Source organism: Cygnus olor, chromosome 1, assembly GCF_009769625.2.
Source record: "Cygnus olor isolate bCygOlo1 chromosome 1, bCygOlo1.pri.v2, whole genome shotgun sequence".
NCBI lineage: Eukaryota > Metazoa > Chordata > Aves > Anseriformes > Anatidae > Cygnus > Cygnus olor.
The window spans coordinates 142,174,782-142,306,988 of NC_049169.1; the positions used below are offsets into that span (position 1 = coordinate 142,174,782).

At 36.7% G+C, this 132,207-nt stretch overlaps 1 long non-coding RNA gene across 1 annotated transcript; it reads left to right on the forward strand.

Moving 5' to 3' along the window:
• Nucleotides 1-33,414: 33,414 nt before the first annotated feature.
• Nucleotides 33,415-101,707, forward strand: LOC121062832. Its single transcript, XR_005815710.1, has 3 exons — nucleotides 33,415-34,253; nucleotides 78,955-79,079; nucleotides 101,613-101,707. It is a non-coding gene; the product is annotated as an uncharacterized LOC121062832 (long non-coding RNA).
• The last annotated feature ends 30,500 nt before the right edge of the window (nucleotides 101,708-132,207 follow it).

Here is a 132,207-nt window from a genome sequence, read left to right on the forward strand (position 1 = left end):
AAAGAATTTTATTTTGTTTAGAATTGAAATCTTGCAGCAGTTTTATCCTGAGTCTTAAAGAAACGTATAGTACGCATTCAAATCAGTATTCTCATGAATTGCTGAAATCAAAAGTTAGCAGTGGTGTTATTTGTGAAATATGAATGACCTTTGTAAATCTGTTCCTAGGCTCAGGTAGTCTAGAACTGATTGATCTTTCTCCAGGCATTTAGAGACTGAGCTGCATAACAGCATACATGCCTCAAAATAGGATTTATCATTGCCTGGCTTGAAAATTGTTTTTTCAACACTGGCTCAGCTGGTAACTAACCATTGAGTTTCATAGATAGATTTCACCTTCAGTTTCAGGCATCTAGCTTAATTTACCTGAAAGCAAATGTCTATGAGTAAGCTTATGTCTAAGTCCCTTTAGAGAAGCTCAGGGCTCAACTCTGATGTCTAACCATAGACATCTAATGATGTTTAGATAACTTAGAGTATCTAAGATAACTGTACAGGCTTGGTAGATATGGCACAGGACTTGTGGTCTCCTGAACCAATAACAATTGTCCAGGTAGGTTTTCAAGAAATCTCAGTTGCATATGTTTGGGCAATTAAATCAATATGTTAGTCAGCAGAGCTGAGTTCACTGAGTTCAGCTGAGTAAAAGAAACATCAGCATTTGGTAAACCAAAGCACTCTGTAGACTAAGCTGACCATGTTGATAAGATCTTCATAGAATCATAGAATCATAGAATCATAGAATGGCTTGGGTTGGAAGCGACCTTAAAGATCATATAATTCCAACTCCCTGTACACAGGCAGGGACACCTCCCATTAGACCAGATTGCTCAAAGCAACCTGGCTTTGAACACCTTCAGGGATGGGGCATCCACAACTTCTCGGGGCATCCTCTTCCAGTGCCTCACCACCCTCATAGTAAAGAAGTCCTTCTTATATCTAATCTAAATCTACCCTCTTTTAGTTTAAACACATTACTCCCTGACAAAGAGTCCCTCCCCAGCTCTTACTTAGGCCCACGTTATGCACTGGAAGGCCGCTATAAGGTCTCCCTAGTGCCTTCTCTTCTCCACGCTGAACAACCCCAACTCCCTCAGCCTGTCATTGTAGGAGAGGTGCTCCAGCCCCTTGATCATCTTTGTGACCCTCTTCTGGACTTATTCTAGTACTTCCATGTCCTTCACTTACCAACTTGAATGACTATGGTGAGAGTTCAGGCTCTTATCTCACCTGCATACAAATACTTGTAGAGACCTAAATGCTGGTATCTGAATGTGGAACTGAAACAGACCTCTAATTTTTATATGATCAGACTTCCTAGCCTTAATGTTTATAAACGCTTTTTTTTTTTTTTTTTAAATTATTTATTAAATTAGCACGCAGAAAATCCTGCCAAAATCACCTGGTCAAGATGAGATATTCCTTCAATATCCTATGAAGTGGTAACTCCTGCTTTGGCAGGGAGGTTGGACCCGATGATCTCTAGGTCCCTTCCAACCCCTACAATTCTGTGATTCTGTGAATTCTTACAGGCCCTCTCAGAACGCCTCTGGAGTGGGACCTAATATGCAGTAACAACTGGCTTTGTTCAAAGGGCAGTTGAAGGTTTTGTTTGTTCGTTTGTTTGTTACTGTTGCTATTACTGTTGCTATTGCTGTTGCTATTGCTATTACTATTACTGTTACTATTAGTATTACCATTACCAGTATCAGTACCAGTACCAGTACCATTACCATTACCATTACCATTACCATTACCATTACCATTACTATTCCCTTTGTACAATATTCAAAAGTGGTCACGACATTTATCTAGGATTTGGAAAGACTGAGAACAAGTTTCATGAGTGAGTCTGGGGACTTAAGACCCAATACCTTTACAAGGTAAAGTGGATTTTCATATACATCTGCGCCCCTGCAGACAAAGTATCTTTAACAAATAGCTTTATTTGATCTTGTCCCAAATATCACCAGCAGATGCTGATCTGAGGCTTAACATCTGATGCGTAGCAAGGCATGCTCTGTCATTCTGGTACACAAATGCTTCAGGTTGGCACCTCTGTAAGAGTGCACACTCAAGTCTTCATACAGAAACCAGGATTCACAACAGATAGCACAGGAATGTGTCCTGCCTTAATAAAGTGATTCGATCTAGGAAAAGTTTTGACCTGGTCTAAGGAACTGACAAGTTCCTTATTCATGTCCTGGGCACGAATGTGTCCAATACAGGTACCAAACTCTGAAAGTTATGCTCATGAAGCTGTCAAATTTTAACAAACTGATATTTTGTCAAGGACATCTTCAGGCTTGCTTTCTTTAGATTATATGATTCACTCACCTGCCAAAAGCAATCAGGATAATCTCATGGTTCTAATGATTAGTGCTAAATGTGATATTAACAATACTGCTCATAAATATTATAAGAATTTTATATTCCTACTATAAACTAATGAGTATATCTGGTGAACTCTTTGCAACATTTTTGTTATGTTACTATACCTGCCCTTTTAATAACACAATTAAAAAATTGAAAACAATGCCAGATTTCCATAAAAAATAGACATATACACATTGAAAATCCACAAAACTCTAATTAATTCAGTTTCTCTGGGGTATGCCATAATTTACAGCTCTAACATTATGAGGAATTGCCTTGTTAAAGTCCTTTGAATCTGACTACAGGTGTTCTAGCAGTGCTCCAGTAAGAGAGTTATTAAAATCCCATTCCCATTTCTGGTGGAATTTTTATCATTTGTGTGGCTATGTTTTGCCAACAAAAATGAGAAAAGAGAAGACTCTGTTCACATTCATCTGTGGGGATTCAGCAATTAAATCAATTTGATTAACCAAAGACCCATTCTGCTGCGTATTTACATACTGTAATTACGAATTGGCAAATAGTGGGAAAAGTGGGAGCGTGGGATAGCGTGTTTTTTTATCAGTTGTTCCAATACAACTGCAATACTTCTAAATAAGCAGTCATATCTATTCACTTTTTTAGCACTCCAAATGGGAAGGATGAAGCCATGCTTTCTGTGGGATTTAGACTGTCTCAGATTTCACTCTAACATTCAGAAAATTAAAACACTTGTTATATTTAGCAAATCTTTAAAAGCAAGTAGCACATCTCCTAAGGATTGTTTTGTCCCATCTTTTGGAGGCTATATTTTCTGCTTACTACTGCACCACCGATATAACTGCCAGGTTACTTTAGATTTGCCAAACATTCAGGTTTGATCAAGTCAGTTCTATTTCCAGATTGTTTCGGACCAGTTTGCAGTTTGGGCTACTGAAAACTGAGTAATGCCCACGTTGAATAAAGCTGTGAAGAGACAAGATGACAGGATAAATCAGCAAGGGTGTCTCAGCTCTGACCAGGTGGCTTCCCAAGTGCTTCCAGTCCAAGTTGAGGAATGAACATTTAAAGTCACTCAGGAAACCTGCACTATAGCCTTAACTGTCCTGGGACATCCTGGGGACCTGCAAGGGTCAGACACAGAGATCTTCACATTTGCATACACATGCATTGAGCAAAATGATTTGATTTTTTTTTTTTTCCCAGCTACTTACTTATTGATTAGTGTAACTGCTGAGAGAGGAATGAAATCTGGAACTGTTGAAGTGTTCACATACACATTCATGTAAATGATCAATAGCTCTAAATGATATCAGAGCACAAGAGTCTTGATTCACACATAGTCCCTTATGTTTGAAATAATTCTGTCTCTACAATAGAAGGAAGCCTATGTTTTCAGGTCTGAACTGAAATCAAAATGAAACACCAGTCTGAATTGATAGTACTGGCCTGATATTAATCTATACCTTGTTTATCACCTGTATAAAAAAGTTTCACTTCCCCATATTTTTTCATAAAACACATAGATTATATTTCAATGTTAATATTGTTTTTAAAATATCCAATGTTTTTACCTAATAGGTATATATATTTAAATTACTCTATATTTATAAATGTATATATATTTAATTAAACTAATCTATCTATTTCTTTACACTATGAATAATGATGTTTTGATTTAAGATAAAAATCACAATATATATTGTGATGGAAGGGAGCCAGGAGGCCTATTCCTAAAGGTCTTAGCCTTAATTAGTATCTCACTGTAAAGACCTGACAATTAGTTCTGCTGAAACTGTATCTCCATCCCTTCTTTTTAGGTGCACATATCATAAAGGTCAGACTAACCATAGGAGCATACCAAACTTCCAATCTTATGCTACTTCACACACTTCCACAGCAGAAGTGATTGATTGTGTATGCAAGATATTTCAGGGCTTTAGTAATGTCTTCAGAGATATTCCCAGTGTGTTGTTCATGGATCTCTCAACTGAAAGGCAGTTAATTGGTCACCAATGCTTTTTCCTTGAAGATGCATAGAGAGGCTATCTCTAGGCTCACTTCTCAGCGTCTCTGCTGGAGGGCTGAGGACAGCCTCTTTTTTTTTGAAGACCTTGAATCTATAGAAACAGACTATTTTTCCTCATTAGTTTTCTCTCAGTCCTATTCCATTGGACCTCTGTTACAAACCATTTTCTAAAAAAGCAGTAGATACAGGATGATAGAATCTTGAATAATTTGTCCGCTCACTATTCCAGTGAAAGACTAGTCCGATTTTCATTTGGTCATATTCTTGGCTGGATGACTGCTCATCCTTAAGCCTAGGACACCGGTAAAAAGTCCACAGTAAGTATTTCTCATATTTCCACCTGGTTTTATGAAGTATTCATGACATTTTATTGAAATACAGTCACAAATAAAGAGGTTATATGGACTCTAGTCCAGTAGTGCAGGGTTATAACTTGAAACGATGTAGGTATCAAACTCAGAACAGAGGTAATGGGAAGGAGTAAGAAGAATTAATTTCTTCTACTTATCATTGTTTATTGAGAAAAAGAGGCAGACAGGAACTGGTAAATTCAGACATTAACAGATATGGTTAATGCTCTCATTAATTAATTAATTTATATATTTATTAAATTTTCCCTAAAAATATTTTGTTGGAAAAATTATGTAGGGGAAAATTCAATTTATGAAGCTAGAAATAATATATATATATATATACTTTTCTTTTTTTTCCCCTGAAGATTGTAGTATCAAATTAGCTTCTAGAATGACCTCGCTACAAGACTGAAATGAAGGAAAAGATGCAAAAATGCAGTGTCGTAGGAATAGAATATATAGCAATTATTAAAAAAAAAAAGCCTCTTCTTTATGCCTCTTCTTCAGTTTTCCTATTATATGCAGTAATTGAAACAAAGCATACTGAACACTTGATTTTGAATAAATAAGGTATGTTACTAAAATATCTTCTTTAATGTTACTTTAATGCCTAGATTATCTAGGTCACTACAGTAAAAAAGTGCATCAGCAGGAAAGAGTATTTGCTGTGTTGATAGTCCTCCGAGCGTCTTCAATGAGTGCCTACTTGGAGAATGCAAAACTGTTCAGTTGCCAGTTTTCTACAACCATATGTTGTGTGTCTCCTGAATGCTGACTGCAGAGAGGTGTTTTGGATCTTCTAGACACCAGTGAAAGAAAATATTTCTAGTTTCAGAATGAAAAAAAAAAAAAAAAAAAAAAGACTAGACCTTTATGATCATGTTTAATTGCTCTGTTACTAGCAAAACACAGCGGATTATGAATTTAACATTGTCTTATGTCCTTGGCCAAAACCATTTTTTTTCATCAGTAACTCTTTCTTCTAGAATCATCAGATAAGAATTTGATTATTTCTGTGACACTTCTGTTTGTCTTGAATATCTTGAATAGGTGTTTTATTATTGTTGTTGATTTTTGTTGTTTGTTTTTATTCTATATTACAAGCATATTCATATTTTTGATGTGATTTGGTGTGGTTGCCTCAGGGTATCTGTTCCAGTTGGTCTTGATATTTAGTGCATAGTCAATAAAGACAATCCCACCAGTTTTTTCAATTCCTCTAGTTAGAGAGGTTACAAACATAAATGTATATAAACATCACATTTTATTGTTTTACGCAGAACAAAGGAAAAAACTCAAGTCCCCTTTTGTCCTGGGAAATAAAGGACTAAAGGTTGCAACAGATACTCTTATTGCAATTATTGACTCCTGAGGAACAGTCTGATAGAATTTGATTAGGTCTTAGAATAAATTTCATATACAAATGTAGTAGCTAGAATTTTCTATGTAGAAAGCTCATTTTGTCAGATTGGTTGTATCCTCAAATGGCAGTCATCAAGTGATATGCCATAGATAAAACCTTGGCTCAAGCATGTAGATCAGGAGATACAAAACTAACCTTTAAATGGTTCAAAGACTTCTGAAAAAAACAGGGCAAGCAAGCATCTATTGATATCCACTCTTGAAAGATGTTACCTCTCACTGGAGAAAAAAGACAGTTTTACAGTCAGGTCCCACTAACTTTTACTTTTAAGAAAGTGATTCTGTTGTTTTGGTGGAATGTTTTTCCAATACATTTGAGCTTATGAGTGCCCTCTGGGAAAGATGTGTGAAAAGACAGATACATATACACACACAACAAAGTAGGTATAAAATACATGTATTTATATGGTCTTCTATCTAATTACCCTGTTGTTAATTACTTTTTTTTTTTTTTTTTTTTTTCCTGTCTTTCTATGAGAATTAGCAAAACTTTAAGGAGTCTATAACGTAGCCGAGGAGCAAAACAGTAGAAAGGTGTCTTGTGTTTCTCCTAAGTAGTTCAGATGCTCACTCTGAGGACTCAAATATATATTTTGGATTTTGAACATTAAAGTTTTTACATACTCATACTAATTACATGTTTCTAGAATATAGAGTTCTTCTGTCCTGTTTTAATCTTTATCTATACTTCAGCTTTCTCAGAGGTTTATTGTTTTCAAACATTTCTGAATTTATTACTAATCATTTCTTCCTTTAAGGTTACCCACATTGATGATCATATTTTCAAATGTCTTAGATTGGCTCAAATCTACAGAGGTAATATACACAGTCATTACTTGTGTTTTGGCAATGTCAGAGATCTTTCAACAGATTCCATCTAAGAAAGTTTAGCACAGTGAAATCTGTCTCAAAGGCTACTAGAAACTATGGCAGTAAAACAAAATGTGAAAAATGTCTTACTATTTCAGCAAAAAAATATAGGGTAGAAACTAACTTGAGCATATAAACTTTTTTTTTTTTTTGGCTTCAATGTTATCAGAATAGCCTATTTTGTGTTCCCTGAAATATTTTCAGTGTTGATGAGCAAGGAATGCACAATAGATTAGGCACCCCGTGATGAGACAACGTAGTTGTAATCATTCAAAGCAAATATTTGGCTCTGTTTCTTTGTGTCGTGAATCTCTTAGGCCCACTGCAAAATAGTAGCATATGAAAACATACTCAAAAGGCAGAACAAAAGACTTCTGGAGAAGAAACTCTTGCTTTGGGCTCTAGCAGTCCAACATCATTGTAGTTAAAGTCAGGAATCAAGTGTTGATACTAGCAATGATACTTTATCCATGTGGTATGTGAAGCAACTTGACACGTTAAAAGATACATTACTTTAGATAGATATTTCACACCGTTGATTAGAAGCCACGTTTTTGATTCAGTTAAACTTTTTTACATCACTTTCATAAAGCAGATGGAATGGATGATGATACAACTGGCCAGAACAAAATTCCTCTAGTCTGAGTCTTCTAGCACAAAGTGAAGCTTTTCCTGCTGCTTCACTCTGGGTCCTCAGCACAGAGAAATGCTTTGATTTCAGTAAGCTATAAGCAGCAATAGTTAGCTTTCTCTTGTCCTTTTGTGCTCTTTTGGGTGTTGCCGTGAGCATAGGATGATAGCCATCTGGTGGAGTCTTAAACAGTCTTGAAATAACAGACTTGAGAGAACCAAAATTTCCTATAACACAGGATGAAAAATCTGTGCTCTGCTGCTGAGTTGGATAAAAAAAAAAAAAAAAAAAAAAAGTAAATCCAAGTCAAAATGGAGCACATAGGACTGGATAGTCACAAGAGCTAACTTGAGCCTAGCGAAGCTGAGCTGCATAAATTCCCTCTACAGCCAGAAATGACAGAGTCCTCTAAGGTGTGGTTCAGAACAGGTATTCAACTAGCTATGAATCTGTATGTACAGGGGATTGGGTTCTCAAAGAGGAGCTTAGGAGGGGCAAAGATTGGGTTACCCTTCTAAAAGTAAAGGCTTCATGAATACTTCTGTTGGATGTGTCTCTTCAATGTGTCTCTATTCTCTGCTCTGCATGTCATCCAGTTTTAACTTGGACTCTAATAAAGAGCAGACAAAATAATTTTCAGCTAGGGACACATGGGACTGGACTACAAGCTAGTGCACATCAGCATTTTGCCTTTATACAGAAGCCAGGTTTGAGCTGTGACTAATCTGGCCTACCCCTCCTCAGCCACACTGGGCATGCTTTTCCGGTGTATGCCAAAAGGCCTGGTAGCCTCAGACACCTTGCATAGCTTCCTGGACTGCACTGTATACACCACTCTTGGCACCACAGTACAAAAAGCACTGTCAAAAGGCATGAAACAATCCATTCTTTAGCATGCATGCAATTTATGTGAGCAATGGCTCAGACACAGAAAACTGTGTCCTTGGGCTTGGAAGAAAGTAGTGCTTCAGGCAATATCTCTATACCTGTGGCTTTGTCCTTGGGAAAAACTCTCAGCCTCATGCCAAAATGACCAAAAATATGCATTAAAGGAAAACTAGTTATCTGAATCCATGTTTATATATAAGGCAGCCAGCATCCCCAGCACGTATAAACTTTATTTGGAGCTGTGTGGGAACACCACCTGCTCATGCTGCTCCAAGAAATTCCACTTAGAACATTCAGAAGCAGCTGGGATGTGAATATTTGATTCATCTCATCAGAAGCTGAAATTAGGATTGAAAACATAGATCATGTATTCCACTAACATTCCAAGAAAATATTTATTTCTTAATATTTGTTGTTCAGTAAGATACCACAAACTGCTTATCATTTCCAGCTTGTTTATGCTACGGGTGGATGTAGTTTATATTAAACTTTGCAATTGACTTTAAGGTGACAAATTTACCATGAATCAAGCCTGCTGACCTGCAACTAAAGTAGAAGGTGCAGCTGGAAGTAATTGTTTCTGCTTTGACTGACAGTCATGCAGCACATAGTGCAAAACAGCATTGTGGATTTGGGAAGAAATTGCCTAAGTTTTATAATTGTATGTCTCCTACTCCTGCAATTTTAGGAAGTATCACATTTGAGGGAAAATTCTATCTGCCCAGGAGGGAGAGGAGTAAGGACACAGCAACTGATAGCATAAGTCCACTGAATAGACTGTTCAGTGGGCTCTGTAGCAGCACGTTTTTCTTTATACAGACAAAAGGAAGGGGATATGAGTTTCAACACTCAGCAACTGTTCCTCAACTACAAAGAGCTGGTATGCCTGTGGCTTCTTTTAATGTCTCTTGGTTCTTGAAAAATTAGGTTCTTGTGCAGTCCTAAATCCTTTTACCTCTTTCTAGCTCTACTATATACCGTGCACTATTACTTTCTATTCATAAATTAAAGGATTGACTATAATAATGATCTTTGGAAAGATTTAACTGAAATACCTGAACAGGCAATGGTGGTTCTCATTTCTCCAATAACATAATGAATAGCTACTTAATAAATTTACTTTGGTATTCTACTTGGATGTTGTCCTTAAAAATATATTACAGCTCTTACAAATACTATCTTGACTGCATAACTAATTTTGGATGAAAAGGGCTTCCTGGTTTTCTTGAGATGGCAACAGCAAGAAACAACAACAAAATCTACCAATCAAAGAAACAAAAGAACCCACAAGTAAACAGCAACAACCAGATCACAAAGTACAAAAGCCCCTTATTTAATAGTCCATCTGAACAGGTCAGGCTACTGGTGTGAAATCAGAATCTCTCCAGAAAAATTCATATATTATCCTTGGCTTGATGGGTATCATTGACTTGTGTACCTCATTAGAGTATCTCAAAACATTCTTTTTTTCTTCTCCTCATTGCTTGAAAAGTAGAGGACAACAACAAAAGATGTCAAATTAATTTAAGATTTTATTTTTTTCCCCCAATGTGTGTGTTTGTATAAAAGTTTCAATTCAAAGTCCCCAAGGCCAAAATGAGTATGTTAGTGTTTGGAGAGGAAGACAAACATCACTGACGAAGAAGACAACTTTTAGCCAAAATAAAATCTTCAGAGACAACTAATCTATGAAACAGCCAATGTTGGGAGCACCAGGTTGTTTGTTTACCTTAAAAGCTGAGACATTCAGCTTCTTAAACAAAAATATTTGTTTTTTTATTTTGCATATTTAGAACAGTTTTATACTGCACAATCAACCTTTCAAGGGAACCTAGTCCCCTTGATGAAGTACTTGACTACCATTTACTCTATAGAGTACCACAGAACAACCTGTTTCCTTTTAGGCAAAGAAATGCCATTATCCACATTTTATTCATGGGGCACTGAGGTACGGTCAAATCCAAATTCATGAAAAAGGTCAGTGGTGGGGCCAGGATTGACTCGTTACATGTGCTATGATCTTGTTAGTTCTTATTGGTGGGGGGGACCCAAAGATTGTTCACACTGTTGCATAGATCATAAAAATATCTTTTGTAATTACAGCCCTGGTTATTTTCCCAAAACATTCCTGGAGGGAAGGTGTTGGGACAGACCATGTAATCTAAACCATAGTCTAATGGCCTAAACCTCAAAACATTTGGAGAAATTCATGTCTACTTTCTGAATTTTCCCTTATATTAGTGTGGCTCCAGTTCCATCTGCTCCTGGAAGTAACTAGTGCCATAGGTTGGCCTGCAGTGGGTAAAATTAAAAGAATTTGCACAAGTACAGAGGGCTTACAATGTTTAAGAACTCTGTGACATTGGATACTTCTGAAAGCACTTCAATGTCTTAGAAACCCAACAACAACAGCAACAAAACCCCAACACTGTAACTTCCCTCCTTGATAATTATCCATAAATTGTGACTATTATTAGAACAGCATAAATCTATCAAAAGCTGGAAGTTGCCAGATCTCCTCCAGTTTGAATTTGAATGTGGATTCCAGGCCTCCAGTATGGAAAGCCTGCATGTGTAATATGTGAGTGTGCACTTCTTGATCTCTTTTAATCAAGAGAAAAATGGATAATGGAGTAGCAGAATTTTGAGAAAGAATGCAAATTGCTGTACATTGCAATGAAATGTTTCCCCTTAGGATTACAGTGCCTAGTAAGACTCCTCTGCGTGAGCTGGAGCTGATAAATGAAGCTTTTGCTTGCATAAAGGCAGAAAGGTTAGAACTCATCTGGGCCAACCTTAGGACCTGGCTCTCCAGTACTCAATCAGGCAAAGCACCAGCAGAAGTCAGAGAGGTTTGCCCCTTAATGAGAATTACCGGACTAAATCTTCCTTTGCAGAGCTGGCAGTGTAATCCTGCTGTGGTAAAACGATACATAAGGGTCCTTTAATAAGTCTTAATTTGCTTTGACCACTGCTAGCATTTTAGGTCCACAATGGCTTTCACAGCTATAGGTTGTTCTTTGTTGGCCAGCAACGTATTATGTTCAGAGGTAATTCCTTGTCAGTGCTCTCAGCTGAAAGCCATTCTTGTCCTTTCTGCTGCATCCAACCTTTCTTCCACCTATGTCATTATTGTGGGTAGGAGAAGTTCTGTGACTGCCTGACTCTTCCTTTTTTCTTACTGTGGAAATGGAGATGAACAAAAATGTGCCATATTTATTTACAGAGAAAGATTAAATCATAATATAAATTCAAGAGAAACGTATGCTACAAAATACAATTAAGGCATCAGACATTTAATAAAGCTACTACATGGCAAAAAGAGCTACTGTGTGTTTTCCTAAACACAGTAATTTTGTGAGCTTTCTCAACCTTCAACAAAGGAGAGAAAATGTGTCTTGTCTTAGAGGATCACAAAGTAAAGCAGGGTTACTTTAAGTTTCTTTACTTCACATTCTCCTTATGTTTCAAGGATGATGTTATCATGGTTCAGCTGGTAGCTGGTTAAAAAAAAAACAGTAACTTGACCATGAGTCTGAAACACATCTGGGTAACATGACATGCAGATATGGACAGTATGACGAAAGCTGCTGCAAACACCTTGTATGACTTGCAAGTAAGAACACACTAGAACAGACCTTCCATATTTCTTCTGCCTTAATTTCTGTTTTGCTAAGTCAATTTCTGATCAGTGAGATATCCTACTGGTTCAGAAAGAAAGCAGTGAGCAAGATAGATGGTCTGTTAAAGCAAACACTGCATTTTTATTAGCTGTAACAACAGAACTAGGGGAAGCAATAACTAAGTAGTTCATCCCTTCACAAATCTGTCAGGACATGCTCTCTACAGCTGCCAAAACAATGGCCATAAAGCAGATCAGCACTTAATATTAAGTTAAGGCTGAAATACAGATGCAACAAAAAATTATAAATATTACTACATAATCCTACCTAGCCAAGCCTCCTAGAAAATCTGCTTAAAGCAGATTTCCACCACTAACACGGGCTCATAGTGTGGATAAAATTTTGCAGCCCACAGAGAGAATAAGCCAAAAAACAATGCAAACCGAGGACTCCAGCAGGAAGAAACCAGTGAACAAACGGGTGAAAAGTGAGTGGAACAAAGAAAAAGGCACTTAGTGATCTGTGAAAACTAGTAAGAAGAATTGGCTGAGCTCCAGCCAGTTGTGAGGTTGCTCATGATTAGGAAGGAACTTTTCCCCATTCAGTCATGTGCCAGGTAATCTAGCCCACATGCTATCTAGCACTGGATGTCACCTCATCTCAAATAGATGAAAATAGTAACATTAGCAGTTCTTTGGTCAACTATTTTAATACAACAATGCTTTAAATGAGTCAAATAAACTAACTGCAAATATCAAATAAGTAACCTATGCACTCAGTGTACTTTGATATGTTTGCTATAAAGTGGGTAATACTGCAATCTTTCTATTGTTTTACCCCTAGTTTTCAAACTGTACATAAAGTTCGAATTGTCATTCACAACTGTAATGATTCAGAAAGACCTGTGTTTAGTTTAAAAGAAGTATTCAGAAAAGTAAGACATCTCTTGTTTGTGGGCAAGATCTGTTTTCCAAACTACAAATTTAGGGATTACTCCTTACATCTATTACACTACTGTAAAAACCTGGAACATGTTTTGAGGACACAGACTGTATCAGCAAATAAAGATGCTAAGCTCAGATCTGATGAATTTCAGTCCCTGTTTCCCTGTTCCTCTTCCATCAAAATTTCTATACCAACTCACCAAAGTTCACCTGCAAGTTCCCAAACTGCCACAGTGAAAAAAAAAAAAGAGAGAGAGAGAGAGAGAGAGAGAGAGAGAGAGAGTGAAAGAAATATGTATAATGGTATAATGTTAAATTATAATTTAATATGTTAAAATGTTAATTTCCCAAGTTCTTCCTGCAGGTTACTATATTGCCTGCAGGGGTCACTATGACATCCTCTGGCCTCTTAAATATTTTTGAATTCTACACAGTCAAGACTTAAAATTATCTAAATTTAAGAAACTTTTTTTTTTTTTTTTGGATTAAATTATTCTCCCACCTTCAATGCTTGTTTGTAGGACTTTGAAAAAAATGAAACCATGATTTTCTGTGGTGTTTTGGGAAATAAGGCAACTACATGATTTGCCAGCAGAACTAAAAATTATTGCTATTCCCTTGCCCTACTTTGTCTGTGGTTTTCAACAGAGAGATCTTGGAGGCTATTTCAGGGTAATCATCGAGAAGATAAGCTGAATAATCTAGATGACCCAAAACAGTGCTTCCCTATCACTCTGGCTTTTCTGCTAACATTGCCTGTCAGTCCCTTGCAGAACAATACACCACACGTCACTGTCCCGTATGCTGGCCCTTCTTCCACTACTTTTGTGCAGTAGTAGTACAATAACTTTCCTGTACAGTGACTCTCTGTGTCATTAAAAGAAGGGGCTGGGTTTTCCTCTAAGATCACTTCCCAAAGTCTTTGCTCAGTCTTTACCCTTACAAAATCTTGTTCAAATCAATGGATATTTGCATGAGAAAGCACTCACTTAAAATTAGACCTGAGTGAAAAAGGGTTTGGTGGGGGAAAGGAGGAGGTAGGGGTGGGGGGTAATAGTTACTTTCATAAACTAATAGTGCAACATTTGTTGTGGTTAGCTATGATGTATCGAACATATAGCTTAGGGTTTTAGTTTGAGTGTTGAAGTAGATTGAACTCTTCTAAATGTTAATATGCATGTTTTCTAGCGTCTTAAGGCTCTGTTTGAAAGTTGATTGTTTTTGTTAATAAAATATAAATAAAAACAATATAAATAAAATGAAGCATGATAGATTATTCAGCCAGGAAACAAATAAATGCAACTCCTTTGCCCCCACTCCCCGCCCCCCCCCCCAGGCCAGTACTGTTTGTGGCTGTCAAACATACTGGACATATGGCTTGCCAAAAATCCAGCTGATGACACTGTACTCAGTGAGGACAAAGTCAAAAGGGGGGGGGTGGGGGGTGGGGGGAATGATGGGAAGGGAAGGGTGAGAGTGAGAGAGAAAGGAAAAAAAAAATAACAAGCAAGCCTAAAAGTTTAGGTCGCCCCCCTCCCCCCCCCCCCCCCCCCGCCCTCCAAGCTACCACGTAAACACCTGTTTAATGTTCAAAGTGCAAGTACCCATTATTTTCCAATGATCCTTGATCCTTAACATGAGGTAAAAACTTGATGCTACTCTCCCCTCTGTACCCACCCTCAAAGCAAGTGACAAGAGGTGACAATGGAGACAGTGTATGTAGGGACCAAAGAAGTCTGTGCTATAGCCCCTTTTCTAGTAGAAGATCATGGATTTTACTCCTTATCCACATAAAGCTCTCCTGTTTATGCTTTATGCTGATGGAGTGAATTTCACCCTCCATAATTTTGCCTACCCTAGCTCAAGTCACTTAGGAAGCCTTTATGTAGATTTTACACTTAATTAACATAACCTCATCAGACTTGGTATTTTCTGGAATTTACACGAACTGGATGTCTTAAGAAACCCTGACTAGAGACAAAGACATCAGGATTGCTTTATTGAGAGAGGGGAAGAAAAATATTGTATACACCAATAAGGCAAAGAAAAACTTGGATTAGAAGATGGATTTAGTGGGTTAAGAAGTCACAGAACTTTGACAAAGCACAAGTTTGCTAATACAAATAAGAACCCTGAGCTACATTTGAATTCACATCACACTACACCTGGTAAGAATTAGTCTAGCACAGCATCATCAATCATAGTGTGGTTGTCAGTTTTGACATCCTTTAAGTCTACGTTGTGTGCTTAATGACTACATTACAGAAAATGTAAACAGACACCAAACATACAGGTATGTCCTATATATTTTTTTAAGATGTTGTATATTTAAAAATAATAATAAAGAAGCACCAATGTTGTTTTATATGGAGAATGAATAAGTGACCTGTAATCTGTTAGAAAATATTCAGGAAAAAAAAAAAAAAAAAGTTTTTAATAACAAAGACTACAAGAAAAAAGAAAGGGAATATTCAGGAACTTTGGTTTATCCAAATTAGTAAAATATAAATTAACATTTAGAGGGAATAGAGATTCCCTTAGTTTTGCTATTATATATTTTCTCTCTCACAAACATTCTGCAGAGATTAAATATTATTTTTACTATACATCCTGTGAATTTTTCAGTTTGATATGGTGACTGTGATTTACTAATAAGGACTCCGGAGTCACTTGTGAGCCCATTACAGGCCCTGTATTAATAATTCATAAGGGGAAAACATGCTGAAGAAGTGCTTGGGATCATGACCTAAGTGAAATGCCTGAGTTCAAACTAAAAATCTCCCAAATTCCATTTTTATTATTAGCAGATTTCTAGAATTACAACACTTACAAGAAAGGTTTCAGTTTTGCAGCTCTGGAGGTTGCCCAGGTATTATGAATATAAGGCCCCTTGTCTCGTTTGCTTGTGTGATCTGTGATTAAAACTTCTACAGACTTGTTTGAGTGCAGGATCAGGTCCCTCCGCAATTCATTCGGGGAAAGCTTAATTTGAGATTTTGGTGAGTGTTTATTTTCTGGCTCAACAGCAGCATATTTCAGAGGCGGGAAAAATGTATGCAAAAGAAGGGTCAAAATCCAGATGTAAGAATGAATAGCAAGAATATGTTCATAGGGTGCAGGAGTAGTGAGAACTGTAAATGCATGTCTGATTTGGTTTGTGAAAGATATTTCTATCTCTTTACTGGAACTGTATTGTACTTTCTCCTGGTTTGTATGTAACTGTCTCTGTAGAAATATGACAAAGGCTGTAAAATAAAAAGATCTCACTTTTTCTTTGCAAATTAGTTTGGTTAAGTTTCCAAAGTAAAAGAAAGAACCAGAAAAACATGTTTTATTTTAATTCATTTGAATAATCTTCCTCATTTCCATGATCTATCACTCACAGATAAGAAGCACCTTGCAAATTTTATTATTTCTACAAAATATATCTTATTCAATTAGCAACTGTCAGTGAAAAAAAAAACAACAGACAATAAACCTCCAGCTCTGATTAAAAAGGAAAGAAATGTTGAGTGAAATGCATGATATTGAAAGCTATTATATTTCTTTGAAAATGAACATTCATACAGAAATCACTTTCAAAGTTTTTTACTGAACATGAGTCAAAGGCCCAAACTTGGTTTGATTTTAGTCATCTGGAGCAAAATTTGAGACAGGAACTGCCTCACCTATCTGTCGTTTTAATTCAACTATTTGTTTTTGGGAATAACAATGCTTCAAAGCTTTGAGGGAGTTCATGTCTTTTTGGAATTTTGTTTTACTCCTTTATAATCCCCCATTTCACTTTTTCAGAACAAGGAAAAATAAGAAAACAACAACAACAACAACAAAACAGCACTCTATTATCCTTACTTTATTAAAACATAATAACCCAAAGAAGGAAATTTCATGTCTCCATTTATCCCAATTTCTAAACAAGAATTTTATTGTGACAACACGTCTCAGATAAAAGAATACAATTAAGACACCTTACACATGTGCTTATTACAGGTCTGAATTATTATTTAAAAGCTGAGATGCTTTCACTGAAATACGTGGGTGGTGCACCAACAAAGTATTGAATATTAATTACTATTTTTATAAACTAATTCTCATAAGTCTTTGGTCTAAGCCTATAGTCCTTACTCAAGCAAAACACCTAGAATGCTTTGGGAGTTTTACCTAGCTCAGTACTTTAATCTCCTTAGAGATCAATAAATAATTAAAAATTTTATCATAGAAGCTACTGTGTTTTAAAAATGACTTCTTTTAAATTAATCTTTGCTCTACTTATTGGAGACAGAGTGAAGAATTTCTCCCCTGCATTTGCGCATGCACCCCCTCAAAACAAAACAAACAAACAGAAAAACTGTTCAGGAAGCATTTTTGATGTTAGATCCACTGCCTTAGCTTGGTTCTTAAACAGTCCCATTTTTGAATTGCTTTTCCTTTAACAACCTGATTACATTGCACAATTTACTTCCACAGTTCCAGTGCTCCTCATTACTAATTCCAATAGCAAAAACTTGCCAGAACCCCTGAGAAGCAAACCTTCAAATCTGGAATTAAATAACAGAATATATTACACATTGGACATTTACAGGGAAACTTTACTTGAGGGAAAATAAATACAAACATCTTGTTCTGTGATCTGTAAGTAAACTACTTTACGCACTGTGCTGCTCCTAGAAAGGCTTCTGACAATAACTTCTTTCAAACCAAAGTTTTAACAGTGTGATTCTGAGGCTGGCATATATACTTCATACAGTATTAATAAAGGGTTTCCCAAATTAATGAAAATGTACTCTGTTCACATATAATGAATAAGCACCTAATTAAAAGCACAGTAAAACCAGGAGCAGAGATACTGGTGTTTCTTTTTTTTTTTTTTTTTAAATATTTATTTATTTTATTAATATCCATTGTATTACTTTAGCCTTTAATGTGAGCCTCTTCAGCTGACTGATGCCCAAAGGGGAGCTAACAAATCGCTCAGCTGGTGGCTGACACTGGTCCTGAAGAAAGCTAGTAAGGAACACTTTGCAGTCTTTCAGAGCCCCTACACCAGCTGTCACCCAGCTATGGGTGCTGAAAAGCTCCTGTCACTTCATCCAAAGGGATTTACTTGGTCAGAAGGAAAATTTAAATACAAAGCATGCAGCTAAGAAGCTAGTGAAAAGGATTATGAGTGCACAAGAGCACATGTGTATAAGACACTAATACATCTTTAGGAAATTTCAGATCCCCAAAGCCAGGATTACTGCCAGAGGCAGTGTGGTATACGTATGCTGGGACCTTTACCGTTAAGAGTTATTATCTCCAAACTATTCAACTTTATAGGTCTTTCATCATGTGAGGGTTTTTTTTTTTTGGTGGTGATGGTGGGGAGGAGGAGGTTGTTTTAAAAAACGCTACCCTTATCTTCAATAGGGAAATAAGAAAAGCCATTCCCGAGCTATTATTTGGCAGAATTCACCTGCATGCAAAATACTCCATAGCTTTTTGCTACTGTCAGATGTTTAATTTCTGTGTGTGTGTGTGTGTGCATGCACCGTTGTCCAACTGGCCCAAAACGTCCAGCTTAACTGTTTAATCATGGCTAAAGCAAACAAAGCGCCGAGTCCCACGCTCGCTCCCCGAACTGCTGAGCACAGGGGATGAGCACGCTGCAGAGGTGCACGACAGGAGCGACCTGCCTCACGAGGAGAAGGTGTCTGGCTCCGATCTGGCCATCTTCGCGGACTGGCACTCGAGAAAATAACACGCTAGTCCTGCTGGCTGAGCTTGAAGGGGAAGGCTCGACTGGGAAAGCCGCAGCGCTACAGAGAGTTGAAAATGCTCTGCCAGAGAGAGTTGAGGGAGGGTTTTGAGAGTCTAGCCTTCTTTTTCTTTTCCTCTTTTCATTTTTTAAACGTCGGTTTAAAATCACCGGAGGGAGAAAGAAAGGGGAAAAAAAAAAAAAAAAAAGCAAAACGTGAAACCGAAGAGCAACGTCTATAAAAACTTACATTTTTTAGCCAGCTTAACACTGCAGCCACATCCGACTCGGAGCAGCACCCGTGCTGGCTGGCCTGTGGCGAGGTACCGCTACTCTAGGTTAATAAAACCCCCCCGGCCTGGCCTGCCGGCCAAGGGGGAGCCGACGGCAGGGGCAGGTCGCTGGGTGCAGGAGCGGAAGGAGCGGAGCGGGGCCCGCCGCCGGAGAGCTCCGGGGGAAGGGGGCGGCCGCCGGCTGCTGCTGGCCCCGAGGGGCTCGGGGAGGAGGAGGGGGCGCAGGGGGGGTGCGCGGGCTCACCTGAGGCCGGCCCGGGGCGGGGAGGGTGGGGAGAGAGAGGAGGAGGAGGAGGGAGAGGGGAAAGGGGACGTGAGAGGTTTGACGGGGAGCTGGGGGGGGGGGGGGACACGCAAATAAATCGTGTTTGGGGGAAAATTCCCCGCGTCGAGCCTTTGAGGACATCAGCATTATGTGTCTTACAAAGCGTGGGGTTTAACAAAAAGTGCTACACGGCTCAAACCGGCTGCCTTTAGAGGTCACTAGAACATCGCTGCAGTATTTACAAATTTTCCATGAAGGATTAGAAGTTAGTCTAAAGCCCTATATACACTATATACAGTTCCAGTGGATGCTGTATACTATTATCTAAATTTCTTCACATAGACTATCATGTATCTGCCCCAGCAAAGCTGATTAGTGAAGCAGCTTGACTCTGACATATCCTTTATGCCAGCCACAAGCTGCCTTGCACAGCCACCTTATTCACTGGGGAGACAGGCCTGAAGCAAGATTGTAACACAACAAATGCAAATGAGATGAGCCTTACACCACTTAAACCGAGATGGCTATAATATGTAACAGCTTAATGTGCCCGCAGAAGTGATTGATGCCCCTTCCATATCTCTAAAGAGCTGCCGTTTTGATGCACTCTTTTTTTAACTAATATTTCTTTCTACTTCTCTTCCTGGCAATGTCTTTCTCTTCATCCTCACCGTGGAGAAAGGAGACAGGGAACAAAATACCAAACAACTTATCAAAGCCAGTTGTCTCCCTCAAGATCCTCATTTGATGAATACAAAATTTGGGAGGACTTCTTAACCATCTCTTGGTAGTTTATTTAGAATACTCCAGCAAAAGTTTGCCCCACTGTAAAGCAGTTATTGTTAATAATAGGCAACGTTGCTTCCTATGGGAAAGAACCACTGAGTGGGATCTGACTGCTTGCATTAGGGCTATGCAGTTTAGAAGTCTGAAGGAACCCTTGCTATTAACCCCAACAGACCACAGCCCCACTATGACTCTGCTTGCATAGCAGAGAGCCACAAATTTGGGGAAAATTTTAGACAAATCTAGCATCCTGCACCAGCCTAACCACATGCTGCATTAACCTAACTGGCTATACATTTCTAATCAGTATTCGTTCCCTGTCCTTAAAATAAACAGAAAACAGATTTCTCCATTTCCCCTAAAATCAATCTTTCACTGTATCTGTCAGTTGCTTTCTCCCAATTAGTATTCTAAATTCATTTATTTTTGTCATAAATTAATTTTTTTTACGTACCTTGGCACGAGTTTTTCATTCAATACTTGTGAGTAATGTGACAGACTTAACGTTGTGTTGCTTAGCAGTATTAAAAAGACAAAAAAAAAAAAAAAAAACAAAAAAAAAACAAAAAAAAAACAACAAAAAAAACAACTTTGTTAATGAATTGAGATGAATCAAAAATGCCTTATTAATTATCGCTTGCCTAGTAGGCTAAGGCTTGGCTCTTCACCTCACTGGCCCAGAGAACATTTCTTGCCTTTGGCCATGTCGGAGGGGCTCATTAAAACATCTCTTGGGAGCAGACAGAAATTGTTAGTGAAAAGCAATGGTCAGTGCCTCAGCTAGAACACAGCAGGGAAGGGAATCCCTCATCACTGAGAGCTAACAAGGCTGTATGTATTACACCTGTAATCAAACTGCTCCAAAAATGCCAGGAGACCACTGGGCTCTCTTTGTGATTGGCAAAGTTATCTGAAAACGCTGAATCCAATCCATAATTGATGTGCACACATACAATTACAAGCCTCCAGATATCAGTTAAAATGTTGCAGTTGCAAGCCTTAAGGAGTGGTAAACTTTAACATGCATGGCATAAAATAAGGTGTTTGACATAATAGAAGTGAACCTGTTTTGCTTCCATGCACTGCCAGTTAAATTTTAATTGAATTTGCTACATTTGTTAACAGATGTAATTATAGAAAACCTCACTGAAAAACAATGATATATGGATAGGCTTGGTATCTTTTAGACATTTTGTGAATTAATTTGTACGTTCAAATAAAGATCTACATCGCCGTTTTCCCTTAGGTAAGTAAAATTTACAGTGACAAGTAATATGACCTTGGGATATTGAAGTCTGAGATTTTTATGTATCCTAAGCATTGGGTTAGTACAAGGTAAAAAACTAGGGCCTTTGCAAGACTTGTATTTGGGTATGGCCTCCCTATAGTCTCCTAGAACAGTCAGAACTCTAAACGGTTTCAATAGTTGGCTTCCAAATAATTCAGCTGTAGTAGATCTTAAGTCAAAATACGAGCTAAATGTGCTGAGCAGACAAATTTAGAAGTCAGTGACAATATCCCCCAAAACAACATATGCATTTATTGTAACTCACGCAAGTCAGCTTCAGGATTAGTCTGTTTTCTTTTAAATTTTTAATTTTTTATTTTTATATTTGCTTGTTTCTTGATTAACTTATGAGAAAGAAACCCTGGTGCTATACATACTGTATGATGTATAAGTAGATAAACATCTAGAGATGTTGAAGATCACTGTGGGTCCTTTTTTGCTCATAGGACAGCAGGGACAACGCGTAGTGTAGGACAGGAAGAGGACATGCAGAACCAGCAAACTACCCACCACAAGTATTTTCAGGATGCACCCAAAAATTTAAGATGGAACAATTATTATTTCTGTTCAAGAAGGCCTCCCTATTTTGTGAAGTACTATGATCTTTAAAAAATGCTATGTAGATCTGTTGTCAGATGTGAACCCCATGTCCATAGTATTGAAAACTGATTCATGAGACTACAACATGAAGACCTTGCTTTCCTCCACTTTATCTACTGATATGTTTATGTAATATACAACTCTAGGGTGTTCTTCTAAACAATTAAAAGAATAAGCTAATTTTTTTATTAGCCATCCATGATCAGGAATAGGTGTCAAATTACAGAATCCCTCTTTCCGGTGCCTCTGGCAGTGTTTGGACTCCCATTCCTTAAACTTATCGGGCGAGGTGCTCCTCTCCTCAGCCTTTACTGTTTCATAATGTTTTGCCCTAGGTTAGTTGCTCAGTCTACCTCTGTAGAGAATGAGAAGGGACAGCTATGTCCAAAACGTGAGTTATCCCACCCGTCTTAGAGAGGAAGATGTTAGAGGGAGCCCAGATGAACCTGTAGAAGGTCAAGGCTTAGGTAAGATGAATCCTGCCTAAAGTAGCTTCACATTCCTTTCTTCATTTTTTTTTTTTTTTTTTTTTTTCTGTCTAGATTAACTTGATTTTGTATCATGTTTTTAATTGTAACATGTTAAGAAACACAACAAATGGGGAGGGGGGAGGAGAAAAAGTCTGATAAAATTCAGTCTTGAAGGGTTGGGTTGAGAGGTGTAAAAGAGTTCAAATACCTATTGACATTTATTTGAAGGCAGAGATTTTTTTCTACTTAATTTTTATACATGAAATTGTAAAGGAGGAAATATATAAAACCACAGACCCTAGCAGTTTCTGCACTAGAACCCCCCCCCCAAAAAAAAAGCAAACAAACAAACAAAAACACCAAAACCCCAAAACCAACAGACAAACACACACACGTGAAAAAAAATGAAAAAAAAAAAAAAAAAAAAAAACAGAAAAAAAACCACACCCTTTTTCTAATTATTCTTGAACTCTAAGGCAGGGAGCTGAGATCTAAGTGTTTTTCAAACTGTTGTCACTCTGAAATATCATTCTGTTATTGCGCCACCCAAATTAGAGGCATAAAGACGTATTTGTTGTTAGCACTGCATGTTTGACTAGAAGCATCATTTATAGTGGTAGAAGTCCTTTCTATTGGGTGCTGTAGAAACAGAAAACAAAAAAGGCAGTCACCACCCTCTAAGAGCAAATAGTTTAAGTGCATCATCAAGTTTGTGACAAGACATCTGTGGTTTAATTTGTAGCACTCTCCTGGTACTAAGAGGATACAAGTATGCAGCCAAGTTCATCCCAGAATCACTGGCTACATTCAGATCACATGAGATGTGAATTTGACCCGTTGACTTCAGTGGTGTAAATGACAGATGCTGAGGATATGGACAAAAGTGACTTTCCCCCACCTTTGCCCTCTCCAAGTTTCAGGGCTGACAGAGGCTCGTCTGTATAATTTAGAACACCTCAAGGCTGCTCCAAGCTCCACTGGCTTGTAACAGCCTCTGAGGTGCTTTTGTGCCACTGAGGGTTTTCTAGTGCATATGCTCTGGCCATGGGCCCTGCAGTGAGGTGTGGAGCAGAACGAAATTGCTGGCTCTGCAGCCCTCAGAGATTGCCCTGGCTCTGAGGCAATCCCCCTGCCTCCATTAGGGCAGTTTTCCAGGTTGTTTGCACCGCCGGAGTCAGAGCCATGCTCTGCTTGTGAAGTTACTTCTTTGCTAGTCAATGTTGAAAATATGAAGGGATGCTAATTTGTCAAACAGGTTGTATTGCCAGCTCGTGCAAAGGTTTCTGCCAGTTATGATTATGGCCTAGGAATTTGCAAGGGACTTGTCCACTTTTTATAGGTCAAATTTTCCCTGAAGATGGTCCTAGCTTTTGAGTTACAATAATTGTATTAATATGATACATATGTTATAAGACATATACATAATGCATAACAATATTGTACATACATATAAAGAATATAAATATATATATAACAGAGCCTTTTAGAAAATCTGACTTCTAATAAAATTTTTAATCAAACATGGGATTAGTAATATCAGTTATCAGTGACTACTAGAATGGTAGTGCACAAATAATTAACAGAGTAGCAATAAATGATATTTGGTAGAAAGAAAAAGGATAAATGTCAGCTACTATATTGAATTAAATGGCCATGTATACTTGTACATGTAATGCACATGCATGCACATATGCCTGGATACATGTATCTTTCATATGTTCAGGTGTATCAACCCTTATATGCATACTTGGTACAATTTCTGATCAAAACAAATAGAGCCCTAAACAGATCATTTAAACTGCAGGCAACTGATGCTTCCAGCCTGTGGTCCCTGCCCTGAATACAAGCAGGTGAGGAATGGTGCTAAATGCTTTTGATGTTGCCAGCTCCCATTTGCCACCCAACTTTTTTCTCCTCCAAAACCTCTTAACAAACTTCAAAGGCCTCCTTGCTTCTTGCCTTAATCCAGTGCACTGAGACCTCTAGTTCAAAGAACTTTCCTTAAACCCTCTTCTTAAACTGCAACCAAAACTTTTTCTTTCCTTTCCACAAAGTAGCAATTACAGCTCTGTTGCGTGGCAATTGGGCTTGGGCCGATCAGCTCCTGCTATTAATTAATCTCACAAAGGGGGCTCATTTCCTGGCATTCAAATTGACAAGAGAGCAGAGAACAGAAAGCTCTTTCAAAGCAGTTCCAGTTAACTGAGGGAAGAGGTATCAGAAGAAAGAGCCCCACAGTATTTGAGGTAGAGGGCACATTTGATACTGCCTATGCTTGCTACTGATTGAATGATTCTGTCGAGGAGAGCTCTTTACTAATCTTTTACCTGCAAAAAGCTCAAGAGCAAGTAAATGCAGCACAAATATTGCTAAATTGTGGCAGAGAGGCTTCACAGGCCAGGCTTTCGATTTCACTCTCCCAGTGCATCTTCTCGAGCATTATACTTACTTTAAACAGAAAGTGTTCACTTTACTAACACAGAAAAGCTCTTGGAAGAAGGGGGGGGGGGGGGGGGGGGGGGGAATGAAGAGGCAAGAAAGAAGAATAGCAGACAAGAGATTAAAGCTTTTTATTCAGTATCTCTTTCGTATTCAAATTGTGCTAAGGGCTCTGTGAAAGTTAGAAGCAAGCTTGTTCAGGAGGGCTTCTAAAGTGTGTACATGGATTTCATGGGAATAGAAAAGAAGCCACGGACTGGGTAATGAAAGAAAGATAAGATGTCCTATATAAAACAACTCAAGAGTGGTTCAATTACTTCAGCAAACCATCAAGCAAGCTTTGAAGATTTGAGGAAACACTGTTAAAATGTAACAAAAAACTCATGTTGCAGGTTTTGTACCACTATATGTTTGTATACTGTGTGAATTATTGAAGCTATATTCCCTCTGTGAACATTATTTACTTCTTTGGGGTTTTTATTATTATATTTCTGGAAGAGCTATGTTTGTCTGGGAGAGTTATGGAAAATGCAACGTTCACGTTTGATCTTTGTATCTGTATGAAAGGAAGTGTGCCTTAAAAAAAAAGAAAAAAAGGCATAATTGTTTACAAAAATAAGCCTGGGAATTAAAGGTCTGTGGCTGTCAGTTTCACATATTTCGTTTTACGGTTAAAATAGCCCTCCTGACAAAGGATAAATGGTATAAGAAACAATCAACTTCTTTCACCCAGGGAAAGGTCTGAACTGAGGAATATACCAGTTATAAAAATAAAAGTCTGCAGTTTAGAAAATACCTATCTTTAATTGCAGCTATCTCTGTCTCCTTCCCCTCCCCAGTTCTCTGTATCGGAACTTGACAAGTAACATCAAACATGGCCCAAGAACAAAGCTAACCAACCATGGCCTGCAGCATCCTTCAACGAAAAGTCACCTTTACTCAAGCTTTGCCATCTAATTTGCAGTGTTTCTGTTTGTACTCTTCAAGCAGAAGTCCTAAAACTCTTACAGTATAAAGCTTTCCTGGTTTCTGTTCAGTAGGATTACAATGAGGATGCTGGAATGATTTAACACTTCTAGCAATCATCAGCCGCAGCCGCCCTGGTGCTCTGACTTCAGAAATGCAGAGCCAAGCCCATTACTTTATTCCATCTTAGTTTGTTTATTTATTTATTTATTTTTAATGCATGCTGAATAACACAGCTGTAAGACTCCAATTTTAAAGTGCAACTTAATCCTCTTCTGTGCCAGTGTCCTGAAACAGAACCAAATTACCTTCATAGATTATTGTTTTTTTAATTTAGTTGGGTCAAATAGATGGCAATGTTATATCCCATTGTGTGAAAGACAGCAATGACTTGTTTGCTTGAATCAAAGTAAACAAAGACAGTTTACAGGTCCTTCCCTCAAGAGAAAAAACCTTACAAAAAGGAATGTCACCAGCAAAATTCATCAACTCATGGAGACAATAAAATGAGAAAAAAAAATTAAACTTAAAATACGAAGTAATTTTCCACTTTCCTGCCCTGTGAACAAGGAAAGTCATATAAACTCATTAAGTATAGCATTAACATTCAAGGGTTTAGCAATCAAAATTTTTCAGGGGACTGTCAAAGATCTCATGGTTTTCTAAAAATTCAGATCATTAACTTGAGACCTCAGATGATCATTAAAGTATGGCACCATTCACTTTACTCAGTATTTAACAGTCCTTCTGGCTTTGCAGGTACCCAGGGAAAGGTTGTTTAAATTGTATCTTGCCTTATGCTGATTTCAACTCTTGATTCCACATGAACCAAACACATTTTGCAAGCAATTCTATTCCGTGTCTGACTATGAATGTCTTCTATTTCTAGGCTGCAGTGGTGTCAGAGATCTTTTGGTTAGATTCTAAGTTTTCCCTCTAAAGACTGGCTGCTGAGAGGGACTGTAATAAGAACTGGTGTCTTGGGGAATCCAAGAAGCCAATGCTGAAAACATTTTAACACCCAAAGACAAGCACCAGTCAAAAAAGTCTTAACACAAAAATCAAAATACTGTTCAAGTATTCCTTTTCTAAATTATTCAAATTATGGTTCATTAATTAGTACTCATGCATTTACTCATGAACCTACTCTTCCTCATTCCTAAAGGAAGAGCTGTCAGGAAGGAGGACAGTAAAGAAATTAAAGGAAAGGACAATTTATATGTTGTAGATGAAACGTTTTTGTTCCTTAGTTTTTATGATGGTCTTTAAAATATGTTGGTAAAATACAGTTGTAATTAGGACTATTCTTCTTCCTGTACTTTCTTCACTTGCCCAATCTCCAATTCATTTTGTTTCTTCCTTCCTTTTGTATATCACTATTTTTGCCCCTGCACTTTACTCTCCAGTAATTTAGGTCCTAGTGGAATTATATCAGCTCATCCTCAATCGATGATCTCCAAGTATCTTTCAAATTGTTATAACGAAGACCATCACATTCTTGGATTTCATATACATATATGAGTATGCAAATTTCTTCCTTGCGTGTTTGGAGTTCTGTCCCACCTTTTTCGACAAAACAACTTCTCCGGTGTAATTCCAACCTTGCTGTAAATAAGATAATTACAACAAACTTAGGTTAACTAAGACTTCACATATGGTTACATGCCATATGTTTTGAATATCTTAGTAATATCTGTTAGTACCTCTATCACTTTCATTGAAACAGTGAGAGATAATCTTTAATTACATTTACAAAATAATTGATTGTTCCTCTTGCTTCTATTGTCTTTCCTCTGTTCTCTGTTCTTCACATCCTACTCCTCTCTCTGTTCTGTTCCTTTCCCTGACTAATTTAGATCGCATGCTTGTTGAAGCATCACTCTTGTCATTTTATGGGTTCTGCTTAACACACATGAATAAACTCCCATCAGCTTGGTTGTCTATTTATATACATACAGGAGGTGTGCAATTCTAGAATTTACCAGTCTGCCTCTGAACAGTGTGAGCGTGCAAGCCTCCAGAAATCAAAGCTCTTTGGTGACCCTCAGCAGGAATGTGGTTTTACCTGGGTTTCATTAAAACTTAATAGCTAGTTTTCCATTGCCTTTGACAAGAATTAGAATGGCTCTCAAACATAAGAGAAAATATACATCTTTAAGTAAAATACAAATGCCTATATGAAAGAAACTCCTTAGATTCTCTCTCTTTAGATGTATGAGAAAACAAAACAGCTTTGTGACTGTCTAAAATTCTTTCTGATTTCTGAAGAGACAGTTTCAAGGGAAATAAATAACAGGCATCTGATTAACTGACCAAAAAAGCAAAGGTCCTTCTCTCTTCCTAAAATGAGCAGTTCCCTTCTCCATCAGCTTAATAAAATTGTCCAGGGCAATTTTGCTGTTTCTGAACTTGATATAAAGACAAATACCATTCTTGAGAGACTATAAAGCATACCTTTAGATCAATAGAGCATAGGAAATCCTCCAGAGATACAGTCTTGTTTATGGTCAGGGAAGCCTTTTTGAGGGTGGAAAAAGAGGGTTTCACAGTATTCAGGTTCATTAGAGTAAGTATCAGCCTAGAGGAGCCCTAATTTCTTTGAGACCACAAAAGAGATTCATTTGAAACCTAAGCTCTTTTTCAATTGTGGTACTGGAATAATAGATTCTATGGCAAGTATCTTGGAGACGGTGGAAACGGCTGCTCGCTTTTTAATGCATAGTTCACTGATTAACATCTGCCTGATTGAACCCTTATAAACTTGGAATGGACTGAAATTTTATTGAGTAGGCTCCTGAAAGGTCTCTGAAACATGTATACAATGCCAATAGACATATAGATGGGCAAATAGGTGGGGTTTCATCAGGCACTACTCTTGCTACCTGAGGACTACACACGGGATTGACAATAAAAGCTACTCAGAGTAATGGTGTCAAGTTGTAGGTGTCACTCATTTCTCTTGCATTCTGCTAAACGTATGTCACTGGATTTGGACAGGAAAACAGACTTCACTGATCACAGGGGCAATAAACGTGATAGTTATCACTGAAGCTTTTCTGAGCTTTCACATAGGGCAAGAAGGGTTTTTAACTTGGAAGGTTTGTATAAGTCCTATCTGTGACAGGAAAGAGGGGAGGAACAGATATAAATGAAAGTTTTTAGAACAATGCATTAAAAATATTTTAGTAGTTTCATCACAGTTAAAGTTGAGTTTCTCTATTAAATGACAAAACCCTTTGGCATCTTCAGTGTCATAACACACCAAACACAGGCTCTCTAGTATCACAATATGGGATTCCAATGTCCTTATTCAAAATGAGTGCTGATTTCCAGAGGATGGCCACAAATGAAGTGAGCAACCTCTTAGCTCCCTTGGATAAAGAGTCTGACCCTGTCCCCAACCCATGCTGAGACCCCTATTTCACCATGTGAATCACTCAGGAAAGCCAGGAGCAGCCAACATCAGGACTTCACTCAGCAGGATGCTGAGTGCTCCAGTATGATGCATAACAGGATAAGTGTATACATTTTAATACTTAATGCTGATATATTTAATGAAGATAAAATATGCCCACAGAGGTCATCTTGCTCAGAAGGGATATCCAGAGTATGGGACAGAGATCACAGGTGATGCATTTGGGAACAAGACAATATTTATAGTTGAATGGGAGAGAAAATGTCAGATAAATAAGAGTATCTGAGAAATTAGCTTCTGGCCTGGCCTGGTTTCCTGTTGTCACTCATTGTATAAAAAATAGTCATCACAACTGAAGAGAAATATGGACTATGATCACTGAGTACTGAGAATTTTATCAGTGCATGGTACGTAGAAAAACACCTGTGCAGGGTATAAATGTGCTGACTTACTGAGAGAATTTTTGATGTCCGATAACCCCTAAAATATCTCATCTTCATGGCGATGGAAAGATCTAGGTTATTGTTGTATAGTGAAATATACTGCACAAACAGGTACAAACTTTGTGCTTTTGTTTACTCATGTAGCAAGATTTAACACTTTAACAGCAAACAATTTGTGATTTTGTTTGGCTATAAGGAGTAAGCTACAGGCTGTGGTGCTGGGTCTTTCTTTGTACACCTTACATTGGTGCCCCTGACCTGAAACAAGGCACTAAGCTGAGCAGAAGTGATGACGCCACTTTTCTACTTAAGTCCATTAAGGAAGGGGCACAAAGAATATGGGAGAAGGTTGGTGAGAAGTCTGTGACAGTTCAACAGCAATGCTATTTAAAGATACACAGTATTAAGGTTTTACTCTAGAAAAGAAAATTGCATACAAAACTGTTTAGCCTTCTCTAATCAAGAGATATTTTCTAAGTTCAGTGATACGGTAGATTGACTTATTTTAGACCAGTGAAGTTGACAAAGCTGCAGCACACAGCAAATAATCAGGTTGTAGGTACCTGTGGTTCTGTTAAGCTGTGAAAAAAATATGCTCTGGAAAAATCTATGTAAGATTCAAAATTTGATTTTCCAGTCATGCAGTTTGTACCCGAGTGTGTTTCTACTGCCACCAAGGAGCCCTTGGCATTGCTGAAAAACCAAGTCTTAAGGGTTTTCATCAGGTTGTCATTTACAAAAAGGTAGTTATTTCCTCCGAAAAGAACAGCTGCTGACTCAGGTATGTCCCAAGAATGTGGCAAACTTTTATTCTAGGAGATGGGACCATTTGTGAAACAGCATCAAAGTATGTAATCTTTGGGACTTGTGAAGAGACATAGGCTTTACCAAAAGAGCATGCATGTAAGGATACTGCTCTGAACTCTTTGCTGGGAAAGGCAGTCTCTTATGGATAAATATATGGAAATTAAGAACATTAGCATCAATGGAAGCCTGTTTCCCCCAATGAGAAAGGTAAAATTGCGAGTGGATTAACAGTAGAGAAAATAAACTCACTCATGGGTAACTTTATTAGCTCCAGCCATTTTTTTCTTCTGATAATAAGTACATAGTAAATTGATAACAAATTTCTGAGATAATTTTCCCATTTCAGCTACATTTTCTTAAAGAAGAAACTAAAAGTGTTATAATATCTAGAGATTAATTAATTATTATTATTATTATTATTATTATTATTATTATTATTATTATTATTATTATTATAATTCCAATAGGAAAAATCACAGAATTCTAGTTATTTTTTGTTGTTGTTACAAGTCATTAGGGAACATTATTGTGAGAGATTGTGAGATGTTTAGTTTTAATACTTTTGAATTACATGAAGCATCTTACCATTTCCAACATTGCAGTCCTGCATTTTGATTTGTTGAGTTGGTCCAAATGTTACAGGGCATGCTCTCCTGACCAGTACCGTCAGTCTTCTGAAAATTACTTGCATCCTTAGAGTTAATCATCTGAGTTATGTCTTTATATGAACACAAAGGGAGAGAGACTGGTGTTCTATGAATGCAATTTATCTTGCCTGTCCCAGGTATCTTGGTATGCGATAAATTCCTCTGTGATTTTCTCCCTCTGGCAGAAATCATGCCACCTAGTTAACACTATACCTGTAGATACCAGATGTGCAATTTCAATGAGATGAATTCTCTTCCTCTTTTTTTTTTCTTTCTTTTTTTTCCAACATTAGTTAAAGTGTATTTTCAAGGTGGGTGGGAGACGTATGCTAGCTCCCAGCAGATGTAGCTTGACAAGTTCTTATATCCTTTTCCTTACGAATGAAACCACTCTATACATATCCTATCTTCTACAAGGACCTCAAGTTATGAGACTTCCAGCTCAAGTTATGAAGTTCCAGCCTAGCTTCTCTCATATTATCTGAAGGGTGGTGTAGTCTTCTAGAGACCCTTGTCCATAGGAAAGGATGGGAGCTATATTTTAAAGTGCTTTCAGGCAGTGGATTTTATTTTGAAGTTATTTATGAAAAAAAAACCTGTGATACAGAACAGTTTAGATTCAGATTTAGAATAGTTTAGACTTCTTATTATTTATTTATTTATTTATTTATTTTGAGAACTCGTCTCAAAAAACTGCATGTTCTATCAGGAAAGTCTTCCAAGGGAGATTTTCATAAATCCCTTATTCTAACATTTTTATTTTAGGTTTTTATTAAAATAATGGAGTCAGCAAATAAGTTATTACCAGAGGTAATGATATGCAATTGTGCAAACCCAAAACAACACAATACAGTCTAGAAGACAGCCAGACTTCCCATTCTACAGCCATTGGTTTGCTGTAAAAAGCTATATAACAGACACCAGCAAAAATTAATGAAAGAAGTACACATCATTTAAAATTAACTGGATATAATGCTTAAAATCACCCAAAGACTATTTCTTAATCAGCCATCTATATGTGGTCTCTGTGGTCTCATGCTGTGTACAGAGCAGTCACAAATAATTAGTCTGCATCATAGTAAACAGACAGTGAGATGAAATGGTCTTAGAGAGAAATCATTTCAGATGTATTTTTCTTTGTATCTGTATTATGCACTAGACAATTTTGATAGTCTGTTGATAATCTGGAAATATTTGAAATGTAGTGGATTGAGAAATTAAAAGTGAACAACTATTCTGTTAAAACTGTGTAACACAGGACTCTCAAATGTAAATGCATTTAATATTTGGTATGCCTTTCTATTTCAATAGCAATTTTTCTAAAAATTCTACATACACATTAAACTGTTTATTATGTTTAGAATAGTGAAAAGAAATATAGTAGTGTGCAGTATACACATTTCTAAGGTATAACAAGACATCCCACTCAGCAAAGGGAAACTTAACATAAATCAACTTGAAACTCATAAAAGTAATAACTTACATATATTTTATTACTATAGGCACATTTATTAGGATTAAAATTTTACAATATCATAATACCCCTACTGGCTCACCTAAAAGTATTAATGTAATAGGAACACTTAATAAATGTATATCATACAGTAGGTATTTTCTAGGAAAGGGTGGCTTTCAACCCCAAGTGTTTTACGTCATAAAGAATTTTTAGCTGCCATTCAATATTCATTCCTAATTCATAAGCAAAAATAAAGAAAATAGGAAATACACACATAACATTGGAGTGCTTCAAACTGACTAAATGTTTGTACCAGTTTTCTCCCAAAAACATAAACATATCCTTCAATAAAACAATGTGCCTTCAATGCTATCCCTGCAAATGGTTATTCCAGAACATGTTCTTGTATGTACTGAAAATGTTTTTTTTTTTTTTTTTTTTAAGTATTCTTTTCAGTATGTTATTTTAAGTGTATATTTCATTCAAAATTTTTATCAGCATCATTTCAGGCATTAGGTCTTTAGCATTGCTAATATCATAAATTCAATTGTCACTGAAATATCAGATGTCATTGCAACTTTAACAAAAGATAACTAACTTTTCAATTTTTTTCAGCCACCGAATAAAGAAGCTAAAATTTGGCAGATTCTTTTGATTTTTTTTTTTTTTTTTAATCCTGTTAGCAATTCTAGCTGGTTGAATGACATTCAACTCTATCAAATCTCTATTGAATCCTCCATAGAACACTCCAGATGTTCTTCACCTTTATGTAACACACACTTTTCCAGCTGTTCATTATTGGTCTTCATGACTTCATTTTGACAACTACACATAAAGTAAAGAGCACTTCGGGGGGATGCTTAATGTAAAACTACAGCAGTCATATACTTGATGCGTTATGGGATATTTAGATAGCATTTGTTTATCTGGTACATCACTGTGGGTGGGATTCATCTCACCTAACTTCAGACACCTATACTGTCAGCTAGTCATCCCATGGTCTTCTGGAGACTGATAAGCATATTTAGGACATCAATCAATTGACAAAATTCTACTTTAGGAGGAGATGAACCATGCCCCAAAAATTCCTATCCTATGCACTCACTGATTATAAAGCCTAAGGTGATTAACACAGATGCAGATGTCGGATTTGTAAACATCTACATTTCATATTTGTGTCTTGTGGAGTTATAAGAAATTCTTAAGCTCCTGTGCAGATATTTTGGGATTAGTGTGTCTGGAGTGCGAAATGATGCTGACATAAGGAAGAAAAAGAGCGGCACAATCTGAGCAGTGGTGGTACTCAAAAAATTTGGGGGGCATGTATTTTGCTAAAGTAATTTCAGATATGTTCTAAAGCTGGCATTTGTCCTTAGGGAAGTGAAGAACATCTGTTACATTTACATGTGGCAGTGCAACTACACCACTGTTTGACTGGGACAAGACATTTCTGAGTGAGGAGAGGAGTAAGGAGGAGGAGTTACAGGAACCTACCTCTTCCTGCTGTGCAGGCCAAAACCCTCAAGGTAAGAGCTGCCATTACAACAGAGAGGCAAAGTTCATTCTTCACCTGTCTCTTGAAAGTCATTGACATTGAAGGTCATTGACAGATTAGCATTCAGTCTTCTTGCAAAATTATCTGTTCTGAAAATGTGTGTTCCCAGAAGACATGCTGGAATGGTATCATTTTACAGCATCAGTCACATCTTAACACCATTTAAGACCTCTTGCTACCATCTCCCTATATAGAAGAGACCTGTGTATTGGAAGAAAAATGACCATGAGGCAAGTTCTGACTGAAAATAAAATGCAAATATATGATACTGTGAGCATTATTCAGTGAATATACAAATAAGCGATGCCATCTGTGATAGTTAGTTATTTCAAATGTGATTTCAGGATCTGTTTTATTTTTTGTTTTCAGTGAAGCACAAAAACTGAGGAGTTGTAGGGAAATCTGTCCTGAAGTATTTTCCATCAGTATATACACTTCTTCTTACATTCACTTACATTTCATTCCAGTACTTTCCTTTCCCATTCCCTTTGTCAAAGAAAATCAGTTGGTTCGAGGAAAAGGATGCTCACTGTGAGAACAAATTGGCATGGTATTTTGCAGATCAATATTGATTTTTCCTATACAATGCATATTTTATTGCTAATTGTATGCTAGGCTATTCCTGTTTGGATATATGCAAATATTTCTGAACTTTTTGCTTGGTAAAATAATAAAACATAATTTTAAAAAATGCATTTCAATATATGTAGAAAAACAAACCTAGTTTAGACTTTGGACAGATGGTCCGATTTGGTGCAGCTGAAAAATAGCACAATTAAAACCTAAATATTGTATGTTTCCACACTGTATGAGTCAGAGGTCAAATGTAGGCACTTATTTTTAATTTTGCCAGAAGATCTTGTATAGTGCACCATACAGAGCAAAACTAAGCAAGATTAATGCATATTCCTGGCTAAGTATGATTGGAACTTTCTGCTGGCATTTATACATAGGTTTAAATTCATTAAAATATAACTATCTAATATTTGTTTTATATGACTGAATTAATTACATTTGTAAATGTTAACACTCAATGACAGGTCTACACAAATCACCTCATTAAAATACAAGTAGACTGTGCCTGAACTCTTAATTTTAACCCACTTTTAACTCACCAACATAACTGTTGACTTTAAGGACATCGTCCTATGGAGAAATTTGTTTATCATTTCCATTATATTCCTTGTTACTAATAAAAGAATTAGTGAAGGACTGAAGAAACCAAAACAACAAACTGACAGGACTTTTAATGGTAGCTGTTACCAAAGAAGAATTTGACAATATAAGCTGGTAGATGATTTCCCTTGTCCTGATTGAGAAAAGACTGAATGCAACATGCAGAAACATAGCTGCTTTAAAGCTTATAAATGTTAGAATGGAAAACTGAACATTCTTTTTCTTTATATTCACTCTTTTATGGTCTCTTTTAAACCAAAGGAAGATAAATTCAAGTGGGTTTTAGTTTCTAAACATTCTGGTTCTAGCACGTGGTATAAAAAATAGGTGCACTCTTTTTGTCCTTCCAAGTGATTAATGTGTCTCCACTTTACTGTCTTCCTAAGCTGTGCTTCTGTTGCACAGTCTGGTACTGATAAACCACTCCCAATTGTTTTTTTTTCGTTTATTTGTTTGTTTTTTTTTTTTTTTTCCCCTCCTTTCTTGATCAAAGTCATTCAAAAGTCCCACCTCTCCTTAAAACTATACTTGAGCTGCTATCTTTATCTGTTTCTGATTATCCTAGAAGATTTTAAGATGAGAGACTGCATTTTATTTTCCTCTAACTCTGCAAGTCTTTTGTCTATGAAAAATATCCAGTCAATTTTAACAGTACCTTCTGTGCTTCCTGAGGCAGGTTTGGTAAAAGAGTGAATAAACCCTCTTCTACATGTGAGTAGTATTTGCTAGTTAGGCAGATGATCACAAGCCAGTGTATATCACGTGCTCTAACTAAATATATATGTCACAGAGAAAAATCTGGGCATACAGTCTAGAAAAAGGAGAATGGTAAGACTGAGCTTCAAAATGTTTAGCCAAGCCCTTCTTGTTTAAGAAGATGCCTCAGGAATTGTAATGCCCATGAGGTACATACAAACAGATTTGCAATTGCTAATGCTTATTCCAGAGAGTCCCTTTTTGATTGCTCGACATTCAAAATATCTAGCTTGAAACTGTGAAAATGCTGAGCTTCTTCAGGGTTTCAGACTTTATCATTTTATTATTTTTAACTTTATACATTTTACAAGTCAAATATTTTGCATTGTGTCCTTTGCCAACACCAAACAAATACATTTTAAACTATTTGTGTGGAATTTGATGCAGAGAAAGTAGTTGTAGTTCATTATTACTCTCTTACAGCTCTGCTTTAATGTTAAATAGGTCAATGTAGACTACCCTAGACAATGTACTAATTTAGATTCTACCTGCATATCTACCAAACTACTTAAAGTTTGAAATACGCTTGTTTGTTTTATTTATAAAATTTTCCTGTCTATGGAAATCTCTTTGATCAGATGAGAAATTGCATAAAGATTCAAAAAAAATGTTTTGTGGACACAAAATTTTCAAAGAATCATCGTGTCACTAATTTACATAAAAATTCAGTTTCATTTAGAAAAAAAAAAAAAGACAAATCATTGCTGAAAGCATTTTCAGTTGGACTATACAGAAACCTGCTGAGGTGGATGCAAAGATCAAAACTAGTGTGCTGCAATTTAAAAAATCCCAGACAAATTCTTAATAAAGATGCAAAGTTGTGTTCATATAAAATTTCTTTGAAACTGTAACACTTGGCATACATAAATGTCATGCTATAAAAGAAATGCTTGTTCAGATACACTTCTCTTTTGATTCTGAATCAAACAGGTAAAATTATATTTTGTAATGGCCCATAAAAAGCAGACATCTTTAATGCATATCATTCTGAAAAACTTCAAACTGTATACATGCTTTTTTTTTTTTTTTTTTTTCTCTGTAAAAGAGTATGGCTGATCAGTTTTGAAAGTCTATTGCTCCACACCAATCCTGGAAACTCCATGAAACATTCCATAGGTTGCTATGTAGGTTCTCCTCTGAATGTTTTCAGGTGTTTTATGAAAGCCTGAATGCTAAGTCCATTCAGAATGGTGAGGAAAACAACAAAAACAACCAAACCAAACTAACAAACTAACCAACCAACCAAACAAACAAAAAAAACAAGAAACCAACCAACCAAACAACAACCCTAAAACATAAACCTGACAAAGTGCCTCAAAGACGAAACTTGTCATATGTATACTTCAGAAAAAAAAATAAAAATACACCCAGTGTCTATTATATTGTAAGCAGCATATACTTGCTTTCTGATGATCCGATAACTTCAAAAGAAAAAGAATTTTTAGTTTTCCTGCACTGGCATGTGTCAAGCAATGTACACTATGGCTTTCAGAGCATAACCTCTATATTAGAATATAGGTTTTCTCAGATTACAGACAAGGCGACATATATGAGAAGAATAGGTTTTCATGAAGTATTGTGGCGTTTTCATATACTACTAAGTTAAGAAGCTAAAAAGACATACATAAATTTAAAGATTTTTTTTCTATGTATGCAGAACTAGCAGAACTATTTTGATCCATTTTGAAGCAGAAATACTTTGTTTTCTCTCAGCCAGTTAATTGATGCATATTATGCTAATTTTACATTTGGATCATTAGAGGACATAAACCAGATTTGTGATTGTTTTCCTTTAAGAGATTTTTCCCTACAACTGTATTGCATATGGTTTCATACTGAATTGACTGCAAGAAATCTGAGGAGTTTTGCTTGTTCATAACAAGTGAAATATTACTGACTGATACGAAGAAAATTTTCTTCATTTTGAAGTGTCTTTTTTTTTTTTTCTTTTCTTTATAATCAACTTTGGAGTAAAGCAATGACTTTACATGATGACGTGTGAAGTATCAAGTATCTTACAATACTTCCCTACGTTCATGAGATTACCTAATATCAAGTATAGCTCAATTCAATTTCTGAAGCACTGTAGAAATATTAGAGAATTAACAATTTCCTCAGCAGAGTACTCTGTATTTAATTCCCCATTTTCCTGAAACAAAAGTTGATGCATCAGTGTTGAAAGGAATGATTTTCAAAGCACCAGTATTATCACAGAAAAGATGTTCACCCATTCTCAGCCATTTATATCAAAATCATGAAAACCCCACAGCATTGCCTGTTCATAGCAAAACAAAGTGATCAGTGTACAAACTGGGCATGTAAATAGCTGATTCCTGAGAGCCAGAAATAAAACACAACATCATATGCAACTCAAAAAATTTATTACTTTCCATCTCTACTATTTAAATGCACTACATGCATGCTGGTCATAATGTAGATGGTCTTCTGTGCATACTTTCTGCCTGACAACAGACCTACCTTTTCTCAGGAATGTCAATATGGCCGTAGGGGGTGAAATATAAAAGCAGAGAAAGCACATATTGCTTCTTCCCTAGAATATTCTCCCAGACTCCAAAATTTCCCAGCTTGGGGACTCACTGAGTCACAGGTGGATCTTTGCAATTAGTCATAATGCCTTAAAAATATGTTTTCTCTTCCTCCTCAAAGGATCACAGCATATCATTCTAAATTAAAAATCAGATTTAGATGCTCTACTTTGGGTTTAAAAAAGTTTTTAGGTATAGTATGGATCCTAACCCCAAGAAAGTTTTTCACAAAACATTTTCAGAGTTGTACATTATTTCAGGAATTTATATTAACTGTATATTTCGGACTACAACATTCCCTGCATGACAGGGAATATCGCTATTCATGTTCAGGGGTGTTCCTATTTGAAAGCAAGGTATATCTGATTGTTTGTTTTCCACTGTGTCTTAAAGCTGAGCTGAAATATTTCCTTCATTCCCTGACTAAAACGTGGAGAATAGAGAACCTCCCCCCAAAAGGATGACAGTCTCTTTGGATATTTACCAGTGAAAAGAAGACCTCACTTCCAATTCTTCCTCATCTGGAAGGATTTTGAGCTTCCAGTTGTGTTTACATGCTTATGACTTTTGAGCTCAAAACATAGGATAAAGAACTCTAGAGCTGTCCCCAGATCTCTTACCTTACACAGATCTTGCAAAACTCTGTCTAGATGTTCTGTCATCTCTAATGGGAATGAATCTCTTCCTTTTCTTCTTTGTCTCCATGGTACATTGCAGACATTTCCTTGACGGTGCTACAGAACAAGGAAAACAACAAAAACAAAGAAAAAAACCACAAACAAAAACAAAAACAGAGATCTCAAAATGAATAAATAGAATCAGAATCATCTCCCTGTTTCAGCTGAAGGACAAGAAAGAAAAGCTCCTATTTAGTTGTGCTCAGTTAGGCCAAGTGTGAGTTCAAGTATCTTCATTTTGAAAATGAGTCCAGGCTTTCCACTTTCTGAGTAAATGCTTAACTGTTAGACTGCCCTATAAAAGGGTTCAGGGTACTAACCTTTGTTCTCTGGATCTTCACTGCAACGATAGAGAAGCTAAAAGAGGCAGAACTTGAGCTATACTTTGCATTCCCCAGTTATTACTAGATAGCTACCTGCCTCTCAGGCAGGAACATTGCCTGGCCCTTTTGGAAGTCATTGCTCTGTGTAGCCAGCATATGGCCAGGTATCAACTCATACAATGAAAGAATTTCTGATTCTATAATAGAATGTTTCTAGATTCTAGAACCTATGATTCTAGAACTCATAGAATCATAGAATATCCCAATTTGTAAGGGACCCACAAAGATCATTGAGTCCAATTCCTGACTTCACAGAAGACCACCCAAAAATCAAACCAGATGTCTGAGAGAATTGTTGAAATGCTTCTTGAACTCTGACAGGCTTGGTGCCATGACCACTTCTCTGGGGAGCCTGATCCAGTGAGACCACACTCTCAGTGAAGAACACGTGCTGGTTTCACATTGATGGCTAGCTGAACTCTACTACACTGATCTCTCACTCCCTCTCACCAAAGGAAGTGGGGGGAGGAAATATGATTAAAAAGGGCTCAAGGGTTGAACCTGTCCTTGTGGACAGGGAGATCGCAGGGAGATTAATGTAATTTATTGTCTACTGCTAACAACAGACCAGAACAGAGAAAACTAAAAGCAAACTAAGAACACCTTCCCCTTTCATCCACCCTCTTCTACCTTCTAACCCTCAGTAATGCAGGCAAATGGGGAATGGGAGTTGTGATCAGTCCATAATGCTTCATCACTGCTGCTCCTTCATCTTTACTCTCTTCCTTTTCTCCAGCATGGGGTCCCTCCCATGGGATGCCGTCCTTCCCAAACTGAGCCTGCGGGTACTGCCCACAGGCAGCAGCTCTTCAAGAACTGCTCCCACATGGCTCCGTACCACGGAGTCCATCCCCCAGGAGCAAACTGCTCCAGCACGGGTCCCCCACGGGCGGCAGCTCCCCCCAGACCCCCTGCTCCTGCATGGGCTCCTCTCCACGGGCTGCAGCTCTGGCCCGAGGCCTGTTCCTGCGGGGGCTCTCCATGGGCCGCAGCCTCCTCCAGGCCACATGCACCTGGTCCACCGGGGGCTCCTCCACGGGCTGCAGCGTGGAGATCTGCTCCATGTGGAACCCATGGGCTGCAGGGGGACAGCCTGCTCCACTAGGGGCCTCTCCACAGGCCGCAGGGGAACTGCTGCTGCGTGCCTGGAGCACCTCCTGCCCTCCTGCTGCACTGACCTTGGTGCCTGCAGGGCTGCTTCTCTCACATGTTCTCACTCCTCTCTCCCAGCTGCTGTTGTGCAGTTTTTCATTTTCTTAAATCTGCTGTCTCAGAGGTTCAACCAGCATTGCTGTGGCTTAGTCTTGGCCTATGGTGGGTCACTTTTAGGCTCTCATCCAACATGGGACAGCTTCTGGACTCTTCTCACAGAGGCCACACCTGCAGTCCCCCTCTTCATCCACTCAAAACCACCTTGCCATGTAAGCCCAGTTCAGAACCTTTTCCTACTATAAACCTCCCCTGACTCCAGCTGAGTCCAAAAGCCTCTGCTTCAGGATTTGCAACATGTACCTTGGGTACCCCCAAAATATTTCCTGTATCCAACTTCTTTGAAGACTGTCATAACTGGAAACTCACTAATAGAGTGAATCCAGCTAAGTCCTACAAGTATCCATAATATCACTGGAAATATGAAGGCTCCGTGCAAAAGCTGCAGGTGAGGATGAGATTAACCCTATGAAAACTATTTGAAGATGTTGTATGGAATGTTATCATACGGCAGAAGTGATCCAGCACTTCTGGACAGTGGAAATTCACATGCCCTAATTGCTCGACTCCTTTGTTGCCAGTTCTCTGGGGGAGATTTTAAAAAGACATTCTCACCTAGGATGGATACAGCCTGAAATCTTATTACAACCATAAATGAATTTCCTACATGCCTGCAATCTTTACTGAGCATCAGTACCTCTTCCTGTAAGTCATGATCAAGCCATAACCCACTCTGTGAAGAGGCAATCTGTCACAAAAAAAAAAAAAAGTGAATAACATATATGAACTTTATTTCCCAACATTCACCATATTTTTAAATGTTCCTACCTAAAATAAACACTGTGGCACCACTTTTCAGTTTGCTACTTCTAGAAACAGCCCTAATTGCAATGACAAAACGCCAGTTCAGAAAGCATAAGATTTGTTAAGGAAAAAACATAAATTCCCATTTTATTGCTTCTTCTGATGGCAAATCTAACAGAAGTCCTGGAGAAATTCTTAAAGCACCTAAATTTTATGTGTGCTCCAATAGCTTTTCTCTTCCCCCAGGGAGAAAAAAAATACCTCAGTATGAGATAGTTTTGGGTCTGGAGACTCATTGTCTCCTCAGAAATAAATCTTTTTTTTTTTTTTTTTTTTTTTTTTTTTTAAATATATATGTATACTAGACCAGAAATCAAGTTCTAGTCATTTTTATATGTGAAGTTTTGTATTTAATAAATGCACAAAACAAGGAGACCAATAGTATTTTATAAATTCTTACTTTAATAAGCTGAATAAATTGCTCCATACTTTTAAACCACTGTAGAATGGCTATGTATCAAAATATGTACCTTTTTTTTTTTTTTTTTAACTTTATCATGGCTTTTTCTTCTGAGTAATATGATCGGTGTTGTCTTCAGAACCACATGGTGTATTGATAGGCAATATATTTATATTATATATATATTTATATATATTTATATGTTTATATATTTATATTTATATTTATCAATAAGCAAGCTTAATCACTTCACATGTTTATTTTTTTTTATTTGTAGCTCACAAAATATCTGTGTCAAATTTAGTTGTACATAATAGTTTTGCTGCAAACTGAGACTCAGGTAAAGGTTAGGGGATATGTCCTTACTTACTACATACTATGCTGAAACCAAATCCATACCACCTGTTTTTTATATTTCCTTCTCATTTCAGGAACTGAGGAAAGGATTTTGCACTTCCGCTATTATGGATCTTGAATATATTTGATTTCAATCATGATCATGCCCCACTCAATATATGTGGTATTATTATGTTGATGGTCCATTGCCAGATGATAGGAGAATCAGTCTGGCTACTGCTGTGGAGACAAGCTGGGTTTGACCAAAGGCAGTAGAAGCAGCAGACTCAAATTTCTAGGGCTTACTAATTCTTCCCTTTCCTCTTCTCTGTACCTTACTCTCTCTTCTTCCTTGCTCTATCTCATGGCAGGAGACTTTTGACCCTGACCCCAGACAAACTCCTCATCCATGGGTTGTCATCCTTTACCACTGCTGCCAAGAAACTCATAAACAACTCTGGCAAACACACAGCAATAGATAACATTTATCCCAAAATGGACTAGGAAGACAATGAACACAGATTAAGAGATATCTACTCAATGCTGTAGACAAAATGCAGAGATCTCCAATATAATGTTAGAGGTGCACTACAACTCTGTGTTCCCTTTGGTGAGTGTCCTACAAGGTCTGACTGCAGTACGGCGGTACTTACATTTCCCTAGGTAATGAGCCTTTCCTCTCAGAAAGGACTGAGCACTATTGTGACTCAGCCATATGGCTCTGCGTATTAAATATTTGTTGCTGATGACTCTCTTGACTGTCATTACATGGTGCAGGTATGGATGGTCAAAGTACTTGTAGATGGCCCAAGTCAGGACATGGATTAGCCACAGAGGCCCTCAGCCCCCTGCAAAGTTACCTGGCCCACAAAGATGATTGTCTCCCTGGCTTTTTGCTGATGTTTTCTGACTCAAGAGCGTCCAGAAGGAGGCAGATGAAGGCAACCACCAGATAGTAAAGTATCCAGAGATAAAAAGTTCTGGGAAGTTTGCCTTCTCAGGGTTATCTTTATTTCTGAAAGAGCCTTGACTGGCTTGACTACCATCCCTCTGTGTTTGGGTGTGTTTCCAAGGTATAACCTGACATTTCTGCGTGGAGATGTACATGTAAAGTGGGACAAAGGCATCCATAAATGTTCTGCTCTAGTTCTTTCTTACACCTTTATTCCTTTCTCTATATTTCTTGAAGGGTGAAAAAAACAAGTAAAAAGAGAGAAAAATATATTTTTTATTTCCCCAGATGACTAATTTTTCTCACATTCCTAAATCAAGATAAGGTGACTACCAAAGTGTGAATAACTTCTCCCATGCAGCCAAGGACCTCAACCCTGACCTGCAAAGACCACCCTCCCCAACACCAAAGACATAATTATACTTCCGTGCCATATTGATCATGAACTCTTCCTGATGTTGTCGCTTGTGTAGACTTGTGTTTATTATAACATGATACTTTTGTGATCTTGGGTGCTGTGTAATTGAAAAGAAGAAATACAAAAAATTTAAAAAAGTTTCAGTTTAGCTTACTCAACTGCCACAACAAAGTGGCTCAAAACAGTGTATCATGCCTCTAATGTTTCCCATTAATCATGTGATGTGAGTAATATTGTTTTTGAGGTATGCAATAACATAGATGAATTGTGAACTTGGGTCATGGTAAGTAAGCAATAAACACTTTATATGGGGAGTAAATAAAGGGAGTAAAGTTTGTATACACAGCTCTTACTCTTTTCAGATGCGGAAAATATTGCTGCCCAAGCTAAAACTGCCGGTAACTGGCTCCCAGTCACTTGCAGCCTAAATATTAACAACAAATTTGCCTGCAGCTGGGCCACCTTTTCTGTGACCCTGTCAGATCTTATTATTTATTCATTTGAATGTCTAAAATGTAGCTACAGGTGCATGTCTTGTGCTTTGGATCTCTGTTCTGTAATTAAGAGCACAAAATAAGTAAAGGACTTACAAAAGTTCTTTATATATTAATAAATGAAGCCACTGTATTTCTATGTATTTTTCATTTTTAAATCATTGCAAGATATAAGGAAGACCGACTAATGTCAGCAGTGCTGGAGCAGAGAGGAAGAAAGGCAATATCGGTTGTAGTAATTTGTAAGTGAAGAGAGATTGTACCTCAGATAAAACCAACTAATAGCAAGACTAGTTTTAGATTTTATTTACTTACTTATTTTCATTAGAAAGGGGACTGATACAAGAAAGTCTTTACAGACTTTTTCTCAACCTTTGCTACAAAAGATACCACACAGTTCTTTATTCAAAGCTAGGTGTTCATCTAGTCACGAACTAAATAGCACTAAATAGATTCGCTGATAGGCTGAGCTTGCTTTTTTATCACTCTGATAGAAAATCTCTTCGGTGGGAGCAAATCTCTTCCAATAGGATATTTATTAAGACCTTGTAGAACTGGAGAGCACAGTTCACTCTGAAAAAGATGAGGTATAATTTGTAAACACATTGACTCTAAACTGAAATAGAGATGTGTGCTGGATAGGAGTCTGTAGTGGGTAAGAATTGTTTCCTGGGTAAGGAAACGGCTGCCAGACATGCAAGTACAGCCCAACTGACAGAACATTTCAGAAGGTGACTGAATTTAAAGACTTTAATCTGCATACAAACAGCTCAAATCCAACACAGGTGAGTTGATTGGCCGAAAGCCATTATTAGTTGGTCATATTACAGCTGTTAGGGTATGTAAAACAATTCTGTCTGTTCCAGGTTAGTTCCTAATGGAAAATATTACATTACAGGAACTATTAGTAATGTTGCTCTGTTGACACCATGCTACTTGTTGGCAGTCACTTCAGAGAGGTGAAAGATGGAACGGGGAAGGTGAATTATTTTTTATTTTCATTTTATGTGTGTGTTTGCTTTTACTTTCAATTATTTTTTAATTTAAATTTAAAGGTGTTTTATCCCCTTGGTCAGTGTTTTAGAAAGCTTAAAAGGACATCTGGGAAATTGTGATGGCATAACAGCATTCATAAACTCAGTTCTGATTTGACCATTGACTGCAGTTTTTATGCTGTCCTCATAGCCATCCTAGATATATATTCCATGCCTGTCAAATTAATGACTATTCTTATTTTTATTCTCATCTAATCACTGCTGCAGCACTCTCTGGTTAATGTGCAAAATGATTAGTTTTTCAGTGATACCTCAGTATACAAAGATTATAATGACATATATTTTAACTCATAACTTTATGCTGTGATTTCAAAATCATTGCTTTGCTTGCTATTCTTTTATTGCTCCTGCATTATTTGTCCTATTATTGTGAAAGACTGACAAGTTTCTGTTGAACATAATTATTAGTTAATGTTCATACACTGTGTAAGTGCAAACATTTAGTCTTAGAGCTTATACAAATAATACATTTTCATTGCTGCAGAAAGTAACAAATTTTAAGCTCTAAAATGAGACCTTTATTATATATGTGACATTCCATTAGAGCTTCTTTCTTATCAGAAAGAAGCTGATGATGTCAAAGGGTAAATAGATAAAGTAGAACCAGAAATTAAAGAAAAAAAAAATCCCCCAATTTTCCACTTTGAAGGAGATTGGAAAACATGACACACGGTACCTCATGATGCTCAAGTAGATTGGATACACCTGAAAGTGATGTTAAGAAAAATGTGTTTCCCTATTGACTAATGTTCTGTGCCATCCCTATATGGAGCTAAAACTTGAAGACTACACTATTCCCCTTAATCCTTAGTCATCAAGCTCATTTGATAGAGGGATATGAATACCATTTTTATATCAGCAATATTGGCTTTGGAATAAATGCTGAGTTACTAACATCTATGCTAGGATGCCTACTGATACGAGTGAGAGATCTTCTTTGATGTTAAAGGTATGGTTCAGGATTTTATTTTTGACAACATTTAAGCTATTGTCTTTATTTATTTGCTTAGCATGTTATTGTCATATTTATTAAAAGACAAAGAGGAAAAATGTTCCTCCTAAAGACAACCACATTTCTGGCCTTTTCCTTTTCCTTTTTTTTTTTTTTTTCCCCCCAACTTCTCTAATTCTTCTTTAGCTCTCTGAGTCTTCCTTTCATTCCTTTGGCATTTCCTGAAGAGTTATCATCTTTGCGTACTTCCTAATCACTTATGTCAGCATGAAATCCTTGCTTTTGTTGCCAATGTAAGCCAATAGGTAGGATTTATCTTGTCTAACTTCACATATGCTCCCCTGCCCACTCTCACTTCTCATTCCATGGAGAGAATGAGGCACTTTTGGGAAATGACAGGTTCAGTTCACTTACCTGAACATAGGTGCCTGATGATATTTGAAAGAGTCTAGCTAAAGCAATCCCACAAGACTTACTAAAATGCACAGTCTTGCACCCTCCCAGAGGCCAGGAACATAACATAGGGCACAGCAATCTATGTTTAGGATTAACCCATTTCATTTCAACCTCCAATAAACATCCAAACTAAGGCCAATAAATTGTGCCCTAGGTATCCCACAGTGGACTTTTGTGTTTTAAATAGTTGTTTAAGCTACTTTTACAGGCCACTGAAATCTAAGTCAATCCATTCACAAGAATGTGGGGAGCTATTTAGCTCACTTTCAGGTAGGCACATTTGCTTGGTCTGCCAAACCACTCCAGAAAGTCTTCTGGCTGAATTAACTACACTGCATCTAACTATAATAGGACTGTAGGCAGCTATATATAGGCATCTGAAATCATTCATTTGCAACACAGAGCTATTGTCTAGCATTATGTTTACTTGAATCCCACCCCTGACTTATAGGTGATTTCAGCAAGGTGAGATAAATCACACCCTACTCCATCATCAACTACAACGGAGTCCCAAGAGACGCATAAAATGTAGGGAATTTCACATCCCTCAGAATAATTGATTAAGGTTGTCCAGACAGGAAGATAACACTGTATCAATAACATTTGATTCAATAAAAGAATTTGTCTTTGCAACCCTCAATGTTCCAAATATACTTCTTCTTTTGAAATGACAGAAGGTATGAGAGTGTTGTAAAGCAGCCTGTACATTTTACATGTGGATCCAAGATGTCTTGGGGTGAATAAAAGCAGGGAGCCTTGTCTACAGCTAGCACAGTCCTCCAATTTTATGTTTGCTCAGGTAAAATTGACAAAGACCTTGAATCACTGAACTTTGAGACTGATATAAATTCAAGAAATTATCTGTTCCACCTTAAAGCAGGACCAAGTTCTCCTTGGATGTTCCTAACTTCTATTTGTCTATCTTATTTTTAAAAAAATCTAAAGGAAGGGATTCCAGAACCCTCATGGGCAGCCTTCTCCAAGATTTTGTCACAATAACAAGAAGCTGTTTATTTATTTATTTATTTTTCTTTACAAATTTTCCTCTTTTTCTTTACTTTCCTCTACTTTTTCCTCTACTTTCCTCTACCATTTCCCTCTACTCTTTCCACTGCTGGCAATGAAGAAATGATCACCATCTCACCATCTGTATAACATTTTTTCACTGTAGAGGATGACAGTCATGTTCTGTCTTAGTCTCCATTTATGTATGCGTGTATGTATTTGTTTATTTATTATTTCCTAGACTCACTTAATTCTCTTAACCTTTATTCACAGATCATGTCTTCAAAACCTTATCTCATTTTTAATTCTTTCCTCTGGGTGTCTCACATTTATCTTTCTTAAAGTATGATGTTCAAAAGTGGACACAGAACTCGAGACTCAACAGGGCAGGCTGGACAGAGTAGTGTGCTGCATCTCATGTGTGACAACCCTGCAACCAGCAGCACAAGAATATTTGGAATAAGAAAATCCCATTATCAATTTACATTTAGCTTATGACTGATATCAAGCCCCACATTTCTTCTCTATTTCCATCTCAACATCTATTCCCCATTTTATAAGTGCACATAAATATTTTGGATTTAAAAAAAAAAAAAAGTTCCTTAAAATCTTAACATTTCAACCAATTTTGGAAATAATTGGGCAGATAAGTCCAGGGGGGTGCAAGATTTGCAAGTTTTCTTAGAATTTTTTTCACTTTTCAGTAAGAAGAGGAAGGGACCAAAGATCAAAAGACAAAATTGAATTACTGCAACTTATTTTTCATCACATAGATTTTTCCAGTGTGATAAACTACTTTCAGTCTTATAATTATCTCAGAAAGGGAGGAATGGGACAGAAGGACTTCATATGACCACCTCAGGGACAACACATTCGAAGAGTTGTCATAGAGCATTTACTAACATACTAAAAACAATGTTTTTCACTTCATAGTTTTTTGCATTTTTTGGACATGGATCAAAATAGAAACATATTATTCCAGAGCCTTCTGGACAGGCAACTGCAGCATAGGATGACTGGATAATGATAGAGACAATGAGCCTAACAAAAAAATACTAGGGAAAAAGCACAGCAAGAGGAGATAGCAATGAGTAAGGCAATAATCTAGATGATTCAATTCCATGTAAAAAAATAAGTGAGGGATGAATATGGAGTAAAACTTCAAAACTTGTCCTTATTTTTAGAACTTGCACAACTCTAACTATTAAAGAGACTTCCTAAGTCTTAGTAGACATCCTGTCTTCACCAAAGTCAATGTAATTTTTTTCTGTTGAATGGAGTGGAAGCAAAATTACACTTTCCGATCCATAATCTTGAGCCAGCAAAAGTATATTCTGTTTATTTGTTTGTTTGGTTGGTTGGTTGTTTTTTCCTGTTACAGGATACTTAAAAAATGTTAAACCCTGTGATACCGTCCCCTCTCCTGCTCCTTCTCTCTTGCTTCTTCCTTCCAGCATCCTCCCTCCTCCCACAGTTGGTTTCACAGAATTAAGGACCAAGGCCAGACACTTTTTGAAAACACAAGAAAAACTATGGAAAGAGGGTATGGGCTGAGGTATGCCACTGCCACCATTAACACTGCACCCTTAAAGAGCATTGTATAAGTAAGTGGATGCCTGGTGCCTTCACGCTGAAGCCCTTGTTATCTGATACACCTAGATTGACATAAATCAACAAAAGATTACTTTGAAACAGAAGAACGTTTCTGTTCCAAGATAAGGGAATGGAAATTCAGGCAGGAACTTCCAAGAAATAGTTTTTTTTTTCCTGGCATTTTACAATCATATTATGACTCCTTTTCCAATAGTTGAGCTCTGTGGACTTTTCCTAACTTGTGGTTTTAGCTTGCTTACAGTAAATGTAGAGAACAAGACTGCAGTGTAGGAGCAGGGACCTTCCTAGGCTCAGCTGGGGCAGAAGTGGTACTGTGGCAAGGGCAACACAGGTCTCGTCTTAGAGTTATTCCTCTGTGTTTTTAACCAGGGATACCTTTCTCATACCAGTAATCTAAACCTACTGCCACTGACAGAATTAGCAGGTAGGCTGTCTCTTTTCCTAAATAGTCTGCGAAACAAGCATTTGCTGAAAGAAAAATGAAAATTACCACTTAAAGTCAATATAGTTGATAGCTCCTACTTAACATACTTAACAAGTTGGTGCCTCAGTGATCAGCTATAATAAGGAAATGCTATACTCAACTCCTTATCAACAGCCTCAGTCTTGGCAGCGTTGAATTTTGAGATTAAACCAAAAAAGATGAGAAAAATGACACACAGTACAGTATGACTTTAGTTTTACTTTAGCCTGAGTAGGGCTGAATTGAAGTTGATGATTCAGTCATCAACTGTTGAAGGTCCTGTTGATTCTTTGCCAAAGCTACTTTTTCAGTATAAAACATTTGCAGGCTAAAGCCTAATACCAAACTGCATTAAAGCATTTTTTCCTTGTATGTGTGTTTCTGTGTGTGGGCTCACATGAATTTATTGTCATTCCATCATTCACAGTGACAGGCATTGTAGCTTCCTGTCATGCCATGGCACCTTGCAATGATGTGAACTTTAAAAATTTATTAAGATAGTAAGTTACAATCAGTTAAAGATAAGTGACTTTGCTTAGACTGAAATGGAAAAAAAAAAAAAAGACTTGGTTGCCTTCAGTACTAACAGGTTAGCACAGTTCAAGCAGCCTTTTGTGGGTAATTCTATAATGTTACCAATATAGTTCAACTGGTAAAAGTGCTCCTGTACCTCTTGTCACTTACTCTAAACCTAAGTGATATTAAGGCAATACATATATTTATACTTTTAAATTTCCTCATAAATAGGATTTTATCCCAGATAAATATAGATATTTTAAATTTAGATATCTAAGTCTGCTCTAGTCATACTTTTTTTTTTTTTTTTTTTTTTTTTGTAAAGGTCATTATTCATTTTAGAAATGTTAAATGCATCGTTGCACTGGAAGTGCTTGTTTTTCTCTGTTCAGTACAGAAGGGAACTTACGGTGAACCACTTCAGTCTTAAATGTCTAACTCTTGGACATCTAACCTAGTGTAGATAAGTGCATTTTCACATGTCTTAATAGGTAATCGCTCAATTTAAAAAGAAAAAAAAAAATCTCTCCATGCATCATGCCTTGGACCAGATTTGAAGTTATTTGCATAAAACAGCAACTAAATAGACGATTGAGGGTAGAGAATAGATCCATGAGACACTGTGGAAACCATTTTGTAAACGAGAATAATCTTTCTTTCTTTCTTTCTTTCTTTCTTTCTTTCTTTCTTTCTTTCTTTCTTTCTTCTGTTTAAATTCTTTTTTGTCTCTCTAAAAGCATTTGGGTTTCTCCATGTTCATTATTAGATTGGAAATCTTAGAATCTTTGACCATATTTCTCTACAAATGCTACTTATACAAAATGCTAAAAAAAATATAGTTTCTACCAGAAATACAAGTATTACTTAGGGCAACAGTACCAGTAGTAAATGAAAGCATGTAGAGCAGGAGAAAGAAGAAAAAAAAAAATCAAACAAACTCCCTTTGCTGATAAATCAACCTTAGACTCAGTATGAATCATCAAATTTAATATTGTCATGATCAGTATTCATGGAAAATAAATGATGCCAAATATGCTTTAAGAAAAAAGAAATCTGTTTAAATGGTATTAATGGTAAGGCATACTACAGCAAGGTGAACAACACTGATAATATTAAATTAACCCAAGAGGCTCCCTAATCAGGATCCCTATGCAGAAATCTGCTTGCCAACTGTCGTTCTTTTTCCCATTGGTTTAGTTAAGGGTTGAAGTTCTTCTTGAAGTTTCTTTTTTAATCATTAGATCCCGACCTTACAGTTTTCTCTGACTACTTTCCTTCAGGCTGTCTTTGCTCCTGTCAATTTAGGATTTCCAGGGAATTATTCTTCTTTGAAATGCATATTCCAGGCTTGAAATACTGGCATATGTACACTGTAGAGTAATTGTGGAGGCCAAATGTTTAATTACACATGACAGCTGGAGCTGTAGGAGTCCGAGGCATGCTTGAAAACAACTTATGCCCTGTGCAGTCTTAACGAAAAGGAACAAAATAATATATATTTAGGTTCTGTGCCACATGGTAGCCGCTGTTCTCTCTTTTCACAACTGAGGGTGGTTTGCGAGAAGTTCAGCTGCTTTCACTTCTGCGTACTGTCTCTCTGAATATATACTATTTTTTTCCTTCATGCAGTCTAGGCACAAACTTTTAAATCATGCAATAATGTAAGAAATGCTCAGTGTTTTTTTTTTGTTTGTTTGTTTGTTTTTTCCAAAAAACAGAAAAAAAAGGTTTTGGTAGCTTCCTTAATACAACGTTACTGAAACAATTTTATAAAACCACATTACTGGAAATGCCAGAATCAAGTGATTTAATTACTGAAGATGCAAATAACATTTATATTTACCCCATTACATGTGATTTAGTCAGAAATGAAGCAAATAGCATAACCTGACTTCTAAGACTTCAGGAAATAAATATATATATATTATATCAACACAAATATTTGTCTACATTTATAGACAGAAAAATTTGCAGGTACATGAAAATGCAAATTTAATTCTGTTTATAAAAACATTTCTTCTCAGGAAGACAAAAGTAAGAAGTTATTATCTATTATCAGTATATTTATTGACAATGTTTGGCTCTTCATCTGACATAAATTCATATAGCTCCTCTAACAAAATCCCTGTGTTGCTTTAAAAAGGTTGGTGGTTTGACTAAATATTTGACACAGCTTTTCTCTATATAGACATATATATGTAAACACACACACATTTTACATTATTATTATATTGAATTATTATTATACTTACTGTGCAAAAGAGACTAAAATTTGATATTGAAATTTTGGCAAATCTGATTTTCTTTGTGTTTTGTGTTACCTAAGCACATCTTCATTAAATTATACCACACTATGAAAGGGATTTTTTTTTTTTCTTACTATATCCACACTTTATACAAGATTGAGGTAAGATTTAATTTAGCAGTGGTGACATTAGTGTTTGACAGGAAAATAACAGGCATTGTTTTAGCCCCAGAATGTTCAGATCCACAGTGAGAAAAATATATCACCAGTGCTCAAGTGAAAAAGAAATTTCACTTCTTGCAAGGAGGTCTTAATGAATATCTATAGTTCTTAGATGAATAAACAAGAAAACAAAGAACAATATTATATTTTCTTAATGTCTTTTATGTAAAGAGAGAAAATGTGAGGTTAATTTGGCAAATGACCTTTAAAGAATACTGTTTTGTGTTGTTGGAAATAAACTGCTTTGTACCGTAAGTTAAGAATGAAAAATGTTATTAGTGAGGAAGCTAAAATGAATTCCCTCTAGCAAACAAATGTGAACACTTGGCATCATTGCCATGAATCAGCAAGGTAGCCAAACCTCTTAAAGTGTGAAGCAAAATTTCAGTTTTAAACTATTATGTATTTCTTGAACAAAGAAGGTTTTCTCTGAGATGAACCTGCTTACTGTGAACCATTAAGAATCACGTATTAGTTTTTCCCTGCAGTTCTTGTGCCCTTATTCTGAGAATTTGAATGAAAACAATTCTGTCAAAATGTGTAAGAATGATTTCAGGATTTTCTGGGCTCTGTTTACCTGTATGTTTAGAAAATAAGATGGAAAGGATGACTGTGAAGTCCCCAACAAAATAAGTAAAAAATTAGAAATACATCTAACAAACACTGTCATCTACCACCTCAAAGCTCCAAAATAAGATATGTAAAAGATGGACTCTAAAGCTGGAAGTCAATTGTGAAAGTGGGGCAATGAAGTGTGCCCGAGTGTATCTGTATGAAACCTATGGAATATATTGTACAAGTGGCTGCTTCTAAGGCACAAGAACTTGTATCCCATCAGTAAGGAGATTTCATCTGCAGGTAGAACCTTGATCGGTCTCCACATAATGGAGAAGGACCTGAACATGCTTTAGTGAGCATACTTACACATACACTTGCACACACTTGTCATGGCTTACAGATTTTTCTGAATCAACCAGGGAGTTGAGATACACTTTGTTGTACCTCAGAAAGTAACTATGATGATGGATTGCTTAAAGCTCCGTACCAGAAACCCTGAAGGAAAGTCACAGAATAATGGAATCATAGAATGGTTTGGTTTGGAAGAGACCTTTAAGATCATCTAATTCCACCCCCCGTGCCACAGGCAGGAACAGGGACACCTTCCACTAGACCAGGTTGCTAAAAGCCCCGTCCAACCTTGATGTCACCTTATTCCTCGCTCCCTTCTGAAACATTTCTACATGTCAACCCTCTGCCTCTTGTGGAGCAGAAGCACCCATTCCGCTAAAGCTGCCCTTGTCCCACTTGCTACAGTACGGCTGTTTTCTTTCCTCTTATAGGTTAAGCTGCTTGTTGGAGATGTCATATATAGCTGAAGGTGTTTAGTTTCAACTAAAATGAAGTAAATGTCTTTGGCAGTTTCAGCCTGACACATTCCTAAAGTAAGTTCACAAAATACAGAATGTATGGTCTTTTTTTTTTTTTTTTTTTCCCTAAGGTAACAGGTTTGAAGCTATATCAATATAATAAATAGTAATGGTATTTAGCAAGCTTTTTATTCTCTTTATGTTTTCTGTTAATGTAGAATAACATCAGCACAGAAGATTGTATAGTACAAAGAAAAAAAATCTAAGTCTGAAGAGAAGGGAAAGATTACTTTAAAAATTTTGACACAAGGAAAAATGCTTACACTGTTGGTATTGTGGGAGGGTGACATGATAGATTAACACATTTGTATCAATCAGGTTGGTTTTCAGGGGCTATTTTATTTCACTGCAGTCTTCCCTTTTTCTGGCCTTTTTGAATAGCACTTATTCCCTTGTGATATTATTTTCCACCTCTTTAAATTATTTGAAAGTTATTTTAAGTCTCCTGTTTTCAGAATCAACAGGTGCTTACTGATGTAAACAAAGCTCCTTGGGAAACAGATGACAACATAAAGACCTTGTGAAATGTTTTACTTTTAATAAGTAACATTATCTGAAGTTTGGGAGTGAGCTGCTCTAGACCAGCTTTTAATTTAAACCAGGCATAAGAATCCACATGTTGACCTACGGGTTTCACCAGAGCCAAATAAGAACAGGAAGTGATGCCCTGAAAGCAAGCCAGAACACCTGTACAGGTCACTTTTTGTCCATCATGCTTAACTAATTTTTCTCTGCCCTCTGACCTAGTTTTCCACAGTGCTGTTGAGATTTATATCTTTCATCCTGCAAACACTCCAGATGCCTTCAATTAATGAAACCAGCCTTAACTTTATAATCTGATAAACTGCAGTGTTACGGAAACAATTATTTTATTATTGTATTGACAAATTATCCTATTAACAAGTGGCTACTATGAAAATCAATTAAAATCTTGGTTGATATCACTGGAGAAGGTAAAAGGTGCAATTAACTAGTGAGTCAATTAACTGTTATTCTATATAATTCATAAATTAGTTGTGACCAACCCAAAATACATGATTTGTATTGATAATAAGAACACAAAATTATTGGGTGACATAAAAGGTGACATGATATAGGATTTTTTTTTCTTTGTTTGTTTTATACCTACCTTTGTTTTATATCTACCTGAGTGTGTACTAAACAGACCCTTATTTTCCTGCATGAACTGGGCATGTTGCTTAAAATAAAACCAAAACCAACGAAACAAACAAAACCCCTGTCTTTATGCAGAGATTCTAACCTATTTTAATTTATTTTATTTTCAGAAAGAAATGTGATGTGATCACAGACATATATCGTGTTGCAGTACTATAAAATCTATCCTAGAAAAATCAAACCTGCAGACTTGCTGGGTTAATAGTAGATGCTATTATTTCAGTAGAAAGTGTTAGTCAATATATTTTGCAGAAGGCAACACATTCTTTGATGCAAGCAAGGACTTTGGTAGGTTTGCTCTGATACCCAGGGAAAAAGATACATTTTTTCTTACAAAAAGCAATAACCGATTGAAGTACTTTCTGTCAATAGTCACTTGTACAGTGTCTTAGTACTTCCCCCTCAACACCCCTCATAAAATATGCTGTAAGCAAAAGTAAGTAAAGATATATGTAATGTATAAAATATACATTACACTTCAAATGATCTTAAACTATACATTGAAGAGTACTATGGGGAAACATCAGCACCATAGTATGAGAGACAATGAAACTTCTAAGGTAAAACTATACTTTTGCTCAACTATATTATACTTAATGGAGATTAAAACTTCTAAAACCTTTAAGTGGAGTCTTTGGAAAAAAAAAAAGTTTTACGTTGTCATTGATCTACTACACTTGGAGGTGGTGTAAAAAAGGAATACTTACATATGCAGACACACACACACACATATATATATATATACACACATATATCTTTAAGAGAATGGAAAAAATATGGAGGGAAGAAAACCTCCTCAGGCAAATTTGGATAGATTATTGTTTTTTGGAACTTTTTTTTTTTCTTTTGAGGGTGGTGGGGATGGTAGAAGATGTGAATTGCCACTCCAATGCTATACATATACATATATAGAGTGAAAGAGACAGATACACACGTACATATTTCTATGCATATATATATGTACACATACACATATATATTTATAACTATAAGGAAAAAGATACTGCCTAGATTTTGTCCTGTTCTCATATCTTAATTAAAAAACAATGGCTGTTTCCTCAGGAAAAAGGAACAAAGCATTCCTGGCACTGGAATCTCAGAAAATGAAAACGTTGAGAGACTGAAAACAGAAAGAGGAAATTAGACCTATCATGCACCAGTGAATCATTATAAGTCTCTCAGCTGCTCTTTGGCAATGATTGCTGCAGGGAACTCCACATGAGCATGTCTTGTTCACCACCAAGCCATGTAGTATTAACTTATGTGGACTAATACTACAAAGCTACTGCACAAAAACAATGGGAGGTGGAAGGGTGGAAGAATCTGCTTACTGACAATATGCACTATATGAACAGCAAACTTCTCCACCTAGAAATGACAGTAGTTCATAAAGCTGCAGAGCCGTGGAGTCTGGATAACTACAAAGTAGTTTATATTCAGATGTCTACTGAAATGTTATTTACAGGATGTTATACTATGAACTGTTTTCAAACTTTAATTTTTCCTACAGCTATTATTACATAATTTCATAAATGTGGTAACATCCAGAAGCTCCAATTAGAATGAAGTGCCACTGTGGTAAGTGGTTTAAAAAGAACAGATTCTTCCACCCTTCCACCTCCCATTGTTTTTGTGCAGTAACTTTGTAGTATTAGTTCACATAGGTTAATGTCCTTTCATTTGAAGGTCTTGAAATATCTAGTAGAATTGATAGCATTTCTTTAAAGTTTCAGAATATATGTATAATTCAAACAAAAGCTAGAGTCTTTATTTTTTTCTCAAATGCTTTTCATAAGAAAACTCTTTTATGACAACTGATATATAAAACCCTTACTAGGTTTTAATGCTCTATCCTGGCAAATATAATCTGTAATGGCATGGAAAATTGGCAGAGTAATGTGTTCTGAAAATAAGGGAATGAAAGAAACTTCCTAAGCTAATACAGGGTAAGAAACATTTGAGCTTAGAGAACAACATAGACTGAAAGTCAGCTGCCACAAATCATGGTAGCTCTGGTCAAATCTTTACAGTTGTAATAATCTTCTGCATAAGGTCCTTAAGTTTGATCTCAGAAGCTTAGTAAAATCTCCTAACCAAACTAGTTCAGCACAGAAGCTATTAAATATACCTTATTTCAATGTGGTGATGATCCATACAGATTTATAAAGAGATGGTGTTCTTTGTGTTCAAAACATCAATGAGGAAGCAATATTGCCTTGCAGAAGATTTTGTGTGTTTGCAGAAAGCTGGTAAAATCTGTCGGACATTGTTTCTGGAGTTGATTAATTTCTTGTCTGCTTTTGTGTGTGTGTGTGTATTTTTTTCAGAATTTGTGAGAAGAAAGTGATTATTTCCCACAGGGTGGAATAGAAAGCTGTATACAATTTCTTCTGCAAGGTTTTTGTTAGCTATTGACTGTTAATAGTCACAATCAACTGTTCAAACTGTAGAGAGTAGTGTTGTTTGGTATCAACTCATGTGAACTCACTTGAAATGCATACAAGCCTCCCATGTTTAGCTCTTTGACTGGAATTGACTGGCTAAGAATCTTCTGATAACATATTTGAAGGAAACCAAACAGTTTATTGTAAGTGTCCCTATGCTTATGTATTCCTCCACAGTTCTCCTTGTACATTCAGGGTATACTTTATCACTTGGAGGTAAAAGGATGTTTTATTCTTCATTACAATGCATTCAGGTTTTCACTGTTGGTGCCTGATCTAACCTCTAGCTTATGAGCCTTAATGAAAAAATCTACTTTCATGTCTTTAATCTAACAATAGTGCATAGTTGTCATTGTTTAATACACAGGAAATAGCAATGGATCTGCAACAGAGCAGAACAGACAATAATAATTAAAAATAACTTATAAATACACTTGCAAATGCATGAAATGATTCTGCTTTACTCACCATTTCATACTAGACATTTTACATTAGTATCCAGGCAACAGAAAGTTAATTCATGAAAAAGTTTACAAACCTCAAGATTTCTCTGCCATTCTCATAAGCAAATTGACCAGAAGTGCATCATTCATTGCTTGCCAGAGGCTATTCAATAGTCATCATTCATCTTTCTCTCTTTTCAAAAGGTCTCTCATCCAATCAGAGATCAGAAACAAAAGCTACCGTGCTTTCTACTCAGACACAGGCTTGAGTGAAGTAGAGGACTTCTGAAACACCTCCTAGGTGTTGGTGGAGGATGCAGTCCTCCCTGTGACAGTAGCCACAGCAAGATTCGTGTGCTCCCTTTAAACTGTAAAAGACAGGTCGAGTGGTTCTAGGGATGTAGCTAGGGAATACCTTGGAAGGAAAATAAATAAAAAAATAAATAAATAAATAGAGCAACAAAAAAGCTAAATATTCTGGAAAATGAATTTACAGCTTTAATTAAAAGTTCTATTTATTCCCCAATTTAGGTGCATTATTTATTAGTTTTTCTCTGTGCTCAATATATGTATGCAAGAATCACTCTGTGCTTATGACTATAAGCTCTTGAGTTGTACTAAATGTCAGGTGAGTTTGTTTGTCAAATGCACAGATCCAATTCTGATTTGCTGCTGAGTTCGCTGGAGAGAAACCTCACAGTCTTGTGGTGGCATAAGAAGATATAATTTTATTTTACCATGAGACAATAACAGGAAGCAGTATAAATGCTTGTCTGCTATCATTGTGTCCCTCTGCCATGTAGAAATGATCAGACTTTTGGCTAACACTATTGGAGTATTTGTGTCTCCAGAGATATACATACATGCTACAAAACACTTAGGCTTTGTCTTTTAATTCTGTCTTCATTTATAGTCTAGTTTTCCTGGATATTTCTCTCTCTCTCTCTCTCTTTTTTTTTTTTTAACCGTGGAATCTCTTTTTAATTTTTTTGATTTTTTTTTTTTTTTGTATTATGAAGTTTCTGTATTCACTGGCCTTTTACTACCTCAATCACTTTGTATACACTACTGTGAATTATATATGGCATTACACAACAAATATTTAATTATCCTATAGGCACCACCAGCACCAAAAGTGGAATTTACATTTCACAGCTAAAATTGCCATTCTCTTCATACACCCAATATGATAAAACATCAAAGGAACAATGATATACTCTGTCCATGGAATAAGAAATATTGTACATTTTCTGAAACTCTGCATAATGATGAGTTAAGGGATGCACAAGCAGTAAAACTCACCAATTTTTCATAATGTTTCCCTCTGTAACTCCAGCAAATTATGTGTGATAATAAAAATGGGCAAACTTTTGAATTCCTCTGAGTTCAGATGATGGTATAACTAAACCTGCTCTCTCTTTGATGGGAGAGCCTTATGTGGCTCAACTCAGCCCAGACCTCATTGACTTCTGTATTCTGAATTTTTCAGATAATATCATCTGGCATCCATACTACTTTAGCATGCCAAACAATATCTGTCTTATCTAACTCAATCAATCAGTCTGTCTGTCATACTTTGCATTTATATAACGCCTTTATCCAACAAATGCAACATGCTTTATAAACTTTAATTAACTTAGGCATCTAGCATCCCAGAGAAGCAGGGAAATAGGATCTCTTTTTGTACAGAGGAGGAAACTGAGACAGAGAAATTAGGAGTGGGAGTCATCTTGCCTAACTTTAGTTGACTAGAAGTTAGACATTTAAGCTTCGGAAAATCACCCTAGGATCTCTTAAATGTTAGAAGAAATAATTCATCTGGCATCTTTTAGGCACTTATTTTAGGATGAGAAGTTTTTATTTGTGACCATGAAAGGAGCCCAGATGATTGATTACCTTCGTCTTAACAATCTAAGCTAGGGAAAATGTTCCAACATGACTTGTCCCAAGTGAGGGAAGTCAAGATGTTCGTGGTTCACATCAAACCAAGCTCAGGGAATATAATGTCCCATCTTTGCTTTTGGCAAACTGAGAACACAGATAGATTAAAAGGAATGTTTCTGTGGTTAAGGCCACGGCCTTTCTAATATAACAGGGAAAATCTGAAAGACTTTGTTTCACCTGTTAATAAAAATACAAATGCTCTTTCATTCTACTGGGAAAAAAAATCTTTACAGTTGTTGAAAATCTTCTGAGATAAAAAAAAAAAAATGTACAAGATGGTTAGTACATTTTTACTTGAAAATATCATAGTACATTTTATTTTGGATTTTTTTCTTCTGCTTTTCTTAATAACAAAATGATGTTCCAGTTCCCTTTTCTCTTCTCTTCATTCTTACAAATTTTTACTTATTTCTATTTTCTACCTCTACTTTCCACCTGTGGCCACAGAGTAGAAAAATTAAAATGAATAAGGAAAAGAGTAGGAAGATCCCAAGATATACAAAAAAAGTCATAAAAGCAAGATAAGTCTTTTTAAGAGTGCTTTTGAAATTAAAATGCATATAATGCTCTTCATTGTTTTGTTTTCTGACCTTGCTTTAACTCTCTTTTTCCTGCTTTGCTTTCTTGGGAGATATTTACCCTAAACAGATCTCGCCTTCAGAATTGCCTCCAGATTTTTCATTCAGTGGTGCTTTGTTAGGATGCCTCTGGAAGGAAGCCCATAGCATTTTTGCATCTCTTTTCTGTAAACTAAACACAGAACTGCAAGAAAAGTTCATTCAACCTTCTCCCATTTCTGGCAGGGTGATCATCCTGAGTCCAGCTTCTTCTAGGGTCATCCAAGGAGGTAAATGCCTCCCTCTTCTCTGAAAGGCTGTGAAAGTTTACAGCTAATCATTAAATTTCATGATGCTCTGGGGCTTTTCCATTAGTTTTACCTAAGCATTCACCAGAGCTAGCAAGGCAGGACTGGGTTCAGAACTCCCAAGAAATCATAAGTATAAATCAAGAGATTATACTTTAGACAGATGCCAAACATGAGATGGGAGAGGTTGTTACACCTGCTGAACCACGTGGGGATAGAAGAGGAAGCTAAAGGAGTTTGATGAAAGGCAAGAAGAATTTTTATTGCCCATCAGCTCTTACCTGAAGATAATAGTAGAGTTCAGTTTAGGGAATAGGTGCGTTGTAGCTTTTAATCATAGCAGAATCAATTGAATTACATATTAGAAATAATTATAATATAGATTTTATGTTTCAAAAAAAAAAAAAAGTAGAAAAATTAGGCAGATGAGATACACCAATGAGCATTTTAAAATCCTCTCATGTAGTTCAGTGGGAAGGGAAAGCATAGACAAGCCAAAACCTGTCCCCTGGTCCCTGGTTTACATTAATTTATATCGTTGTCAGAGTCCAACACCAAGAAGGGACTGGACCTGGCAGAAGTCTGCTTTACTTCTGATCTGCTTTCCTTTCAGTTTAACCAAGTTTCTCCCAGCCATTTCCTTACAGATTCCAGGACACAAATGGCATGGATACTGTACATCCAATTCTGGAAGCCTTTAATAACAGAGGCTCATCTTGGCAGCAAGGATCCTCTAAATCACGATGTTACTTGTATAATAGGATATCTTCTGAAATCATTTTTCCTAAGAGTGCATGGAGCACTTTTCCAAAGTATTTTCAATACTAAAAAAAAGTCAAATGAGCCCAACAAAGAATAGATTTTTTTTTTTTCCAAACATTAACTCAGGTAAGTTTACTTCATTTTCTTTGTCAATTTGAGACAATTCAGTGAAATTATTTAGCTTTCTAAAATAGAAAGCCTCTATCTGTGATTCTCAAGAAAAGAAAAATGCACAGAGAATAATGGCAGAATGTGCAGTTGCAATATACAATGTAATATGTCCATACACTGCAGTCATTACAATTAAAAGAAAATGCATTTTTTTTCTATTTTAAATAGTTGTTATTCATGAATTGCTTATAATATATGATACAAATAATTATGGCTAACACATTGTATGATAAAGATGAAAATCCTTATGAATGTTTAATCTGAAAATAAAGAACATTAACAATCCTTAATTATATCATCAAATATTTAAAATTATCTTCCATGTTAAATTCTATTTGTATTTAATATACTTATTTTTTAGATATCTCTAACATTTTTATGACTGGGTACATAAAATATCATCAGCTGTTACAAGAGACATCTTGACTTAATATATTCAACATCTTGATCAAAATTTCCATTTTGTTTATTTTTAAGATAAATCAGCAACCTTTGTACACTATATTAAAATTTATATTTTCTCAATGTAGTTGAATACATAATTAACACTATTAGTACTACAAAAATTACATTGTGTTTTTCAGGCAAAAAACTCATGTAGGTCCAGATTTTCAGATCTCTTTTATGCAAAATACTTTTAGAGTATACATGTTCCTAATTCATGCAATATGATTCTGGTTTTGGTGTTCATCCTGCTGTCATGTACCACTGCTGAGTCTTCTGTTAATACAGGCAGAAAACAGAGCTTACCTTTTGACCTTGTAACATATTTTATCATCTAATTCCAAGATTGCTACAAATTTAGTTTCAAGCCTGCTGAAACCAGGTCTATACCAGGTGTCTATTTTGGAATCAATGACATTCAAGTGATTGGTAAGGGTCAAAGTATTTCAGGAATTGAAAAGAAGCTCTGTGGTAGGAAAAACCTCAAAAACAAATAGGAAAAAATGCAGCATCTTGTAGAGAGTTACAGCATGAGGTTCCAAAAGAGCATCTATCAGACACTGCAGATCATGTCCCAAAATTTTATAATCAATCTTTAAGGAAAACAAAAGTCACTTTGAATCCTGTGCAAGATGTACAAAATATGAGTCGTATTAAAATTGCAAGAAGTTTCAATACAATTAAAACTATTCACAGAAGTAACATACGGCATATTCTTATTGACAAAGCATTGAGAAACTAACTAGAGTTTAGATACTTTGGTTTAAGGTCATCTTAAATAAATTAGAGATTTCAAAAGGGATTTTTCAGTCTTTTCTGTAAATTAGGTTCCTTTAAGGGCATCCAAAAATGTAGGTACACAAATCATGATTTTCTGGGAAAGTGAAAAATTACACCTTACTTATTGTCAAGTTGGAATAATGAATCCTCTTCATGATCTTTTGTGTCAAAGACAAATCTAGCATTGGACAGATGACAGTGACTTGCCTGGGTACTGCATCTGAAGACATCTCACAATCTTCTACAATGGCTTCTCTTATTTGTTGAAGATGTCAGAATAGACACCACCAGAATAGATAGCCATTGAAGCAATCTCCTTTTACTACCACTGAATTATACAATGTTGTGGTTATATTGTTCTCATCTCCATGAGCAAATGCTGCCATCTATTTAATGTTATTTTTTCATTAAAATGAAAATGTAACTTTGCAAGTATGGTAAAGCTATTCTGGGCACAGCGCCTTCTTTGCTCTATTTATATGTTTCAAATGTATTTAATTTAAAATAACTTCATCTTTCTAACTATATTTAAGCTAAAAATAGAAAAGATGTAAATTTTCTGAAATTGGGCTGGCACCACGGTTTAGTGTGATAACAGCTTATCTCAGAGAACTGGGTCAGAACATAGCTTGAATTATACAAGTTTGATTGCTTTTTAGGTGGCTGCTTTGTTGATCTTGTTCTTGTGTCACGTAGGAGTCCCAGTCACAAATCATGATGCTAAGGATGGGTGACTGAACCAGCAAAGAAAAGACAGTTTCCGCCCCATAGTAGCTGTTTAAAATATGCTGAAGGACTGCATTATCTGTTGCAGCTCAGCTCAGCAGTGTATCTGCCCCAGCACAACTTCCAAGTGGGTTAACAGGGCCAGCCTCCATTCAAAAGCAGGTATATTTTCTGACAGACTTGCATAAGAAATAGGAGCTATGTCTAATCAACACTGTGTCTAGTTTTAGGCAATGCTATTACTCTCTGACTTTCATGAGCATCCCTGATAATTTATTAATTAAAAAATGGAAAACATACGATTTGTGAAATTCAGAAAAAAGGAGTATATTAAAACATTGCTCTAGGCATGTTTTGCTGCATGTAAATCTGATTTGTTGACATCCTATATAACATAACCAAACCAATGTACTTCAGCCCAATATTTTGCTATCTTCTAGCATAATTAATTTCCAGGAATGTGTGTGCATCCAAACAAGAAACAGAAAAGGATCAGAAGGAATGAACTTGTATGAGCATATTCAGATAATATATACGAAAAAAAGTAACCTTATGTTTCCCTACAACCAAAAGTTCATCAAGATTAGTAACTTTGGCAGAGCTTAATTAACAGCCAGGGAAAATGTAACCTGGGGTGGGTTGGGGGACAAACAGATTAACAGAAACTTATTTTTTCTTAATTATACTTTGAATTATTCTCTCTTAGATCCTTCTTACCTATTGATGGGCAAACTGTAAGTAGTTTAATATTTACATTGTATTCACTTAAGTCTCAGGCATTCAACAGTGTATTCAAACACCACCCTAATATTCTTACTTAGGCAAGGCTGCAAACATTGTATAAGCAAGTTCCATTTCCTGACATTTTTTCCTTGGTTGGACACCTTTTTTTTTTTTTTTTTTTTTTTTTTTTCCCAATGCCTTTTCATGAGTCTTATTCTATCTGGGTTAGATTCCAAGGAAAAAAAAAAAAAAAAAGAGATCAAAATCAAAAACAAAAAAGACAACTGACAAGTTCAAACAAGGTTGTTTGGATTGAACTTGGGGTAAACACTCACTAACGAGTTGAGGTGGCTTAGGTTATCTAAGCTATTTGACTTTGTTATTTGGAGCTGACCTTGTGGCCTCTCTCACCCCTGGGTGGCTGACTACGCATGGGCACAAGCAGCTGCATGCATGGGGTAAGAAGAAATCCAGCATTTCATGGTTTAAACCTAGGTGGGGTGACTTGCCTGCCACCAATAAATGGACAAGGTTACAATGCTTTTCCACAATGGACCCAGAATCTGAACCAGCACCAGATGGCTTCAACTGTGCTTCAGGAGCAATTAATTTGCTGGACAGTCAATGAGTCACAGCGGAGTGTTATCTGCTGGTTTCTACTTGTATCGAGTTATATACCAAGTAGATACTTGGAGAAGGGTCTACAAGGAAGGAGCTCTCTTCTCCTTCCATTCAGCTTAGTTCTGCATCTCATAGTCATGCATCGGTGTAACTTTGCAATGCATCCTGGTTATACTTATGTCCACTTCAGCAGAGCAGTATCTCCAATTTCACAAGAAAAAGGGCGATATGTTTCAGACTCACTCCCTCGGTTATATTACTATGTATATTTCACAAAACATTCATATCTATCAAACTACTTAAAGATTCACATACCACTCATTCCTGTTGTGGTATACTGTGGCCTTCCTTCTGCAGAACACAAACGTTACTGTAGAAGAGTTGAATGTGGCATGCTTTGTGATTTTCCCTAAGGTCAATCCAAGCTGTGTCCTCTAAGAATCTCAGAAGTACCCAAAAGACAAGAGGGATCAAAGCAAGCTCAAAACTGAAGCTGATTCACACTCAGCAAGTTTGAATAACTAATAACATGGGAAAAAAAAAAAAAAAAAAAAAAAAAGACTTTCTAGACCAAGTTTTGGAAAGAAGATGTAACTTGACTCCTCTCCTCCCCTCCCCTCTTCCTCTTCCTCTTCCTCTTCCTCTTCCTCTTCCTCTTCCTCTTCCTCTTCCTCTTCCTCTTCCTTTTTTTTTTCACTTAATAATGAAGCAATGTGTGGCAATGATTTTGCAACAGCAACTCCTCTGGTTATTTCTAGTTAATGTAGGCTACCTACCTGTACTTACGTCTTTTACCCTGCAGCTTAATAATCATTTACTGTTTAGAAAATGCTTTGATACTATGCCAATGGTTTTGTTTTATTAGACGTTTTTAAGGGAAAGCTCAGCTTTTTTAAGAGTATTTTTTTAAATCAGTATTATATTTTTTAGAGAAAAAAATATCTCAAAATATTCTTAATAATTTATCTAGCAAAGGTAACCAAACATGTTACCCATCCAGGTAACCAAACAACTGTCCAGGAGCTGCAGCTTCCTAGGAGAGCAATGGAAGCTGTCTTTGCTGTATCAACTTAATTAAATGTCGGCAGTGCTTTCAGGAAAGCAGGACCAGGATGGCATCAGAGACCAGCAGAGAATTCTGGATTAAAAGCAGTCCCTGTACTTAATTAATGGGGGAAAAAAAAAAAAAAAAAAAAAAAAAAAAAAGGCTGAGCCCTTAGCCTCTTGCTTCAATGGAGTAGTAGCTTCTGTATTTCAGGGACCAAGCAAAATAAGGGACAAGTTAAATAAGGGACAAGTTAAAAGTTTGAAGATGTGTGAAAAGTGTACTAATCATATTTAAAACAAAGCAAAAGAAAACAACAGTTCAGAATACTGCCTAATGTTGTTAAACATCTCTGAATAAGATGATAATGGTCTCAGTTATTAACCCTCCACTGCTGAGGTGCTTTTGACCAAGGAAGATACAGTACTTTTAAGATCACTTGCAAATTCCCGGGAGAGTCTGCAGGTGAAGATGGAAGAGAGAGACTCCCTGTTACAATTGCCAGAATTTTCCTTTTTATACATTTATCTCTGAGCCTAGAGGAAAAAGGAGCAGTTCAAACAAACTCTTCTCTGGATACTTTATTTCAGCACATATGCAACCTAGATAAGATCATTATCTAACAGCTTGGAGTGAAGCTGAAGTTATATAGTTGTTTCTAATATGAAAAAATAGTTATAATTTAATGTAATCTATGTTTGTGAAGTAGCTGTGATATATTTCCCAGACTCAGCTGTAAGGCAGAAAGGATATTTTAAAGCAAATTGTTCAACAGGTCAGATAAAATGGCTGTTTTAAATTACACTTCTTAGGGAGTGGCATACTTTTAAAAGGAACTTTATAGTCCTGGGAAGTGTTTATTTCTAACAGAGAGTAATTAAACCGTTTGCTTAGGGAAGTTGTGCATTCTCTGTTTTTTAATCAAGGGTAGACAATTTTTCTTGAAGGCATGTTCTAGGTCAAATAGATGTTATGGACTTGGTTCAAGGAGATGCTGATAAGAATGAAAAAAGAATTAAGGTTAGCCTTTTTTTTTTTTTTAATTATTATTATTATTCCTTAAAATTTACAAATAGGTCAGGAGGCAATAACAGCTAAAGATGAAACCTTCAGCTAAGTGTCACAGGTGTGATTCAGGCTATTTTGTAGTCTAAAATCAGAAAATACCACTCCATCTGCATACAGAAAGTAAACTCGGATATGTATATCACACCATTTTGTCATCAAGTCTGTTTTCCAAGGTCATACCATCCCAGTTTCTGTATTATGCAAAGAATCCTCCTCTTGTCAGGTACTAGGGAGCAGAAAATGGATGAGCCAGGAAGGCTTTCCTTATGGATAAGTTTTTCCATAAGAAAAAAAAAAAAAAGGCAAAAAAAAAAAAAAGAGAGAAAAAAAGAGAAAAGGGAAAGGGAGAAGGAGAGAGAAGAGGAAGGGGAAGGGGAAGGGGAAAGGGAAAGGAAGGGAAGGGAAGGGAAGGGAAATTAGAAATTTGGGCAGAAGTAATATCTTCCATGTTCATGCCCTCTAAATGCAGGGAGTCTCAAAGCCTGACCTCATAACATATGTCTATGAGTATGAATGTGATGGGAGATCACTTCAAACCCCTAATAAACTCAGGTCAATGACTTAAAGAAGGTTGCTTTTCTTCTCTCTTGTACATTTCTGCAGGGTTTTTTGTCCCATAAAAATGAAAATATGACTTTTTAACATGCAAACTAGCATATTATTAGTTGGGCGTCCTCTGGACCAAGTTTGTTATTTTGGAGATAGTTGCCTGTTCCATAAGTATGACAACTGTAAGCTCTCCTGCTCAACCCTGGTGTTTATGTGCCAAAACTCCATATTTTGCAGTCCTTTATCTGTGATTTTCCTTTCCTTCCAAGGGTGAAGGGCTGCAAGTACTTAGTGCCCCCTGCTGTCTTTTCATCTCTTATATCGATTTTCTGCACTTTGTGACCTTAGGCTCTGCTTTGACCTTTTGCTCTTTCATACAGGAACTTCTTTGCAGAAGGGGTTGTGCTGGAGTTGCTATGGGGGAGCAAGGCCAGTCACCTGTTTCCTGGGTAGGCCTTCCTTCTTGGTGGTTGGCAGCTGTGGCTTGCCTCTAACCACTTAGATATTTGTACATAGAAATGATGGTGACAGTCCATGGGCAGATACTTGGATACCTGATGGTTATTAATTGCTCCTCTGACATGATGGGGAATCAGGGATACCATTTTAAATTTAAGAGAAAGAGAACATAATCTGCCCCCTCTCCCAGTTTCATTTATGATTTAAGAAGTTGCAGTAATCCAAAATACTGCAAGTGAGATCCAGATGATATCTGGTGTACGTTTTTTACTCCCTTGTACTGGTTAGAGAGCAACTCTGTGGAACATTTATTTAAAAGAGAAGCTCATATGAATATATAAGAAAATGCAGCACAGTGCCAAGCCACACCTACCTCTCATATACTGTCAAATATTCTGGAGGGGACTGGGATCTTTCCTTGGAGAAACAATGCTCTTGTCTTTCCAAATAAATCACCTGCAGAGAAATGAAGAAAAAAAATAAAAAATAGCACCTCTAAAACAAAGCAGCACAAGCCCTATATTAGGCATTAGACTGCCTAATTGCTACAGAAGTATTTTCCAGCAATGTATACTGAGCAACCAACGGAAATATGAGGACTTAATAAGTAATGAGAAGAGAATTTATACAAAAACAGACATAACAAGGCGAAGTTAATTCATCACAACTTTCTCATAAGCCTTTGTTGGGCAGTTGGCCAGGCCCATCACATTATCTGTTTGACTCACTGAGTCACTCCAGCTAATAGAATTTTGCCCCATGTTTGTTGTTGCCATGGCAATGCAATATTATCAGGCATGTCATGTTCACAGATCAGTAGCAGCAGCACTGCTGCAGACACACAACAGCTTTCAGCCTTTGACCATAAACAGGAATTCACTCCACAGTCAGTCTGTCAAAAAGGAAGTCGGCTGTGGTGAAGAAGCACTAGTGCCAGTACTACTAGCCTTTTCCTTTTTCCTTTGTGAGTGCATTGCCATTATCATTAAAATAACCTTGAATCATCATGAATTCATTCATTCACAAACATTGTCAAAGAAGGTGCAATAGTTCAAGAGAATCCAGAGGGTCAAAGAGAGGACTAGTTTTAAATCTGTGCCTATTGAACCTGGAAATGACATAGTCTGTTAGATATAATCTTATTCTTACCATAGCAAATCAAGCTGTGTTGACTGGCACCAATGTCCAAGTCAATTCAGCACCATGAAAGGTTACTAGGAGTAAAGAGGTCATATCTTTTGTGGTATTGCTTTGAGAAATAAACTTAGGCATGTGTGGGAATATTTTACAAAGAATAGCTTTTTCACCAAAAGTGAAAAACAAATCCTGTCAGGAATCTATAAAGACTGCAGGTATTTTCTGACATAGCCATATTTAGTGTTTAAACCAAAGAAATAATTACTAAGCTTTTCCAATATTTTAAATGCTTAATTGAGTCATAAATATTCCACCAGATATTTTAATTGCTGTCCACAGAAAACAGTTAGATATCTTTTTGGAACTGCATTTTGAAATTGAGAACATGCTTCATCTTGGGGTTTATAAGGATTTTCATTTTCTTTCCAAAATAGACATATCAAATAATAGTGCAGAATACATGGGAAGATCTTAGACCCTCTGAATTTGATTAGTTTGATAGATTACATAAGATTTACCCTAGCGTAACCCCTTTGACATCAGCTGAGTTGTTCTGATTTAACCTGCTGTGAAAGGGGATTAAGATTCTTGGATTTAAAATACAGGAGAGAATTTCTGCAAGGACGTACTGTTTTTTAATGCCTCTGTTATATGGAAAGACCTGTTTAAACATTTGTTGTCACATATGCCCCAAAATGTTGTTGACAAGCTATACTGGCATTGAAAGACCCTACACAAAGTTTAGGAATGCATTTGAAAATTATTTTAGGTAATAAAGGACTGATTATGCTTTTCCTTCTGTGGGCTTTAAACTAGTATAACTCCACAGATTTTTTAGCAGTCTCTTCTGAAATGCTGGGAGAAGTGGCTCCATTCTGAGACATGCTGATCCCCTTTATTGCAGCACCAATTCTAAAGTTTTGAGCTGAGACCACCAAACCACTCACATTTACACTGGTGTAAATGAAAACAGTGTTTGGCCCCCAGTATTTAAAATTGAGCTTTGGGACCAGTCTTAGGCTATCCTTGACAAATACAGAGCACAAGTTCTGAGGTGTAAAGATTTTGCACAGGATCTCTTTTCTGCTGAGCAGAGTGTGTATTCTCAGTTTGTCTTGCCAGTGAAGTTATTCATCCCGTGTAGCTGAGTAGATCTACACATGCTATGCATCTGCATGAATCTCCCTGCACTAATGTCATGGAACAGAGTGTACAGACTGGATTTTCTTACAACATGAAAAAGAACGTTTCTCCCATCTTCTCCAAAGAAATGCTGAAGTCTAATTTGGCTGTGCAGTCAGAAGTGCAGTGCTCCAGTAACAGAGCCCATTAATAGCCATGCAATTAAAGCAGCCCTACTGTTGTGCTAGGGAGTTGAACCAGCTTCTGATAATCAGGAAGGAGAAATAGTAGCATTGAACCTTTGCTCTCAACTCCTGTCATGAAGTAACAGGCACAGCTTGATGAAGTCCTGAAGATTTGAAATAGTATGATCTTTTAATTGAAATCCATTTACATTAATGGTGTTGCTCTTGTTTTACTCCTGTGAAGTAAAGATCAGAATGAAGCGCAGGGGCCAGACAGCAAAGTTTTTCGGGGAAAGAATGAACATGAAGACTTTCAAAAGCACAAAACAGAACCAAGGCTCTGTACTAACTTCCGTGCATCTGTATATCTGTTTCTCAGACAGCCTGTAGTGTGTCCATATATGAGAGAAGGAAAGGAACAGAGAAGAAACATACATCTATATCTATATCTTGTCCACACGTAAAAGTGAAACCATTAGACTTATACTGGTTAAAAACTAGTTAAGTGAAATTCATGTAGCTTCTCTGTGTGGACATCCTTAGCTCATGTCCAAAACAGCTATTGTCAGTCTGGCTTGCCAGGTCTCCGAATGTCTCACAAAGATTCCTTATTAAGTGGAAGAAAGTTTTAACCAGTGGAATGACATCCAATTCTATAACATAATTAAACAGGTGCAATTTTAGTGTGTTTAGAAGGAATGAAATACACTGAGTCTACTCTAGTAGAAATCATGGAATAAACCATTTATAGTTTGGATCATTACATCTCAGAGTAATGGCTGTTCTGTTTACACCAAGGGTCAGCAAATTTCTGCTATTCAGTGGCAATCCGAAAATGCATTATAGCTAATCATGTCAAAGTGGCAAAGGAAAATAAATCACAACATTTAATGCATTTTTAACATGTAACTTTTTTTTTTAAAGACAATTTGTGATCTACAGATTATTCCTATCTATGTTTACTAGTTTTCCTCTATCAATCACAATGAAATACAAATTTTCCTGGAACTTAACACTACTGCAAACACCTTCAATTTTATTTCTTACATTTGCATATAGCTTTGTATTATTAGTCCAATTTCTTTTATGTAACTGAGGAGAAAGAATAATTCTTTCCTTTGGCTCAGGCAGAAAATATTCCTAAAAAAAAAAGTAAAAAAAAATTTAGAAGTTTAATTGCAATACCAGGGCATATCCATTCCAAAAGAAAATTCTTACTTGCTAAACCTTATGAATAATGACTTAGTGAAAAAATATATGTGATATTCTATGTATAACAGAATTTGCAATTATGTCACTCAGGTGGCATGATGTATTATAAAAACTAGGTGTTGTAAAACAGCCTTTAAAACAAATGAATATTTTGGGGTTGCAGCTAAGATCACTATTAATATTTTGCATAAGTTCCTGGACACATTTAAATATGAGGAAACTTCTAGAAATGAAAAACAAACAAACAAAAAACATTTATTTATAGGCTTTTTTTCATGTCACTTTATGTTTTAAATGTTAAGTACTGATGATGGTAATGTCATCACTTAATCAGCAACTTAAATTTAAAAAGCAAGAGAAAACCACTGAAAACACTCTTAAGGACATCCAGGAGACTTCAGATGCAATTACCTCACAAGAGAAAAAAATGCGTAAAGATTTCTGGCTAAATATAAAAGTTCACCTCTTAGGTTTGCAAAACCTAAATTAATTTGCAAAAATTAAATTAAATTGCAAAACACTTTTCCAACTAACTGTGAGTTGAATCATTTTCCACATATCTCTTGCGTCAGAGGTCATTAAGAAAGTATCCTGAAAGGAATAAGAAGAGGAATCTGAGGTTAGCCTCACGCTTCCTTTCTAGAGGTCTGATTGAGCTGAGAAATTCAGATGAACAAAGTTAAAGATTAGACTCTGGTATGACAGTGAATGGTTGGTTGTGATCTAGACTACAAAGATCTGAAGGAACTACAAGGATCTTGACTTAAATCAGGTTGATTATTATACAAAGTGAAATCATAGTCTCATTGAAATCTATGGCAAAGGTCTCACTAACTCCAGTGCGCCTGCAGTGTTCATCCATGCTTTTTAACCATGTTTCCTCCACCATCATGCATGTAGAATTCCTTGTTTTTCTTGGTTTGGAGTTCTTATTCTGTGAATAAACACAGAGAACAACCATGAAATGGGTGAGGATTAAAAAATAAGGGAAAGAATATGTGTAAAAGGGTTAGAAGTAAGGGATATTGGCAAAAAGAACAGAATTCAAAATCTTTGTAGAAGAGAAGCAGAAGAAGGCAATAGAGAAAATAAAAAGGAGAGTGGCAATGAAAATAGTAGATAGAAGATTGTGTCCTGGAAGAAGGAGGGGATTGTAAATGAGCCTTGAAAGCAGGCAAAATTGGAGGAATAGGAGGTAGTTCAGCATTCAGTTCTCATGCTGTGGGTAGGCTGAGCATATAAAAATCCTAACACTTTAGCAGGTAAAGCTACTGCACAATGATAGTAAAGTTTATGTTCAATTGTTCTGAGCTGCTTTTTAACATTCACAGTAGCACATCTAAACAAATCATCTCACTTTTAATGGAAATCACTGTGATGTCGATCTGTGCTTTGTTTCAAATGTTCTTGTTAGTTCCTCAATCAATGTACAAGGCAACATTTTCAAGTGCATTAAAATGAGGCTATTTACCACTGTTATGATAATGATGTTTCTGTGATGTCTAACAAATATTTATCCAGTTTGTCTGAATTGGTCAACACAGAGAAATTTCTATAACCATTTGTAGCAATTTTAATAATGGGTGCTGTAGAGCCCCACATTGTATGCTAACTTCTTCAGACATTTTTTTTTCTGTGCATAAACTAGGACCAAACTATTCCCCACACTGAACTGGGGTATGTTGTTTAGTATGCTTACTAACATGTATTGTCATTGAATATGTTGGTCCTGTTATATATATGAATTTTACAAGGAGACACACCTGATTCTATAAAAAGCATGAAATCTAAGTTTCACAAAGCATGTGCCACTTAATTTTAGCAGCACAAAAGAGTTCATGCTGATCATCTGAAGAGTTAGCTTTAACTGTTTATTGACATTGAATTGAAAATGAGAGAGATATTAAGTGAGTATTGGCCCTGAAACTCTACAATTGGAAGTATACCTATGGATATCCACCTTATAAAACTAGGTACCTTCATCTCCTTGTACTGCTGTTGTCTTTGAACCCATGCATTTTGTGCATAGTTTATCTTCTCTTGAAGAGTATTTTGGGGAAATGAATGAAGGAATGAACCATTCCAACAGAATTTCTCTTTTCCTCAATTGCTCTAGTTTTGTAGTATCCTACTTTCCAATGTCTTTATCATGCAGTGTATTAGAAAAAGAAACAAAATGCTATTTACATTGTCATCAAGTATTATATCAGTTAAGTCAACATAATTATGGTTCTGACATGATGAACTGCCAGAGAGAAGCAGTCTACTTATTTACTACTAAATTTGTTGATCCAGTGAATGTTAAGCTGCTCATTAATTGCTCAGCATAATGTTTGTTATGCACTCTGGAATATATCTGTGAGGAGGGAAAGAGGGGGAAAGAGAGGAAAGATAACAAAGTTTAATATAACTGCTTCTCCAAAATATTATAATCCTAAAGAATTGTATTAATTTATTTTGAAGAATTACCAAATATATTGGTAAATAGGTATACGTGAAAGTTTTGATTCTTTACACAATTTTCCTTTTAATGTAGTTTGGTCCACTCCACATAAATTATTGTTCATAATTTTGTTTGAATTCAATTTTTTTTACTTCTCCCCATGTATTTATTTATTTGAATTCACTTTTTTTTCTTCTCCCCATCTGATTACCTTTCCAAAACTCTACTGTTCCTCTACCAAAAATGTTTCTAAATTTCCTAGCACCTCTTCTGTAGTCTTATTTGAAAAAGTCCACCATATTCTTTTCCAAAGTGAAACCATTTTTCTTTCCAAATAGTAATATCATCCTGTGAGAAAAACAAATAAACAAAAAATACTTCATCATCCTAGTCATCTTGTTTTTCATTTGACACTACCAGTTCCATCTCATTCTGGATCTATCTTGTGATGGGAAGGCATCAGTGATTGCAATAACACTCCGCATCAGGAAGGTGATATGTTGTGCTAGCTTTATTAAAGTTTGGTTTAAAGAGATACTGGTACTAAATGTTGTCCTTGATTCAGATTTCATCTGCTGATTTCCAGGACAGTTACCTGTCTTCAGCTGAGGACTCTCCTATAACCTACACTTTCCTTAGATATCCCTGGGCTGTTTTCAGAGGCCACTGTTTAGATCAGGAGAAGAAACAGCACTGCATTCTGATGTACGCAGACATTCTGCTGTACCGTTTCACCAATTCATCTTGGTATTCACAGGTGGCAGTTTCTCATGCTCTATCTAATCTGAATCACTGCTTTCAGGCAGAACCATTACCACTGAGCCAAGTCTGAATCATCTACAGTTTACTTTATGTCGGTACTCTGGCCAAGAAATAGGAACCATACATTCCTTTCCTAATCCTTAGTTAGATGGTTTCCTTACCAAAAGAAGCATTTAAAAGAATACTTACAAACCAAGACTTTTTTTTTCTTTTCTTTTTTACCTTCATAAATATTTTGACCTTTCTTTATTTTGTAAAATATCCCTGAGTGTAGCTTACTGTACATTGATTTTAATAAGCATTCTCTACAGACCAATATGTATAATCTTGGAAATTGTATAATACAATTTTCCTCCACTGAAATACTATAGAAAATTGCACATTTTATACTGACATGTGCCACATCAATAATACAGTTTTTATATCTTATTTGTAGCTATTGATCTCAACAGCATAATGAAAAATTGATTGCAATGAAGTGCACTACTTCTTAAGTGTAAATTTCAATGTCAAATTATTTTTATCTATGCTTCCCAATTATAGATGAAGCTTATACATTTATATATGTTTGCTTTTACAAAATTCTGGATCAGTAAATTAGATATGACAAGAATCTACTCGGTCAATAGAAACCTTGTTGCTCTCACTAAAATATGATTCCAAAATTAAATACACTAGTTCCCTTTCTTCATTACATAAAGAATTAAAGTCTCTGTATGTGGTATCACCTTCCTAGTCAATTTAACAATTTGAAATAGGGTCCTAAATCTTAAGGGGATATGGGCACACAAAGTGTTTTATTGTGCAGGAAACCACTGAAATTCATACATTCATTCTGGAACCTACATGGCAAAGTAAACAAGGAGCAGCATATTCTTTTGTTATCTCTTGAGACCTTATTATTTTGGGGGGAAAACATTTTTGTTAAGGGAAAACCTTATGTTATTAGAACTGACAAAAATGTGAATGGCTTCAATACTTAGCAAAGGGGAGGCATTGGTTTCTATTTTTTGCATTGTAAAGGTAGCGTAATTCTACTTCTGCACCTCCTCTGTACCTTATTGGGAAGTTCAGACTGGGAAATTCAGACTACTTTTCTTCTGGGTCATGAGCAGAGGTTATCTCCAAAGAAAGCTCCTTTACTCCTGTTTTCTGGGGACTGGAACGCTTAATGCAGAGTTGCTCCTGCCTGTGGAATTTCTCAGAAAAACAGCAAAAATATTGCTGATTTAATTAGATATGCTACACATTTCATAATCAACAAAACGTTTAGGTGTCTAGGCTAAGTTAATCTGCTAGATTTCTTCCAGTCAGTGAATAGAGATGGGAACCTCTGAAATAGCATGATTCATCCCGTCCTAAAAGGATGAGAATGAATCACCGTTCAAAAATGTCTGTCAGTTTTCGTTGATGATAGAAAAAGTGAATGTGATTAGTTCAGACTAGAGCCCTTGTTTCAGTTCCTAGGATTAGAGAAGAGGAATCTCACCATACGGGCTCATACAACTGTGACCAAAAGCTTGATTGCAATGTTGTCATAGTCTTGTTCAACCACTACCACATACATGTTCAGTTGTTCCACTGTCATGAAGGTAAATTTTACAAATAACTGTGAACCTACAGGCACAAAAAGAAAATTAGTGTTTCTTCCTTCTTTTTGGATACCACTGAATACTGTCCAAATCTTTCACTTTCTCAGTGTGGAAACAAAAGTGTCTCCCCAGGATGGTTGCTGCTGTAATGTTGACTGGGCAAGGAAAAGGGGAAAGATGTCTATGTCAGATGACCTGTAGTAATCATGCCTTTTCAACACTGCTAATAGAAGGGACTTGCCCAATACTTGATGATAATCTCAGTTACAATCTAGTGTTCAGGAATTTTTTTTTGTGGGTGTGGGTGTGAGTGTGTGGGTGTGTTTCTTAAATAACATCTGTCTGCTTCCATATCTGTTTGTCTTAAACAGGAGTAATAGCTTTTGCCTTCCCTAGAATGGGTGAATTGGTTGCGTCAGATGTAACTGGTTGCTGAAGTGGGAGGAATGAAAAACAGTTACACACAATGTGGCACAAAGAAAGCCTGTTTTCCCATGGATTTGTGCCTCTTGCTTCTCAAGACAAAATTTTCTTTACACCTAAGGCATAAACAATAACCCTTCTACATTTTTTTTTATTTTCATAAAGGTTGAGCTCATGGTGAAATGTGTTTTTTAGTGGGAGCATTAATAATGTCTTTTTCTGCTCAGCTGCCTATTTTCATGACATTTGTTAACCTTACCCATCTCTCAAAGCTGGTTGATATTAATCATGGGCTCAAAACTGTTTGTAAATCAGGTTGAAAATGATACGAGCATGGTGACCATTGTAGGAAAGGACTGCATAGCATCTAGTATGAAATGAGAAACATTTCCCCTGTTCACTGCACAAGCCAAATTTTGTTACAAGTTGGCACTTATGAAATGACTGTGCTCTGGTACTCCAGGCAGGTATTCAATTTGACCCTGTTCCTAAGTGGGCAGTTGCATAGGTTAAGATACACTGACAAAAAAAGTCAAGCACCATTTCAATAAAGGCTGGCTTTTATTATTTCCATGCATTTGTTTGAGTAAGGAGTTTTACAACTTTGCAATTCATTTCCAGACATCCTGAAACAAATGTCCTGTGAATTTGCATATTTCATGACTGATTTTTAAATGTAGCCTACATAGGAACTTAAAAGATATGCAAGTCTTTAAAGAGAAGAAGATGATAATCTTACCAATTAGATAATTATTGTTATTATAAAGTCCTGTGTTTCTTACTTTAATACAAGGGCCTAAATAAGCAATGTGCACCTGAAAATCTTTTCCACAAAAAATTAGTCTGAGTTGTATTGCCATCAAAAAATGCATAAGCCAATGGTGAAAACTAGAAATAAGCCACAACGATCATATTATGAAAGCCAAGATAATTTTCTCATGACTCTTTGAAACCCAACTACGTCTTAAGTCCAGGGTGAACAGTGTTTCCATCACTCTAATTAACTTGGTGATGTTTCAAAGCAAAGAGCATGTCAACATAGCTGTATGAAGGATGTGCATACATGAGCAGCTAGGAGAAATATAAAATATTAAAAACAGATAAATTGAGGTGGAAAAAAGCTCCAGAAAGAGGCCAAGGAAAATCTGCTAGTCTTAACTGTGGAGGTGTTATTTGTAAAACTGCACTATTGATAGACAGGAGTCCAGAAAGTGATTAAAGTAAAATAAAAACAAACCAACAACCACTGAAATAACTGTGGAGATAACAGATGTGATAAAATCATGTTTGTAAAAAGGATGGATGGATGGACATCCATTTAAATGGATGTTCCTCAATTAAAGAAAGTTAAAACAGTAATTAATTTTAATGCTTTATTATTTATTATTATTTAATGTGGTTTACTCTCAGGCTAAGCGTCTTGAGAGAGCTGGCATCAAAGTCCTACATCACTTGGCCAGCTGAGAACATCAACCAAAGCTCAGCAGCAAGACTGACAACTGCAGCACAGATCCTCTGAGAAGGCTGTTGTTAATGTAAGGGAGAGTGAAATATGGATGGAAATGTCCAAGAGTTGGTAAATTTGTGGTAAACACTGTTAAACACAAGACAGAACAGAGAACTAATTTATATTTCTGAGCATAATTTCTTCCTTTAACTCCCTTAGCCTTTTACTAAGGCAACATTCCTTAGATGTTATGACACAAACACTCATCAAGTCTCCTCAAACCTTCCATTGTATGACAAAATTTAGTGACATACAATGAGCTGCTAGAAGGGGTGTGAAAATGTTGCCTTACACATCATCAGATTAGGTGGAATTTGAATTCAGTTCTTAATGAACACAGAAAAAAACCTGACAGTTACTGTGACTATCTCACCTACCAAAAAAATACTTTGATTGGATGTACCTTATCAGACTCCAGAGAATACAATTCCCTGTTCCTTGATCCTTAATGAAAAAAAAGGTGTAACCTAATTCCTACTAAGAAAAGCACAGCTGTGTTGGTGCTCTTTTTGCATGGATAACAGGGAACAGGACTGAGAAGTCCAGATTATTTATTTATTTATTTATTTATTTATTTTGTAGCCATCAAGAAACATAATCAGAATACTCTTAGTGTCTATCAAAGCAAAGAAAGAGAAGGTTGTTTTTTTTTTTTTTTTTTTTTTTGGCACTGAAATTTGGTTCAAACCACTTTTCAAGTTGGGCATTTAACTTGGTGGCTTTTTCTTCACTTTCGTGAGTCTTTTTCAGTCTTTAAAGGATGTATATGTAACAATAAAGAAGTCAGAGAAAGCACACCTGTTAGCAGCTGAGTCTGCCGGACTCATATTTCGCATTTCTAGACAGACTTTATGTTGTTCATATATTGTTATATTGCAACATTTTATGCAGATAGCCACAGGCCCTGGCTGAAATGTTTTTAGAGTATAATCATAGTTTAGGAGCAGCTAATCTATTCAGGAATCAATATAGCTGGAACCAAGGCAGTGGCCATGTAGGAAGACAAGCAGACTGATGGAATTGGCTCAGACTGATGGAATTAAGTGATCCCTGCCCATGGCAGGGGGGTTGGAATTAGATGAGCTTTTAGGTCCCTTCCAACCCAAACCGTTCTATGCTTCTATGATTCTTTCTCCATCAAGGGTGAACAGTAGTTGCTGCAAAATTTGTCTACAACAAATGACAGCAACCTATTTGGGTAAGTGAGGGAAAAATTTAAGAATCAGTTTGTTAACTGCAATTCCCCTAAAGAAAATCTAGAGGGATGCCACTGACATGACGTGTTGTTATATCCATGTAAAATTTATCTACACAACTTCATCTGTATAAAATACAAATGTCTGCTCTGGCTATTTATCCTAGACTTTTCCAGTCAGTGAAGAGAGGGGCCAGTACCTTGAAGAATCAACTCCACCTACATGTTTTAATACGGGATGGATTGCCCTCTGGAGGCATCATCCTATTGGTCACAAAGGGCTTTTTGATAATTTGAGACCAGACACCTCATTATGCCTGTGCTCAGAGATGTTTTACTCAAGCTGTAATACAGGGTGTTAATAGACATGATTCAGGATATTAATTAATTGCTACATGACATTTCTAGGTTGTTGAATGAAAGTAAAATTATATTTTCCAGTGGTCTTACCTTCAACATTCACTGATGTGATCTACACAACATGCATAGAGTTTTGCTATACTGTCTGCAATTTCTACAGTACCAAGGAAACCCTTTTGTCTGCTACAATTAGTTTGGCATCGTTGTTTCCCACTGACTTAGTGAATCATTCAGCAACTCTTTTCCAGGTTGTCTTTCCATATCAGCATAAGTAGGAGGATAAGGGAAATGTAGCGTATTTTCAAGTTTAGGTTGTAGATATATGATTTGGTGGAAATGATTTCTGTCCTTTCTTGCTCTGATATGCCCTTTAGTACTGTGTTGCTTTGCAGAGCTATGTGCAACTGCAGAAGGAAGCATTCAATAGTTTATACTTTACAGGTGAATTTCAGATCAAATGGCCTTAATTTAACTTAAGGAAATAGGAAATCACAAAGTTTCCTTCTATCTTCTATCATAAATTAGTAAAACAGAGCAAAAATAAGTCACAAGGCTTCACAGCATAATTCATATTTTACAGAATATTTAGCCAAAATTTCTAGTTTTACTTGTAGAGTTTCAGGTCTGTCTACACTTTAGTATTAATTATCTTTTTGTCATATATTTAGATATGAGTAAAAGAAAATGGACATTTTATTCAGCCGGAAAATATGATCTAGTACTTAGTGGAACAACACCTGGGAGTCTCTGAAACCTTCTGCAACTCAAACCTATTTTTACCTCCCAATGGGAATTCTCTTTAGCACCATTTTGTTTAATTTCAAGTTTCATCAAAGTAGTATTTATTTGTACAAAACTGTACACCAGATGTCTGCAACCATGAAGCCTATAAACTATTTTGTTGCCAATGTGACCCTAGTGGTTTCAACAATTACAAACTGAAAGCAGGTCTGTTTACACAAGGCTTTAATGTTAAACTATATGCAAACATAACTATGTGAACTCCCAGTTAGACAGACACATCCAGTTTCACAAATATTCCAGCAAATGAAATCTTAGAATTTGTAAGCTACTAAGTATAGCACAAAGAACATGAAAATCACGATGCAGTACTACTTAGCACTTATATATATAGCACTTTACATCTTCAAAGTACTGTGCTAACAATATCTAATTAATCCTCCTCAACTAATTAATCCTTTCCAGATCAGGAAGTTGAGACACATTAATTACAATTATTATTTATGTACTTATATAGCACCATAGGTGTGCATGCCACTTTACAGACTTATAGACCAGTCCCATATTAAGCAGCTAAACTTTGTCTTTAATACTAAAGGTTCTTAACAAGTAATATTTGGAGAGAATAATTTCCCTGAAAAAGTTTACAGTCATGCATTGGATTCTGTCATCAGAATTGTCCATAAGAAAACATTAAAAGCGAGACGGACATAAGGAGCTATACTGCTTATCTGTGTGTTTAGAACATGTGTGTGTATAGCTATACACGTGTGTGTGTTTAGAAAAAAAATGTTATTGTGTATGAATTGGTTTTCAAGAAGGTTTATAATATGTTCACGCCTCTGAACACATGAATTATCAACAATAGTATCTATGATGGTAATAGATTTTTATGTTATGTGTCTCAAAATTATGGAGAATGAAGAAGATCCTGAAATGAAGAATGGTTTCATTCTGTGTGCAAAAGATCTAAATGTCTATATCTGCAACTGTTTTCTGAAAGATAATCCCATTTGTCTCAGAGTTTGGGTTATTGTACTGGAGGTCTAAGTTCTATCTATTGTGCATAATTTCCCAATGCAGCATAAAGCAAAATTTAAAAAAGAGATTATTACTTAATCGTTACTTTAAAAATTATTTAATTACTTACACCAGTGCTTAAGTAGAAGGAAGTCAAAAATTAATGATCCCTCGGTTCCCAGCCCATTGCATTTTCCCTTAAATGAAGGAATATTATGGGGAAAACAGAGAATATTTTAATGGTGATCAGATCCCTGTCCAGTTTCTATCCTATCCAGACAGTCCTTGGTAGGTCAGCATGCAAATAAGCATTCCCCCCCTCCCGGAATAAGCTCTAGTAACTTACTCCCACCCCACCCCCCCACCTTTTTAAAATTTACTTGTTTATTTATTTATTCAAGAAAATTGTTAGTAACATGTATCTGGTTCAAATCTGAGCAGATTCCTCCTCACACAGAAAAAAGTTGTTCTAATAAGTCTAGGACAAACTCTCTCAACAAATAATGGATGGTCTAGAAATATCTTCAGTAACAGTCAGAAAAATACATGTAAAGGGAAGTATTTTTCAGTCTGAATATATGTGCATATATCACATCCTATAATATTAGATGTATTTTAATCTTAGACTTCAATTCTGTATTTGATGTTCTTCTGTTAAATTCTTCATATCAAGTGGATGGAATAAATCTTGTGTCTTCTTTTACAATTTCCTAGGTTGAAGGGGTTAGAAAGTATATGGCTTAGTCCTAAGAGAATTTGTATCACAAAATGTTTTGAAATCTTTTCATTTTTGTTTGTGTATTGTATATTCACTATTCTAAATTATTCACTGCAATTCTTGGTCTGAAAACAATTCAGACACTGTTTGCTATAAGTATTAATAAATGAGATTCAACTTGTGAGCCAATTTACTTAGTCAAGACTTGGTATGCTGCTTCTACATTATAGTTCAGGACCATAAGTGAAGAACACATTTTCTTTTCTCTCTCCCTCTCTGTCTCTCTCTCTCTCCCCCAGATGAAATTTTAAAAGTTATTTAGGTAGGCAGAATGCAATTTCCTGAATTGGCATTTGGCCAGTATATATGGTTTGACCTCCTTCTAATGGAGATGTGTTTATTTAAAGTAGCAGGGCACAATCAAAGACCAACTGTATTCTCAGAGAAGTAGGTGAGGAAGTGAAAACAAGGAGCACCAATAAAGAATTCTAATCAGGAATGAAACACCTAAAAGTGTATTGAAACAGTGTTCTGCAGTGCTTCAAATAATCCCAGGCTGTTTTAACTTGTGCAACTGCTACTTACAAGACAAATAACATGAGCTGACGCCAACCAGTCTCATGTTTTCATTAGGATAAGCCATTATTATAAAGTGCTTCAGATGTATTGAGCGACAGTGAACTTTCTGTTTTCAGACATGGTGGTACAGTACTTAGTCTCACCATGGGTCCAAGAACCCAGGTTTAAACTTTGCCTTGCTTTTGTGCAGTAGACCTTCCACTGAGTTACAGATGAGTACCATCTTATTGAGGTTCGGTCTAAGTGTTGCTGCCTACTTTTTAGTGCATGTCAACGGCTGGTTGAATGGGAATGCTTTAAATAGTATAGATTGATTGGCAACCTAGAATTGGACTGAACTTGACTTCTTCTCCAGGTTTCTAAAGCATCCACTTTAGGATAAAGTTCCTACCACTTTAAACCCTAATGTTTCAGCAACCTCAGTTGAAATTTACCATTCTCTGGTTTACCATGGACTTAACTAACAACTCAACAACACTTTTATCTTCATAAACTCCAGTAGCTGAATATACAAATGAGTTTCATCATAAGGAATAAAAGTCCTTACTATTTCTTTAAGTTGGTCATAGATCAGTGAAGAAACTAAGAGAAAGCATTGCTTTAGTCAGTGACTAACCAGGTATTTATCATGAATTTAGAATGGTGAGTCTAATGGAATGTGGAAATGGAAGAACTGTAAGGAACATGTCTGGAATCTGTATGGGGTCTGGATGACAAAACTGTGTAAAAATGGTTATTGCCAGTCCTACTGAAATTAAGGTCAATGGCTGAAGGATGGGTGCAGAAAATGGGGAGAGGGAGAGAACAGGTGAACAATTTAGAATTATACAAATCATTACTGATTTGTATAATTAAAGGTGTCATGGGGAACCACAGAAGAAGGAAGAAGTCCCTAGCCATATGTTCAGGATCATGTAAGACTGATGGAATTAAAAGAAAAAGGCATATATATAAGACAGGTCAGCTTTGACTTGTTCTTGAGATGGAAGCAGTGTTATGCTCCAAGATCAAATGCATGCACCTCTCTTGCCTAAAGTGAACCTTCTGAATAAAGGTAAATAATTCATTCCAGGGAAAGAGTTATAGCAATGTAAATGTTGAAATAATGAGATAAAATGAGTTTTGGATAATATGTTTATTTTCAGTTTTCGGTCATTTTCTGTATATAAAAATATAGATATATACAGGTACCAAAACCTTCTGAAGATGTCAAGTGGAAGTTAGGTTTTAAGTTGTTCCTTCCTTCTTCCCTTCCTCACGTCCTCCCCCATCCTCCATTCCTCATACTTTCTACTTTCTTCTCTTTCTCTTTTCCTCTCTTTTTCTCTCTTTTCCTCTTTTCTTTTCATTATAGACTCATAGTGCAGAGTTTTTTGAACAGCACGGCAACATATCATCAAAAGCAGCAAACTCGCAGAAGGTTCTCAGGTCATTCTCCCAACCTGCCCAATGAAACCAACTAGTTCCTGTGCACTACTTGCTGACAGTAGCTGATTCTTTGTTGATAAAGAAGGGTCAAAATATATAATCAGATTTGTGCTATTCTTTCCCATGATCAAAAGGAGGAGGTTCCCTCTTCCCTCATTTGAAATCTTTGCTGAAGTACACAGTCAGCAAACCTCTCTGCTAAGTGCCTCTGCAATTGTTATAGGTTTGCAGATTTTTTTCTTCCCCTCCTCTCTTCTCCTCTGCTACGACAGATAAAAACTGAAACTGTTGGTTCCTATCAAAGTGCACCCAGGAACTAAGCTAAAAGGAAGAATCTCTCTCTGCATAATTCCAGCATTGATGAATTAAGGCCTAAAATGCCTTTTTGTATTTCAAACAACGTTCATAGTCCATGCTTAAAATCGAGATTAGCTCCATCAAGAAGCAGTAAATTCAGCAATAAGATTTAATCTCTGTGGCACTCAAAAGACAAGATTCAATTATATTCTGTGATCTTAATTGAATTACACCCCCCCACAAAAGTAATGACATTATTTAATATTTTCCCCAAGCCCAGCTTACTCAGATTGAAAAGAATTAAATAAACCATGGTTTGAGAAAAAATGTTTGTTTTTGTTGCCTAATAATTCACAGCTTTGAGGAGAACTAATAAACTAATATTCTTCTAATAGTAAGAGACTAATATCTCTCTCTCGAAGTGCTTTTTTTTTTTTTTTTTTTTTTTTTTTCTTTTTGACCCATCTGGTTTGTCAGAAAAGTCTCCTACCTCTGATATTTATACAATATCATGCAAATGTCAAAATCTGAATGTCATCTTCAAAGACCCTTTTATGTCAGGCAACCCCTTTATAGGGAAAAAATAAACAATTTTATGTATGCATGCTTGATGCCAGTCCAATTAATAAAAGCCTTTTTTGCTATGCTTGGCTACAAGCAAGTTTCTCTTTTGAAAATGAACAGAGGGAGAATGAGATAAAAGGTCTGTATTGTTTCCTTGCAAATTTTACAGTTTCATTTTTAATTTGTGTTTGGATGTGAGGATCTTGGTGCAGATGGTGTGATAGTCCACAGTATGTTCTGAGAACCTGAAATGATAACAAAGATATGCAAATTGAGAGGGTGCTTTGGATGAAAGCCAGGATATCCAATTTCACAATAGCTGAAAACAAATTGATGTGCCCAGCAAACTACTCAGAGTAGCACTAGGAAATGTAACAGTGCCAAAACAAATTATATTAATGACCTGAGCAGTTTGTTGAATTCTATTGGCTAGCTTAATGTTGGTTACATTTGTCTGTGTTGGCACTTCATTTACTGCACAAAAAGTTTTGTTAATGAAAAAAAAATAATAATGAAAAATCAGTCGGTAATTGTAAAATAAAGTTATAATTATTTTTACATCTTAGAAATGTCAAACATATTTCATGTGAAACAAATTGAAAAAGTAGATACTCTTGAAATTCAGAAATCAGAGTCAAAATTATTTCTACAAGGAAACAGAAACATCAGTGTCTCTGGCTCAGCATTACATTTAATACTAACAAAACAATGAAAAAAATTCTGTTATTAAATACAGAAACCTAGTAAGAAATGTTTCCAAAGAAAATATTTAGGTGTAAAGCCACTGTCTAGAATAATTCTGATGCATTAATGTTATTCACATTTTTGCCAGTATTAAAAAGAGAGCCTGAGCTGTTGGTTGTCATTACTGTCTTCCCCTCCTCCTTCCCTTAACTGAAGAATTCTCATCTTCAAGTGAATCACTTTAAACAGACTTAAAAAAAAATAAAAATTGTTTCTTGCTTAAACTATGTTTAAATGGATGAGAAAAAAAGTCTGCCAAGAATACTCGTAGTTTGACTATCCCTTAACAGTTCATATATTTTACATGAATAGCTTCTTTCTGTTTAGAATGAGAAAATCAAAGGCACTTTCAGTTTTCATAAAATCATACTAGCAATGCAGTGAATTGAATGCACCTTCACATATTTCAGCAGTCCATACTGAATAACATACATTGAATTATGCAAATCCATAATTCGAGTCTTGCTAAAGCCTGGTTTTGGATTTGACTCTAAACACATGAAAAACTTTTATTTACTAATAATATACATAAATTGGGCCTTGCAGAGGAAAAAAATAAACTAAGATTTGATCTTGCTATCTCTACAGTCAATACGCTACCTCCACAGCTGGCATAAGAGTAACAGTTTCAATGGAGAGATACCAGTCTACTTCACTTAGACACTGGTGAACTGCATGTTTTATTGTAATTTCTAGCGACATCACTAGTCTTTTGTTCATCTAAAAAACTCTGAGGCCATTTTATAAAATACTAAATCAGAGTAAAAACAGCAGCAGCTGCACCAGCTCTTCCCCCTTTCCCTTCCCATTGCATAAAAGTATAACTTAAAGGTGTTATAAATTGGTGCCATCTATTAAAATGAGAAGCAGTTTCTTATTGCTTGCAACTTTATTTTAATGTCACAAGAACGAAAACAAATACTGGCAGGGAATTCATCAAATGTTCAGTACCAAGACAATGTGTCTCAACTCTTAAATGTCACCTATTATATATACACATGTCCTAATGCCACAAAACTGTTCTTGTGAAAAGCACTTACATCCATAGTTTGTAACTTTGCTGATTTTACCCTTACCTGTACATAATCTGTTACTAAAAAGTAGGTAGTTTGAGACATGACATAAAAAATGGCAGTTATTGCCATTTCCTAGATAAACATAAAAATGATCAGGGGAAAAAAAAAAAAAAAAAAGCCTTGGTACAAGATTGATTTCTGATATTTTGATTTAGGCTTTTCCCTCAAAACTTGTATACAGAAGAATCCTTCTGATGAATTGTGTGAACTGTGAATCTGCCTTGTGGGCAGAGAGCAAATTCTTGGTACGACCTGCACCGCTGCTCCTGCACTTGACTTGAGACTGGAGGTATTTGCTATGGGACAAAATTGATGTGGAGTTGTAATAATTCAAAGGGAAGTGAAGTGGGTTTGGCAAAGAGAGCTGAGAAAGAGGCAGAAGGGTATGTCAAATTCTTGTTGGTCCTGGGGTACTTGCCCAGTTATATAGCTCCTGGATCCATGCTATTGTTGAGCCTGTAGTTGAAACCGATAGTCACAGGGTAGATGCCTTGTTATAAGAATAGGCAACATTTTTAGCAGACTTAATCATAGAATCATAGAATATCCCGAGTCCAATCTCCTTCAATTCAGACAGGCTTGGTGCAGTGATTACTTCACTGGGGAGCCTGTTCCAGTGTGCAACCACCCTCTCGGTGAAGAACCTCTTCCTGATGTCTAGCCTACTTCCCCTGCCTCAGCTTAACACCGTTCCTGTGGGCCCTATCATTGGTGATAACGGAGAATAGGTCATCTGCCTCTCCACTCCCCCTCACGAGGAAGTTGTAGACTGCAATGAGCTCCCCCCTCAGCCTCCTCTTCTCCAGGCTGAACAGGCCCAGTGACCTCAGCCGCTCCTCATATGTCTTCCCCTCTAGACCCTTCACCTTCTTCGTCGCCCTCCTCTGGACACTCTCCAACAGTTTAATGTCCTTTTTGTACTGTGGTTCCCAGAACTGCACACAGTACTTGAGGTGAGGCTGCACCAGCGCAGAGTAGAGAGGGACAATCACTTCCCTCGACTGACTAGCAATGCCGTGCTTGATGCACCCCAGGATACGGTTGGCCCTCCTGGCTTCCAGGGCACACTGCTGGCTCATATTCAACTTGCTGTCAACCACAACCCCCAGATCCCTCTCTGCGGGGCTGCTCCCCAGCGTCTCGTCACCCAGTCTGTACATATAGCCAGGGTTGCCCCATCCCATGTGCAGGACCCGGCACTTGCTTTTGTTAAACTTCATGTGGTTGGTGATCGCCCAGCTCTCTGACTTCATGGCTTCACATCTCCCAGACTTCACATCTCTCAGACTTCATGGCTTCTTCCTCAGAAAACAAACCCCATCCCTGTGGCAGGTTATCAATCACATGCATCGTCCCAAAAAAGTGTGGGAATGACCCCCATCTGTTCCTTAAGCCTTCTCTGCTTATGATAACAGGATGAGATGACCTGGCTCTGTGTTTTTTAACTCATTCAACATTCAGAGTGATTCACTGAGTGAACATGGAAGACTTTGCAAGGCGGGGTAAAGTGTTTTTTTTGTTGTTGTTGTTTGATTGATTGTTTGATTTTTTGTTTGTTTTTACTTGGTGGCATATCTTGCATGAAAATTTCAAAGTTTCCCCACAGCCAGTTGGATAGGGAGATGATAATGCAAGTCAGCCTGGGAAATGCCTACAGATTTACAAAACTGATCTGACGGAAAACAGGTTTTTTTTTGAAAAACAAATATACAAACAAACAAAAACCAAAACACCTCAAGAAATACGCAGAGATTCCATTTATAATGAATTTATTTATTTCAGGACACATTTCCATTTTTTTCCCCCTTATGACACTAAGAAAGTGTCTTTTTGGTTGTACCTTTGCGAAGGAAGAAGTAGAGTGAAAGGAATGGAGAGGGAAGAAACCTGTGGAGTTTTATATTGTTCACCGCTTTTAATGTAAATCCTTTAGTTTTTGATAGCAGTGTTGTGCAGCCCCGAAGGGTAAGTACACCTCTCACTTCCAGGAGTGCAGGGGTTGCATGGCAGTGGAACCAGCACAGTGAACCCTGCTGCCCCACTGCACTGCCTGCTTCACCACGGTGCACTGGACCTGCAGGCACTGACTGGAGGTCTGTGGGACCTCCCCGTGCAGCGTGTTACACCACAGTGCTACTGGGACTGCTACTGGGACCTGTTGCAGACTGCACATCCAAGGGCAGGTCCCATCACAGTGGAGCAATGCCTGCCTTCATGGGCATGAGATCAGGTCAAAGAGCGACAGTCCCAGCTGGGACAATCTCTGCTTTGCACTGTGTGTGTGTGTGCGCGAAACCAAAGCTTTCAAGTGGGAAAGGGGGAACAACTCCCTTTCTCACAAAAAATGTTTACTGCCTCTTTTTAGCTGAGTGCTCCCAAGCCTGAGGTGCCTGTTCCAAACATTCTCTTTTCCCAATGACTTCATTCCTGTGTTACTCCCACACTCTCCTTAGTAGGTGTGCAGCACCGTGCCATTTATAAGTTGCATACAATGTGTCTGAGAGTAGAAGTTTAGCTTTTTTAATTAGGCACAGTGCTATTTTATCCCCCCTCCTTTTTTTTTTTTTTTTTTTTTTTTTTTTTTTTTGTCATAGCAAGATGAAGGTGTAACTGTGAACTTGACTTACATTTGTCAAAGGAAATAATAATAATAATACAATCCTCACAAAGCAATTAATAGCTTTTATTAACTGATATATCTATGTAATAGCAAAATATAGGTTTTAGATGAGCCCAGAAAATGACCGTTGGTAAGAAGCTAGCTAAAAGGAATACCTTAGAGCTGTCCATCAGTTGCACAGACGCACACAAATCCTGAGCAGCGAGGCAATGTACTCTCTGTCTTCATGCATAATACATACAAAATAGGTGAAGTGGTATGTAAAGTGAATTTTAATTGGTTATAATTGTCATTTCATTTAGTAAAGTATTGTCTGGAGACCAGGATATCAATTAGCACTCTATGGACTCTGTTACTTATGAAAATATGCATATATAGAGATGATGTGCTCTAGCAGCAGATATACTTTAATTAAGAAAGTGGTACAGTAAATTAAAGACCTTTAAAGTATTAATTAATTGGTGTATAAATCAGTTCCGAGCAACAACTTGGTAAAGTTAAAATCACTGTATCTGATTTAAATGAGATAAGAAATGCATATTCTGTGTTGTTACTAGCCTTTTAAAGGTGTTTGCTGCCAGAACCATGTTAGCTTAAAGGTGAAACACGTCTATTCTTTATACAGTGTTAAAGTTTTATCTCAAGTTGGAGCTGTTTAAAGTTATCATTTGTTCTTACTAAAATATCAACCAAAAGTGTTTTGTCATGAGCCTTTTTTTATATATGTCCTTCATATTCCTTGGTGTTAATAAACATCCCAGCATTAATAAGGTATAGCAAAATGATTGATGTATTCCATTTTATTATTAAATTGTTGGTTACCAAGGCAGGTTTTTTTTTTTTTTTTTTTTTTTTTTTTTCCTTCTTCTCCTTTTCCATGAGGGATGAAGAGGAACCTGTCCTTTTTTAGCTGCTTGCTCTGAATGACTTTTTATACCCAATATATTGAGAAAAGAGGATGAATGTCACCTCTCTTCTCTTCCTCCTCCTGCCGATGCATACTCCTTCATTTGATTGACAGCTACTAATAACCTTCCTGCCCTAAGTGCCATGGAGACACTTTATTAGGACAAACAGCCAAGGAAATCTAGGAATGAAGCCAAGCCTGCAGTGAGTTATTATCGGGCTTGTATTTATCTCAGCTTTGTAATTTTTTTCAGTGATATGCAAATCCTGAAATAGATCTTCTTCTGTTGAAGGACAGGTCCCTCTGTTAATTGATCCACTGAGATTCAGCCTAACCTCTTTTAGCTATCAGCCAGGGAAACAGGCTACATAAAAGAGTCTCAGTGCTGTATACAGTTCACATAAATTCACTGTGCATTCTACAAGGAAAACTTCTGCACAGAAAATGCATTTTAGTTCCTGAACATATTTTACATATCAGTGTTATCTGCATAACAGATCAAACTGATTTGTTTATTTGTTTATTAGATATGTATGAGGGTGCACTCTTATAATCAAATGTGATTTCAGATGGAGCTTTCTTTCTTTCTTTCTGGAATGATACACCACAACCGTATTGTAAAAACACATTAAATGAAATTCAGACATAATGAAAATGCATGTGTTCAAAATCACCTTTTTTTTTTTTTTTTCTTTAAAAAAAAAAGATACATTAGAGAAACATTTTATTACTGCACAATTTGACTGTTTGGGAATTAACAACACAGGTGCATCTCCTACATGCCTTGAGATTCTGCAAACATTTCTTGTTTCTTTGTGGGGATTTGCAGCAAACAGGTAACATTGTTTCAAATAGATCTTTTAATAGCATGTTAATAAGAGCAGCAGGATACATTTACCTCTGTTTTGTCTTTCTCTATGGATAGGTCCATTTAACAAGCAAATTATTTGACAGAGAACAGAATTTGCAACAAAGGGGAATGTTCAGGGAAACACTAATAATAATAATCATAACAATAATAGTGATGTCAAAGAGTCCCGAATGAAAAGGGATCATCATAAAAATGGTTATTATTTTTTTTCATTTACGTAGCAACTCTCATCCATAAGAAACCCAAAGATCTAGATCTTCATCAGCCCCTGGTAGAGTAACACCAGTACAAGTATAACTATCTTTGAGACAAGGAATACAGCCCTGAGAAGGGGAAAATTTGGAGCGGGGTTCCAGCTCTGCTGAAGAGTGAATAGGGATCAGTAATGCTCACACATGGACCAGCTTCCATTTTGACACCTCATCTAAGACACAGCAACATGAAGAAGTAAAGGGGAAATCTATTACCAAATCTTTTTCAGTTTCTCAACCTGAGAGACAGAGTGATGTGCAGTAATGAGGTGTGAGGCATGAAAGTCTGTGTTCTAATCCCAGTTCTGCCCACCAAATTATGTCATGGCCTTGAGCAAGTCATTTTACTTCTACTGTTTTAAAATGAGGATGATAAGCCTTACAAGGCTCAGTCTATGATTCTTACTCAGTAAGTGTTTGTAAAGTGCTTCCAATATATGAAATACTTATGCAGGTATGAATAATTTTTATGAGCACAACCATAGCACCTGGAGTGGGGAGTTCCTGAAGATTTGTTAGTGTTGATAAGGTTGCAAGAGAATCTGCATTGTGACTTAGATCAGAACCCGGACTTCTCCAAACAATGAAAATGATCATTTCCACATACAGATTTCATTTCTTTTCCTATTTCTCCAGTAAGGTAATGTGAGAACCAGACAAGAATTTCTTATCATTTTAAGTGTAGCTGAGATCTAGAATCAATATTCAATTACAGCACTCTTGGACATGCTTGAGTCCTGTTGATTTTAGTGGTGTTATGACCCATATTTATAGCTGATGTGTTTTGGGCTGACAGGGACAGAGCACACCGAATATGATAACTGAAAATTTGAACTTTTAAATTACTAGGCTGTTCAGGGGGGGTTCATGTGCATCTTCAGCTGTTCTTCAGTGTGCTGTTGAAAGTCTAGCTTTTCTGAATGCCAACATTTAGAGATGGATTTTACAAGTTGTGCTAACCTTGACTCAAATCCTTTATTCTTCCCATATGTCCTTAAAGAATTTTCTACTAATTATTGTGTAGAAGGCAATTCATCAGACAAAGGTACATTTTGCAAAGCTCAGGTGTGTGCAGGTCATATCTTTGTTGGTGCAATGGCAGCTGTAGATAAAATGTTTGTTTTACATTATATAACACAACCGTACATGAATATGGTACTACAGCTTGAATGTTGATAAATAATGGCTTGTGCAGATGATTACTAAATTGACATTACAGGAGTCTACTCTTTTGAATTTTTCTGGTTAAGGAGGACATTCCTTTGTAATGAAGACATTAAATTAAAAAACAAATTTTCATTCAGTCTTCTTCAGATTTCTCTCACTTTTTCTTCTCTGCAACTTCTCTCTTCCATTTTCTCTTTGCTTATTTACATGCTAATGTGTTAATGGTTTAGAGGAAGTGCCCGGCAAATGACACCACTTCAGGGAGTAGGGTTCTATGGAGGAGTAAATATATCAACATGAGATTTCACAAGGTTTTAGAGAAACTGCAAGGGGGTATTTAAATAAAAGCATTCATGTTGTATGAGTCAGTACTAAGGTCTAGTAGATTTTCTCTTTGAAAACAGAACTTTGAAAGTAGACTTTAAATCTACAGTTTTTCAACAGAAAAATTAACTCATGAGAAGGGAGACCATAGCACTTTTTTGTTACTTTCATAACAAGCTTTTCTTTCTGTTACATATGTTTTGTTTGAGCGAAATTATTCCAGCTGAAATTAGTTATGTTTTTGTGTTTAAAACCAGAAATTTCACAGGATCATTTGGAAGATTTTTTGTTGTTGTTGTTGTTTTGTTTTTAGTGCATGAAATGACAGTGAAAAGCAAGCATCTCACATTCTGAAGATTTTTTAATTTAGCTGAGATTTCTTTTGTACAGACATACCAGGACAAGTAAATAATATTGTAACCAAAATAAAGATAGACAAGCTAGAAAATGTGTATCTTAGTATACAGATAAATTACAGAGTATATGTACTATAGAAAAGGCTGCTGTAGAAACCTATACTTTGTTATGTTAGATGCTACAAAAACAAGGAATTAATTCCAATTTTATTCTCTGGGAAATGTGATTCATATATGGAATCCTTGAGAGAGAGAGTAGGGATTATTCCTATTTTTGGTATTTGCTTAGTTGCAAACTAGACAGGTTAATCTGTGATAGTTTTAAGGACAGAGAGTATACACATATATGTATGTTTATGTCTATATCTAAACCATGTATCTAAAATGACCTTCTGTGTATACGTACATATACATATATATATATATATACATACACATTTGGGCTACAGACTGTATTCATTACCTTATTGAAATGTTAAATGGGAATCTATATTCAGCCTTTATTAGCAAGGTGATTTTTTTTTAAACTGTTGGCAAGTCTTTTTTGACTTCTCTAGGATCACAGTTAAGCCAGTGTTAAGTGTTTTAGAAACACCTTCGTAAATAATGAATAAGTGAAAGAACATTATGATAAAACAATGTTAACTTTAGAAACATACAGATAAATAAGTCATGATAATTATGTTTATTGGGTTAATTACAGGGTATAAATATATAGAAAACTTTTAGAAGAGATTAGCATTTGAGAAATCACTTTTTCTAGAAGCGAAAAACATCAGTTTATTTCAGCTGACATGTAGATAACTGGACAGGGATACATCAAAATGCTGAGTTGGCCTACAAGAGAAAATAATTTTATTGGTGTTGATTTCAAACCTAAGGCAATACCAATGAAAACAGCAGTGCATTTTAATCTGACCAAAGCAAAATACAGTGTTTTTATTATTATTATTATTATAGATACTGTCTTTTATTTCATATCTACTAACAGTAATTTAAGAACAAGGAATCTGTCAGAAAAAGAAAACGAAAACGAAAACGAAAACGAAAACGAAAAAGAAAAATAAAAAGAAAAAGAAAAAAGGAAAAGAGAAAGAAAAAGAAAAGAGAAAGAAAAAGAAAAAGAAAAAGAAAAAGAAAAAGAAAAAGAAAAAGAAAAAGAAAAAGAAAAAGAAAAAGAAAAAGAAAAAGAGAAAGAAAAAGAAAAAGAAAAAGAAAAAGAAAAAGAAAAAGAAAAAAAAAAGAAAAAAAGAAAAAAAGAAAAAAAGAAAAAAAGAAAAAGAAAAAGAAAAAGAAAAAGAAAAAGAAAAAGAAAAAGAAAAAGAAAAAGAAAAAGAAAAAGAAAAAGAAAAAGAAAAAGAAAAAGAAAGGAAAAAGAAAAAGAAAAAAAAGAAAAAAGAAAAAGAAAAAGAAAAAGAAACAAAAAGAAAAAGAAAAAGAAAAAGAAAGAAAAAGAAAAAGAAAAAGAAAGAAAGAAAAAGAAAAAAGAAAAAGAAAAAGAAAAAGAAAAAGAAAAAGAAAAAGAAAAAGAAAAAGAAAAAAAGAAAAAGAAAAAGAAAAAGAAAAAGAAAAAGAAAAAGAAAAAGAAGAAAAAAAAAAAAGAAAAAGAAAAAGAAAAAGAAAGAAAAAGAAAAAGAAAAGAAAAGAAAAAAAGAAAAAAAAGAAAAAGAAAAAGAAAAAGAAAGAGAAAAAGAAAAAGAAAGAGAAAAAGAAAAAGAAAAAGAAAAAGAAAAAGAAAAAGAAAAAGAAAAAGAAAAAGAAAAAGAAAAAAGAAAAAGAAGTCTCTTTTAAAACTGAGGACATCAGAATAAGGCTAGTCAGCTTTCCTCAGTGGACAAAGTGAGAAGGAAATGTTATATTCCTTAAAATATGAGCAAATAAAGGTTTCTCAAAGTCAAGCCAATACAGCAGGTGACAGAGAGCACGTAGCCTACAGGCACGTCTACAGGCCATTCCAGTTTTCCTCACACATGCTGTTAAAAGGATGTTTTATCCTGAGGCAAAATTATGCTGAAAGAGTTAAAAACCATTTTAGAACATCAGATGTCATGTCACAATGCTTCAGAAACACTGCTGAAATGTTGCAATGCATATAATGCTTTTTCTTCACTTCATTTATCTTACCTAAGAAATCACACTCAAGCCTGATCCAAAGTCTGATTCAATCCTCAGTAGTTTATACATTTTTTATTTTTTTATTTTTTATTTTTTTTAGCATTGACATCAATAAGTTTTTGACTAAAGCAAACAATTTTAATGTCCCAAACTAACGAACATTAAAAATATTATAATGGCCTTCCAGATTAGCAATAGCTTTGGCCAGTCACTTAGCAGATAAAAATTGGCATTAGTCCATTGAAATCAATGGTGCTACACTGATTTACATCATCAGAGGTGTTGTTAAAAGATACTTTAAAAATAAAAAGTAAGGAAGCTAAACCTAAAAATAAAGAACACAAGCTAAAATTAAAATAGCCAGCATTTTTCTAAGATCTAAAATATATTAAAAAGCACAGATTCTCTTGGTCTAAACCAGCAGGTAACTAGCAAACATTAACTGATGACAGTGCTAAAATAAGAAATTGAACGAAAAATCTTGTTTATGTCAGGATAGTATGACCCAAGACCTTTTTCTGCCCTTTGAGATCATCTTTGTATAAGCAGACAGTCAAGAGTCTTGCTGAAAGAGCTATGAGGAAGCAGGCTAGTGTTACAGACCAACTAGTATCTCTCACAAATAGGCTAGAACGAGTTTCGGCTCTACAATACAGATCTGTCAAGGGGAAAAGAAAATAAGACTCTGCACATACATTTTACAATATCATGCAAGCTGGCAAGAAATAAAGCAGTGTTCTCATTGCCTGGGCGTGGGAGCAGGTTAAGAGGATGTTGTTCTTGCAAGAACAAGGCAAAGCCAAGCACCGCCATATTTCATCTGTGAGTGCACAGACATACAGCATCCATTGTAATACACAGCGGTCAACCCAGGCTTTTTGTTCAGAAAAATTTACCTATTTGTTATCTCAACTTTTACCAGACAGAGCTTTTAGCCTAATAAGGAGCAGGAAGGAGGACCTATCCAGATCTTCATGGCATTTGGATGAGAGCCACACTCACCCAGAGGCCAGTTCTTAATATTTCCACTTCCCACCTTGTGGACAGGTCCTCTAGTTTTCCCCATAAAGACAGAAAATGAGCATCAGGATCTTTGAAAGTGTCTCCGCACATAAATATGACCATTTGAAGGTGGTCTAAGTTACATAGATATTGGTATCTTAGCTGACACTGCCAACACAGTTAATGCTGACTCTAAAAGCCCTGTTTAATGTGTACATCTGGCCTATTACGTAGCTGTTAACTGGAGTGAAACCATAATGTACATTTCATATAAACAGCTTATTGTGCCACATAATAACATTTGATTTCTTTTTTTAACAGTCTGAGTGCTTTCAAGCAGGCCCTTTCCTCAAAACTTTTTCTCCAGTATTAACAACTCTTTTAGCTTGTACAGTCCCCAAGAGTATCTCTTTCATATGTTATATATCTAGTTTATTTCAAGTTTTTTTTCATGTTACACAGCAACCTTAAATTGCTTTCTCATCTGCTGCTGTAGCCATCTTGTCCATCTCAGTAGCCAGAAATAACATAAAGTGAAGTACAACTGTGTCTCTACAGAAAAGCAAGAATGCCTCTGGCTAATCTGACATGTTCCATGTTGGATCATCCCAGCTATCATATACCAAACTGTCAGAAATTGCAGTAAGACCCAAACATATACAGCTTCTCCTATGCTAGACCCCCTGCCAAGCCACGATTGTTGTCATGAATTGAATGAGATATATTAGAGAGGAAGGGTTGTTGGGTTTTGTTGCAAATAATATATCTGTCAGTGAAGTGAAAAGCATGCCAAATCCCAAAAGGTGATATGTGACACGGTTTTCACCTCACTAGGAGGTACTGAGAAATAAACAAACTACATATTTCAAATGACTCATCTTCCTCTCACAAATCGCCTAAGCAATTTCATTTCTATTGTTTTGCACAAGTTGTTCCAATCAACAAAGAAATCATATTTTATTCTGATCATTAAATGAAATGCATTATCTGTAGTGTAGTTCTCACCTCTGAAAAGTAGGGATGAATAAAAATTGATATAAATGAATATGACTTCCATCGTTAATGGTGTCTACAATGGAGTCCAAGCCTACAGCTGAGCACTGTGCATCTTCATGAGGAACCAGGAACCACCACTAGCACCAGAAATGTCTTTCAGTCTTCTGGCAGGAAAGTCGTGCTGTCCCAAGCACCACACCTGTCAACTGCTTCCTCATAAATGTGCAGATAGAACCCTCCTTAGCACACATTGAATACTCTGCTATTGCTGTTGTTATTGTTCAACGTAAAGCAATTTAGTTAACTTGAGTGTCTTTAGGTATTTTATTAATTCTCCACAAAAACACTCTAAATATTCTGTACAACTGTATCCATAATTAAATCATTTAGGTTTCACTTGAGAGGAACAGAAACGTGTGGCTTATTTTTAAACACTTCCTGAAATGAAAATGCTTGGTTTGGATAGACAAATATGATTCGTAAGGTGCAGTAGCTCAGTTCTGATCCTTAGTTTGTATCCCCTGTTTGGTAACTGTCCTGCTGTTTTCTGCAGCATATTAATTCTGAAAGTGATATACTGCTTTAGAGTCAAAGGAAGTTATAAAATGGGCCGGAAACATAGATTCTCAATAATGACTCCATAATAAATGTTTCACACTGGATTCCACTATAAGTATCATATTCGCTCTTATGGTTTTGCACAGGAACAAATTTCATGATTACTGTCAAGGTACAAGGAGAAAAGTTTCTGGCATGTGTGCAGGTCATTCATCAAATCATACTCAAGATATAGAGGATTATGAAGCTACCAGAGTTCTGGGCTGCTAAAGCTCTGAATAATGATTGGAAAGGATTTTATTTTATTTTTTTAAATGATTTTCAGAAAAGATTTTTTGAAAACTTTTATCCTACGGGTGTCTATTCCTAAATAATGACTTTGATCAGATAGCCACACAAACTCATTGAACAAGCTTGTGATGTGGGACATTCAGTTAGCCGAATGCTCTAGGGGTTCACGTTCACCTTCGGCTCTTTAAGCACAATGAAAAGAATTAGGAACACAGAAAATGTAATTCATCTAATCCCAAAACAGACATCTACAATAAATCAGATGACTCACCAAAACCATCAATAATCCCTGTAGCCAAATCAATTCAACGGGAATACATGCCCTAAATAAGTAATAGGTGAGACCAACTGCTGTGTCAGAGCCAACCTCAGTGTACGTAAGGATGAAGAACTACCATGCCCAGGGTGGGGGGCCTTTCCTCAACACAGTGGTAGTTGGTCTACAGTATAAGTAATCATTTCTGCATTTTTCTCCTTTCACTCTCCTGAAATTTCTATGCATCTGCACCTCGAATATCTCATGATCACTTATAGCCATACATCCTCAGTACAAGTATCAGGGCACCTTGTACATGGTTAGGAACTTCCAGCAGGCAGATAATAAAGTGTAAGAAAATAAAGCACATATGAGGAGGTACGAAGAGTCTCCTTGAGATCAATTTTTACTAGAAACTTTGGAGTTACCAAAGTTATGTCTTTCACTGCCATTCTTATGCCCACAGGCTAGGAAATACCTGGTAACAGTCTTGAAAACAGCTGACTGTATGGTGATGATCTCAGTATTTAAAACATCAGTTTCAATTTAATGAGTGCCCATTTTCTGTGTTTATAACTAGAAACTATTTAACAATGTCTTTTTTTCAACCAGAGTGAAATAAATCTAAGGGAACTGGGATTGTTCAGACTGGAAAAGAGGAGGCTCAGGGGCGACCTTATCGCACTCTACAGGTACCTTAAAGGAGGCTGTAGCAAGGTGGGGTTTGGTCTATTGCCAGGAGTTGTACTTGGTGATCCTTATGGGTCCCTTCCAACTCGGGATATTCTATGATTCTATGATTCTATTCTCCCATGTGCCCGGTGACAGGACGAGGGGGAATGGGCTAAAGTTGCACCAGGGGAGGTTTAGGTTGGATATTAGGAAGAACTTCCTTACCGAAAGGGTTGTTAGGCATTGGAATAGGCTGTCCAGGGAAGTGGCTGAGTCGCCATCCCTGGAGGTCTTTAAAAGACGTTTAGATTTAGAGCTTAGTGATATGGTTTAGTGGAGGACTAGTTAGTGTTAGGTCAGAAGTTGGACTAGATGATCTTGGAGGTGTCTTCCAGCCTAGATGATTCTGTGATTCTGTGAAATCTCCCTATCATGGGCAAATACAAGTTAGGCATTTCAGGTAGGATTCATATGTCCTAATATCTAAAGAGTATGCAGCCTTAACATGTAGTAACTGTGTTCTTCCATCTATCAGTGGAGGGGGGAGAGTAAGATACTTTCACTGCTTGATTTTTTTTTTTTTTATCCTAGAAACCTACATCCGAATGGGGTGAACTGTCTTCATGTCATTGGCAGCAAAACAGACTCAAATACTCACTTCAGTTGGTGTCTGGTACTGGCCACAAATCAAAAGCCAGTGTCAGAGAAGGTGAATACCACACTGTAAGCAACCTCCCAAGAACCCAAATAAAATAGAATTCTCAAAGAAAAAAAATATTTTTTCCCTGTAGCTATTTCCTCATTAAAAATTAAATACCATGGAATGACTTTTTTTTTTTTTTTTAATTTATTTCACTGTGCTCAAACCTGCTCATTTCCATTAAAATGTAACCCTGAATAAGGTTATTAATAACCCATCTTAGTAGTAGTTGAAAAAGTTAGTATAACCTAATCACCTCAAGTTTCAGAAAGACCCATTGGTCATTGCAATTTTTTCTTAATTCTCAATTTTCATGCTTTCCTCGTTTGTACCATTTTCACATTTTATTTCTTCATTTACAGCCCTTTTCTCGTTTGCATTTTCTCTCTTCCATGCAACAGAGAAGTTTCTCATTTACAAGCCGACACCTGTGGTTTTGAATAGCATCTTATAATATAAGTTATATGAATGAGATGTGCTGCATGATTTTTCAGTGTACCTTACACAATAATTGACCTCACATAGATTATCAGTTATTCATGGCCCCTTGCCTTGAAAAGGATCCTAAACAGCCAATCACAATTTAAGGGCATATTATCCTGCCTTAAACACATTTATTCACAGTACCTTTCACAAGTTATTGGCCATTTTCTTTCCTAGAATTAAGGATTATTGAAGCTTGCGCGACGAGAACTTTGTTCTTCATAACTCATCCTTTTACTCGCTTATGCAATGAACCATTATAATTTGCAGATAGTTGCTTCAGAGGACTTATGACTTCACTGGCTGTACAAAGACGAGGACAAAGACAAGTCAAGAGGAAGGAAAACATTTACAACATAATGAGAAGGTAAATCAACTTACATTTGCTGCAAATAGGTTGATGGAAAATATCACTAATGTTCCCTTTCAGCTGTGAAGATGAGGTGTTTCTACCAATCCTTTTTCAGTTATGATACGGTAATATGGGGTCAAAAACCCAGGCATTTTCTGCCTAATTTCTGAGCTTTAGACCAATGTTTAAAGTTAAAAAGAAAAAAAAAAAAAAAAAAGAAAAAGGTAAGGAGGGGACTTCATGAACTCTACCTAGAGCTGTGGGGTGGGGTCTACCTCTAGAAACTCATTTTTGGGGTTGAAAATTTTCCTGGACCCTCTGCTAAGGTAGCTGGATTTATGTTTATCACTGTTTCACAAGTAAATACATCTATCTATGTATGTATCCAGAGTGGCAAATGAAGTGTGAACTGAAGACTGAAGGATTACACTCTAGAAAGGTCCCTACCTGGTCAAAAATTGCGTTAGTTCTGCCATCAGAACATATCAGAGAACTCTCAGCTAACAAAAGTATAAGGAATTGCAGTTCACATCAATATGTTCATGAGTTAACACTCTGTGAGCTTATTCCTTTCATTCCATTTACTCCCTCGTGTTTGCAGTCTTCCTTTCTGGCCTTTTGTAGAGTGCTTTGAGATCTGTAAAAGGAAAGAAACAAGAACTGTTAATTATTATCATTACTATTGAACTGATGGAAGATTGCAATAAGCTTCAGCAGTGGTTGAATAAAAGCTTGACTTACTGAATATACTTTTTTACTCTCTTTCAGTTTATACGAGGTATCTATATGTATACATAAACAATGCCACTAAGAGGCAGGAATGAACCTGAACAAAAATAGTAACTTCTCTTGTTATGCATACCTCATATCCTTGGCTGTTTTTGTTTAAATGACCCTCATGTGGTAGGATAAGAAAGAATAATATATGATTAATTTCTATTCTGAAGCCTTGTTTGAAAGGTGCTTTATTTGCATTAGCATTCATAATTACTTAATGACAAATCAGATATGGTTCATTGCTAGTAAGTGTAGAAACATGTTGTCTGAAGGATGTAGTTTAATTAGTATACTCCTAAAAACACGTCCCTCATGACCATTGGATGTAATCATTATTTTATGTATTTAACTGTGAAATTTATGTTTACTCAGCAGGCTAGAGACCATTTTTTTTTTCCAAAGCTATTTAATGCAATACATTTAGACTTTAAAGGAACCCACAAAATCTCCCCAACAGCAGGTACTAAATAATAATAAAAAAATTAAAACAACTATTATTGCAATGAAACATACATATATATATATATATATATATATTTAAAAATATAACCAACATAATATTGCATCCATAAAGCATAGCAGGAGGAATAAATATGCGGGGAAGCTCATTTTAATTCCTCAGTTAATAACTTAGACAGAGGAGATGCACATTCTCCTAGATCAATGAGACTATTTGGGCATTCTTTTATTGTTGATTAGTGAATCTGAAAATGACCTCATTTCAAGGGCATCGAGTGATTTCTCTTTCTCTTTGCTGGTATACCACAAGTGAATACTGTGAACGGTTTTTCTACAGAGGCTGCAGTAGAATCTGAGACTGCCCTTTTCTCAACAATACAGAGGATTGTCACAGCAATCAAAAATCATCAGGACTTTGTGAGGGGATCTCTGAAAGTGACACAGTCTCTTTGGTAGTATTCCCAATTAATCCTAAATTTCCCCATGAAAATCGAGTCCTTCTTTGAACATTTCCAGTGGGCTCTATGAAACCTATTATGTAGTCAGATGTTAATCTGTTTAAGAGAATCAGACACACTTTCAGCTGCAAAGAAGCTACAATTAAAAGAAACAAAAGCTTTCCTCCACTCTTCTGTAATACATATTGCTAAAATTTTCATATTTTTAGGACACATACCATAAAATATCTAATATACTTTATATTTTATTACTCCTGCTCCTGATTCTTCATCAGCTTCAAGGTAGGACTGATGACTTAGAGGTAGGTACATTGGGCACCTGTCAGGACCAGACCCCTAGGTTTTAAAGTATTTTCATTAATTAGGGTTTGTCTATATTATTAGGTGCAGACATCTTAAAGGGGTTACAAGTGACTCTACTCTTCTGCCACCCCTGCTTCCCAACTACAGCACTCTCTGCAGTGTAATGATCTTCACCTTTTTATTACTGTTTGCTGGACAGGAGTGAGAAGCTTGTGCTTTATACCTGAAAATTCCCGCACTTACTGTTACAACTGTGTACCCCCTGACAAGTTAAGTGATATGAAAAGAGTGATATGTGATATAGCACCTTTCTTTTTAAGATTTTCACTAGGGCCATGACTGTTCTTTGTATTACAAAGAGTGGTACATGACATTATGTTAAGAAATAAGTTACAAATATGTCCATTAATCTTGGGTGGTAATGAAGAAAACAGTCAACTTTAGAAGCAATTACTATTGTATAAACACCACGGTATATTTTTTATTACTTACTTTGTTCACAATGGTCTGGTCCTGTAAGATTTGCTGAAGGAAGCTGGATGCATTTATCTCCCATTCACAACGCAGTTCTTGCACACATCCCTGTTCTCTTGGAGGACACGGATGTTCTCCATTTGTAGTTTGAACCAAGATAATTTTTTATGTGTTTTCCAATGCCAGCAAACAAGAAAATATGGTAAATTAAAACTAACACAAAGGCCCCTTCAAAACCATAATAATTTAAAAATGTAAAACAGTCATAATCCAAAATAAAATGTTCTTGTTGTTATTTTTTTTTCCTTTGCACTATTCAGGAAATATCTCATCTTTCTATTCCTTTTATTATATATACCTAAGGTGCTTTGTAGCAAAATGAGTCACCTTATGCAAACCTCCACAAAGAAAAATTTGCAGGGAATGAAACAGCATAATTGTTGGAAGGATATTTTCTTTTATGATGAAAACAGAATTTAATATGCAAGAAAGTGCATTCCTCTTAGAAAAAATGTAATAAAATAAACAAACAAACAAACATACAAAATAGATTAAGTAGCTGAAGCAGGTGTGTGTAGATGAAGACTGTAGCCAGCAATGTATTGAGAGCCTGTTGAAGGGTTGGAGGGCAGGTGGTAAGGTTTGGCAAGATTGTTGGGTGTGGGCTGTTAGAAATCTGTATGGGGAATTGTCATGAGGAAGAAAAGAAGTGTTGTTCACACCACAGAGATCTTTTTGAGGCAAAAGATGAATACCATGAAGATTCAGAAAAATATTTTGCCATAAAAAATCAACTTTTTGATTTTATCTCAGTACTTAGGGCATTTTCACATTCATCCATTCCCAATTATCTTATATATATATATATATAAATCAAAAGATTAACTTATCCTCTCCTTTTAGGGGAAAAATAATGAAGAGAACGAATAGAATGGTGCTGAAAGACACTTAATTTTGTGTCTTCCTTCATCTTTGTTTCATCTTTTTTTCATCCTGGAATGGAGGAGTAGGAATCATCCCACACAACAAGAAGTACATGTTCAAACTAAAATGACTATACATGTGATATGACTTCAACAAGTCCAAAGTTTTAATGGCAATGCATTGGCTGCTTTGCGATGGAAAATATCCTGTAGTTAGAACTGCAGGGTGTTGTTGTTATTTAAAGAAAAACAAAACAAAGCAATACAAAACATTTGGTTGAACTTCTCATATGTCACCAGCAATGAAGGAAATATTTTAAAGATGACAACCAAAATCAAATTAGTACAATAACACAGCTTTATGCCACTCATGCATGAATAGTGAAACAGATATTTTTAACAAATAAAAATGGTGAAATCTGTGTTCATATTTTCTTACTTGTCCAGAATTATATTATTGTACTGAATAAAAAATAGATTAAAAAAAAAAAGAAAGTGAGAACTGTACTTACTACTATAATGAATATGAAATGAAAAACTCCTAAAACAAATTACTAAACAGTGAAGGAATAACACATATTAGAAAGATTTTATCAATATTACTAGATACCTAACTGAAACCACCATACAACTGATAACACACGCAAAGGAAACATATGTAATTACATACAGTATTCTTTTTAATTTGGGAAAATATTGAATCCCCTAAATTCAAGTCAATGGGATTCATCAGACGTGTCTGCTCTAAAGGTGGTCTCCCTGAACTTGAAATCATTCACTGACTTCACAGATTTCATTCTCTCTAATCAGCAAAACATGAATGATGGCAAGGACGTCTGCTGTATGAAACACATATGGCTGTTGGTTGCCAGCAGCAGTCTTGCCACTGGTGTGCAATGCCACGAGACTCTGGAACATAAAGGAATTGAAGACAATCAGCTTATACCAATGCAAAAGCAATTCAAAAGTGACCACGAAATGGTTCAGTTCTCTATTCTTGGCGAAGTCAGGAAGGGGACCAGTAAAACCGCTGTCTTGGACTTCCGGAGGGCTGACTTTGAGCTGTTCAGGACACTGGTTGGCAGAGTCCCTTGGGAGGAGGTTCTGAAGGGCAGAGGAGTCCAGGAAGGCTGGGCACTCTTCAAGAAGGAAATCTTAATGGCTCAGGAGCGGTCTGTCCCCATGTGCCCAAAGACGAGCCGGCGTGGAACTAGACCGGCCTGGCTGAACAGAGAGTTGTGGCTCGAGCTTAGGAGAAAAAGGAGGGCTTATAATCTTTTGAAAAGAGGGCGGGCTACTCAAGAGGACTATAAGGATGTTGCGAGGCTGTGCAGGGATAAAATTAGGAAGGCCAAAGCTCATCTGGAGCTCAATCTGGCTACTGCCGTTAAAGATAACAAAAAAAGTTTTTACAAATACATCAACACAAAAAGGAGGACTAAGGAGAATCTCCATCCTTTACTGGATGCGGGGGGAAACTTAGGTACAAAAGATGAGGAAGAGGCTGAGGTACTCAATGCCTTCTTTGCCTCAGTCTTTAGCGGCAAGACCAGTTGTTCTCTGGATACCTGGTACCCTGAGCTGGTGGAAGGGGATGGGGAGCAGGATGTGGCCCTCACTATCCACGAGGAAATGGTTGGCAACCTGCTACAGCACTTGGATGTACGCAAGTCGATGGGGCCGGATGGGATCCACCTGAGGGTACTGAGCGAACTGGCGGAGGAGCTGGCCAAGCCGCTTTCCATCATTTATTGGCAGTCCTGGCTATCAGGAGAGGTCCCAGTCGACTGGCGGCTAGCAAATGTGACGCCTCTCTACAAGAAGGGCCGGAGGGTAGACCCGGGGAACTATAGGCCTGTTAGTTTGACCTCAGTGCCAGGGAAGCTCATGGAGCAGATTATCTTGAATGTCGTCACGAAGCACTTGAAGGGCAACCAGGCGATCAGGCCCAGTCAGCATGGGTTTATGGAAGGTAGGTCCTGCTTGACGAACCTGATCTCCTTCTATGACCAAGTGACGCGCCTGGTGGATGAGGGGAAGGCTGTGGATGTGATCTACCTTGACTTCAGTAAGGCTTTTGACACTGTTTCCCACAACATTCTCCTCAAGAAACTGGCTGCTCGCGGCTTGGACTGGCGTACGCTTCGTTGGGTTAAAAACTGGCTGGATGGCCGGGCCCAAAGAGTTGTGGTGAATGGAGTCAAATCCAGTTGGAGGCCGGTTACTAGTGGAGTCCCCCAGGGCTCAGTGCTGGGGCCGGTCCTCTTTAATATCTTTATCGATGACCTGGACGAGGGGATCGAGTGCACCCTCAGTAAGTTTGCAGATGACACCAAGTTAGGTGCGTGTGTCGATCTGCCCGAGGGAAGGAAGGCTCTGCAGGAGGATCTGGATAGGCTGGACCGATGGGCTGAGATCAACTGTATGAAGTTCAACAAGGCCAAGTGCCGGGTCCTGCACCTGGGGCGCAACAACCCCGAGCAGTGCTACAGGCTGGGAGATGAGTGGTTGGAAAGCTGCCTGGCCGAGAAGGACCTGGGAGTACTGGTTGATAGTCGGCTGAATATGAGCCAGCAGTGTGCTCAGGTGGCCAAGAAGGCCAACAGCATCCTGGCTTGTATAAGAAGCAGCGTGGCCGGCAGGTCTAGGGAGGTGATTGTCCCCCTGTACTCGGCTCTGGTGAGGCCGCACCTCAAGTACTGTGTTCAGTTTTGGGCCCCTCGCTACAAGAAGGACATGGAGGTACTCGAGAGAGTCCAGAGAAGGGCGACAAAGCTGGTGTGGGGTCTGGAGAACAAGTCTTACGAGGAGCGGCTGAGGGAGCTGGGGTTGTTTAGCCTGGAGAAGAGGAGGCTCAGGGGAGACCTCATCGCTCTCTATAGGTACCTTAAAGGAGGCTGTAGAGAGGTGGGGGTTGGTCTGTTCTCCCACGTGCCTGGTGACAGGATGAGGGGGAATGGGCTCAAGTTGCGCCAGGGGAGGTTTAGGTTGGATATTAGGAAGAACTTCTTTACTGAAAGGGTTGTTAGGCATTGGAATGGGCTTCCCAGGGAAGTGGTTGAGTCGCCATCCCTGGAGGTCTTTAAAAGACGTTTAGATGTAGTCCTTAGTGATATGGTTTAGTGGAGGTTTTGTTAGTGTTAGGACAGAGGTTGGACTAGATGATCTTGGAGGTCTCTTCCAACCTAGAAGATTCTGTGATTCTGTGATTCTGTGAAAAGTACAGAGAGAAGAATGATGACATTCTGGGTTAGGTGAATGATCTATCTAGTCTCCCCTTTGACAGTGGTCAACAGAAGATTCAACAGGTAAATCACATAAGTGCTCCTAAGTTTTCCAGCATGCAGCAACTTGTGGGATAAGAAACTCCCAAGTGAGAGACTGTATTAACAGCTGATATTTAATGGCCCTTCATGTATTTTTCCACCTGAAATTAAATTCCACTGTTTTCCCTATGACATTAATACCTGTTACCTGTAAAAGGTACCAAGTAGTATGACAAATTATATTTCTTTGTTTTGGCAACTTCCCAATTTATTTATGTTGTTTCCTGTCCAGTCGTACGTCCAGCAATGCCACGCTTCATTGAGTTTAGTGGGACCCAGATGAGACCTAATGGCTTCCAAGATTGCTCATTTAGATCAGGGATTTACTTGGAAAGCATCATGATGAGGAGGCCTTGTATAGTTATGCGGTTCCTAGCACAGTGATAGCATCTAACATGAATGACTGCTGCTCATGATTGGATTGTGCTTTGGTGGATAAAAACTGATATCCCTTTTCCAACATGTTCTACCTAGTTCCACTGCAAATGATATTTTTATTAACATAATTGCTTTATCTTTCTTGAAACTTTCCCAAGCTGCCTTCAATTATTATTCAATAATAACATATGGTGGTCAGTTCAACAGGCTAATTATATGATGCAACACCATAAAAAGTATTTCATCTTATCACTTCTGCATTTGTTGCCTTTTCCTTTTACCGAATGCCCTTCGTGTCGAACAGTAGAACAGACTATTGAGGGCTACCCACTGCTTTTCTCTGTACCGCTCATTATTATATATGTCATCTCCTATTCTTTTTGCTTCACATTAAATAATCAATCTCTTCAGTTTCTTTTCATATGAACACTCCCTATCCAACTAATATATGTCTTCTGCCCTTTTTTAGACCTTTCTTCTTCTACTGTATCTTTCTGAAATGTGACTGAAACCCAGCAGAGTATTCAACATGAGGATGTAACCTCCATTTATAGAATGACATTATAATAATTCCTGTATTAGTCTCCATCCCCTTCTTAATATAGCCTAACATCTGACAACCTTATCAAAAAGTGAAATGTGAAGCAATTAAATCTACAGTATGTAAATCTGAACCTGACAGTCAGGCCTATAAGAAAGATGTTCTCTATGTACAAAAAATAAAACTCACTCTGAATTAAGGGAACAAACAAAAGATGATACATGGGAAGTGATAAAGAGGATTAATAACAAGAAATGGCTGCAAGACCTTCATCACAAAATCCATGAGCTAAATTCTGCTCTCCATTACAACACCAATGGATACTATGAACATTAGTAACCTACAATTATGTTGTATAAAGGCTGCTGAGTCGCACTGTAATTAACATCCTTTAGGGTGACCACAGTAATTTTAAATGTTATCATTGAATATACAAATGAAAGTGGAAGGTGTTGAATATTCTATAGCAAAGTTAAAGTTGATGTCATTTTTTTATTTTCTTTTTTCATATTACATTGTGATAAGCAGGCCCTCACAGAAAGATTTCTTCTTCGCAGAAGACATGCAGTCAGCCACAAGTTAAGTATTTTCAAAGCTATTTTTTATAGTCTTTTCTAGATTTACTAAATATTACCGTCTATATATTTTGGAATTAAAATAGCAATGAGACGTATTGTTATGATTACATAGTACTTCTTGTACTAATTAAATGGGAGACTGTTTTGCCTCTAGTAAAACTAAGGAAAGCTTCAAGGCTGATGCGAAGCTGCTTCTTCCTGCATTGCTCTCTGCTCGGAGGAGTTGCTGGAAGACTCATCACAATGGGCTTAGAGGAGAGACACTGTAGGCCCATCTACACTACCATTCCCTTCCACAGGTATTTTTCATTGTGGAAAAAATACCTCTTGCTAATATGGACACAATGAGTTTCCTTTTCACTTGTTGAATATGTAAGGAAAAACTCATGAGAGTTAACGCTGTGAGAGTTAAGGGGTACATCACTGGTGCATTACATGGTTGTGGTTCCGTGTTCTAGAAAAACGTTTCAGTGGTTGAAAATAAGAAACATGAATGCCAAAAGCCAAAGGTTGTGGAGAATGAGGGATTTTAATATTTATGTGAGGTTTATCTAATTATATGTACTTCACACAGCAACGTTTAAGCTCCTCAGAAAGGCCCAGTTATCTATGAGTTTCTGACTTACGGTGATGGCATGAATGCTGCTTAAATGGCCAGCACTTATTGTTTGAATTTATAAAAGTTTAAACTTGTAAAAGGCTTTTTTGTTCACCCTAGTGTTCTTACAAGCATACTGATGCTGGTGATATAACAAAATCTCATAAAAGAAAGAGATAAATATTTGTCGGACTAATGTTGCCTAAAGGACAAAAATCCTGACTGTTTTCCCAAAATTAATGAGACTATTTATTAATTTTCACTTGTCTTCTTTGCATTGTTAGCCCATCTTTCTATTTCTCTTCTATTTGTTTGTACTTTTCTCTTCCTGTCTCTCTAATGTGGACTTGTGTTTGTCCATGTATGTGCTTGGAAGTCATTGCTGTGCTGCAGCGAATAACCCATTCCTCAGCTCAGTGCTCTATGGTGTTGGGGACTTTGCTGCTTCACAAACAGCTTGAACCTCAGCCCTTGCACCATGGAGACATGTTTAAAGGCAATTTGAATTGTGTTCTGGGCTTTCCTTGACTTCTTGGTAGCTCTAAGTTTCATCCTATATATTCACATAAAAGAAAAATTTTCTTCACTTTAAAACATAGCAGCTGGTTAACTGCTTGACAGAGCAAAGTAGCACTGCACAACAAATGAAAAAGTGAATATTTTATTTATTTGAGGCATGAGAGTAATATTTATTTATTTATTTAATTATGGAGACAAAATATACTTTTCCAAGTAGGATTTTGGCATTGACATTGTCTAAAATTTCCCAACTTGTGCGAAGTTCTGTGGGATGTATAATGTCTTCAAATTGTCCTAAAGACTTCTTTCCTACTATTTTTCCAAACATGGAAGATATTTGGCCAGACTAATGATTAAATTTATTTCCCAGATGGATACAAAATAAGGGTTTTATGCAAACAAATCCTTAAACGTGCACTCAGATTAAGCATATGAGTAGGTCATTTGAAGTAGGACTTTTTACATGTAATTGTAATTAAAAGATGGAGTTCTAGATTATAGACAGCTCTGCTCCATATTTTTTTCAGGTATGCACAAAGAAATGCATCATGTTATTTTGTACAATTAATAGAAAGAAAAAAATTCTAAGTACAAACACAGAAATATTTATAATAAATTTGCTTGAAAATGGATCCTCAGCTTCAAATACAGGAGTATGCCTTATAGCCTTTGAATAAAACTGCTGACATTTTGGATTGATAACTCTTTAAATTAATGATACATTTAAATAAATAGCTAGATTGCTGTGAAAATTCATGTTACTTTTACATTAATAATACCAAATGAATTAGTCATGATTAATGCTATAAGGAATATCAAATGAATTAATAATGATTGGCCACTTATTGCAAAATGGGCAACACTTTATAATAAGTGGCAAATCATTCTTACTTCCTTCAGTATTTCTTGCAAGAATTTTAATCGTGATGAATTTTTTTGGTATTCAGGTGCATATAATAAAAAATTCCATAGGAAGTCCATTGTAATTTAACATAATCTTACTGAAATTATTAATTTAAAGCTTGCCACTAGATTTGGGGCCAGATCCAGAATGAACTTAAGCACTTCATTTTTTTTTTTTTTAATCAGGTGCAATATAGCTGTCATGAGATGTACCTTTTAGTCATGGATGATGGATGCTGGTGCAGAACTGCGTAGGTGGGTGCAGAATTGGATAGGTGAGTAAAAGATTCAGGCTCAGTGGGTGCACAGATGACTGGGCAGGCCTGTTCATGATAAGCACTTTTCTTTAAACATCTTTCAAGAAAGACATCGAGATTCAGATTAAAGCTCACCTAGCTGCAGTACCCTTAGTATTTCTTTTTTGTTTGGTGGTTGGTTGGTTTTGCTTATTTTTGGTTTTGCTTTTACAGAGAAATATAAAATTAATAATTAATAGCAATAATTTATTCCACAGTTAAGGTCATATCTTGTATGTCGTGACAGTCTCACTATGTCAATTTTCACATTAGGGGGCTTTGTTTCCTGGAATTCCTCATCCTGTCAAAGAAAACATTGCTATTGCTTAGGGTTGATATTGTAGATGTATTTCTGGTGTGCAGTCCTGATACTGTAGTGAGAACGCAAAATACAACAGCAGCAAAACAAAGTATGAGTAGAGTAGGCTTAAGTGATGTTTTAGTTTTGGTTTATCTGCCTGTAGCAGAAAAGAAAAGAAGAAATACAGCATGAGCAAAACTATAGGTGATTGTATGCTAGATATGTCTGAAGCTTGTATGCACGCGTTCACAAATGCACTGTCAAATGTTATGCTTTTTTTTTTTTTTGGTAAACTATAGGTAAAGAGAGCAAACAGTCAGAGCAACATGTACCTGGAAATGCCACGTAATCAGTGTTGTTTTGATGTTTGATTTATTGGTTATGGGTTGGTTTGCTTGTTTTTCAAATGCTGAGTCTGCTGGAAGCCTGCACCAGCAATGCCTGGAGTTGTCTCCCACTAGCTTACAAGCACTGGTATGGAAGCGGGCTTTAGTCTAACAACAAAGCACAGGTTTCTCTTCACACACAGTTCTCAGTCCTCTCCTCTCCTCGCCTCTCCTTGCCTCGCTGCTCCTCGCCTCGCTTTTCCCCTTGCCTTGCCTTTCCTTTCCTTTCCCCTTGACTTGTCTTGCCTTGCCTTTCCTTGCCTTTCCCTTGCTTTTCCTTGCCTTTCCTTGCCTCTCGCTTTTTTTTTTTCTTGCTTTTTTTTTTTCTTTGTTTAATTAATGTAAGCTCAAATACTTAAAAGAAAAAGTGTAACATGGGATTTTGTTAGAGCTGCTATGGTTACTTCAACATTGTTCTGTTTCTAAAGACCAACCTAACAGGTTGGGTTTAGAATTAACTTTAAGGTCTAAAATAATATTTTTTAATTAATATTTTTAATGAAAATATATTTTGTCCAAATGAGTAAAATAGTTAATAAATTACAATGTTATGTTAGAGTTTTATTTTCATTCTATAGGTCTTCTGAACATTTTTAGTAAGGATTTCATGATTAAATTGGAATAGGAAAAGTAAAAAAGAAGTTCAAGAGGAAAAAGGGGTTGGCACAACACCTTTTTTTTTGTGTGTAAAAAATGTCATTTTGGTACTTTGAAATGCACACCATTTTTGAGTTTAAAAGAAAAAGAGTAGTTGCTGGTTATTCACCATCTGAGTAGAGCTGAGCACTGCTTCCACAGTGACACTTCCCCAAACAGCATACCTCTTACCTCATGGGAAGCATTATTCTTGGTGTTGTAATTCCTGAGCCTTATGCTGTTAATTAATCCCAATTTCATCAGAGATTCATCAGAGATTTTTGTTAGTGGCATTTTTTTCTTGAGCAGTTATGTAACTCTTGCTGCTGGACTGATTTTCCACCATTTTGGCTTTGCACAGCCAGTGGAAATTGCCTCAAGATCAGAAGTCATATTGGACTGATATCAAACATCCTTTATGTCTCAGAAGGCCATGTTGTTGGTTCCGATGTTTTTTTTTTGTTGTGGTTGTTTTTTTGTTTGTTTGTTTTGTTTTTTTTTTTTACTTTGGTCAGTTAGATTACCACAGATCTACAATCCTTATTTTGCTACTCAGGGGCTTCATCCAAACATTGTTTGTTTCACTGGTTTTGTTTGCTTGTTTTTGCTTTTGTTTGTTTTTCTTGGATGCAGTGGATAAAGTGGATGTTTTAAATTTAATAGTAGGTTAGACTGAGACTTTTGTGACTTTCTTATCCAGGAAACCTATAATTTCCTTAGAGGATTTTTGATCTCTGCTTTTGCAAATTGCCTACAAGCTCTGTCATAAGATCTTTGAGTTGAAGATTTAATATGTTTTGAAACTAAGTTAATAGTTTGTTCTTAAAATCCTTAAAGTTATAGTTTGTTCTTAAAAAGAAAGAAAGGGGAGAGAAAGGGGGAAGGAGAAAGGGAAAGGGAAGGAGAAAGGGAAAAAGGAAAAGGGGGAAGGGAAGGGAAGGGAAGGGAAGGGAAGGGAAGGGAAGGGAAGGGAAGGGAAGGGAAGGGAAGGGAAGGGAAGGGAAGGGAAGGGAAGGGAAGGGAAGGGAAGGGAAGGGAAGGGAAGGGAAGGGAAGGGAAGGGAAGGGAAGGGAAGGGAAGGGAAGGGAAGGGAAGGGAAGGGAAGGGAAGGGAAGGGAAGGGAAGGGAAGGGAAAACACCATTCTTTTTTTTTTTTTTGACACTGATCCTAAAATTAAGTTTTCGTTTGTTGTGGGAGTTCTTGTACCCGGCATTGAAGGACTGACTCCTCAGAAAATGTTTAAATTGTGGTTATCTACAAGAGGTATGCATGACAACATATAATGATGTCACCAGAATGCAAACTGTAAAAGCAGTTAATAAAATTTTGTCATTAGACAGAAATGTTTTCAAACTCTGCATTACTTCTGTGTACGTAATAAAATGCAAGAATTGTTTTCTTGCTTATTTTTATTTATTCATTTATTTTTTAATTTATTTTAAATGAAGCTAAAAACTAGAGGAAAAACTGATCGGTAGCAAGGTATATGACTTTTTATCCATGTTTTATGCATACAATAATAGTCAGTTAATATGAATAGAACTGACATTATTAGTTCTTAGACAAATGACATTTCCCAAAGGCAGACTATTTTTAAATAGATAAATAAAAATGTGTGCACCTGCAAGCTTAAAATGCCACTGCAAGTTATCCGTGCATAAATCACCACCTGCAAACAGACCCTCTTTAAAACAATACTCTGTACCCAATTAAATTCCAAAGAAGTGTTTAACAGCAGTAACGTATTTAATTTTGTATTTTATCTGTTTTACTTGCTTTCCATATAACTTTTTTTTTTTTTCTTAAATTAATTACTGCTATACTACTTATATAGATCACAGCTAAATAGTGGTTGTACATATTTGCTTAGGCTAATCCAGACCAGCAAGGATAAATCAGTCACATCAAAGATTTGACATCTAAAGTATTTCTATTCAAAAAAGAAATCTAGGCAGCCATACAGATACAGATAGCCACACACTGAGAAACTTAGCTGGCTTTTTTTGAAGGGTGTTAAACTCTTATTTTTATAATCAAGCAATTTCTGCCTTTTTTGACACTGATGGAGTTTTGCTATCTTCCATGATGATGTCAGGTACTCCTTGGAACTTCGTTTATAGCCAAAGATTAGAAATAAGTATTTGTGTAAAACTTATTTGACCTATTTCAGATGTTGACTTTAAGATTAAACATATTATTTAGGCTACTATATAACCATTTTAAGAAGCACTTTTTTTTCTTTTTTTTTTCTTTATTCAAAACACAATAGCAAGATAGAATATATAACACTGTTGTATGTTCATGTTCTGTTTTAATAGAAATCATACATGCTTTCAGGAATTTTAAGAAATCATTTTTTTTAACACTTTAGACATATCTTCAGTATTTCTCAGACCAAGTGGACTAGTCTGTTGAAACTAATTAAATTAAAATTACATTTGTTTCTTTAAAATACAGAATAAGATGAAGAAATGGACAATAATAAGTGAAATAAAAGATAAGAGCAAAATATTGAGACACATCTAGCATACATATAAGTATACACATAAAAGTAAAATTGAAAGTAAAATATTAACTAATTATTAATTAATTTAGTTAAGCAAAATTTAGTCAGTTAAAGTGAAGATGGTCCAAATCACAGTTGGACAATAAATATAAAACTATAGACACTGAAAGATACTGAGATATAAAGTGAAGATACTGAGATTACTATTTCAAGTACTTGGACATCTCACTGTATAATGAGAGTGTACAGCATATCTGGTATAATGTCTGTGGACAATACTTTAACCTATCAATCCAAAACAGCACTCACTAAAAATCACTGTTACCACATATTTTTTAGCTAGCAGAAAGTGTCCTGGTATTTTAGGAATATTTCTATTCTAATGAGACTACAGAATAAAAGTTTTAAACTTTCTTAAGATAATTTTTGAGAAGTTATAAAATTTTTTGTATGTATGTATGAGGTTTATATTTTGCCAAGCAGAAGTACTGCTATATTTGTTTTGCTTTCATTATTAAATTTAACATAAAAAGTTTTTTTGTTTTGTTTTGTTTTGTTGAACATCACAGAAAAGTTCTTTCTCCCACCCCTAGTTCTTCAGAATCCAACTGAAGGCTAGAAAGTGAGAATTTAATTTTCTGCATAACTTAAGCAAAAGAGTGTTCTGCTTCAATGGAACATATGTGACCTGGCAGGGCAGCAGAATAATTTACCATGCAGATTTTAGAAAGGAAGTTCTTAAAGGGAATATACCCAGAAACTCTAAAAATGTTAATAAAAAGTTCACTTTAAACCACTGGTGACACTTGAGGGCAAAACCTTTTGCATTTTGATCCATCAAGGTCAGGAAATACAGATTCTATGCCACATATTTTCCCAATTTCTGGAAGGAGAGTCTAAGAAATTTTAATGTTCTTACAGGTATATCTTTTTCATTCTTATTGCAGTTCTTATGAGGAAAAGAATCTTTACTAATAATTCACTTTGTATGGCTCTGTGAAATCTTGTTATTGTTCTATAGTCTGAAAAACCTTTCAGTCTCTATGCCTTTACATTTATTGTCCAACTGTGATTCAGGCCATTCATTAAGAGAAGTATCTCTATTACTTTGACAAAAAGGTGATAACCTTGCCTTATTCTGGCCCAGCTATTTATTAATGACTCCCAGATACCATTTTCCAGTTCTATGCACAGCAGTATTTTAATTTGATGATACAAATTAGATAATACAAATGTCCTCGAACCATGCTTACAATTCCCAGTGATAGCAATGACCAGGTCTACTATGCTTTGCTAGATTACCTCAGTCAGTGTGCTTCATCTCATGGTACTTTTGCAAGCCTTACAGAGCCTCTGGACTGCTTCAGTCAAGCTGCAGTTCTTGCTGGATGGTGTACATTTTCATACAATCACTCAAGCCCTTCCAACAGCTGCCCTGCATGTGGTTTGTCTGCCGTAAACATCTCTCTGACTCCATCACAGAGCCTTATGTAAGAGATCCAAGCTGCCACAGCCTTGTGGCACCCCAAAATACTTGTGCAACAACATCTGCAGCAGCCTGAGTTCAAGGAAGCTGAGAAAAGAAGTCAAGAGTTCCAGGTATTTTCAGGTCCAGGATGGTTCAGATCAAGGAATAAATGCTGCTGTCACTAAATGGCCAATGCAACGGTCCTCTCCACAGGACTGGTTACCTAGCAAGGCATTGTGATTCCTTCCCATCTTCATCTGTGCCAGAACCAGCTGTGCTTTTCACATTGCTTTATGCACAAAGACCAAGGCTCACATTCTGGAAGATGCCCTGTGGTATTTTGGGGTTGTTGCATATTGTCATGGGATCAGCAATAGACTAACAGTTTCTGGGTGATGAAAAACTTAACCTTCTGCCAGGAGAAAATGTTGTTTAGGAGTTCCTCACACCAGTTAACAAGGGGGTGGACATCACCTACCAGCAGAACCTGTGACATAGTAATTCAATGGTGGCAAGTCACTCTGGTCTTTTTTGTCATGGATGTCATACATTTGCCATTTGTTATTTGCAGTCACCAAAGCATCATCCTGGATATTACTGCTAAATCTCTGCACTGCTTCATGCTGAAAGACAGTTCTCAGCTATGTTGTAGCTGTATATAGGTGATCTCTTCCAATTAGTTCCTTCAAGAAAGCAGGAACTTATAATAACAGAGATACTATTTCATCACATACCATGATGAAGAATGTAGACCATTAAATCTTTAGAAGATGCAAATTGTACTAATGCTATTTCTTTCCCTGTACCTCTGTGGGAGTTTCTTGAGGTAGGAGTAACTTGCCCGTACTACTGTCATGTCCTTACTGATGCTGTATGAAATTACTGAGGTATTTTTAGGGGGAAAAACAAACAAACCAAACCAAACCAAACCAAACCAACAACAACAAAACAAAACAAAACAAAACAGAAACAACAACACCAAAACAACTCAGTAAGATCTCATTTTTCAATTTGTATTTATTGCGGTATGTTTTTATTTTACTTATTTATTGTGGTCAGAAAAAAATCAATATATACTTTCTTTTTGAGATGGGAGAGTTCTTTTTTTTTCTTTCTTTTTTTCTTTTTCTTTCACTTCTTGAATAAAAGGAAGGTTTAAAAATGCTGCAGAATCTGTTGATGAGAATCTTAATGCCCACAATGCATTAAGAAGTTAATGGCTTCTTATAAAAAAGGAACATAATAGGCCAATTAGGTTTGATAATAAAGACTGACATCTTTTGTAAAGCTTCCTTATATAGTGTATCTATGTTGTTGTTCAAGACATTACTCAGATTCACATAAAGCTGTTTAATCATGAATCCTTGTAAGAGGAAGTGCCAAAGAAGTTCTTGCTTTTCATAGTAACTTTTATAAACAAAGATGGTAAGTTCTTGTGGTACATTATCAATAAATATTAGCTAGTTCTTGGAATATACCATTACAGAATGTGCCAGGACGATACAAGATAAAATGAAATAAAATAATAATCATTTTTATGAATGCATACTCCACAGTTTTCTATAGTTGGGTTTCCACTGCAGATGCAGATACCACAATGTATTGTTTAAATGTAGTTTCCATATTAGAGTTATATGTGTAAGCTCTCGTACATTATGTACGGAAATACATAGTTTGACTTAGTCAAACTTATCTAGTACCATTGTGTTTGACCTTCTCAGTCTGGGCATGAGTGGAAATAGACCGTTTTGAATGTGACAAGTAGTTCTAATATGTGTTTAAACTGGCATCTCTTTGAAGTCAGGTCCATTTTAAGTAAGTGTATGCTTATATGAATATTTTTCTTGTAGGGTCTAGTACTATTTGTATTTCTAGAGAGAAGCTTCAGGATGAATAAAAGATATTTAGTTACTAAACATTTTATCTACCTAAATATAAACTCAACACTGAAACATATTCCTTATTCATCTGATGTATTAATAGTGAAGAATTAAAAGAGGCCACATGCAAAAATGTAAAAAGTTATTTTTATGTATAAGTAGTTAGTGAATCTCTGTTGGACAAATTTTGACAGTCAAATCACTCAGATGACTTCAGAAACCTGTGGACTAGAACAGAACTAGACAGAAGCAATGATGTCACATCTCTACTTGTTCTATAGCAAAACCAGAACAAAACAAAACAAAGCAATGAAAAAAACAAAAACCCAACAACTACCATTTAACAGCCATTTGGCATCAGTGGAGAAGAGCATCTGAGCTCTACTGAAAAACACAACCTCAAGACATTTATTTTCTGTCCCACTGGTACACTTTCATAAGAACTCTCTCTCACTTGTATTTATTCATCTCTTTATGCCACTGAAATTGAATATTGAATACCCAAGTCAGGTCTCTCTGTGCATCAGGAAGGTCAGACAACTTGATTACACCAGCTATAATCAAAGTGTTCATTTTTTTCATATCTGCTCACCATTTCTGCAAGAACTTTACTTTGCCAGAAACAGCAGGATGGATGAACAAATCTTTGGAAAAGAACAGTGAAACACTGCGTGTATGTAGCATTTGATGAAGGAAATGATCTCTAGCACTTAAAAAAAAATCTCAAAAAGATCAATGTGTGTGTGAATACGTTCACTAACTATAAAATAAATGCATTTTTACTCTATGGAGAAACACAGTAAGAAAGTTAGTGCAGAGGCAGGTCATCATCTGTGAAACAAAGTTAAAGCCCATACTAAGCAAAGCTGAGCTTTCTTGTTGGTTTTCATTCAGCAGCATTCATCTGTAAAAGAGCTATTAAAAACATCCATTAGCTGTTAATTTAGAATACTTCAGACTGTGATCCCTAAACCTGCATTGATATCTTTCCAACAACCTCCTAATCTCTGAAAATTGTTGGCAAATTCTACACTGAATCAGCCCATCATCAATCCTGACTTTCATTATTTGAGTTAACACAGATGTACTACCTGCAAATACTTAGAAAAAATACAGATCTTTCATTTTCTTGAAAGGCATACTTACAATCAGAATTTGATTTCATGAATGAAGCTTATTCTCTTATCTATGTCATCTCAAATTAACGATAGAAAAATAGCACATAATGTGACTGAAGAAAGTCAGAAACCATCTCTCTGTGCACTTGTACACTTCAGAATTGTAAAGTCAGGAATTACTGCTAAGGCCTTGCTAAAATCTTTAGTTTGGTGGCACTGTGGATTTTGCTACCCATACAAACAAGGAAAAAAAAAAAAAAAAAAGGAAACTTCTAATGAACTAAGTAAAATTTTGGCATTTCATGACACAAATTCCCTTTTTTTCAGTTCAGAAACCATTGAGTACATGGATGTCATTCAGGACAAACTTTACTATACTGTTCCTTCTTTATTTTCTTTTTTTAATGGGTTATACAATGTTTGCAACAAAAAACTGTATGATGGTATGTTTAAATAAACTGGCAAAGCTGTAATCTGCAGGTTCATGCCCAGTGCACCTTGCCAATAAGCACAGAGTTGGAATTCACACGAAGGTCTTTTAATTAAAAAATGAATTATATAATTCTTCAGAATTAGGTGCTTGGCAAACTTTCACATAACAAACACATCTCCAACTTGAAGGACCATTATTTATACTCAACTAACTTGTGAAACTATCTCTGACTATTTTTGATTGGTTGTTTTAGCTTGCCTAATTTATCTATATTGAGTCTGTGCATTACAGAGGACCAGCAAGGGGGAACACCAAATCCTCCATTTCCATACATTAGCAATTTGATGGGTGTGGTTTTTAGTATGTTAATGACCCTTAATGAGCAAAAGGTTACTATAGGCCAGTCTGGAATCTTCCTTCAGCTGTTTTTCTCCTTGTTTTTTAGTTTTCATCTGTTATCTCCCTCTCTTCTGCTAGCTCAAGGCTACCAGTCTCTCTGTTTTCTTCAAGGTTTCCTTGTTTTCTTCAGTTTAAGACTACAAAGGCATGACGCAATATTTTACTTTCACCAAGGTAATGGATGGAAAACACACTGCAATGACAAAACAGCATATGCTGTGTTGCTAATGATGTAGCCAAACTTGGTATAGAGCTGGCTGTCAGACTTCCTTTTTGAACATAAAAAAATAATCTTGAAAGTGGAGTATTCAGTTGGTTTAAATATAGAGAATTCTACTACTAGAATTGTTGTGAAATTAGCAGAAAACAAATCAAAAGTTTTACATGAATTTCATAACATGCATTGGGCTAGGAAGGGTCACTTGAAAAGTTGCACTGGGAAATATTTTACCACCGATTAGACATTAGTGAGAGAACATATTGAGGAGTATTAAGATTGACTGTCATTTTAATACCTTTCTGTTATCAGTATTTACCGCCCTCTATCCCCACCCCTGTCCACATTTTTTTTTTTTTTTTTTTAAGGCTAAGGTCATTCTTATGCACCTGACCAATTTTTCTACCACCTTTTGCTTCTGGGGACCAGGCTCAATAGCACTACATATGAGTTCTCTTAGAACAAGTTACACTGTGTTCTAAAGAGCATCATTTGACCTACCATTCAGTTTACCATTGTGTCAGGTTCTCTGAGACTACTATTCTAGCTGAAGATGTATTATCTATACTTTATGTATTTGATTCACTTTTCAGCAGTTTTTTAAATTAGGAGGACTAATTTAGGGGACTCTTTCGCTGTTATTCCTTATACACACCTACATTTTTCCATCGATTTAAAATGAGAATAGAGAAATTTGCTTTGAAGTGAGTTGTGCATTGGGAGGGCCAAGGTAGTTTCTAAACATTTGTGGGGTTCTACTTAAATTACATGCAAACTTTGACTTCACTTAATCTGGGTCCTACTTGTTATATTAATGGCTGGTAGTAGATTAAAGTTGCAATTTGTGTATTATTCTGACCATTTGTTAGCTTAAAATATTTCCTTGGACTAGTATCTATCTATCTATTTATTTATTTATTTTTAATCTTCCTAAGATCCAGCCATCCACAATAACTATTTGTGGTGGTTTTACCCAGCTGGGCAGCTGAGCTCCAGCACAAACACTCTCTCGTTTCCCCTCCTCAAAGGGAAAGAGGGACAAAATATGATGGAGGACTCAAGGGTTTGAGATAAGGACAGGGAGACCACTCAACAATTATTGTCATAGGCAAAACAGACTCAGCATAGGGAGATTAATGAAATTTATTGCCTATTGCTAGCAAGTTAGAGAAGTAAGAAACTAACAAAACCTTAAGACACCCTCCTCCTGTCCACCCTCTTCTAGCTCCTCTCTCCAAGTGGCATGGGGGAATGGTGTAGTGGGTTTACATGGCAAGGTTTTGGTAGCAGGGGGCCGTAGGGGTGGGTTCTGTGAGAAGTATCTAGAAGCTGCCCCATGTTAGGTAAGGGCCCCACTACTGACCAGAGACGAGCCAATAAGCGATGTTGTTTGTGCCTCTGTGAGAGCAGATTTAAGAAAAGAAAAAAAAACACTGCTCCACACACAGCAGCTGGGAGAGTGAGAGGAGTGAGAAACAGTCCTGCAGGCGCCAAGGTCAGTGAAGAAGGAGGGGGAGAGGTCATAGAATCATAGAATATCCCGAGTTGGAACGGACCCATAAGGATCATCAAGTCCAACTCCTGGCACCGCACAGGTCTGCCCAAAAGTTTAGATCATGTGACTAAGTGCACAGTCCAACCGCTTCTTAAATTCAGACAGGCTTGGTGCAGTGACTACTTCACTGGGGAGCCTGTTCCAGTGTGCGACCACCCTCTCGGTGAAGAACCTCTTCCTGATGTCCAGCCTAAACTTCCCCTGCCTCAGCTTCACACTGTTCCCACAGGTCCTGTCACTGGTGATAACAGAGAATAGGTCATCTGCCTCTCCACTCCCCCTCGCGAGGAAGTTGTAGACTAGGTGCTCTAGGCACCGGAGCAGAAGTCCCTGCGGCCTGTGGTGAGAACCATGGTGAAGCAAGCTGACCCCTTGCAGCCCATGGAGTACCATGGTGGAGCAGGCTTCCACGCTGCAGCCCGTGAAGGAAACCACAGTGGAGCAGGTGGACCTGCACCGATGGAGGCTGTGGCCTGTGGAGGACCCTCGCCAGAGCTGCAGCCCATGGAGAGGAGACCACGCAGGAGCAGGTGACCTGGCAGGAGCTGCTGCCTGTGGGGGACCCAGGTTGGAGCAGACTGCTCCTGAGGGATGGACCCTGTGGCACGGACCCATATCTGGAGCAGTTCTTGAAGAGCTGCTGCCTGTGGGCAGCCCACACCGGATCAGTTCAGCAAGGACTGCATCCCGTGGGAAGGACCCCACAGCACAGGGGACGAGAGTGATCGAGAAGGAGCGGCAAAGAAGAAGCGCTATAGATTGACCATAACCCCCATTCCCCTGTTCCCCTGTGCCGCTCAGGGGGAGGAGGTGGAAGAGGGTGGATGTGGGGGAAGGTGCTTTTGGTTTCTTTCCTTTGTTTCTCACTTCTCTAGCTTGTTAGTAATAAGCAATAAATCTTACTGTCTCCCTATGCTGAGTCTGTTTTGCCCGTCATGATAATTACTGTACAATCTCCCCGTCCTTATCTCAAACCTTGAGCCCTTTGCATTGTATTTTCTCACTCTTTCGTCTTTGAGAAGGGGGCGTGAGAGAGCAGCTGAGGTGGAGCTCAGCCGCCCATCTGAGTAAAACCACCACAAATGGAGAATGGGGGTTGCTGTCAGTCCCTAAAGCTTCATCTCCGCCGCTCCTTCACAGTCACTCTCTGTCCATGCTCCACGTGGGGTCCCTCCCATGGGATGCTGTCCTTCCCAAACTGATCCTGTGGGGGCTGCCCACAGGCAGCAGCTCTTCAAGAACTGCTCCCACATGGCTCCGTACCACGGGGTCCATCCATCCCCCTGGAGCAAACTGCTCCAGCACGGGTCCCCCACGGGCGGCAGCTCCCCCCAGACCCCCTGCTCCTGCGTGGGCTCCTCTCCACGGGCTGCAGCCTGTGGACTCTCTCTGGGGGCTCTCCATGGGCCGCAGCCTCCTCCAGGCCACATCCACCTGCTCCACCAGGGGCTCCTCCACGGGCTGCAGCGTGGAGATCTGCTCCATGTGGGACCCATGGGCTGCAGGGGGACAGCCTGCTCCACCAGGGGCTCCACAGGCCACAGGGGAACTGCTGCTGTGTGCCTGGGGCACCTCCTGCCCTCCTGCTGCACTGACCTTGGGGGCTGCAAAGCTGTTTTTCACTCTTCTCTCCCAGCTGCTGTTGTGCAGCAGTTAGTTAGTTAGTTAGTTAGTTTATTTGTTTGTTTGTTTTGTTTGTTTGTTTGTTTTTTCACCTTTTTTTAATCTGCTCTCTGAGAGGCAGAAGCAAGATCGCTTATTGGCTCTGGCTGGCTCACCTCTGGTACCTTTGGAGCCGGCTGAAACTGGCCCTTATCTAACATGGGGCAGCTTCTAGATTCTTCTCACAGAGGCCACCCCTGCAGCCCTCCACTACCAAGGCCTTGACACATAAACCCAATACACTATTATAACACAAAAGTGTAGGAGATGGAGGATAATTTTCTTATTGCCCTAAAAGCCCATCTTCCTTGATATGAGATAAATATATTTTTCTGTAACATTCCTATATGCATTGTTGGGGCCAGAGCTGTTTTCTTTTGTATCCAATAGCAGTTCCTTTTGCTTCTGCAAATATCCCCAATATGACACCTTCCAATATAAAATAACTTACTATCCACTTGACTAATTTGGAAAAAAAAAAAAAAAAAAAAAAAAAAGGTGGAAATATTAAACTTCTCTTGCTAATTCGAAACACGAATCTTGGGAGAAAGTAAAGTGTTTAGAATAAAATTAAAAATATGGGAAAAATTAATGCAAAAAGACAATATTAATGAAAAGATCAGAAATCATTCTGAGAGATTTAATCATGCTTTAGGTTTTGAGATGAAAGTTTGGAGAGATTTTCTATAAAAAAAAAAGTACATATATGCTGAATTTCATCTTCTACATTCTTGATATATAAACACTATCTTGAAGCTGAGAGGCTTTTAAAATTTTTTTGTTTGTTTGTTTGTTTTGTTTTGTTTTTTCATCTCAGCCACTTTGGAAAGACAGACGCACAAATATACATTTATATTTGAAAATAATTTTGGACTTCAATCAACATGGACTTTTTTCATTTCATCACAAAGCTAAGCACAGTTGTTTGTGTCCTCTAAGCTAAATTTACAGAGCCAAGTACAAGAAATTCATGCAGAGCTATAAATATTAATCTGAATTACACACCAAGGATGTCCGCTAACACAGATTCAACAAACTAATGTGGATTTATTGCTTGTTTTTGTAGTCAACTGTAATAATGTAATTACTTATATTCTAAGTAAGAAGATATGTAATAATTTAAAATAATCCACATACTCTCTCCCTATTTTCCACTGCCAAGTGGCCATTAATAAATGTTCCCTCTTGGATAAGATGAAAAGGAGTTTTATTGTTGCCTCACAATGTATGTGTTCACTTTTATTTTATTTTGCTCTTTTAAAATAACAATTTCAAACAAAAAGATTAGACATTATCCATTAAGATTCTGACTGTAGAAACACATGTGGATACATAGGAACTCTGCTAGGGTGTTTTCTTTTTATGACATTGACTACATTCCACAGTGTAATCATAGCCTTGTAATTAAAATATGTTTCAAAATGTGGATAGCTGCAGACTATTCTACTACACAGCCATTTAAGTGCAATGTGATTTCCTGATTCTATTTAAAAATATTCTTTGTTTGGCTTGAAGTTCACTGACATTCCAGTTTATCAGAGGTAGAGGATCTGTATCTTTCTTAAATGCTATGGACACAGGTTACCAAGTCGGTTAATTTTCCCTTGAAATCTACACATGGAAAATGCTTCATGAAATCTCACTATTAGATCCAGATCAAAGACAGAAAACACTTTTATACTTTTCTTCTTGTTAAAATCAGTTTAAAGCCTCAAATTCTTAAAGTCCAATAAACATGACAATAACACAACAACAACAACAACAAACTCATTAAAGTCATAGGAGAACATCAGGATGACACCAAATAAAGGCTGTTAGGCAGTGCCTGAATACTTTCTGAAAGAAAAGAATTTCAAAAAAGAAAAACTCTTTTGAATACAAATGGTGAGAATCAAAAGGGATTGGCATTTCTTGTATACTCATAATTATATGCTACTTTGGATTTTCTTTTCTTTTTTTTTCTTTTTTTTTTTTTTTTTCCACAACCCACCTTATGTTTCATGTATCCAAATGTGGGTGCATAAGGAAGCTAGCAATGACACCTGACAGCTTCAAAATATCACATGAGAGCTATGGTCTTCAATATCAGATAAAAATCATATGTGAATGAAAAAAAAAAAAAAAAAACAGCTAAATGAATGAACTAATTTTTTTAAATCTAAATTACTAACATATATTGTATTCTCGGTTGTGTGCCTGATTTTTGGGTACAGTTACCATGACACAAGTGAAAACAATTTATTTATTTATTTATTTATTTATTTTTGTCATGAAAACATTTTTTATCTCTATAGCCTAGTGAGATTTGGAAACAGCTCATGAACCCCCCACTATATATGAAATCGTGTTATATGTACATAAATTTGACATAGAGTACACTCATTTTTTCAAGCTCATATGTATACCTAATTGAAAAATCAGATCCAATACATATCTTTTTATTTATCATATATATAAAAATGAATAAAACACATCCATGTGTGCTCATTTGGATTTTTTTTTTATTATTATTTAAAATTGACTTAATAAAGAACAGAAATTCTCTACATAGTATTTTAGTATTTACATCCCTGACCGGAATGGAGAAAGGTCTAACTTAGGAAAGTAGACAGACTGTTTTCCTGTCTCTCTCTCTTTTTTTTTTTTTTTTTTTTTAATTTTCTTTAGGGTATTCTATATCAGGTGAAAACCATCTTCTACATAAATCTGTTTCTCCGGGATATATGGCACTCAGAGGATATAAACTCTCCTAGGTCTCACCTTCAGCTGGTCTAAATTGGCACAGTCCCAGTGGAGTTAAAGTAACTATGGGTAATTATATCTGTAAAGGATCTGGCTCAACTGTATGAGGCAAAAACTAAGAAGTTTGCTAAAATATTACACAAGCATGTGTGCAGATATGTATGGGAATTGCAATAAAAATATACCAGATCTTATTAAAATATTACTAAATGCATAATACTATGGATATATATATATATATATATATATATATATTTCTCTGACCTTTTCAGGCCTTGACAACCCCCCCATGCCCTTGTGAAAATATAGGGTGCAGACATACTGCAGTTCACATACTGCAGTGATCAGTGTGAATTAACAATAGAGATTGATAGATGTTATGGAATTTAACTTGCTGTGATTCTTGTGTTAGTATTTATTCCGCTTTTATCTTTGATTTTTAAGTGATACAATATTATCCCCTTCTTCCTCTTTTTCTGCTTTCTTATATCTTTCATTTTCTCAGCCAAATTGCCAATTGCTTCATGACTGCCACAACCTATTAATTGACATTAACCTCAGATGCTCCCTGATGTTTGTCATACTAAAAATATTCAGCTCGTAACTGCCCTAAGTTTAATAAGGGGTACCAAGGTGGAGAGAGGTAAGTAGAGGCTACATTAATTTTCTTGGACTGATAGACGTAAAAAATCTTTATTTTGTATTGAAGGCTAGCTACGTTAGTTCATGACCTGTTCTGAAAGCAAATACAATGTGAGTTTAGCACCCACTCATTCACTTCTAACAGAAGTAAATAAAAAAATAGTAATAAAGTGACAGAAAATATTAATAGTAGGAAATTGTGTGAACAATGCCTGAGATGAAAACAAACAATAAAGCAAACCATAGCAAGACAGACAGACGGACAGAAGACAAGCAACTTTTTTGTTGAAGAAATTAAAAAAAAAAAAAAAAAAGACAGTATTACTCTTTTATGCCCAGTCAAAGGAAGTGCTTAAACACGTACGGAAATTCATCCATATTAAGGAGCACACTTGAACTCTTGACTATAACGGAGCCTAAGCTTGGGATTCAATCCAGGACCATCCTGGACAGAAGCCTCAGGTTGTCAGCTGTCTCCACAAAGCACAGCTGTCCCTAGGACAGATTCCTTCTGGACCAAACTCTATCACCAGAACAAAGCTAAGCTGATCTCTGTAATGTCTGTCTCACTGCAGCAGGCAGTGAGACCTGGGATGTATTAGTCCTGAATTCAAGTGGTCTCTGATGATGAAGGACTAAAGTGTCCCTATTACCAGAGGCTGCATGAAACTAGGGAGGAAGAATATCTCTGCATTAGGAACCCAAAGTCTGCTGATTGTGCGAATGGGGATGATACATTACAAAGAATAAGTGAATGCAAATTGCTAAAGGTTGTCAGTTTTGAAAATTACACACTGCTCAGAAAGGAATCTGGTGAAATTATATGCCTATCCTAAGAAAGGCAAGGTTCAGACATTTGGCTAAGCTTGACTGATGAACAAACCATGTAATAAAGTGCATGATGCTGTGAATGAAAGAAAAGCAAGCATAGAACTTCCTGAAGAAGCCAGAGACAGAAAGGATGGGAATATTCAGGGTGAATCAGCTGGGTTTATGAAGAACAGACCAGAAATTAGAAAAATCTGTTTCATCATTGCACAGTTCATTGTTTACAAGGCTGAACTTGTAATCAGATCTTAGATCTCCAAACTTGAAAAGGTGCTAGAAGCCAAGAAAGGGGAGATGTAGTGCCTGGAGGGTCCCTGCTCTCTGCAGTGATTTGCATTTGGCCAGAGAAGTCCATCCTGCAGACAGTAAAGCTCTTGGAGAGGACAAGAGGCTGCTCTTGTCCACCAGAAATGGAATAGAATCAGGTGAGAGGAAAGGAATAGGAAAGAAGAATAATACCTAGTAAATCCCCAAGTATGAGATCAGTTGGGATTTACTCTTTCTGATGTATAGCAGGAAAAAAATGAGCAGTTTGCTTTGAAGATGCTGTGTATGTACCCAAAATTATGTTGCCACATTCTCCCAAACTGAAACTCTGAGCACCACTCAGTGGTGCTGGCACCACTGATGCTGGCCACGGCTGGCCATGGCTGAGAATCAGGGACTGTTGACTGGTTAACACTGCAGATGCTGAGGAGTGCGAATTCAGTGCTGTCATGTAAAGTGGGCACTTGAGAAAAAATCGAAGCCCCAGTGGACTATTTCATACTGTGACAATGACTGGGTGACACAGAGGACATGGCCCTGCAAGTAGTTCAAAGGCTGAAGGAAAACAGTTTAATAAGAGGTGAAAATAGGGCCTGAGGATCAATTGGCCCCAGGCTCTGAAAGTGCAAAAACTAAAATATATATGGAAAAGTGGAAGTCCAGGTGTATAGTGTGGTAGAATTAATTTGTTGATAAACAGATCCTGGAAAGAGCATCAGAGTTCAGCTCATCTCACAAGACGTTTTCATCATTAGACTGTAAAAGGCAGGCAGCCCTACAAGTTTCTGTTCTTCAGATTATGTAACATTTAAAGTTAAGTGGCTTGCCTCCTCTCATCTTTCCTCCCATGTCCATCCATTTTGTTTCACAAAAAAATCCCATAGATTGTCTTCCAGATTGTTAGAGCAGGATGCCTTTGGTCTTCCCTTTTTATTCTTCCCTATAGAGAGATATATTCTTTTAAAAATACCTACTGCAAGTTTCAAAATGACTTTCAGAATTTCTATGAAGATACTGAATTAATCAGTCAGTTTCCAGTTTCTCATTTGTTAATCAGGTCTGAAAAAGATGGTATTGTAATAAACCAGGCAGTAGCAGCTGAATATTCTAGCAGTCTCTTCTGTCTGTTGTTGCATAGAACAGAGATGCAACTAATAACAAGACTGACTCCAGGAGAACAGATACCCATCTCTGCTGGGAGGATTGAATCACACCTTCAGTGATTTAAATATATGTACTGGAAAGTCATCAGGACACTTGAGTAAAAAGATTGTTTCTGCTGGGATCACAGATGTTTTTACTGGAACAGCATTTTTAGATTGAGGCCCACTGTAAGAGTTATCCTACAGACTCTCTATCTATAGACTCCTACAGCCTCTTCCCCAGCCTCTACAAGAAAAGGTCCAAGATGCATAGGATGCATTACTGCATTATGCGTTGTTACCTCAGGTGTTTTGAAAGGGAAATATGTTTCTGTGCAGATGCATAGGGCAGGTTTTGTTTCTTTTCTCTGCTTGTTTACACATGCTGTTCACCTAGCTTCTGGCCATTTTTCCCAAGATTTCCATCCTGAATACTGCCTTCTTTGAAATTTGGAACTGCAATTCAGGAACTTGTAAAGAGGTCCTCAAAGGGGACCCAGATTAACATTTTCTCCCTCCTGTACCCTCCCCATCCAGTGCTGTTGGACTAATTTCATGAGACGATGGGGCCAGGGGTGGGCTCCAGCTATCTTATCATCTTTCCCAGCCCTGGTAATTCATCTTCATAGTGTGCAAGCAAAAACTACACACCACCGACATGGCAGCCCTTTCCATGCTTAGCAATGGGACAAATACCTACACTGGTCATTTGCAGAGGGTAGGATGGATATCCAATCCAATTTCAGAAGAACACAAACAAGTCTGCAGCTTTCTCCAGAGGTGTTTTTGTCTAGCACAATCACTGGTGAACAATCCTCATAACTGTCCTAGATGGTACAATGCTACATGTACATCTAAATCACAAAGGCAGAATCAAAAACAGTGTTTTTATTTGCTAGCAAATAAACAAACTACAGAGCAAATTGCAGCAAGAAATAAGAATATTTTTTAACCATTCTGAAATATTTCATTGACAAATATAAAGGGAGACATATATGACTCTCGTAACCATGTGGTAATGATGAAGTACAACATCAAGAATTTTAATTTTACTGGAATTACAGTTGTCAAAATAATTGCATTAGTTAATTTAAAATTCTTCATTGGAGAATGGCCCAGCCTGTATCTCTGTTGCTCACAATGTTTATTGTGTAATCACTGCACATTTTTGATGAGTAATTTCTTTAATGTTATGCTATATATATATATATTGAAAAACTGTGAGTGATCTTTGCTTTTATACTGTACTGTGTTTTGCATATAAAATATTTAATGCATATTCTCTCTATCTCTCCAGCTCCTACCTCCAGAAAGGAGAGAATAGAGACGCAGTGTTCCCTAGCATCTGTGAATTTTATTTTAGCTCAGTCAAAGTGCTAAACTTCTTTGTTTCTCAAAATACATACCTCTAAAATAACTGTAGCAATCTTGGCCATGTGTCTAGCTTAGATTCCCAGACTGAAGGATGATATAGTATATAGGTATGTCAGCACCAGTCTCCTTTCTCTACTTCTGCTCTTTTCCCCTGTTACAGTGGCAGGTTGGAGAATAAGCAGGAATTATTTCTTGCAGGGGAATAATCCTTCCTGGGCTGCTTAAATTAACTTTATGCAGAAAGTGGCCATGCTACATCATAGCCAGACCCATAATGTCTTGACAGAAAAGGATGATGAAGTATTCCCTTTTCTCTTTCTCTGAATGCTAATCTGCTGTCTGTCTTCCTGCTTTACTTACACCAAATGGCACATGCACTTTCATGAGCTTTCTCAGAAAATATAGTGTCATTCTCTTCAAAAC